General features: G+C 40.2%; 2 protein-coding genes and 2 long non-coding RNA genes across 7 annotated transcripts in view; 2 read left to right on the forward strand and 2 right to left on the reverse strand.

Annotated features, from left to right (window-relative positions):
- Window positions 1-242: 242 nt before the first annotated feature.
- On the reverse strand, window positions 243-10,071 carry LOC135967103 (uncharacterized). The gene is made up of 2 exons (XR_012423650.1): window positions 9,501-10,071; window positions 243-855 (listed from the first exon to the last, which is right to left on the reverse strand). It is a non-coding gene; the product is annotated as an uncharacterized lncRNA (long non-coding RNA).
- A 103-nt stretch (window positions 10,072-10,174) lies between these two features.
- Window positions 10,175-52,482, forward strand: ENDOD1 (endonuclease domain containing 1). Its single transcript, XM_005579400.4, has 2 exons — window positions 10,175-10,571; window positions 48,255-52,482. The coding sequence occupies exons 1-2, from the start codon at window positions 10,272-10,274 to the stop codon at window positions 49,455-49,457; spliced, it is 1,503 nt and encodes a 500-aa protein (XP_005579457.3). The 5' UTR covers window positions 10,175-10,271; the 3' UTR covers window positions 49,458-52,482.
- A 19,696-nt stretch (window positions 52,483-72,178) lies between these two features.
- Window positions 72,179-80,675, forward strand: LOC135967104 (uncharacterized). Its single transcript, XR_010580969.2, has 2 exons — window positions 72,179-72,274; window positions 79,159-80,675. It is a non-coding gene; the product is annotated as an uncharacterized lncRNA (long non-coding RNA).
- Window positions 80,676-96,029: 15,354 nt separating this feature from the next.
- Window positions 96,030-144,179, reverse strand: part of SESN3 (sestrin 3) — a 65,259-nt gene continuing 17,109 nt past the window's right edge. For 2 of the 4 annotated variants that reach the window (XM_015435329.4, XM_045371148.3), the window contains exons 2-10: window positions 117,343-117,408; window positions 115,296-115,493; window positions 113,675-113,857; window positions 109,201-109,437; window positions 108,352-108,526; window positions 102,627-102,745; window positions 101,638-101,828; window positions 99,416-99,560; window positions 96,030-97,843 (exon numbers count right to left, since the gene is read on the reverse strand). In XM_015435329.4, the coding sequence (XP_015290815.1) occupies window positions 97,757-97,843; window positions 99,416-99,560; window positions 101,638-101,828; window positions 102,627-102,745; window positions 108,352-108,526; window positions 109,201-109,437; window positions 113,675-113,857; window positions 115,296-115,493; window positions 117,343-117,408 (1,401 nt within the window). In that variant the 3' untranslated portion in view covers window positions 96,030-97,756. Of the gene's footprint in view, window positions 97,844-99,415; window positions 99,561-101,637; window positions 101,829-102,626; window positions 102,746-108,351; window positions 108,527-109,200; window positions 109,438-113,674; window positions 113,858-115,295; window positions 115,494-117,342; window positions 117,409-124,822; window positions 125,014-125,145; window positions 125,265-144,179 lie in introns of all 4 variants that reach the window. The other 2 variants (XM_015435330.4, XM_045371147.3) reach the window with 2 other exon arrangements.

Raw genomic sequence — 144,179 nt, forward strand, 5'->3', positions numbered from 1 at the left:
CTTTGGCAAGCAGCTTCATCTCTGTGTATTTCAGCTCCTTCTTCCCTAAAATGGAACGATAACAGCAGCACCCAGGACAATAGGGTTGTTGTGAAGTCTAAAAAGCTAATATAAACAAGATACTTTGAGTAGTAAAGAACCCAAGGCAAGAATGAGCAATTATTTCACATCTTGTTGTTGAATATTTTTAAAAAGTGTAACTTGAGCATAGTGTTTGGCAGGAAGAAACACACATCAAAGTCTTGCTATTGTTGATGTTTTTATTATTATCATTTTATTATTTTAATAGTAATATCATTACTTTTATTGCTATTGCTATTGTTACTTTCAGGCTTGGAGCTGATAGAACCGCTATCTTCTCTATGGAAGCACTTGAAGAGAGAATGACAAAGCACAAGTCCTCCAGCTCCTTGTCACCTAAGTATGGGCTGGGATCCTGCAGCATGGGCATCACTTGCAAGCTTGTTAGAAGTGCAGAAGCTCAGACTCCAGCCCTGACCTATGACTCAGATCTGCATTTGTAACTAATCCTCCCAGGTAAATCAAGGACAAGTTTATGGTTGAGAAGCACTGCTCTGGCACATTGGTTCTCAGCCTTGGCTTCCCATTAGAATCGTATTTGAAACATACTAATGCCTGGGCCCCCATCCCGTTGCTCCCCAAGAAATTCTGTTTTAATTGGCAGGAGTACAATGGTTTAAAAGCTCCCTGAGTGACACTAACAGGCACTGAAGGTTGAGAACCACCCATCTAGCATTTGGTCCATGGGGAGTTTGGCTGCAGGCGTAGATGGGAGTCTAGTTTCTTCAGCAACTGCCAGTGGGAGTTCTGGTTTGTTTTCCTTCTTTTCAGGCCCTAAAGGAAGTGGAAGTACAAAGAGACATGAAGAGGGCACATTCTTCTCTCCCCGCACCCACCCTTCCCCCGTCTTCATTCCAGCTAAGAGGACACGTGACAAGGCTGGGACAGGCTTGTTGGCCAATGCTTCTGTTTCTCTGTGTTGCTCGTCACAGCATCCAAGCTGTACTGGCTGGCCGTGTCTCTCTCACTCAAGTCACTGTGCCAACTGGGCTTGGCTTTTCTGTAGTGGAAGCTTGTTTTTCCTTGAAATGAGGTCCTTCTTGCTTTTCTGTTTTTGCCCACTGCTCACAGCACCCGGAAGTTGCTTGGTTGGAGAAAACTCGACCAGAGAGCTCCTCTCAACCTCTCAAGTGAGACTCTTGACCCCTGGTGGAAAATTCAAAATCCCAGCAAGCTCTGGCAAGTTATCTAAGTGAGTGTTGCTATCAGGACAATGGCTCGTGCCTCATGATAAGGCCAAGGAATTGGGCAGTGGAGGTGACTGTTGTTGTGTGGGGATGAGGGCCATGTGGCTGTCATTTTTTGAATATTCAAGAGAAGCTTGGAACTTGGAATTTTATTTTAAAATCTTCAGGTTTTTCAATGTTGGCAGCTGATTCAAAAGACTTAGAAACCCTCCTGGCCAAATTGACCTGTTGGCCCACTGACCTCTGAAACATGCCCTGTTTTCTAAATGACCCATCTGGGTTGGGAAGTTGCCCCAAGCCATGGAGACTAACTTAAATAATCTCACTCTACTTCTGGCACCGGTAGAAAAGGTAAAACATCTGGGGTCTTCTGAGTCATGTGTCCAAAGGTTTTTAATTCAGGTGACTTGTTCTGGGCTTGTTAGTCAGGCAGATCCTCTGCCAAAGAAATGCCCTCCTATGCCCAGGCCCATGAGTGGCTGTTTCTAATGGCACTATCCAAGTCATCTGTGTGTTCTGGGGTCACAGTGGACCTCTACATCTGACCTGGGGTCAAATATTGTGGGAGTTGTGCAGAGTATGTCATATTGCCCTGGGAGAGCTGAACAGATGGGAAGAAAGAAAGCCTTACACTCTTCAGTCTTCTCCCTCCCCTCCTGTCCTCCCTTCCCTAAATAATAGACAGCCAAGCATTTGACAGAGCTCCTTGTTCAATGCTGCATGTCTCTGCTAGCGATCAAATGTTTCTCCCTCAATATTCTCTTTATACAAGATGATGTGACTTGAGTTTGTTGCTAATATTAGATTTGCAACAGATGCCCTCATTGTTGGGTCCTGGGTACATGCAGAGCAGATTAATAATCCAAAGACAAAGGCCTCAAACGCCCAGTGACTTTAACAGCAAAACTTGCTGCAAGGGACAAGGGCTCACTCTGCACTGGGCAAGGTGAGGGGGACGGGCCTGCGAAAGACCCAGAAACTGAGTCCACCATCTAGATGCCATTGGAAATGTAGGCGGAGCTCTTGGTGGGAGGTGGAAGGAAGCACCAGGAAGAGGCATCTTCAAGGGGTCACAAGCAATAATATTCAGGTCTATGGTGAAAATGACAAGTCATCTAGTCATCCCTGGTGGTCAAAATTTGGACCCAGGGGAACCAGGTAGCAAGCCTAAGAATTCAATAGATATGTCAATGGACATGGCCAATGTCATGGTTCCTTCTGCTCCTTTTCATTTTTCTTAATAAAGACTTTTTAGACAAATCGTGAACCTCCATGGTTACAAACCAAGAACCTCCTGGGTCTAAGCATGAACCACTTGGGATTTTCTGCTCCCCTCCTGCTTCATCTTCAGAATGCTCTCATCTCACTTCTACAAGGGAGGTGTTTCTTAATATCTACCAATGTGCTTTTTTTTTTCTAATTTTATTTAGTTGCCTGAACCTTATGGAAGTTAACATTGCACACCATGAAAGATGATGTGTCTATCTCTCTTTGTTGCCTCCTACACATAGGCATTTTCTTAAGGAGTGTTCCTCTGCCCACAATGATCCCACTGCTATTGCATTGGAAAACTGCCTGAGACTTAATCAAAGTCAATGGATCAAGGGTATTTTGGTCTTAGGGGGGTGTACTGGAAAGGTTCTGTATTTTAAAGGTCCTATCTTGATTTGGAATTGAATCATCAGGTTGAATGCTGAACCTAACCAATTTATAAACCAAACTTGCTCTTTCTGAAATTATAAACCAGAGTCCCAAAATACTTGTCTTGTAAGTTCCAGATTTTCTTAATTCAATGTTTTCTCTAAGTGAAACTCTATCCATCTACTTATAGAGATGAAAGAAAGGACTAGCATTTATTGAGTTTTGCTATAGGTTAGATGCTTCATATTGGTTATCTCATTTAATTCTCATGTCAATAACACAAAATAGGTATTATTATTCCCATTTTATAGATGAGGAATTTGAGGCTCAGAGAGCTCAAATAGCTTGTAAGTGGCCAAGCTCAAATTTAAACCAAAACCTCCTGATGCCAAGACCTATGGTTTTTCCATTTGTGTTGCGGGAAGTCAGGGACCCTGAACAGAGGGACCAGCTGAAGCCATGGCACAAGAACATAAATTGTGAAGATTTCATGGACATTTATTAGTTCCCCAAATTAATACTTTTATAATTTCTTATGCCTGACTTTACTGCAATCTCTGAACATAAATTGTGAAGATTTCGTGGACACTTATCACTTCCCCAATCAATACCCTTGTAATTTCCTATGCCTGTCTTTAATCTCTTAATCCTATCATCTTCATAAACTGAGGAGGACGTATGTCGCCTCAGGACCCTGTGATGATTGCATTAACTGCACAAATTGTTTGTAGAGCATGTGTGTTTGAACAATATGAAATCTGGGCACCTTGAAAAAAGAACAGGATATCAGTAATGTTCAGGGAACAAGAGAGATAACCTTAAACTCAGACTGCCGGTGAGCCGGATGGAACAGAGCCATATTTCTCTTCTTTCAAAAGCAAATAGGAGAACTATCGCTGAATTCTTTTTCTCAGCAAGGAACATCCCTGAGAAAGAGAATGCGCCCCTGAGGGTAGGCCTATGAACGGACCCCGTGGGGGCGGCTGTCTTTTACGGTCGAAGCTGAAGGGATGAAATAAGCTCCCGTCTCCTGTAGCGCTCCCAGGCTTATTAGGATGAAGAAATTCCTGCCTAATAAATTTTGGTCAGACAGGTTGTCTGCTCTCAAACCCTGTCTTCTGATAAGATGTTATCAATGACAATACGTGCCAACTTCATTAGAAATTTTAATTTCACCCCATCCTGTGGTCCTGTGATCTTGCCCTGCCTCCATTTGCTTTGTGATATTTTATTACCTTGTGAAGTATGTGATCTCTATGGCCCACACCCTATTCGTGCACTCCCTCCCCTTTTGAAAATTGCTAATAAAAACTTGCTAGTTTTACAACTCAGGGAGCATCACCGAACCTGCCGACATGCGATGTCTCCCCTGGACACCCAGCTTTAAAATTTCTCTCTCTTGTACTCTTTCCCTTTATTTCTCAGACCATCTGACGCTTAGGGAAATAGAAAAGAACCCACGTTGAATATTGGGGATGGGGTTTCCCCGATACATTTGTCTGTCTTTTTCTTTGGTAGTCTTTTATAATTCCCTGATGCTGTTACATGTTGACTAAGACAGACACATACAGACTTAGAGATGGGACTAAATGTTTTCCCTAATTTTTTTCCTACCAATTAAAATAAACAGCAGCTGATTTAACTCATAATTAAAATGAAATGGTTACTTAGGCAGATGTATTTCTGAAATAAATGTGTAAAGTTCTGTGTTGAAAATAGAGATGACCTGGTGGTAAGCAGAGATTGTGGGTTCCAGGATGGCTGAGACCATGTTGTATATCCTCTGTGGCCTCAGCAGTCTGCACTGAGCCTGGCCTGTGGGGTCCACTCACTATTTACTGAATGAAGGAATAAGTTTCTCCTCTATCCACATCCATATTGATGTGAAGTCTGATATTAGTTTTTTCTATATAATGTGGTAAAAGACCCAAAACATAAAACTAATCATCCTAACCATTTTTTAAGTGTTAAGTATATTCACATTGTTGTGAGAAAGATCTCAAGAACTTTTTCATCCTGCAAATTTCAATTTCTATACCCATTAAACAACTGCTATTATTTTTAAACATCCACATTTAGCTTTACTAGAAAGAAGACAGCTCTGCCCACATTTCAGGTAAACATGACTCAACCTTCTGCTGCTTATGCATCAGCAACTCTCTTGACTCAGTAAAACACTGTCTGTTGCCCACACATGGGTTCAGCCAGGCAGGCTGTCTTTGATTTGGTCATTATTAGAAAAATAAATCAGGCATTTTAACCCCAATAGGAACTACTCCTCAGCTTCCTCACCTTTCCTGGTAACCTAAACTGGATTAGCTTCCTCATTTGCCAATTCCTTATACGTGCTAGAGAGACAAGAGAGGAGAGCCAAACAAGTAGCTTTAGGGGCCTAAAAATTAATTGTTATTCTAGTTTGTGAACCATGTTTCCACATATCTCATAATTAAGTATGATTTTCCACCATTCCCATTGTCTTTCCAGAGCTTCTCTTCCTAAATTATACTTCTCTGCAACATAACACACAGTACTTCCCTTATCAGAGCATTTCTCACACTGTACTGTAATTGCTTGTCTGTCTGTCCTCCCTACCATACTTCAAGTTCTGTGATGCCAAGGTCTGTGTCAGTCTTGCAGTGGAATGAAGATGGGTCTAGCATGAACTCAATGTTACAGAACTCACCAGCTGCATGAAGATTCCTCTGCTTTGCTCTGCCCTAGTCTAAGGCAAAGCCACTTGCCAATAATTGGTTAGCTTGTGTTTTCTCTTCTGGTTGCCCACATGGCACTGAGAGGTGCTGGCATGAATGCCAGGAGAGCAGGAACTAGGCTAAACTTTGCTTCCCCTAAACACCCAGCATCGCCATTGCTGGCTCATGGTAGATGTTCAAAAAACATTCTGAGGATGAATGAATGAATTAGAGCAATGAAAACCCAAATGAAGTTTCATAAAGAAGGTTTTATTCTTTCACTCATCTACTCACTCACTGTATTAGATGCTTACTCTATAGTAGGCACTATGCTCATGACTAAGGGGAAAGGTAGCAGTTATTAAATGGGGTTACTGGCTTAATAGGCATAATTAGAAGGGGCTCTTAACCTCATAGAGGGGTGGAGGGAGTGAAATTGAGGACATGCTTGTCAGGAAGGTGAGTGATTGAGGAAGTGATGGTTAGCTAGATTGTTGGGATAAAAAAAAAAAAAGCTAAGCTAGATGAAATGAGTAAAGGGATGAGAATAGGTGGTGAGAATTTCAGGACAAGGGAAGTAGTTTATGATGCAAATTTTCAAAGACTAGAGAGAGCATCAGGCTGAGTTCAGTGGCTCAAATCTCTAATCCCAGCACTTTGGAAGGCCAAGGCAGGTGGATCGCTTGAGCTCAGGAGTTCCAGACCAGCCTGGGCAATATAGCAAAACCCTGTCTTTACAAACAATATAAAAATCAGCCGATGTGGTGGCTACACTTGTAGCTGCAGCTACTAAGGAGGGTGAAGTGAGGGGATCGATTGAACCCATGAGGTTGAGGCTGCAATGAGCTGTGATTGCACCATTGCACTCCAGCCTAGGTGACAGAGAGAGACCCTGTCTCAAAAACAAAACAAAAGAGAGAACATTGTGCATTCATGGAAACACAAGAAGCTGAGCATGTGGGCAAGGTGGGAGTGGAGAAAGATGAGGCCTGGGAGGGAAAGGCCAGGTCTCTGGGGTCATGGAAGTCAGCTAGTATGTCTGGCTGCATCCCAAGGCAAATGGAGAGTGATTAAAGTGCTGTAAGGGTAGGGTGACATCATCAGATTTATGTTAGGAAGTCATCCTAGCTGGAGAGTGGATTAGAAGGGATGATGGAATAAAAACTGGGCATGACAAATGAGGATGGCTTGGTCAAAGGTGTGACGGTAGGGATGCAATTATCATCAGAGCAGTGAGGCAGGGGAAAGAAGTGTCTAGTTGGGCTCATATTTTTAAATAACTTTGGACAGAACCAACCAAACCACAGAAGCACATGTCAAATGTTTTATTCCACATCAGCCATTACGTTTCATCCTCAAGCCTTTGCTGAAGGCTGTGGAACGTTGTTAGCTTTGGCTGGGTCTGAGTGCAGAGACCTAAGAGGATCTGGTTTGAAACCTCTTTTCCTTTGAGAAGAGAGTCAGTGACCAAATGTAGAGACAGCAGTGAATTATTGATGGACCTACAAGTTTTACACATACAGATGTTGCTTAAGACAGTTTTCCCCTAGAATCAGCAGTTAGCAAATGTGTTAATTAGATCAAGTCACCCCTCCCTACCTTGTAGTTTGTTCCAGAATCTTGGGGTGAGAACATTTGTAATTTGCAAAAGTAATATTTTATCTGTGGAAGACAAGCACACGGAAGAAAAATCTATTGTCTTGTACTATAAACTAAAGAATATAAAGTAAACGAAATCATCCTGGCTGTGGGATGTACAAATGTTCAGTGTTATAACGTGTGTCAGTCACTGACAGAGGGCTGGGGGAAAAACTAGACTGCCACGGGGACTGAGTGGCGGAGATATTTATGCTTATCAAAGGTGGAGGGCAGGGATCAAGAAATTTTGAGAAAGTGAATTAAAGTCTATACATACTTTAGTCATAAAGGCCAACAATGTATTATACTTTCCGCATTGGTAAAATACAACATAATCATACTTGGCATCTAATCACTCCGGATTTTGTGGTAGCCACTGGGATCCACCAACCACCTTTGTCCCTAGGAGTACATGATTTAATAAAGAAGACAGATACAGGGATCATTAACACTCTACCATGATAAGTATCATAACAGATACATATTTAAAGAACTCAGAGAAGAGAGGGATTGATTTCTAGTTGTTCAACTGTGTTTATATATCTTTATGATTGACATCGTAAGTTAACACTGGGGAACCCTATACTCAACCTTATAAAATAATGTAAATATTTTTAAAATCCTATAAAACCTATAATCCTCCCAGCATCATCCCTGTGGGAGGACTTGATTGAAGCCTACAAGGATGAGATGACTGAGATACTAGTACCAGATGATCAGAGTCATCATCCAGATCAAAGGGGACTTCAAGTCTAGCCTCTTCTGTGACATTACACTAAATGTGTCCCCTCCTTTTTCTAAAAACTAAGATACAAACTTTGGTTTCATTTCTGGGACCAAACATAGTCAACATTTTCGGCATTAAAACCTGTAAGAAATTTGTTCTTAAGTTCCAACGTATAATCTCTTGAATAGCTTCCTTCTTTATGGCCTCATTTTACAGATGTGCTGTGAGTTAAAAGAAAAGGCCAGGCTTGGGAATCAGAGACCTGTTTCAAATCTGCCTCAGGACTCACTGGCTGTGCCAGCTTAGGCAAGCATCAACAGGCTGTGTCCTCAGTCCCTGTAGTGGCACACTGGAGAAACAGATGACATCGTAAGATGAGTACAGGCCTTGGCCCTGGGTAGCTGCCCTGACCCTCTCTCTGCTGCCACCATCCTACCATCCTAGTCCAAGCTACCATCTCTCATCTGGATTGTGGCAATTGTGGGGTGTTTTTCTTTTTCTTTTTTCTTTTTTTTTTTTGAGACAGAGTCTGGCTCTGTTGTCCAGGCTGGAGTGCCGCGGTGTGATCTCAGCTCACTGCAACCTCCGCCTCCCGGGTTCAAGCTATTCTCCTGACTCTGCTACCCGAGCAGCTGGGATTACAGGGGCCTGCCACTACACCCAGCTAATTTTTTGTGTTTTTAGTAGAGAAAGGTTTCACCATGTTGGGCAGGCTGGTCTCGAACTCCCGATCTCAGGTGATTCGCCTGCCTCAGCCTCCCAAAGTGCTGGGGTTACAGGTGTGAGCCACCCATTTATTCTGGGCCACTTCAATCTACCAGTCTCACCCTGAGAGCGAAAAGGATAGAGTCACCACCTTTAAAAGATGAAAATCCTCAACATGATTTATAATATTTTTCTGCAAACTGCAGGTCATGAACCATTACTGGCTCATAGAAACAATTTAGTGGGTCAAGACCAGCACTTTTTTAAAACAGTGAAGTAGAACAGAAATATGAAATTGTAATGCCAATCATAAGCATAAGAATTATTTCATGAAACTTTTCTCATTATGGGCCTTCTCAAAAAGTGTTTGAAGGCCTCTGGCCTGTAATACCCTGAGTAATACGACCCTTGCCTCCTCCTTTAGCTCCACTTCCCATCATCCCCACGCAGTTCTCTGCTCTTTACCCACACTAGCTTTCCTTAAATTCCTCCAACACATCATGTTTCTTTCTGTGGGAGACCACTTAGCACATGGTTTTCCTCCTTGCCTAATGTCATCCTTCAGGTCTCAGCTCGGATGCCATTTCTTCAGGCAAACCTTCCCGGATTACATCCTGAACCCCTGCAGCTGTCAGGGTCTCACAGATCTGCGTTCAGTTTTTAGTTATCCCTTTAATAGCATGTTTCCTCGGTGAGTGACAAGCTTTCCCACTAGGCTGTCTTTGTGACCGCAGGGGCCCTGTTCTTGTTTACCCCTGTGGTAATCCAGTGCCTATCTCAGGCTGGCACCTAGGCATTCAGAGGGATAAATGAAGGAAAGAATTGGCCAACCTGTTGACCAGTGACGTTGGCTGGCCTCCTTCCTTGCTTGGTATCGGTTTTGTTTCTAACCCTTGCACCGAGAAAACCACACAGGGTTGTACTGTCTGCCCAGTTCAGGAACTTCCTTTAACAGTATTTCTTTACTCTCTGAGTTTCTGGTGAGCTCAAAAACAAAACAAAATACTGCAAGAAAATTGTATGCGTGTGCTGGCCGTTGAGCACTTCGGTGGAGAGTGGGAGAAGGATCTTCATAAGATTTCAGAGGGGAACTCTGCCCATCCACTCCGAACCAGCTGCAGCTCCGTGAGCATCTCACGCCACCCCTCTGCATCCCCAGGGCTGCCGTGGGGCGCGCGCGATCAGCAAGCTTCTTGGCGCCCAGTCCATGCGACTATCTCTTCCCAGTCCCTGGACTAGGCCTGCCCCACTCGGATTCTCCACTCTTGGTAGCGCGCGTCCCCGCGGACTGCTGAGACCAGGCGGCGCGGCGGCAGGTGACCCGCTTCTCCAGTCCCGGGCGCAGCCCAGGGGACATTGTCAGCAACGCGGTGCCCGGCCCTGGGCCTCTGCAGCCATCTTCAGGGAGAGGGGCGCGGCCTCCGGACGCGGATCCGCCCCCGCCGCCCGGGTTGCCCCGCCCGGCTCCGCAGAGCGCGGCGCCTGGGTTCCGACTTCCCTTCCCTACCCTGCTAGGCTGCGTCGCGCGCTCACCGCCCAGCCCGCAGAGCTCGCGCCGCGGCAGCCTAGCCGCTCGGCCCCGCCGCGCTCGCAGAGGCCGCCATGGGCACTGCGCGCTGGTTCGCGCTGGGCAGCCTCCTCGCCCTGGCTAGGCTGCTGGAAGGCCGGCTCGTGGGCGAGGAGGAAGCCGGCTTTGGCGAATGTGACAAGTTCTTCTACGCCGGGACCCCGCCTGCGGGGCTGGCGACCGATTCCCACGTGAAGATCTGTCAGCGCGCGGAGGGCGCTGAGCGCTTCGCCACCCTCTACAGCACTCGGGACCGCATCCCCGTGTACTCCGCGTTCCGCGCCCCGCGCCCTGCGCCCGGCGGCGCCGAGCAGCGATGGTTGGTGGAGCCGCAGGTAAGCGAGGTGGTTCCCGAGCCGGGGACCGTGCCGCTGGACTTGCCCCCAGTGGCGCTTTGCGGCTACCGCGAGGGGCCGGGCCGGGAACAGCAATCCCTACGCCTTCGATGCCTTGGGCTAAGAAACTCGGGTTCCAGATCCACCCCGTTGCGTCCCCGGAGTTTAGCCTGCCTCGCCCTCTGTCGAGGCTACAATAAGAGCCTGGCGATCTGCGAGCCTTCACTTCACTTCATGAGTTGCAGGGGCGGGAGGTCCCCTGTGGGAGGAGGTTCTCCCTACATTTCTGAGCAGACATCCGCAGTGTTTCATTCCTGAATAGTGAAGAGCGTGAGACAGAGACCCTGGAGACCGTTCAGATTCGCAGAAAGCCTACGCTGGGCGCTCACAGGCCTTCGTGCAAGTTACTGTCATAGCACTCATTTGGAGGTGGGTAGGTGGGCATTTTCATCCCCATTTTACAGAAGAGGAGATTAACCCAGGGCGTCGAAGAGACTTGCGGAAGACCACCCAGTTAATAAGATGGGGCAGGTCTTTTGTCTAGAAATTCACTGTCTTTTCTACTAAGTAAAGCTTCTCTACTGCAGAGCTTATCCTAGCCTGAAAATCCTTCCTCTACACACGGCATTGAGTAAATTCGATCTGCGGTTGTGTTGAATTAGAATAAAATAAAGATACAGATTTTTAGAAACGCAATGGGATAGTTACAAATGATAGGGAAACAATGACTACCTCCAACTGATGGAAAGATAAGCCAGTTTTTCCTGACTCTTCATATCTATATTATCATACCACTAGGAAATCATGTCACCTCTCATGGTGTTCTGTCCCATCTGGTAAAGGTGAACAAACACTTGAGAAGCCCTCAGAGTCTTCCGAACCTGCTTTCTTGCTCTTAACACATCCTGACTTACCTCTGCTCAGTTGATCTCCTCTCTAGAATACCCTGCCAGGCTCCCCTTTCCCTCTCACCAGCCTCCCACCCCTGTCCAGGCTGCTGGGGGAGGAGCTGACCCAACGGCTCTCCCTTTCCTGAGGACCACAGCTGCCCAGGACCACACCAGTGGACAGGAGGCTGGCTTTCAGGTGCTTTTTTCAGAGCCTGTGGATTGTAATCTCATTGAGATATTTCTAGCTCTGAGGTCTTGGCCAGGTCTCAAACAATCTGCACCTAGTTTTCTTATCTTCCTCACATCCTTCCACTTACCTCAATTGTTGATAACACCTGTTGAGATCAGGTATGTGAAAAAGACGTTGTCAGTTGCACACACAAGATCCATTTAAATCCAAAATTAGTTTTCCTCCAGCTGTACCCCTAGAGCTCACAGGGTGTTGCCCACCTCTTGTCTTGCACTGTGATTGTGTGCCTGTGAAGAGAACAAATGACCTGGTCCTTTCCCTTGATCTCATGGATAGCTTGGGGAGACAGAACATACGTTTGAGGAAATCATGGGAATGCATGCTAAACGAATTTCAGTTAAATTCAGAACACATTTAGTGATCTCCTGCTGTGTGCCAGACATTTGGGATGCCAAGAGATCTGAGTGCCGTTCTAGAACAAAGGTTACCTGATCTGCAGGTGGAGTTTTCTGGGTGGAGAGGTGGTGTAGCATTTGATTAGAGCCATGCTATGTGGGTTCAAATCCTAGTTGCTCCGCTGACTAGCTATGAACTTGGGCAGGTTAAATTGGAGATAATAGCATAGGGTGTTGTGAGATTTAATGAGTTACTATATACAAAGTTCTCAGGTGTGTGACACATGAGTACTAGCTGTTGCTATGACACGGGCAAAAAACCCATAATTTAATAAAGGTGAACAAAGTTCTATTAGATTTAATCTGTCTTTGAGGTGATGGAAGCAAGCCTTAGGGTCAGGATGACATTTGTGCTTTGTGTGGAAAGATAAGGCAGAGTTTAGAAGGGAGGCAAAGAAGAGGACATTTCAAGCAGAGGGGACAGACTTCAGGAGTGAGAAAGGCATGGCAGATTCAGGGATTTGTGCATGGAGAAGTTGGAACAGGTAAACTAATACAAATAGATTAATGTACTCGGTTGCTCAGAATAAAAGGGAATCACGGAAGGGAGGGATCAGGTGGGGAGGAGCCGTCAAGGAAGGCTTAGGGAGGCAGAGCCATTTATGCAACTAGGGAAGGAGTGAGTCATAAAGGAGCATAGTTTGCCAGAAAGAAGTAAAGGGAACCAGGTAACATGGATTCCGTGGGTGGGATAATGAGGAAGGGGACTGTGGAGATTAAAGAAGATGGGAAGGGAGGGCGGAAATAGTTACAAATGGCAGCTTGAGAGGTAAGATGTACTGTAGTTCTGAAAAGTACAAGGGGCCTGAGCTCTTACTGTGCTGAGAGGTCAGAATGGTCACTGTGGCTGAGCACTGCAGGATGCTTTTCCCTGCAAGGTGGATGGCCTCCCACACCCACCCACTCAACCCCAAGTCAAATCAGCCAGGATCCAGAGAGTATTGGGAGAGATGGAGGGAGGAGGAGGTGCGACGTACAGCTGGGTCTGCAGTGCACTGCAGCAAACCTGCCCCCCTGCTGCCTACTCCCTGAGGCCTTGCCTCCTTGCCAAGATCCCCACTGCAGAAAGATGCTCAGGGCTCAATGTGTACCATTGGCTGCTTCCAAGCACTTTCTAATGCTGAGTCTCCTTGTGCCCACATCACCTTTTTGTGAGGTCAGTGTTGCCAAGAGGCCCTGCACACGGGAGGAAGAGGCAGGAGACCAAAGGAACTCAGTGCTTGCCTCCAATGATGAGTCAGGCAGGGCAGCAGTGACACTGAGTTCCCAAAGCCCAGTTCAGTAGCTTTTGAGGCCACACTGCAGTTTCTCTCTGAAAACAATCTCCTAAGTCAAAGATCACAGAAACTTAGTCACTCTGGTGCTTAAAATCCGTAAAGTGTTGCCTGCCCAACCCCTACAGGACAAAGTTCACACTGCAGAATGCAGTTTATAGGCCCTCCATAGCCTAGCTCCTGTCTCCTGCTCCAGTCTGGTTTCTCACCATGCCCCACCCTCATATTTTATGTTCTAGCATTATCCAGCTGCCTGGAGTTCCTCTCATAAACCAGACTGTTTGTGATGTCTGTTTCTTAGCTCATGCTGATTCCCTTTGCCCAAATTCTCTTTCTACACGGACCCCATCTTATCCTTCACTTCCTGCTCTTACTCCATCCTTTAAGACTCTGCTGAGGTGTCACCTCCTCCAGAAAGAATTCCCCACCTAAATTGTATCCACCTCCCGAGTTAGGTCCTCCCCTTCAGTGCTCTTATAATTTTTCTATTTTCATACCTACCATATTGTTTTATAATTATCTGCTTATGTATCTGTCTCCCCAACTTGAGCCCTTGAGGAATGATGACTGCATCTTACTCATTCTTTTCCTAGTGCCCAGCTTATAGAAAGCACGTGATAAGTGTTGAATCAAATACTTTGATGTTGGGAGGATCAATCAGGCAGCAGCAGGTGAGATTTCTGCTTGAGTTTTCTCCGTGGGGCGCTTCCTGTTTCAGAAGCTTGCCCCGTGGCTGTCCAGCAACTGCTGTTACGAACGTGGTCCCTGTGCAGCACTGGAACCCTGCTCTGAAGCCACTCCATCAATCTTAGCTTTGGCCTTTGAAACTATCCCAAATGGTTTTGATCTCTGCTCTGCCTAGAGGAGATGATATGGAGGGGTTCTAGTCAAGACTCCAGAAACCTGAGAACTGGATTCTGGTTTAGTGCAGGAAGCCTCAAACCTTTTAGTTTGTCGACTCCTTTCCACTTAATGGAAAAATTTTTAGATAAGATACCAATGATGCCTTTCTAAAGTGCATTGCTGATTTATGCCAGAAGCCAACGTATAAAGCTTTATTATTTTATAAACGTGGAACTAACTGACTATATAAGGTTTCAAAGTGCATTGCTGATTTATGCCAGAAGCCAACATATAAAGCTCTGTCATTTTATAAACATGGAAGAAACTGAATATGTAAATTATATAATATTTATTATATATTTTATGTATTCATTATATAATATATATCATTTAATATATAATTTATATATTCAGTAATAATAGTGTATATTTGTTTAATCTTACAAAAATACTGTGAGGTAGATATTATCTTCTTCATTGTAGAAATGAGGAAACTGGCTCAGAGAGGTTAACTGAGGTGTTTAAGGTCACACAGCTTATTTTTGAACTCATTACTGAGTACTCTTCTGATACACCATGGAGATTCTTTGATCTCACAATGGATCCACTGCATTAATGGTTTTAGGACTTTAATTCTCATCTTTTATGTGAGAATTCTAATTTCTACTCCACTTCTATTTTCTGACAGTCATAGGACAAGTGGGAGCACTTATTTGGCTGCATAAAGGTTGCTGAAGTGTCCGTGACTGTGGAATGAAGGGGATATTCTGGTTAACTACAAAAACATTTTTCCGGAGGGCACAGTGAGGTCATATTTCAGATCTTAGTAAATGCATATGAACGGTTGTCTCAAGTTAGAACCTTGATTAAGTCCTTGATTTTTAATTTCCATCCATGGCTTTTACAACCTGAAATAGAAATATTGTTCAATTTGTTCCAACCTCAGCCTTCTTTTCATTGTGTCAGAGAACAGATATGTAGATCATCATACACTTAAATCTCTGTGTAAGGAATGCAGTGAACAGGACAATCCTGATTCTTACTCCTTAATTAAGAGACTTAATTCAGATCCCTGCTCTTCCATTTACAAGCTATGTGACCTTAAATTCTCCCAGCCCTCTTTTTTGGATCTGTTCATTAAAGGTCGTAACAGTGTTTACAGAGAGGTTGTAACAAATAAGATAACACATGAGAGCATGTGGCATGGTACCTGGAATATGGTAAACTCTTAGTAAATATTAATATGTATATAAGGTATTACTTCAGTAGGTGCTAGGCGTGCGCACGCGCGCGCACACACACACACACACACACAAATGGAATGTTGGATTAGACAGGTGACACCTATAGTTCTACAAATTTCTCCTAAATGTAAAATAGCTATACCTGTATCTTCTCAAATGCTCAGTATATGTCCCACATTCATATAGTAGATGCTTCATAAATGCATGATGAGAGATGAAATGTATGGAAAATTGAATGAATGGATGGAGGGTGGATTTGAGTGATTAAAAGCAAAAACAAACCAAACAGGTACCAAAGACATCTCCACCCTCTCTGTCCTGGGAAACCAAGAAGTGTGTTGTCACAAAACAGTGAGCAATGGCATTGCAGTCTATTATGCTGAGCCTGGATAAGACTGGGAAATGCCCGACCCAGGGGATGGTTCCAAAAGCAGTCACTCACAATTTCTTCCCTACTGTAATGCACACCGCAAAACAGGGCCCACACATGCTATCGTTTGTTGGATTTTTCCCTTCTGGCTTTTTCTTCATCTTTGGATTTAGTGTTTCCTTTTGTTTTGCAGGCCACTCTCAGGATCAAGTTAAGGTACTTACCTATGTTGGCAGAATATTTCAGGGACATTTGTCCTGCAGCAGTCCAGTGGTGACAATTCCCTACACTATTCTTTCAGTTTAGATTTATATCTGGACAATCTAGGCAAGGAACTATCATTTATTGATCGCTTACCATGTCAAAGGTCTTCACAATCTAACTCATCTCATCTCTATAACATCTCTAGGAATTATGACCTGTGTTTTGTAGTTTAATCTCTATAACAACTCTAGGAATTATGACCTGTGTTTTATAGTTTAGGAAACTGAGGTTCAGAGTGGTTAAGTAACTTATCAAAGGTCACACAGCTTCTAGATGGCAAAGCCCAGACTGGAGCTTACTACCCAAAATCCAAAGCTCTTAACTCTCTTTCTTCTCTGTCACACTGTTTTCTAACTTAAATGTTAGTGTTTTCTCTCCAGAATCCAAACTGACTGACTAGACTCATTATTTTATTTTTAATCCAGTTCTTTGGATGGTTTATGGCTTCACTACTAACATACCATTCTGTAAATGCCAGCTTCAGATTTCTGTTAGCTCCGTTACTGGTGATTCATGGTGATTGAATGGAGCTTTCCTTGGGGAATTGAGATTTTATTCTTTGGGCATAAAATTTACCTTCTTTTTAAACTCTCAGCTCTGAAAGTGAAAATTTGAGAAAGTAAATCCTCTTATTTGCCAGTAGCATTTGCTTTCAGTTACCTTGTCTGTCTTCTAGAATTACTGTTAGTCAAGGAAGCTTTTTCTTTTTTTTTTTTTTTTTTTTTTTTTTTTTCAAATTTCCTCCTTCAAGATGCATGTTATATCTTCTGAGTGGTGACTTACCCTTTCAGTTTCATGGAACTTGACATTTATCATGGCAATAATTAATTGTCAATATATCTATTTGGCCACTGAAAGGAAGGAGAAATAAAAAAGAAACTGACTCATAGGCTGAACCAAGAATAGAAGCACCGTTTAGTGTTCCAGTCATGCTTCATTGACCTACTGCTGGACAGAAGTGTGGCTCAATCAAAAGGTCAAACAAGGGTATTTTATATTTTTAATCAAAGCTGGAAATATGGGTACATTTTACTTTGTAGAATAATAGATGGCTGAAATATTATTTGAAAATGTAAATATAATTGCATGTTTCAGTTGACTTATACTTTAAGGGCTGGTTGGTCTTGCGTTTGTATTGACTTCCAGTTGGCAGGGACACCTAATCTTTTAAGAAAGCCCTGAGCCCTCTGTCAATTCATTTTAGTCAACAAATCTTTATTGAGCATCTGCTATGTGTCAGCCACTATTCTAGGCCCTGGAAAGAGAGCAGTGAACCAAACACACAAAAACACCTACTCTCATAGGGTTTATATCTAATAGAGAATATAGATTATAAAATACATAAATAAAAGACATAGCACCAAGCGCAGTGGCTCACACCTGTAATCCCAGTACTCTGGGAGGCCAAGGCGGTCTGATCATTTGAGCCTAAGAGTTCGAGACCAGCCTGGGCAACATGGCAAAACCTCATCTCTACAAAAAATACAAAAATTAGCCAGTTGTGCTGGCATGCACCTGTAGTCCCAGCTACTCATGGAGGCTGAGGTGGGAGGATCATTTGGGCCTGGGAGGTAGAGACTGTGGTGAGCTGAGATCATGCCACTGCACTCCAGTCTGGGGGACAGAGTAAGACCCTGTCTCATTAAAAAAAAAAAGGCATATTAGATAGTGATAAGTGTTAAGTAGAAAAAGCAAGGAAGGAGGCTGTGAGATATCAAGGAAAAGATGAAGTTTAAAACAAGGTTTCCATCCAGGGAAGAGATCACTGAGCAGATGACTTTCGGGTACAGACAAGAAAGAAATAAGAAAGCCAATTATGCAGACGTCTAGGGGGAAAACGTTCTGGGTGAAGGGAATAGTAATTGCAAAGGCCTGGAGGCATGAGTGTGTTGAGGAAGAACTAAGAGGCTGTTTGGCTAGAGAAGGGTAAATGAAGAGAGTAGCAGGAGATGAGGTCAGAGAAGTGCGGAAGAAGAGGGCAGATCATTTAGATTCTTCTGAGCTATTTGTAAACTATTGGGGTTTTACTGTGTGTGAAGTGGGAAGCAATTGTGCAGGTTTCTGAGCAGAGAGCTTCGATGTGATCTGGCTTACATTTAAATGGGACCAGTTTGGCTGCTGCATTGAGAATTGACTTGTGGTGTTAAGGGCAGAAGCAAAGAAACCAGTTAGGAGGTTTCAGTGATCTGACAAGAGATGGCAGTATCTTGGATCAAGGTGGTAGCACTGCATGTTCTGGATATATGGTGAAGAAAGAACTCATAGTCTTTGGAGTGAGAGAAAGGGAAGAGATGACTCCAAGCGTTTGGGCCTGAATGATTAGAAGAATGTAGTTGCCATGAGTAAGACAAGGATACAAAAGGAGGAGCTGTTTTGGGGCTGTATCAAGAACTCGCTTTTGTTCATAGGAGCAAGAATATAATACTGATTGAGTATCCATAATCTGAAATGCTTGAGACCAGAAGTATTTCAGTTTGGGGATTTTTTTGGATTTTGGAATTAGTGGCTGAACATCCCAAATCTGGAAATCTGAAATCTGAAATGCTTTAACGAGCATTTCCTTTGAGTGTCATGTCAGTACTCAAAGAGCTTTGGATTTTGGAACATATTGGATTTTGGATTTTCAGATTTGGGATGCTCAGCCTGTAGTGGCTACCAGGGGCCGAGGGGTGGGGAAGATGAGGAGCTGTTGTTCAATGGGTATAAAGTTTCAGTTATATGGGATAAATCAGTGCTAGAGGTCTGCTGTACAATGTAATGCCTGTAGTCTATGATATTATATTGTGCACTTCAAAATTTAAGAGGGTAGATCTCATATTAAGAGGGTAGATCTCATATTAAGAGGGTAGATCTCATATTAAGTTTTCTTAATACACACACACAAAACAAACAAACAAACAAAAGGACACAAGGAAAGTATGGGAGGTGTTGGACATGTCTCTTTCCTTGGTTCTTGTGATTGTATGATGCAATGTATTTGCATACATTCAAACCCAGCACATTAATTATGTGATGAGTTATTACATATTTATTGCACATTTAATTCATCACATTAAATATATACAATTTTTTGTTTATCAGTTATACCTTGATATAGCAGTAGAAGGAAAAGGTACTCAGTTTTGGACACTCTGAGTGCGAGATACTTTCAGGTGTTCAATTAACCTTCAAGAAAATATAGTCTAAAGCTCATGGGATGCTTATCATGTAGCAGGCACTTTTCTAGTGCTTTTTTTTTTTTTTTTTTTTTTTTGCGTGTAATTTCTTGTAATCCTCAGCACCATAGGAAATAGATACTATTATTATCCTTCTTAGAGGAGGAAACAGGCCCAGAGAGGTTGAACTACTATTCCCTGTTTACACAGCTAAGAAGAGGTGGGGCTGGGGTTTGAACCTGAGCTGTCTGATACCAGAGCACACATGGACTGCTTCTGTTACAAACCTGCTAATGTGTTGGGTGAGCTCCTATTGAATGCTCTTGAATGAAAAGTTCACATGTTCATTTACCAGGATTTTACAGAGGGTGTGTTTCTAGCTCTGGCAGTTACACGCCCATGAATATCAGAGGCTCACCACCTCCAGGTGTACCTTCGTGGCTATAGGAAGGGTAGGGTTATTGCAAGTACTGCATTGGGCTGAGGGTGCTGCTGCCCCCTTGTACAATCTTGTTCTATACTGATCCATCTTGAGCTCTTCCTGTGATCCTTATGCAAGCAGACATTTCTTATAAGGCACCAGGTTAGAGGTGGGAAAAATGGATTACTAAAAACTGTGTTAACTCTGTTGAGCAACAGATTTTGTCCCCTGCACCTCAGTGAGTAGCAGAGATAAAAGGATAGGGGACAGGGTCTTGCATCTGTGGGAGTATGGAGCCATTGCTGCCAGACAGGCTGTTGGATTGGTTGTGGTGCGTGAGCCTGAGGAGAGCCCATCTCCTGTCTCAATGCCAGCTGTCCCTAGGGGTGGGAAGGAGGGCACCCAGGCCAACGACACCCTCCAGAGCTCCACCCCTTGAGCAGGGACGGCAGACCACACATCCATCATCCAGCCCTAGTCTGTTCAGGAGCTCCTTCTCTGCAGCCAGCTTGGCTCCCAGGAAGGAAGACCAGCAGAGCACAGCAGGTGCTTAAACTTAATAACCCAGTAATGCAATAAGCCCTACTTTGGGACAAGAGGAGGGACTTTGCTCTAACTCAGAACATATACCTCCTTCAACGTGCCAAAATTCCTTTTTCCTTTATGACTCTTTAGTAAGCTAAAGTCCTTCACCTTTGCAAGTTCTTGCATTTGTCCCTATATTGACTTTATCACAGCTTGGTAAATGTGCCTTCTCTCTGTGTTTGTGAGATGGCAGCATTGGTTTCAGGAAATCTGCTTGCTGTTATCTTAGTGTTTATAACTAAGGGAAGGAATTGATCCAAGTCAACTTTGTTGATTAAATGGACCAGGATGCATGGTTAAATAGGAACCCCGTAAGGAAATGGCTGCTGTTGATGTTTCTGAAAGATTGGGCATCCACTATGGTCTCGGGACATGCAGAAACACGGGGAAAGGAAAACCAAGTTTGTGAACCATAAAAAACTTTTATTCTCATTCTTGGATATCTCCATTGTATCTAGAGCCATAGTATCCATCATAGAACCAGATACATCTCCTTCATAGACATGAGGTGTTTGGGGTGGTTGATGTTCTGCTCCTTAGTAGACAGACATCCATCCTATACGAGCCCTGCACCGACTTATCTGAACTCTGGGACCCCAGTTCCCATCATCTACCTAAGTCTCTGCAAGACAGCTTCCTGACTGGTTAACCCATTCCACCTTGTTCTCCCCTAGCCTTTCTCCACTCTGAAGGCCTCTTGGAAACCCTTCAGGACTCCCCATTGCTCTTCAGATAAGGACACAGCTCCTTATCATGCTCTACAGAGTCCTGCATAGTCTGTGCCCCTTCCCTTTCCAGCCTTATCTTGTTTCACTCAGTTTGCAGGTCTTTAACTCGGGCCACTTTGGCTTCTTTCTGGTTATTATTATTATTGTTTTTTGAGAGAGAGTCTCACTCTATTGCCCAGGCTTGGGTGCAGTGGCACTATCTCAGCTCACTGCAGCCTCTGCCTCCTGGGCTCAAGCGATCCTTCCACCTCAGCATCCCGAGTAGACCACAGGCATCCGCCACCATGTCTGGCTAATTTTATGGTTTTTTTTTTTTTCTTTCTTTCTTTTTGTAGAGATGGGGTTTTGCCATGTTGCCCAGGCTGGTCTCAAATTTCTGAGTTCAAGTGATCCTCCTGTATCAGCCTTCCAAAGTGCTGGGTTACAGGTGTGAGCCACCATGCTCAGCCTACTTTTTATTTTCTTCTTTTTAAAATGTCCATGTTCTCTCCCATCATATACCTTTGTACCTGCTGGGTTTTTTTTTTCTTTTATTCCTTCCATGATATTCCCAAGTAGGTCGACTGCCCATGATACTCTCTAGTAGCACCAAACACACCTTTCTTTGCTAGTAAGTTGCAATTATACATTCATTCGTGTGACTAATTGAGTGGCACCCAACTAGACTCTAAGTTCCCTGAAGGCAGGGGCCAGGACTATTGGTGCTCACCATTGAATCCTCGTTGTCTAACACGAAGACAGCAAACTTGTTCCGTGAAGGGCTAATTAGTAAATGTTTTGGGCTTTGTGGACCATATTGTCTCTGTTGCTGCTATTCAACCATGCTATTTTAGCACAGAACAGCCACAGACAATACATAAATGAATGAGTATGGCTATGTTCCAAGAAAACTTAATTTATGAAAACAGGTGGTGGGCTGGATTTGGCTCCTGAGCTGGAGTTTGCCAAACCCTGGTCTAGCGTAATTCCAGCACTTAGTTCGTGATCAAAAAAATGTTGTTGAACAGTAAGCACTTGGCAAATACGGATTGAGCAGTGGCAGTGAAATGTGCAGGCTGTGCAATCCTATTCCCATTATGGCGCAGCAGCCTAGATCTAGACGTACAGTTTTCAACTAACCTTTTTATTGTCTCGGTGGTAGTGGTTGTTATTTACAATATTTAGTTTTTTATGATTATAAAAGTAACATATGCTTGTGGTGAAAAATTTTTTTAACATTTCGGAACTGTGTAAAGAAAAGCTCCCACTTCTGAAAGATACCCAGTCTTTACAATATGTGTGTGTTTATGTAACATTCTACAAATTTCCATTACACCTAGAGACACGTGGACTATTTCATAACTTTTATTCTAGTTCCCAAGGTTCAGCATTTCTTTGAACTCTAGCAGGCCACATCTCACAAGCCCCTCAAACAACCACCATGCCAATGGAGCCGAAGAGTGTAGGAACCCCTTTAGTAGGTGAGTTTGCACGTAAATGTAAACAATTTATTTTATTAAGCATTTTAACTTAGAAATAGAAGACCTCGGGACTTCAAATATAAAGTCTACCTCATCATATTTTCCTTTTCAATTTTTCTGTATTTTCAGTTTTTTTCTTCCACAGACATTTTCGATTGTCCAGCTTCATTGCATTTTTCTTTCAAGAATATATACTCACAGGTGGCTTGAAAAAAAATCTGGCCTTCCCTCTCCTTCCCTGTTCCTGCACAGAAGGGCATTATCCTTTTCCTCTTAAAGAGGAGGCAGAGGTCCAGGGAGTCACTGGTCTGCCCAAAGTCACAAGGCCAGTAAGCGGCAGAACCAACAGATCTCCACATTTCTAATCTGGTGTTCTGTTACTAAAGCCTACTGCCATTTGACCTCACATTTAGAGGGCCTTGAAGAAGAGCTACCTTCATAAAGCCCAGAAGAAAATCCACGAGAAAAAAAGGGGAAATTATTTTGCCTGAGGGCAAATTTTAGTAACCTCAAATTATATTTATCACATATAATTGTGAAGCAGATGACTCTTTCCTGGTGAAAAAAAAAAAAAAAAAAAAAGAAGTGGTCGGGCATGGTGGTTCATGCCTGTAATCCCAGCACTTTGGGAGGCCGAGGTCAGGAGTTTGAGACCAGCCTGGCCAACATGGTGAAACCCTGTCTCTACTAAAAATACAAAAATTAGCTGGGTGTGGTGGCACATGCCTGCAATCCCAGCTACTCAGGAGGCTGAGGTAGGAGAATCACTTGAGCCCTCGAGACGGAGGTTGCAATGAGCTGAGATGGTGCCACTGCACTCCAGCCTGGCTGACAGAGCAAGACTGTCAAACAAAAACAAAAAAGAAGTGCTAAGCTTAAATAGCTTGAGGAGGATTTAGGTTGGATATAAAAATAAGAGTTATTATGTTATGGAAAAGAGTTAAGGACTGTTAAGTCCCCTTCTCTAATGATCTTTAAGATCTTTAAAATGAAGGGTGAATTTTGCCAGTTGACTTTGGAGAAAGGCTATTTATTATGGTTATTATAATCTTGTATAGAGACAGGCCGTGGACTTTCCCAGTTTTCAGATGAGAGTGACTCATAATTGAGTTGACAGTGATGTCTCTCGGACCCCAATTCCATGCCCAGGTAGCTTATTGGCCAGGATTGTTACTGCTATTGCTTTCACCGCTGTCAATATTGGGTACCATTCTATTTTTCAATTCCTCCCACAGTTGAAGAGGAAGCTAAGGAACTGGGGAGAGTGGTGTGTATGTGTGTGTGTGTGTGTGTGTGTTCCCTCTCAGTGATTCTAACCATTAATTTCTACAATAAATGTGGTCACAACCAATCAAAGACAAGAGTTTATCATGACTTCGTTCTCTAATGGTGAATTGGGGTTTAAGAAGCAGGCATGGAATTACAGGGAGCTTCCGTAACGGAAACAAGCTCACCTTGTTTATTTGTTTGCTTGATTATCTTTTTATTTATTTATTCATTCCTGGTCAGCAGCTCTAGACTCATAGTGTTGCAAAGGATTAGTCCTTAGACATCCAGCTGCTACTGATATCATCAGTGTTGTCATTTTCATCAGCATCAGAACCGTTTATTGAGATCTTAGGACTAAATCAAGAAATAGGAATCCAAGACGTCGTCCTGGAACAAGACACAGCCCCTGCCCTTGGGTGTCTTATTACTTAATCGGGAAGGCAGATCATGACCAAGAACTGGTTTACTTAACTCTCTCTCACTAGGTCATTAGCCGCTAAGGAGCAAGGATTAAACATGCAGAGTGGTTAAGAAAATGGGTTTTGCAGTAGGAGTCCCACCTCTGCCATTTATCAGCTGTGTGACCTTGGAAATGCTACCAAATCTCACAGAGCTCAGTTCCCCATCTGTGGAATGGGACTAATAAATTATCCCTCTCCTACAGAGGAGTTAGGAAGATTTAGGGAGACAATGTGTGCAAAAGGCAGTTTGCATTGTGCCTAAACACTTGGCGCATATATGTTAAGCGTGTTGAATGAATAGGTAACCTTTGCTTCCCAGACTGTGTCTGACTTGTAGACAGCTAGGATGAGTGTAATGCTCCTGTGTCTGTGGGGTGTTATTGCTGCAGTGCCCTTCATTTCACACCTGCTCTGTCACCACCTTGCTCGTGACTGCCCTCAGCTTTTAGTCTGGATTCAGTGGCTCTGTGCTATCCGCTGTTATTGTTGCCCCTCTTCTCTTTGTCCCCTGGGATGCCCCTCTGCTCTGCTCTGCTCCCAGACTATGGGATCAAGACAACTTATCCCAGCTGGACGCAGTGCCTCATGCCTGTAATCCCAGCACTCTGAGAGACCAAGGCTGGTGGATTGGTTGAATCCAGGAGTTTCAGACCAGCCTGGATGTGGGGAAACCCCGTCTCTACTAAAAATACAAAACATTAGCCGAGCATGGTGGCACCCACCTGTAATCCCAGCTTCTTGGGAGGCTGAGTGGGAGGATCACCTGATCCCGGGAGGTCGAGGCTGCAGCTAAAGAAAGAAAGAAAGAAAAGAAAGAAAACCTATCTCTTCATTTATTCCCCAGTTTTAATCCTGGAGTTTAGAAGGTCCCATTGCTTGCAAGATTCATATCCCTATTCCTTCAAGGGCCTTACTGGGTTCTCATAAGGATAGTATTTCTGATATTTCAAATTCATTGATGCATGAATCATAACACTTATCCAAGCTTACTCAAGTGAAGGACAGGGCTGTTGAAAGATATCACAGGTAGATTCACAGGCACAGGAAAAGAGATACACACTGAGCTCAAAGGAACCAGACTTGGGAACCTTCTAGAAACCAAAGGGTCCCACAGAGTCTTTCCTACCCTGTCTCTATCTTCTTTCTTTTAAACAGTTTGGCTTTCCCATGGCTCAGCCTGGCTGCCAACCCCAAAGTGCATCTAGGAGCCTTCACACCCTCCACTGGCTGTTGTCAGTCACTAAGTTTCTTACACTGAAAACCCGAGAGAGCCATATGGTTGGTTGCTGGCCAGATTGGGTGGCCCTTGGTTGTGATTGGCATGGAGGTGGGTGGGAGAGGGTCATGCATGAGAAATGCTACTCTTTCAGAGTAAGTGTCAGAAATACTTGGTTGTGGATATATCTCCCAGGACTGGGTGAGTTGGCCCTTGGAAAAGATTTCACTGGGGCTGTATCAATCAGGGGCCTGGCTGGAAACAGATGGCACTCTCAAAAGTCTAACCAACAGGGTTTAATGAGGAAACTACAGTTGTTTCTTGGTATCCATGAGGGATTGGTTCCAGGACTCCCTGTGGATACCAAAATCCTTGATGCTCAAGTCCCTTATGTAAAATGGCATAGTATTTGCCATACCTTAGGTACATCTACCCGTATACTTGAAATCATCTGTAGATTACTTATAATACCAGGTACAATGTAAATACTATGTATAGAGTTGTAATACTGTCTTGTTTATTTTTTTCATTATTCTATTTTTTTTTAAGTTCTGGGGTACATGTGCAGGATGTGTGTTTGTTACACAGGTAAATGTGTGCCATGTGGTTTGCTGTGCCTAACAACCCATCACCTAGGTATTAAGTCTCACGTGCATTAGCTTGTTTCCTTAATGTTCTCCCCCCAGCCCACCCTTCCCCAGTGAGTATTGTTCCCCTCCCTGTGTCCATGTGTTCTCATTGTTCAGCTCCCACTTATAAGCGAGAGCATGCGGTGTTTGGTTTTCTGTTCCTGTGTTAGTTTGCTGAAGATAATGGTTCCTAGCTTCATCCATGTCCCTGCACAGGACAAGATCTCATTCCTTTTTAATTTGCATTATTTTTATTGTTGTATTATTAGATTTTTTCCCTGAATATGTTTGATCCCCAGTTGTGGAATCCATGTATGCAGAAGGCACAAGAATTAAGAGAGCCAGCCAGTTATGGGGATGCACCTAAGGACTAGCAACAGCAGGAAGCTGTGACCATCCTAGGCCTGTGGGGTAAGGGTAGGAGCCTGGTGAGAGCTGTGTCTGTAGAGAAATTCAGCCAGAGCCAGAACCACAGCAACCAGGCAGGGAAGCAAGGGAATATATGATCTGGTCCCTCTCTCTTCCCGCCTTCCCATTGATGGCTCCAGTGAAAAGCCAGAGGGCAACAGGGCTCAGCTGATGTGATTCCTACAAGTCAGCCTCCCATCTAAATCAATCAGCCTCTCAAGATGCAGAGTAGGGCAGAGAAGAGGGGAGATGGATCTGGAAGACAAAGGACAGACACCCAGTACAGGATCTGTGAGGTCAGAGCAGAGCCTTGACACCCAGATAGGATTTAGGAAGCATAGAGGAATGGTGAAGGCATCCCCAGCTAGTAGTGACAGGGGCAGTTGCAGAGGGAAGTGGGGCGTATTTACATTACAACCATGTAACTGACATGGATGAGGGTGGGGATTGACCTATTTTGGTTGAATATAAAGGAAAGTTTGAGAGAAGAGGTTGGAGAAATTTGGCAGGGAGGCCCATGAATATGCCAGTTTGTCATTTAATTAGGAAGTCATAGGATGTTATTGAAGGTGTTAGAGTAGTGAAATGTTCAAAGGAATATGTATAACAAAAGTAGATTTCACACTCCACCTAGGACTGAGGAAGGAAGTCCATGCTTACACACATTACATGATCAGAATATTAGCTGATCATAGGTGGAGGATCCAAATGACCCACAGTATTTTGTTCTCTACCTTGTCATTTTCACAGCTCTTGCGATTTGTGGATAATGCCTCTCACAATATCATGGGAATAAATTAAGCTTAGCCAGGGCACTCCCCAAAATGAATTAAAAATTTGTTTTTCAACGTTGAGGTTCATAGACACCCCCCTTTTCCAGCATCTCCTGGGATGGTGGTGAAAACGCATATGGGGGCCCCATCCCAGACCTACTGAATATATCTCTGTGGTGAAGAACAGGAGTCTGCATTTTTGACAGCTGCTGCAGGAAATTAGTGATGTCTCCTTAATTCAGCTGAATTTTGAGAACTATTGATTTAAGGAGACATCACTAATTTCCTGCAGTGGCTGTCAAGGCAGGGGCTTAATTCCTTCAGAAAGTGATCAATGAGGATCTGATGGAGATCTAGCCCCATGATTCCTAATTTACAGTCATATTAGAATCACCTGGGGAAATTTAACAACACCCTGATGCTGGGGTTGCGTGGAGGGGAACTTTTTTTTTTTTATTGGTTTAAGAGGTCTGAGTTGTAGTCCCAGCTACTCCGGAGGCTAAGGCAGGAGAATGGCGCGATCCCGGGATGCGGAGCTTGCAGTGAGCAGAGATCGCGCCACTGCACTCCAGCCTGGGTGAGAGAGTGAGACTCAGTGTTAAAAAAAAAAAAAAGAAAAAGAAGAAAGAGGTCTGGGTGAGGCCTGAGGATATTTTTAAAGCTCCCAGGTGATTCTGATGTGCAGCCAGGCCTAAGAACCTCTGATCTTGTCTGAACTCAGAAGGTGGAAAAAATGAGAAATGGATCCTTCTCAATGTAAGGGACTCCTCTGAATTCTGTATCACACAGTCAATGCTAAGAATAATTGCTCTGGAAAAGAAAGCAGAGTGGAAAACAGGCTTCTGTGAGTAAGGAAGGAAACCAAAGAAGACCAGGGATGATGTAACCTGAAAAGATACTGCAGTCTGGAAAGGTCTTAAAGGAGTCCGCACACTTTTTTGTTTGTTTATTTGAGACGGAGTCTTGCTCTGTCACCCAGGCTGGAGTGCAGTGGTGCGATCTCAGCTCACTGTGACCTCTGCCTCCCGGGTTCAAGCGATTCTCCTGCCTCAGCCACCCGAGTAGCTGGGATTATAGGCTCGTGCCACCACGCCCGGCTAATTTTTTTGTATTTTTAGTAGAGACGGGGTTTAGTAGAGACCATGTTAGCCAGGATGAGCTGGATCTCCTGACCTTGTGATCCGCCTGCCTTGGCCTCCCAAAGTGCTGGGATTACAGGCATGAGCCACCGTGCCCGGCCAGAGTCCACACACTCTTAGGCTCCCAGGAGGAGCTTGAAACTCCACGCTCTGTGGGATGAGCAGCCAGAGAAGTCCCCGGGAGAGTTTGTTTGCCCCCAGGCCACCCATTGGCCTTCACACAGGGCTTTCTTGCCTGCATTTATTGCCAGTTTGGAGTTGGTAAATTTAAATAATTCTTTCTTTTATTTTTTTCAATTTCTCAAGAAAAAGAGAAGTCTGAAATGCAAATAGAACACCCATCCTTTCGATCGTTCTATCTTCTGTTCCACCATCTTCTGACTCGGGAGAGAGCTCTTTAGTCGTTTGTCTTTGTTTTCCCCCAGTTTGCCGACACCTGCGGGTGTGCACAGCACAGGCCAGAGCTGGAAATGCGTCCTTCTTCCCACAGCCAGGAAGGTGTGTGAGCGGTGCTGGGAGCCCAGAGGAAGAGTGATTCACTGGAGGAAGGCGGAGAGGACAAGGACATGCTCTCCTAAAAGGCCTTTCAGGAAATGAAAAGCTCTGCATTTCTGTTTTCTAAACACACACACACACCCCCAAAAAAGAAAAAGGAAAAATGAGCATTCCCCTAATTCTTCTAAAGCTGTTTCTATTCCCAGGAGGATAAAGAGTATTTTAGATGCCAAGCACGGAAGATTTTTTTTTTTTTTTCCCTGAAATGGGTGGGTTGGAACTTTCTTTCCTGAGAGCTGAAAAGGCCTCATACTTTATTCCTCCTCAAATGTCCTTAATCTGCTGTGGCCCCACCATCCTCCCTCTCCACTGTTGAAAGGCAGCTCCTTCCCTCACTGAGTGTTTTCCATGGTACGTAAGTTCTCTTAGGACTCACCCCAGCCTCAGATTGGGTTCATCCTACTGCGTGTGACTGCAGAGGACCTTTAGGCCCCTATAGGCAGCACTGATAAGATTATCTGATGTTCTCATTATCAGCTGCACTCACGATCTTTTCTAAGGAGGGGCTTTTTGATCCACCTGATGATGGCAGCAGGGGTGGTGGCATTCCTTTTACATCCCAGTGTGTGTGAGTGTGTGCCTGTATTGTAGTTCACACAGCAGAAACAAAATAGGAACACCCACCATTCAGTTCATTCTATTATTTTAACTCTTGTTGAAAAATAAAACAAACCCCTAAGGAAATAACGTCTTTGTCCCCACGGAGTTGGATAGCTCCCTAGGTCATCTCCTGACCACAGGATCTTGTCTGAATCATCCCCTGCATGTGCTTATCTAGCCTCAGCTTAAAATTCTTCCGGGGAAGGAAACTCCACCCTCCATGAGTCAGAGTCATTGAGAGTTTAATAACCACTTTGACGATCTGTTGTCGGGACCACCTTTTCCTCGCAGCGGATCGGGGAGCAGAATTAGAGGAGAGCCAGTTCTCTCCCGAGACTCATCTGCCCATTGGAGGAAATCCTATGTGCCTCAGAAGATTGTTGTGGAGCTCAAATGAGATCCTTCTTTCAACAAATGCCAGTCACTTCCTGGAGTGCAGGACCATCATGCTAGGTGTGGGAACACAGAGATAACTGGGCACTGGCCCTGGCCCTTCAATTCAGTGGTTCAGACTGATGGATAAACACACCATGTCAGTGCAGTGGCAGACTCCTCTTCTTTGTCTTTGGAGGTCAGCCTGCCAAACTCAGCTGCCCACTTGTGTCCCACACTCTGAGGCGCTGTCTCCACTCACACCAGTTGCCCATCAGCAGCAGGGCCACACCTCGCCTGCTACCTGCTGCCATGCTGCTCCTTCGAGAATCCAGCCTTCTCCTGTTCCCCATCACCACCGAGCCTGTCTTGCTCTTTACCTGCACCTGCACTGCTCAGTCTCTTCACATCAGCGGTGCCATTAGCCATCACCTGCAACCTTGGGCCCATGCCCACCTGGATTTCGAGGTCAGGTACTTCAATCTGTTTGCAGGGGCAAGGCTCCCAGGGTTCATATCCACCCACTAGGCCAGTTCTTTTTCTGTTCTTGTCTCTAGACTGCAGATCATTGCTGGGGGTGTAAGTACAAAAACTCAAACCCTGGCCTCAGCAGAGCTACCCTGCCCTGCTTGTCCTGGCTGACTTCCATGGGGCCTTTCTTTTCAGCAGTCTTTTTTCCTCTTCTGTAAATTCCCTGGCACGGTGGCCTTAGGAGGCTAAAGACATTCCTATGTCTTTAGAAACCTATGCTCTTGGCCCCTGGCCACCATGGCAGAGAAGCAGATCACCACTTCCCTGAGTGACTGCCAACACCAGCCCCTCATCTGCCCTCCTTTCATCCTCCCCTGTGTTCTCAGAAGAGGTTCTCAGAAGAAGCCGACTCTTCTCCATAGGGGCTCCCAACATCATCCCCTTGCTCTCCCCATCATCTTGTTCCATTGCTCCCATCATGGTCACCAGTGTACTAATTAGCAGATACCTACCAAGAACCTACCATATGCAGAGTCTCCATTATGACTTAGGCAGACAAGGAGTACAAGAGATGATCCCAACTTTTGAGGAGCCTACAGTCTATAAAAATACCAGAGGCAAATGCACAAGATCCCACTCCCTGATACACTTGGTTCCCTTCTCTCTGACAACCCTTTCTTCCTGACTTTCAAGTCCGTGTGTGTGTGTGTGTGTATGTATGTGTGTATATGTGTGTGTGCTTTTTAAAGCCAGTGACCAATGTTAGTAACACATTACAAACCTTTCTTCCCTTTTCCATTCTTCCCAGTCAGTCATTCCCCGCCCTCTGCAGAGACTCCTTATCCTCCTGTACATTCTGAGACATTCTGTTACTCTCTTTCTGCTCTCAGGGCTACTCTTACTCCATTGTCCCATGGTGTAGTCCCCTGACTGGTCTCAGCTGGGACACCTGTTATCTTTCTTAGTCTTCTGGCCCTGTGGGATCCTCTGTCACATCAAAACACTTACACAAGTGTGAAGGGAGTTAAAGGAACTCCCTTGTCCCTGTCGTGTCTCTGAGCTATTTCAGAGAAACAGCTTGTGAAGATGATATGATTCTAGCCCTAGAGAAGTTGAGAAAAGAGTGGTTTGGCCAAAGAAGGAGAGGAAAGGAGTGGAGGAGGCCAGTGAGCAGTGTTGGTACTGGCAGGCTCCAAAGCTTCATGCTTGTGTTCCCTGAGGGCCACTTTCCACAAACAGCTTCTCCTCCCTCCTCAGTGACAAACTCCCTATGGCAAATCTGCACTAGTGACTTTGGCCCCTGACATTTGTATGGATTTTGCAGCCCAGAAGCCCTTAGGGATGGGAGTCTGTTCAGTGCCTCCCTGCTGCTTCAACCCATTGCCTTCTGAACATTCCCCTTGGGATGCTCTAGAGTAGAAGTCCCCAACCTTTTAGGCACCAGGGACAGGCTTCATGTAAGAGAATTTTTCCACAGACCAGGGAGCGGGGAATGGTTTCGGGATGATTCAAGAGGGTTACATTTATTATGCACTTGATTTCTGTCATTGTTACTTCGTAATGTATAATGAAATAATTGTACAGCTCACTGTAATGTAGAATCAGTGGAATCTCTGAGCTTGTTTTCCTGCAGCCAGATGGTCCCATCTGGGGGTGATGGGAGACAGTGACAGATCATCAGGCATTAGATTTTCATAATGAGTACACAACCTCGATCGCTCACATGCACAGTTCACAATAAGGTTTGCACTCCTATGAGAATCTAATGCCACAGCTGTTCTCACAGGAGGCAGAGCTTAGACGCTAATGCAAGTGATAGGGAATGGCTATAAATACAGATGAAACTTCGCTTGCTCACCCACCGCTCACCTCCTGATGTGTGGATCACTACTGGTCCATGGCCCTGGGGTTGGGGACCCCTGCTATAGAGCTTCAGGTAACCTGCCCTAAGATGCTCTGTCATGCAGAGACTCAAGTAGCCCCAGCCTCCCAATGTTCCCTTTACCTTCCATGGAAGATGATGTTTGTTTATCCCTGTAACCTGGTTGTCTCTCAAGGCTGAGGTCCTGTTCCTCTCCTGCCTCTGCCTAAAGACTTCTTAAACAAGAGGCCTCTTGCTGCAGTCTCCTCTTGCTTATACCCAGTCACTTCCACCAGCTGTCTTCTTTCCTGAGCCCTCTGTCACTACTGGTCTCTAATCACCAAAGGCCTGGGCCTTAACTTCATCCTTCTCTTTCCTCTCTGCAGCAGGTGGCACACACTGTTGATCATCCCCTAGCCAAAGCTTTCTCCTCCCTTGACTTTTGGCATTACTCTGGACAACTGATTCTCCTTACAGCACCATTTTTGTCTCTCATTTGTTCCCTTATCCTGTTCTCTCACGGTGTCTGCTCTGTGGCTGTCAGCATTCCTCTCCTCATTCAGATGCTTGGGGCGCTACTGGCGTGTAGTTAGGAGCTTTGAAATTAGAGAAGCTGGGCTTAAGCCCTGGCTCTTCCACATACTTGTTTGATGACTTTGTACCTGCCATTCATCTGAGTTTCGGTTTTCCCATGACTAACATGGAGATGATAATGATGCCTACCTTGTAGGGTTATGTGAAGGGTAAATGGGATGCAACAATGTTTTTGAAATTTTCATCTGATCCCCTGCTACCCTTTCCAAGTAACCTGTCACTTTTCCTTACCCAATGTCCTGTTTTCACAGGCTGCTTGTTTCTGCCCTTAAGCCTTTGTGTAGAAATCTTGCTAAAGCTTTACTGACCTTTCTGTTTCACCAAATCTGTCAACATCTTGCACATCCTTTAAGTTCCACTTCAGGATTGTTTCCTCCAAGAGTCTTCCCTGACTGCACTCATTGTGCCCTTCCTTTCTCTGAAATTCCATTGTTGTTTTTCTTTCTAACATTTATTTAGCAGTTGATATAAACTGGGTTATGCTATTGTTTTTCTTTTGATTTTCTGTTTAAATTTGTATGTATCTGCCTTGTTTCCATAAATAGATGGTGACTTTATTGATGCAAACGCCCATTTTGAGGCATATGAAACAGTGATTAAGAACACTAGCTATGGGGCTGGACTTCCTAAGTTGGCACGTGGTCCCATCACATACTAACCGTGTGACCCTGGGCGAGTTACTGAAGCTTGTTTTTTTTAAATTTAATTATTTTGTGGTTACATAGTAGGTGTATATATTTATTGGGTATATAAGATATTTTGATATAGGCATGCAATGGTACGTAGTAGGTATATATATTTATGGGGTAATGAGATATTTTGATACAGGCACGGAATGTATAATAATCACATCATGGAAAATGGGGTTTCCATACCCTAAAGCATTTATCCTTTATGTTACCAACAATCCAGTTATACTCTTATAGTTATTTTAAAATATATAATTAAAGTGTTATGGACTATAGTCACCTTATTGTGCTATCAGATACTAGGTCTTATTGGTTATTCTTTCTTTCTATTTTTTTGTACCCATTAACCGTCTCCACCTCCCCCACAATCCCCACTATCTTTCCCAGTCTCTGGCAACCATCCTTCTGCTCTCTGACTCCATAAGTTCAATTGTTTTGATTTTTAGATCCCACAAATAAGTGAGAACATGCAATGTCTGTATTTCTGTGCCTGGCTTATTTCACTTAACGTAATGACCACCAGTTCCATCTATGTTGTTGCAAATGACAGGAACTCATTCTTTTTTATGGCTGAATAGTTCTTCATTGTGTATATGTATGTACCACATTTTCTTTATTCATCTGTTGATGGGCACTTAGGTTGCTTCAAAATCTTAGCTGTTGTGAACAGTGCTGTAACAAATATGGAAGTGCAGATATCGCTTTGATATACTGATTTTCTTTCTTTGGGGTATATACTCAGAAGTGGAATTGCTGCATCATATTGTCACTTTATTTTTAGTTTTTTGAGGGACCTCCAAACTGTTCTCCATAGTAGTTGTACTAATTTACTTTCCCACCAACAGTGTAAGAGGATTACTTTTTCTCTGCATCGTTACCAGCATTTGTTATTGCCTGTCTTTTGGATATAAGCCAGTTTAACCAGGGTGAGATGATATCTCATTGTAGTTTTGATTTGCATTTCTCTGATGGTCGATGATGTTGGGCACCTTCTCATATGCCTGTTTGCTATTTGTCTGTCTTCTTTTGAGAAATGTCTCTTCAAATCTTTTGCTCATTTTTTATTATGTTTGATTGATTGATTGATTAACTGATTGATTGATTTTGAGACAGGCTCTCACTCTGCTGTGCAGGCACAATCTTGGCTCACTGCAGCCTCTACCTCCTGGGCTCAAGTGATCTTCTTACCTCAGCTTCCTGAGTAGCTGGGACTACAGGTGCACACAACCATGCCTAGCTAATTTTTTATAGAGATAAGTTCCACTATGTTGCCCAGGCTGATTGCCCATTTTTTAAATTGGATTATTACATTTTTTTTCCTATGGAGTTGTTTGAACTTCTTATATATGCTGGTTATTAATCCCTTGTCATATGGGTAGTTTGCAAATATTTTATCCCATTCTGTGGGTTGTCTCTTCACTTTATTGTTTCCTTTCCTGTGTAGAAGCTTTTTAAACTTGCTGTGATCCATTTGTCCATTTTTGTTATGGATATCTGTACTTATGGGATATTACTCAAGAAATTTTTGCCCGGAGCAGTGTCCCAGAGCGTTTGCCCCATGTTTTCTTGTAGTTTCATAGTTTGAGGTCTTAGATTTAAGTCATTCATTTTGATTTGACTTTTGTATATGGTGAGAGATAGGGATCTGCTTTTATTCTTCTGCATATGAATATTCAGTTTTCCCAGCCCCATTTATTGAAGAGACTGTATTTTCCCTAGTGTGTGTTGTTGGCACCTTAGTCAAAAATGAGTTCACTGTAGGTGTGTGGATTTGTTTCTGGGTTATTTATTCTGTTCCATTGGTTGATGTGTCTGTTTTTATACCAGTAACATGCTGTTTAGGTTACTATAGCTCTGTAGTATAATTTGAAGTCAGGTAATATGATTCCTCCAGTTTTGTTCATTTTACTTAGGATAGCTTTGGCTATTCTGGGTCTTTTGTGGCTACATATGGATTTTAGGATTGTTTCTTCTGTTTCTGTGAAGAATGTCATTGGTATTTTGATAGGGATTGCACTGAATCTGTAGATTGCTTTGGGTAGTATAGACATTTGAACAATACTGATTCTTCTATGAACATGGAATATTTTTCCTTTTTTCTGTGTGTCCTCTTTGATTTCTTTCATTAGTGTTTTACATTTTTCATTATACAGATCTTTTACTTCTTTGGTTCAGTTAAATCCTAGGTATTTACTTTGATTTGTGGCTATTTTAAATGGAATTACTTTTCTATTCCTTTTTCTGATTATTCACTGTTGGCATATAGAAATGCGACTAAGTTTTTGTAGTCGATTTTGGGTCCTGCAACTTAACTGAATTTGTTTATCAGTTCTACTAGGTTTTTTGTGGAGTCTTTAGGTTTTTAATATAAGGTTATATCATCTGCAAACAAGGATAATTTGACGTCTTCCTTTCCAATTCGAATGTCCTTTCTTTCTTTCTCTTCTCTGATTGCTTTAGCTAGGACTTCTTAGCTGTGTTGCATAATGATGGTGAAAGTGGGCATCCTTGCCATGTTTCATATCTTACAGGAAAGACTTTCAGTTTTTCCCCATTCAATATGATCCTAGCTGTGGGTCTCTTATATATGTGTTTAATTTTGTTGAGGTATGTTCCTTCTATCCCCACTTTTTTGAGGGGTTTCATCATGAAGGGATGTTGACTTTTATCAAATGCTTTTGCATCATCAGTGGAGATGATACTAAGGTTTTTGTCCTTCATTCTGTCGATATGATGTGTCACATTGATTGATTTATGTGTGTTGAACCATCCTTGCATCTCAGGAATAAATCCCAATTGGTCATGATGAATGATCTTTTTAATGTATTATTGAATTTGGCTTGCTAATATTTTGTTGAGGATTTTTGCATCAATATTCATCAGAGATATTGGCCCCTGGTTTTCTTTTTGATGTGTCTTTGTCTGGTTTTGGTATCAGAGTAATACTGACCTCATAGAATGAGTTTGGAAGTATTCCCTTCTTCTCTGTTTTTTGGAATAGTTTGAGTAGGATTGGTATTAGTTCTTCTTTAAATGCCTGGTAGAATTCAGCAGTGAAGTCATTAGGTCTCAGGATTTTCTTTACTGGGAGACTTTTTATTACAGCTTCGATCTCATTACTTGTTATTAGTTTGTTCAGGTTTTGGATTTCTTCCTTGTTCCATTTTGGTTGGTTGTATGTGCCTAGGAATTTGTCCATTTCTTCCACATTTTCCAATTTATTGGCATACAGTTGCTCATAGTAGCCACTTATAGTAGATACTTTAAATTTCTGTAGTATCAGTTGTAATGTCTCCTTTTCCATCTCTGATTTTCTTTATTTGGGTCTTCTCTCTTTTTCTCTTAGTTGCTCTGGCTAAAGGTTTGTCAGTTTTGTTTAACTTTTAAAAATATTAACTTTTTGTTTCATTGATCTTTTGTATTGTTTTCTACATTTCAATTTCATTTATTTCTGCTCTGATCTTTATTATTTATTTTCTTCTGCTAATTTTGGGCTTGGCTTGCTCTTGCCTGTCTAATTCTTTAAGATGCAACATTAGGCTGTTTATTTGACATTTTTCTATTTTTCTGTTGTAGGTGCTTATACCTATAAACTTCCCTCTTAGTACTGCTTTTGCTGTATCCCATAGGTTTTGTTATGTTGTGTTTCCATTATTATTTGTTTCAAGAAATTTTTCAACTTCCTTCTTAATTTTGTCATTGACCCACTGGTCATTCAGGAGCATACTGTTTAATTTCCATGTATTTGTATAGTTCCCAAAATTCCTCTTGTTATTGATTTCTGTTTCATTGTGTTCAGAGAAGATGCTTGTTATTATTTCAGTTTTTAAAATGTTTTTAGCTATGTTTTGTGACCTAACATATGGTGTATCATTAAGAATGATTCATATGCTGAGGTAAATAATAGGATTAAATACCTATTAGATCCATTTATAATGCAGATTAAGTCTGATGTTTCCTTGTCTTTGATTTTCTCTCTAGAAAATCTGTCCAATGCTGAAAGTGGTGTGTAGAAATCTTTAGCTATTGTCGTATTGAGGTGCATCTCTCTCTTTAGCTCTAATAGTATTTGCATTATAGGCGGGACGCAGTGGCTCATGCCTGTAATCCCAGCACTTCGGGAGGCTGAGGCAGGCAGATCACTGCAGGTCAGGAGTTCCAGACCAGCCTGGTTGACATGGCAAAAACCTGTCTCTACCAAAAGTACAAAAATTAGCGAAGTGTGGTGGCACGTGCCTGTAATCCCAGCTACTTGGGAGGCTGAGGCAGGAGAATCACTTGAACCCGAGAGGCTGAGGTTGCAATAAGCTGAGATTGCACCGCTGTACTCCAGCCTGGGCAACAGAGCGAGACCCTGTCTCAAAAAAAAAAAAAAAAAAAAGTTTGCGCTGTATATCTGGGTGCTCCAATGTTGGTTGCCTATATATTTAAAATTTTTATATCCTCTCACTGAATTGACCCCTTTATCGTATATAATAACCTTCTTTGTCTCTTCTTATAGTATTTGTCCTGAAATCTATGTTGTCTGGTATAAGTATAGTGACTCCTGCTCTCTTTCGATTTCTATTTACGTGGAATATCTTTTTCCATGCTTTATTAGCATGGAAAAGACACAGACTATGTGTGTCTTTATGGGTGAAGCATGTTTCTAGTAGGTAACTGATCAATGGGTTTTGTTTTTTCATCCATTCTGCCCATTTGTGTCTTTTGATTGGATAATTTAGTCCATTTACATTCAATGTTATTATTGATAAGTAAGGACTTACCCTTGCCATTTTGTTGTTTTCTGGTTGTCTTGTGGTCATCTCTTTCTTCTTTCCTTTCTTCCTGTCTTCCTTTTAGTGAAAGTGATTTTCTCTGGGGATATGTTTTATTTTCTTACTTTTTATTTTTTGTGTATCTGTTGTATATTTTTTGATTTGAGGTTACCATGAGGCTTGCAAATACTATCATTATTTTAGGCTGATAAAAATTTAATGCTGTTTGCATAAGCAAACAGATAAACATGGAAAAAGAAAACTAATAAAACCCTACACCTTAAGTTCATTCCCCTACTTTTTCACTTTTTGTTGTTTCTGTTTATATGTTATTGTACTGTCTGTGTCCTAGAAAGTTGTTGTAGTTACAATTTTTGATTGGTTAATCATTTAGTTTTTCTACTTAAGATAAGAGTAGTTTACACACCACAGTTCCAATGTTAACAATATTCTGTGCAGTTACTATTACCAGTGAGTTTTGCACCTTCACATGATTACTTATTGCTCATTAACATCCTTTTCTTTCTGATTGAAGTACTCCCTCTGGCATTTCTTGCAGAACTGGCCTGGTGTTGATAAAATCTCTCAGCTTTTGTTTGTCTGGGAAAGTCGTTATTTCTTCTTAATGTATGAAGGTAATTTTACTGATGTACTACTCTAGGGTAATAGTTTCTTTCTTTCAGCACTCTAAATATGGAATGCCACTCTTCCCTGGCCTATAAGGTTTCCACTGATGAAAAGTCTGTTAACAGGCATATTGGAGCTCCATTGTATTTTATGTTTCTTTTCTCTTGCTGCTTTTAGGATTCTTTCTTTATCGTTGACCTTTGGAAGTTTGGATTAAATCTCTTGGCCTTCTTTGAGTTAAATCTGCTTAATGTTCCATAACCTTCTTGTACTTGGATATTGATATCTTTCTCTAGGTTTGGGAAGTTCTCTGTTATTATCCCTTTGAATAAACTCTCTACTTCTATCTCTTGCTCTACGTCCTCTTTAAGGCCAGGAATTCTTAGATTTGCCCCATTGAGGCTATTTTCTAGATCTTGTAGGTGTGCTTCATTTTTTAAATTTTTTCTTTTGTCTCTTGTGACTATGTATTTTCAAATAGCCTGTCTTTAAGTTCACTAATTTTCTTCTGTTTGATCAGTTCTGCTATTAAAAAGCTCTGATGCATTCTTCAGTATGTCAGTTGCATTTTTCAGCTCCAGAATTCCTGCTTAATTCTTTTTAATGATTTCAATCTCATTTTTAAATTTATCTGATAGAACTCTGAATTCCTTCCCTGTGTTATCATGAATTTTTTTGAGTTTCCTCAACACATCTATTTTGAATTTTGTCTGAAAAGTCACATATCTCTGTTTCTTCAGGATTGGTCCCTGGTTCTTTATTTAGTTTATTTGATGAGGTGATGTTTTCCTGGATGGTCTTGATACTTGTAGATGTTTGCCTGTGTCTGGGCATTGAAGAGTTAGGTATTTATTGTAGTCTTCTCAGACTGGGCTTGCTTGTACCCATCCTTCTTGGAAGGCTTTCTAGAGACATGAAAGGACTTGCGTGTTGTGATCTATGCAGCATCTGCTTTAGGCGGCATCCCAAGCCCAGTAACACTGTGGTTCTTGCAGACTCATAGCGGTACCACTTTGACGGTCTTGGGATAAGATCAGAAAGAATTCTCTGGGTTACCAGGCAGAGTCTTTTGTTCTCTTCTCTTATTTTTCTCTCAAACAGACAGAGTCTCTCTCTCTGGTCTGAGCCAGTTGGATTTGGGGATGGAGTGACACAAGCACCCCTGTGGCCGCCACCACTAAGACTGTGCTGGGCCAGACCTGAAGCCAGCACAGTACTTGGTTCACCCACAGCCTGCTGTAACCACTCCCTGGCTACTGCCTATGTTTGCTCAAGGACATTGGGCTCCACAATTAGCAGGTGGCAAATCCAGCCAGGCCTGTGTCATTTCATTCAGGGCAGTGAGTTCCCCCAGGCCCTGGGCATGTCCAGAGGTGCCATCTGGGAGCCAGGGACTAGAGTCAAAAACCTTAGAAGTCTACCTGGTATTCTAGTCTACTGCAGCTGAGCTGGCATTCCAGCCACAAAAATGCAGTCCTTCTCACTCTTCCCTCCGCTTTCCAAAGGCAGAGGAGCCTTACCCTGTGGGCTCTGACACTGCCACCACAGTCTTTCGGGGAGTACTGCCAGAATACCACTGCCAGTGTTCCCTCACAGTCTCTTAAGTCAGCTTGTAGCAAATGTTGCTTGGCCTGGGACTTAACCTTTGAGGGCAGTGGGCTCCCCTCTGACCCAGGGCAGGTCCAGAAATGCCATCTAAGAGCCCACTTGATGCCCTCTGTGGCTGAGCTGATACCCGAGGTGCATGGTAGAGTCCTCTTTACTTTTTCCTCCACTTTTCTTGGGCAGAAGAAGTGTCTCCCTGTGGCCGTCACAGCTGGTATTGCGCTGAATCTCACCTGAAGCCAGCAAGTCTCAGGGTCTCATCTAAGGCCCGTGACATGCTTACCTAGGTATTGCTGCTGATTATTAAGGGCCCCAAAGCTCTTCAGTTAGCAGGTGATGAATCCTGCCAGGACTAGGTCCTTCACTTCAAGACAACAGGTTTTCTTCTGGCCCAGTGTGTCTAGAAATGTCATCCAGGGGCTAGGGCCTAGAAAGGTGGCCTCACAACTCGGACCAGTGCTCTATCCTGCTACGGCTGAGCTGGTATCCAAAATGCAAGACAAAGCTCTTTCCACTCTTCTCTCTCCACTTCTCAAGCAAAAGGAAGAGGTCTCTTTTGGAGCTGTAAACTGTGCAACCTGGGGTTAGGGGAGGGGTGATGCCAGCACTCCCTCAGTCGCCTTGACTGGTGTCTCAGTGGATCACATGCCCCCTAGATCACTGGTTCTGGGCCCAGTTCAGCACTAGGACTCACCTAGGAGTTGCAGTCCCTGTGGCCTAGACTGCCTTTCAAGTTTATTTAAGGCCCACAGCACTTTAGCCCACAGTGGCGAGGCTTGTGGAAAGTCAAGTGCCAGCCACGGGGATTGGCAGCTTTTCTCTGGCTAGGGCTGGTTTAATGCTGTCCCTCCGTGGGCAGGCATCGGCTGAGTTTGGTCCAGTTTTGCTTCCTGCTATGTAACAAGGGCAGCGCTGAGTTCAGTGCCTCACAGTTGCTGTACTCCCCTCTCCCTAGTGCATAGAATTGCTCTCTGCACCATGCCAGTGCTGCTGTGGGATGCTGGAGGGGTGGTGGTGATTCAAGATTGTTTTTCCTATGTCTTTAGTGCCTCTTTTAGTGATATGAAGTTAAGACCAGGTACTGTGAGTGCTTACCTGATTTTTGGTTCTTATGAAGGTAATTTTTTGTGTAGATAGTTGTTAAATTGGTGTCCTTATGGGGGAATGATCAGTGGAGCCTTCTATTCTGTCATCTTGCTGTGCTCCCTCTTCATTTTCTTCTTCAGTGACTGAATCTCAATGTGCCTCAGTTTCCTCACATGTCTTGTATGTGGTAGTAATAATACATAGTTGTTGCAAGTTTAAATGAGAGGATAGTTAGCTCAGCCCCTTTCTGATGTATTAATAATACATGTGGAGCTCATAGAAGAATGTTTGGCATACAGTGCTTAATACATGATGGTGGTTGTTGTTATTTTCAGTTTCAATGCTTCCTCCTGCAGTGCCAGTCATCGGTAATATAGGCTTAACAAATATTGTTGAATGGGTGAATGTTTCCCTTCCAAAACTCTTCAATTTTTCATTGTTTTCCTTACATGCATATTATCATAAAAATTCAGTTTCGCCTCATTTAATTCTGAAACAAACAAACCAACCAACCACCTATGGATTTAAATAGGTTTTACTGTCTGATATAAGGAAATAGACCAATTCTTTGAGATACATTTTTTTCTTGATACTAGATTTCAAAAGGAATTTATTATAAGATTATTTATGGGGCAGGAGGCTAGTAGAGCGAGGACAGCTCATTTTTCTAAAACCTACTTAACATGTTGAGATTAGAAAGAAATTTTTCCATTAAATACAGGAACTGTATCAAATTACATTGACAGTCCAGGGGGATTAGGACAGCTGGGAGGTGGAAAAGACAGAGCTTTGTGTGTTCCCCTATATCTAGAGATTCCAGTGGGATACTAAAGAGGAAGATCAGTGGTGTGTGCAAATGGGCAGGTATAATTCAGAAATTGCCATCTGAAATAACCTCTTACATCATAGGTTTATTTTTGTCTTTAGGGAGCAGTGTTGTCAGTAATTTACTATAATTGCAATAACCAGATCATTAAACCATGTCTGTAGAGAGCATGGAAAAATACAGCTGCCCTTTAAGTGACAATGTATCAAAGAATACACTAAGACTATTTTAATCAAATAGTATTACTATTGTTCTTTTTCTTTTTTTTTCTTTTTCTTTTTTTCATTTTTTGAGTCCTGCTCTGTCATCCAGGCTGGAGTACAATGGCGTGATCTCAGCTACTGCAACCTCCACCTCCCTGAGTTCAAGCCATTCTCGTGCCTCAGCCTCCCAAGTAACTGGGACTATAGGCACATGCCACCATGCCTGGGTTTTTTTTGTTTGTTTGCTTTGCGCTTTTTTTTTTTTTTTGTATTTTTAGTAGAAACAGGATTTCACCATGTTGACCAGGCTGGTCTTGAACTCTTGACCTAAAGTGACCAAGTTCCAACCACTCAGCCTCCCAAAGTGCTGGGTTTATAGGCGCAAGCCACAATGCCTGGCCTATTACTATTTTTAATACAGTTTCCTATAGATGAAGTGGGCATTTAAGTTACACATGCGTGTGTGTGCACGTGCGCGCGCACACACACACACACACACTCACACACTTTGGCATCCCTTCAGAAAATGAGAGCCTACCAAGACATACTTAGTTGTTTTGGAGAGTTAAGTGAGCATGGTAGTGATGGGGGCTAGTATACTGATTTTATTTAGATTTTTCAGATGATTCTTCAACAAAAGCTATTAAAACATGAGTCATCTTTGGATCAGAAGAAAGTTTGTCATTGGTTAAAAAGCTGGTCTTAAATAAGGAGATAGCATAGTGGGCTCATGGGCATTTTCCTCAGTGGAAATCAGTTAGCATGGTATTAAATGGTCCTAGGGGCAGGGCGCTGTGGCTCACGCCTGTAATCCCAGCACTTTGGGAGGCCGAGGTGGGCAGACCACTTGAGGTCAGGAGTTCGAGACCAGCCTGGCCAACATGGTGAAACCCCATCTCTACTAAAAATACAAAAATTAGCTAGGTGTGATGGCACATGCCTGTAATCCCAGCTACTCCGGAGGCTAAGGAAGGAGAATTGCTTGAACCTGGGAGGCGGAGGTTGCAGTGAGTCAATATCAGGCCACTGCACTCCAGCCTGAGTGACAGAGCAAGACTCCGTCTCAAATAAAAATAAAAATAAAAGGTCCTAGGATTTAATATATTTTTATAAATGATATGTTAAAGTGACTTCATAATGTAATGTCCAGGTTTTTTGACAATTCCAAGTTGCAAAAGATAAAATTGATGGAAATGAATTTCAGGGAGATAGAAATACTTGCATGAACAGACAAAAGAGCCGTGGGTAATAGTTAATACAAAGGAATTAGTAAGGAAACAGAATCAGATTGTTTACAAAGTGGCCAATGTGATTTAGGAAAGGCTGAGAGTCCCTGTAGCCTATTGTTAGAGAGAGGCTTCAGCCTATATAGTTCTTGTTACCATCAGTAAAAGTGTTGAAAAATACTGTCCTACTCATACCAAACATTGATTCAGGAGGTGGTATAAATAAAAAAAAATAATAAATTTAAGCAAAGCAGATACATGTTGGGATGATAAATCTATAATGAGTTATAAAAGGAAATAAGGCTTGCTTTAGGATAAACGTTTTAAACCTGAGACAATGGAGAAAACATCTGGTCAACTGAACAGATGTGGAATTCCTTTCCTCACACCGCAAACACATAGAATATTAGATAAAATGTATCATTTTTCTGACTGGGCATGGTGGTTCCATATTTGCTCTGCTTTCTCCATGTGAAAACCCTGAACTGAGAAAATAACTCAGAAGCTGGCCCCAATTCATAGAATTCTGTAGGGGCCTGGCAGGGGCAACTTCGAAAGCAATCCTATTGGGTTTTGGTTGTTTTGGTTTTTTTTTTGACAAAATACCATGGACCTCTCATGAGATAAACTCATCAGCAGAAATTGCGAAGTACTTAGCTATACACACTCCTTGAAGTCAACCAGTAGAAGCAACAAAATAAACTGAAAAACCAAATAGAGAAATCTTAAAGGAACTTTAAAAATCAATGTCTAAACTATTAAAAGATAAAAAAGGATCTCCCAAGAGAAAAAAAAAAAAGGAGAATTTGAAATAAAACAATAGAAATGCTAGGAAAGAAATCATTGAAATGGAAAAAGCTCCATTCCTGCTACTAATTATTGGAATACTGGAAAATTTTCTTCATCATTCTGTGTCTTGGTTTCCCTATCTGTAAAATAAAATAAAAATGCTTCCATATAATGCTATATTGAAAGCATTAAATTGGTAGTTCAAAAAATATTAGTCTCCAATCCATCTCCCCATCACTATATAGGTATAGTAGTAGCCAGATATTCTGTCTCAGTTTTAAACACTATGTTCTATCTTGTCATCAAACCATAGAACCAGGTTTGGAGTTCATAAGAATATAGTAAACATGAATATGAAGTTCTGAAGAAAGCAGGGGAAGGGGAGGGAAGATGTGCCCAAAGCTGCCTGTATTTCTGGAGCATATGTTTTAGTTACTTTGCCTTGGAAGGCCTAGGGCAGTAGGGTGCACAGGACCCAGTATAGAATTGGGCCATGGCCTTCCCAGCCACCTTGGTTCCATCCTGGCTTATTTCCCATGTAAGTGTATGGGAAATTTCCCTGTGGAGTTGGGCAGAAAAGGCCTTACCTGGTTGTCAGGTGCAAAGCTGTGGCTGAAATCTGAAGCCCCGTGAACTCAAGTGATCTAAGAGGATGCTGAAACACCCAGCTTAGTCTCCTCTGATCGCAGCACTGGAAGACCATGCATAGCAGTTGGGGAGTGAATCAACCCCCATAGTCTTTTATAAGTCCATTGTAAGTCCTGGTTTTTGCTTAGCAACGGGACACTTTGTCTCTAACACATGCAGGCACATTCTCTCTCACACATGCAGGCACATTCTCTCTCATTTACTTCTCTCTTATTTGCTTCCCTTTTTCATCCTCTCCTGTTCTCCTTCTGCCTCTTTCTTTTGCCTCCTCCCCTTCCTCATCCAAGTCCCTCTTCTCTGCTCATTTTTTAGGCCTTCATCAACCCCTGTAGGCACGTTTCACCCTTGGGTGGCTCTTGGGCTAAAGACACTCCAGCATGCTCCCACAATGCTCTGCCACAGGGTTATCAATTCAAAAACAATCTTTAGTTTCCCTAGAAGGAATGAAGGCACTGCACCAGGTTAAATGCATACAAAATGCCCCAGTAACCATGGAGAAAGGTGCATCAACCCCGACCTTACACCCAAGTCTTCGTAGATCTTGGCTCTGCTATATCCTGGTCTTATGATTAAAAAATGAGGCTGATGTTTCCTTGGGATGTATCTTTCAGATATAAGAGAGCAGAGACAGCAGCTTAACCAAGTGAATGAGCTTCTTATCTCTATCCTACAAGGGATGTGGTAGCAGTGAAGAGCACCCAGGATCATTGCTCCTTCTAAGAATGGGGGAAGGCATGGAGTTGAATGAGTAGGGTCAGCCGATAGATTACTCCATTAGGTTTCAGCAAATATACCAAGTTGTTTATCCATTGCCCTCAATACCCCTACGCATACCTGCAAGAGAGTGTCTTCATTTGCCATTGCAGAGCCAGAGAGATGCACAGTTGGACTGCCCTCAGACTAGAGGTACAACACAATTCCTATGGCTTTGACTCCCCTCGGGGTTTATTTTATGTTTAGTGAGTAGCACCAATTTTAGAGAATCAGTTACCAATAATTTACTCATTTTAATTAGGTTTGTATTTTTGTATTTCCTTTTGAAAGTAACACATATTATGGGTTGATGTGGGTAGGGAGGTACGAGGAGAGGAACAAGAAAATAGAGGAAAAAATATGACTTGCATCCCCAGGAATCAAACGACCATGTTGACATGTCGTATGTTTATTTTCAAAATGTTTCCTTACATACTTGAAGGCTTTAAAAAAGTGATTATTTAATTTTATATCCTGCCCTTTCTTTTCAACGTTATAGCATATATTTTCTCATCATTACGAACCGCTTTATAATTGTAAGTGCTTTTTAATGATTGTTTTTGAGATGGGGGTGTCACTCCCTTACTCAGCTTGGAGTGCAGTTGTGCAGTCTCTGCTCACTGCATCCTCTACTTCCCAGGCTCAAGTGATTCTGCCACCTCAGCCTCCTGAGTAGCTGGGACCACAGGTGTGTACCACCATGCCCAGCTAATTTTTTGAATTTTTTTTTTTTTATAGAAGTGGGGTTTCGCCATGTTGCCCAGGTTGGTCTCAAATGCCCGAGTTTAGGTGATCCACCTGCCTAGGCCTCTCAAAGTGCTGGGGTTACAGGCTTGAACCACCATGCCTGGCCATAATGGTTTTTAATGAGTTTTTTCTTTGATGGATATAACATAATGTTATTTACGAAACCTTTCCCTGTTTTTGAAAATGTGGGATGGTTCCACTTGCTATTATAAATACTGCCGCCTCAGGGCATAAAGATTAACAAGAATGCCTTGAGATTCTATTATGCGTCAGGCCTTGGGCTGGGTTCTGGGGGAATATACCTGGTTCCTGATGTCAAGAATTTACAAGTTAGTTTGGGGGATAATGACATAATCCTAAATTAATCCTAAGCACTTTCCTTTTGTCTTTTCAGATAAGATCAAAATAATCATAAATAATATTGAATTTTTTGTAAAAGAAAGCAGAACCAAGAAAGGATGTATATATTGATTGCGATTGATATATAGCACATGTCTAGATTGACCAAGACAGAAAATGAATTGTTAATCATAGCAAATATTGGGGAGTTTAAGTTCAAGCAGCAACTGGTCTAATTTGAATTTTAGTTTTACCTGATAAATATCCAGTAACCAACACCAGACTGTACATTTCCCCCATGTAATTTAAATGCGCTGATTAGAGTTGATTGTTTTTCATAAATCCGAAAATGTATAAACATTCATTAGGAACATGTGCCTTCAATTGCAACCAACATTGGCGGCTGATTAACTGAGTTGCAGTTCTAACTTTATTGGCCTGTTGAGATCTACTCCCCCCTTGTTTTTTTTTTTTTATAATTACTTTGAAGTTCATGGAAAAGTATTCCAAAAGAGAATTATGAAGTTCATGAAACTACAATATTTTTTGTTTGTTTGTTTTGAGACAGAGGCTTGCTCTGTTGCCCAGGCTGGAGTTAAAATAGTGCAATCTCGGCTCACTGCAACCTCTGCCTCCCTGGTTCAAGTGATTCTCCTGCCTCAGCCTCCTGAGTAGCTGGGATTACAGGCACCCATCACCACATCCAGCTAATTTTTGTATTTTTAGTAGAGATGGGGTTTCACCATGTTGGCCAGGCTTGTCTCAAACTCCTGACCTCAGGTGATCCACCTGCTTCAGCCTCCTGAAGTGCTAGGATTACAAGCATGAGCCACCGCACCTGGCCCCAGACTACAACAGATTTTAAAAAGAACATTACGATGGTGGGTGTGTGTGTGAGTGAAGGGGTGTTACTGTAGAGCAGGGTGGGGTAAACACAGGTAATAGACTAGGAAACAGCCTATCTGAAAGATGCTTTGAAACACCAGGATTTTGATATATTAGAATGAAGTGTGCATGTGCCAGAGAACCAAGTCCTTCCAAACTCAAGCATTTGAAGTAATAGACCAGTGGGGACTTCTCCAGAGTCTGGGCAGGATGATTCTAGTGCTGCCTCTGTGCTGTAAGCAGGGATACATCTCACCACTTGTTTTCTTCTTTCAGATCGATGACCCCAACAGCAATCTTGAGGAGGCGATTAATGAGGCAGAGGCCATCACCTCTGTGAACAGCCTGGGAAGCAAGCAAGCCTTGAATACAGATTACCTTGATTCTGATTACCAAAGAGGACAGCTATACCCGTTCTCCCTTAGCAGTGATCTCCAGGTGGCCACATTTACTCTCACAAATTCAGCCCCAATGACTCAGTCCTTCCAGGAACGGTGGTACGTGAATCTCCACAGCCTAATGGACCGGGCTCTGACCCCACAGTGTGGCAGTGGGGAAGACCTATATATCCTCACAGGCACAGTGCCCTCAGACTACAGAGTTAAAGACAAAGTGGCAGTCCCTGAGTTTGTTTGGCTGGCGGCCTGTTGTGCTGTCCCTGGAGGTGGCTGGGCCATGGGCTTTGTCAAGCACACCCGGGACAGTGACATCATAGAAGATGTGATGGTAAAAGATCTTCAGAAACTGCTTCCATTTAACCCTCAGCTGTTTCAGAACAACTGTGGTGAGACTGAGCAAGACACAGAGAAAATGAAAAAAATCCTGGAAGTGGTTAACCAAGTCCAGGATGAAGAACGAATGGTGCAATCTCAAAAGACTTCTAGTCCCCCCTCTAGCACCAGGAGCAAGAAGTCTGCTCCGTTGCCTCCAGAGGCATCTGAGGGAAGTAGTAGCTTTTTGGGAAAACTCATGGGCTTCATTGCTACCCCATTCATCAAGCTTTTTCAATTAATTTATTACCTTGTGGTAGCAATCCTGAAGAACATTGTCTATCTCCTGTGGTGTGTTACCAAGCAGGTGATTAATGGCATAGAAAGTTGTCTTTACCGCCTGGGGTCAGCCACCATCTCATACTTCGTGGCCATTGGGGAAGAGTTGGTGAGCATTCCCTGGAAGGTGCTGAAGGTTGTGGCCAAAGTCATCAGGGCTATTCTCCGGATCCTTTGTTGTCTGCTGAAGGCCATTTGCCGAGTTCTGAGCATCCCTATCCGTGTCCTTGTGGATGTGGCCACTTTCCCTGTGTATACCATGGGCGCTATTCCAATTGTATGCAAGGACATTGCACTGGGCCTTGGTGGCACTGTCTCACTGCTCTTTGACACTGCTTTTGGTACCCTGGGTGGCCTATTTCAGGTTGTTTTTAGTGTCTGCAAGCGGATTGGCTACAAGGTTACTTTTGACAATTCTGGGGAGTTATAAACTCAAAAAACTAATAGTATCCAGTCACCGTGAATTTGAAAGCTGGAATATTTTGTCTTTACAATGGGTTTCTGTTCACTGTCAGTTATCATTATATTTTGGCCTTTGGTGGGGATGTCTGCTTGTTTTTGCAAAAGAAGATGGCAGAATTTAGACTTGACAGAGGAGAAATGCTCAGGGTGAGATTAGGTGTAGTAATCTGCTGTTTACCTCCAGTTATGTGTGCAAACTCCCAAGCCACTAATAACTTCAGTTATGCACTCTGACATAGATGACCACCTGAAACGCACTGGTATTTATTTCTGATGATTAAAAATTACAAGAGAGGGAAGAATTAGAAAAAGAACAACTTTAAACCAAAAGTGTCTGAGAAAAGGACAAAGGGAGCTTGTTCTTCCCATTGCTTTTTGTGATTTAAGGCAAAACAGATAAAAAAAAATTCTGCAGCCAATTTCTCAGCATTTGCTTATCTTTCTCCCCAATTTAACTGACCTTGGTGGAATGCAGATAATGCCTCTCTGTTGAAATGACCTTGTGGGGATGTAGAATTTTCTGTATCTCTTAGCTTTTCTTGGCTCTCGAGGATATGTACAGTTTTCATTTTCTCCAAAGTTGAATTTTGCTACATTTTTCTTTTAGGTGATTATAAGCACTTTTAAAAAAATCATTTTTAGGTAATGGTAAGCATTTTATGCCGAACGTGGCGTAACAGAGTTTGAATTGAAGGGCAAAGGGTTTTTTTTTTTTTTGCACCTTGAATAGTATAATACAGTCCTCTCAGATGAAAAGAAGAGAAGAGAAGGTGGACAGCCCTGCTGTTAGTAGGTGCTGCAGATCCAAGGACATCTTTTGCCCAGCTTGGATTAACTTGACGTGTCTCCCTGCCTGACAAGGTTGAACTGAAAGATCCATATGTTAAGCTAACATGAAAATTCATATTCTGCAACATACTAGATTTTTCTAATGCATTGAGTAAGTACCTAGTACAGTAAAAATACTCTGACTTATGTCCCTAAATGGTTGTTTTGGTACAACTATATAGAAAAGAGCCACAAAATAAAGATAAAAATTATTCTGGCCATCTCTGAAAAAAATATATAAAATATTTAAGAATAATTATATCTTAGGAAATTATTTTTATAGTGTGTTTGAGGCTACAAACATAACTCCCCCATTAATACAAGTGAAATGTGAGAGCTCATTCTCAAAATTTTTTTGATCAAGCACTTGTCATTTTAAATCTTGCACTAAAAAATGTAACAAGAGGGACCAAACTTTGCTTCCCACAATCGGGGTGGAATCATCTGGATTTTTCTGAATGTTTTAAAGAATTGCTGAGAGGTAGGAAACAGCCAAGTATGAAATACTGATCTTAGAGCTACAGCCCAGGATCAATCAGAAAGTTATATGCAAAAGTTCGGGGTCCCAACAAGGAGAGAACATGTCAGCCATTTGCATGGGGTCGATGAATGAGAAACATGAGCTTAGCAAGAGTTACATTTTGCAGAAAAATAGCAGAGTCACACCCAGAGTAGAACAGCAGCCAGCAAGCTGCCATCCTGATCGATTTGTGGTGCAAGGTTAGGGAGTATGGGCACCACATGAGTCCATGCTAGGGAGATATGCACCAGGCTTATCTAAGAAACTTAAAGCAGTATTTTACCAACACTTGTCTTAGGGAGCATAAAGTTTGGATGTCCCTTTATTTCAGCAGTGTGAAGGTAAAGGGTGAGGGTTTGACTTGATACTGATTGGTCAAGAATCCTGCTGGATAAAGAAAAGGAATTTTAGAAGTGACCAGAGGGACAGTCCAGCCAAACTATTATTTGATAAGGAACCTAAGGCCCCTTAGTTTCATGGCTAACTGAGAGCAGATTAGGAGCCAACGTTGTTTGCACATGTCCCATCACACCTGGGGTGTCAGACATGGGAAGTTCGTGCTTTTATTCAGCTGCCTCCCTGGACCATGGCAAGATTTCCTCATCCATCAAACAGACTCCAGGCCCTGACTAATCAGTTGGATTTGGCTTGTGTGATGAAAACAATTAGCCGTCCACGTACAACATTATGCTTACTGCATCCCAGGGAAACTTAATTCCCTCCTAGCACATATTTGCATACTGAAAGGCCCGAAAAGGGCATCCGTGGCAGCTTGAGCCCCTTAGCACCATGTAAGGAGCACAGCATCCAAACGGCTTCTTGAGAACCATTTGGGAATGTCTTCTTTTTCACATCCAATTGTTTAGTGTCTATTTATTCTTGCATGACCTGTTTTGAAATCTAAAAAGGGACAATAAAGCAAAAAGTATCAGTAAGGTTAGGTGGCTGAGACCCACTGCCCTGAGCTACTAGTGTGGCTGTGCCCATGGGTCTCTGGAACCATCTGCATTGGACCTGAAGCCACAGCAGGTGGCTGGACTGCTGCCCTGTTCCTAATGAGCTACGCTGGGCTTTCAGGTAGGGGCTGGGGTTGACGAACCCCAGCTCTGGCTTAAAGATCTTGCTGTGGCTCTGTTATGTTCTGAGGCCTTGGGATCAGCCTCTTCCTCATTATGGAGCTGATTTTCTAGTCTGTGGATCAGCTATGCCTTTGGACACTTCTCTTTTTCATTGTGCCTTTTGAATGTTGGCTTCTCACTCAGCATCAACCATTTCCATGTAAATGCAGACTAGGGAGTTGGGAGAAGGAACCAAAGTGCAGCACCCTGCATTTATTCAGTCATTTGTTCATCTGACAAACACGTATTTGGACATCAAGGTTGCAGAGATCAACAATGCATGGATTCCATCTTTGAGGAGTTCAAAGCCTAGTGGAGAGAACACATAATACAGTTGTACTTGTAACAAGTAAGTGCTGCAGTAAAGGTACTAATAGCATGTTCCTTGGAACAGACGAAGAGAAACCACAAAACCATGGAAATTAGGGAAGCCTTTATAGAGGGTGTGACAAAACTCAATTTGACATTTTCAAGCTATGTACAATGCTGTGCACCTTGCAGATGCTCAATAAAGTAATTATTGACAACTTTTTAGCAGTTCTGTAAAATATCTAAAAGGGGAGAATCCTAATGGTTGAAATGAGGCTTGGGGACTGTGAATTTTTGCCATTTTCTTCTTGATCCACATTAATTCAAGCAGCTTCCAGTCATATCTGACTTTTGTTCATTTCTTTAAATGTTTGCATCATACATGAGAAAACAGAGAGAAGTCTAGATCAGTGAAACAGGCCTTAGAACTATTTTTCAATGTTATTGCTCTGCAAAGTATTTGGGACAATAAGTGTTTTTGGTATCTTTCATAATTAAGCACCAAAGACTTACTGCTTCACTGAATCTGAATCACAGAGAAAATTATAGAACCACTTTTATTTGTTTGTTTATTCATTTGGAAACTCCCACAGTGAGAGAAATTACAAGCAGTCTCTGATGGGGGCTGGTCCTCTCTGTGGCCTTTAGTAGGGTGATCCTCTGGGGTGGAGGTGGCAGTAATTCTTGGCTGCCTTCCCAGGGTGGGCAGCATCTTGCCCAAGCTCACCACAAAATACGTGTTTTTTCAAATGTTACACTACCAGCAATGTAGTGTGGACTGCTTGCCTTTCATTAATGGGTTCTCAGTCTTCCCATTGTCTCTCTCTGTAGGTATTTCCCCCTAGGTCATGGATTGATGTCTAACAACACTACCCTCCAAGTCAATTTTTAAGCTTAAATTTCAACAAAGAAAGTGCTCATAACCACTTGTCATCCTCAATTATCCATGGTGAGGAGGTGGATGTAAGATGACTTCCGGAGGTCAGTACTTCCTTGTGGCTAAGAGCCCACACTGCAGAGTCAAAATGATGTAGGCACAAATCCTGGCTTCCCCACTTATTGTGTGATCTTCGGCAAGTTACTCACCTCGGCTTTCTCATCTATACAATTATGAGTACCTACCTCAGAGGGTTGCTATGAGCATTAAATGAGTTAATGAACATAAAGCATTCATCACTTACCATGCTTGGCACATGGTAAGTGCTCAGCAAATGTTAAATTGTTGTTGCCAGATCTGTGGTGGGCAATGATATTTACACTACTTGGACAAAATTGGCTTGATGGTGCCTTAGAGGTCAGGATGTCTCTAGAACAACGCTGTAAGAACCAGGATCAAAGTACGGTCTGGGAGTCAAAGTCATGAATGAAAATGAAACAAGCCAGAACCTCATCAGTGGTGTCCATGAATCTGAAGGTACAGGTGAGGGTTGGACCTGGAGTCTCAAAAGAGGAGGGTCAGAAAACTGAAACTCAGCATGTGTCCAGCACTATTTATTCAATTTTATTTCATAATCAAGCCTCCAAAATCCAAACGCGTTGTCAGCATCTGCTTTGAAGGTAAGCACTGCAGGTAGGATGAGGCAACCCAAAGATGGTATTGAGAAAGAGGCAGAGCCTCTTGGACGCTGTGCCTAGTGAGTGTGGGTTGGTGGGGGAAAGGCAGGTGATCATTCTGGTACAGGGCCTTGGGGTTAACTAGTTTTAGTTGCCCTATGATGCTTTTGGGGAAGTCTTCAAACCTTTGTGAGATTTAATTCCTTATCTGTAAAATGTTGGTAATAAAAATATCACCCCATAGGGCTTTTGTGAAGATCAAGTGAAATCAGCTTTGTAAACTATCAACTATCATAAAAATGTAAAGATTCATAATTATAAGTTTCCAAGGTTGGTCCTATTTCTTTAAAAATTGGTGCATACTTCCATTTTTTAAAAGGTGAGTAGATGTGAATAAAAATTAAAGTGGTTATTCAGAAAGCATAAATGGCTTAGTCAGAAATTGGGTTTGACAATAAATGTTGAACATTATGCCTTGGGAACTTAAGATCCTCAGAATGCTGCCTCATCCAACTTTAAGTCCTACTTTCTTAACACCCAATCAATCCCATTTTCAGTAGATTCCTCCACACACCTCATGTCCATTTGCTTTCCTCCTGTCTGGGTCGGCTGAATCATTGAAATGAGTAATAGGCACTGAAACGAAAGACACCGTATGAGTCTTGTAAAACCTGAAAAGAAACAAGTGTGAGACAGTGAACAGTCCTGGTGAGTCTCTGAGAACTGGCAGAAGCTGCCTAGACCGCCCCTGGCAGCCTGCACACTGAAGGCCAGCCCAGGCCTGCCACTGACATCTGTCCCTGAGAACATCAGACAGCAGCTTCTGGGCTTTAGTTTATTTAGGCTGTACCAAGTGTATGTTTCTCCAGCATACGTGCTGAGTTGGCATATCCAGATGTGTTATGTTTACTGCATTTAGAAGGAAACTTCCAGGGAGATTGAAGTCTCAGAAGTGAGGAAGAGGCAGACTTGTGTAAAAGGGAGAGTGCACCAGGAAAACAGGAGCCCTGCGTTTCCCTCCTCTGAGTTACTGTACATTTTCTGGATGTAATCATTGGTATATTTGCAAAACAAGAAGAGAGGGACCATCTCTAGGGTCTTCTCAAATTTCAGGCAACAAATCCTTGCTTTTCAACAAGTACTTTCATATATTTGGGTCACAGAGATTCTGATTGAGTTCTATCAACTTATCTCTCCTATATCTGAGAGTTACCAAAAGTCAGAGAAATTCCCTGCGACATTATCAGGAAGGACAGCGACTGATTGGTCCTAAAAACATCATTATTTTTTTTATTATCATCATCAGCATTTCTTCTCCCCAGGCTTGGAGAATTAATTAGCAGGGTTGCCTTTAGGTGGTGGCCAGCCTAAGAGTAAGAAATATTAGTAATGTTCCTGGCTCCTATTTAACTCCCTCAGTAGCCTGAAGTGTTGCCAGAAGTTTCACCACTTATCACTCTTCCTGTAGGCTAGGAAAACACAAATAATCTGAAAGAAGTTAACATTGCGTCAATGCTAGCAACTTAGGGTAAATGATTTTATGAAATCCTTCATACTAGCTGGGAACAGTTCTACACGCAAGTCATTGTTTTGATTGGTAAGAGGTGTGGTGGGAACACCATACTGAGAGTCAGGAGGTGCCTGTCTTAGACCAGCATCTTGTGGAACTGGAGCCTTACCCCAAGTGAGCCCTTTATTGTAAGGGCCGGAGACAAAGTGAAGGACCCTGTAAGATCTTAGAAATAAGGCCACAGAATTTCTCTCTAAATGTCTAATATTAGATCAGTCCATAATGGATCAAAGTAGAAATGTACACCTGAAAGAAACAACAAGGGTGTTGGGCCTATTGCACTCATAACCAGTGGTGTGCTGGTAAATGTTGAACCACCAGCTTTCTGTGTTTGCGGGGAGAGCACCCTGATTTGTAATGTTTGCCAGTTTCTGTAGTGTCAATATTTCCATCATGGCTGATGTCAAGCTGCCAATGTGACATCACTGAAAGCAGCATTGGGAAGGTAGGTACACAGCCTGTGCTCCTGAGCTGATGCAAGTCACTGGGAATGTCATCATTGGTACCACCCATACCACTACTTCATCATCCAATTGAGTGCATAAGATACACAGAAGGAATATTTCCAACAGAAAAGGAGTTGAACAGCTATAGTATGGCAGAGGAAGGAAAATCACTGAGACTGCCCTTTTGAGTACTATCCAGGAGAGAGGAAGGCTTGACAATCTGAACTTTACATATTTTGAAATCCAAAGGCTACCTCCCCAACCCTGTAAAATAAATTTATAAGGTTATTTTAGCTCAGTGCCATTAAAGAATAACTTATCTAATGCCTCATTTTCCATCCTGTTCCAGTCAAACAAGCTTCTGCTCATGGCCTGGCTTGCTTGCTTGCTTTCTTGTTTATTATTACACTTTAAGTTCTAGGGTACATGTGCACAACATGCAGGTTTGATACATAGGTATACATGTGTCATGTTGGTTTGCTTCACCCATCAACTCGTCATTTACTTTAGGTATTTCTCCCAATGCTATCCCTCCCCCAGCCCCCCACTCCCCCAACAGGCCCCAGGGTGTGATGTTCCCTGCCGTCTATCCAAGTGTTCTCATTGTTCAATTCCCACCTATGAGTGAGAACATGTGGTGTTTGGTTTTTTGTCCTTGTGATAGTTTGCTGAGAATGATGGTTTCCAGCTTCATCCATGTCCCTGCAAAGGACATGAACTCATCCTTTTTTATGACTGCATAGTATTCCGTGGTGTATATGTGCCACATTTTCTTAATCCAGCCTGTCATCGATGGACATTTGGGTTGGTTCCAAGTCTTTGCTGTTGTGACTAGCACTCATGACCTGGCTTTCTATGTTAGTTTGCCTCTATGGACCAAGTACACTGAACATACGGATTTCAAACTCTCTTGACAATGCTATACTAAAGCAACCTGAACAAGTGGTTTTTGATTATGTTTTGGCTTCCTGTGTAGCTTAAGAACATAATGTACATAAGATGATAATGGGAGTGCTGCAGTCTATATATCAGCTCTATTTTTAATATAAATTAATAAAATGCCATTGTAGTGTTGTCCTTAATCTCTTGTGTGTCCTAGCATGAATCCTTTTCTTAGAGCCTTATTGCTTCCAGAAGCTCAGCAGAGCCCACATCTGAGCTTTCAAATCTGGAAAATATTTCAGGTTGTGGTATTCAAATCAGCAGAGAGAATTCTGCACAGCCTTGGTTAGCTTTCCCTGAAATACCACGTTTCCATCTCCTGTCTCGGACTCACCTCTAAGCTCTGCAACCTCTATCTGTGAATCAGATGTCACAGGATGTGTTGAAAATCAATGCAAACTCATCCTCTGCCATTGGATGGCAGAATGCATTAGTTGGGATACCTTTGCTTGCATGCAATAGAAACCCCTCTCAAACTAGCCTTGTCCCAAATTTACTGGATCATGTAACAAGAATTTAGAAGGGGCCTCTTGAATCAGGTACTCACATAATGACAGAACTCTATCCGTCATCAACAACTCTGTGTTGTCTTCATTCTCACCTAGAATGAATGACATTTCTTCATACACTGTGAAGCACAGGCAGCTCTGAATATTCACCCTGATGGTCTTGTATCTGGAGAAGGAAAGCTCCTGTGTTCTGGCTAGGAGAATCCCCAGGAAGGGTTCTTTTTCCTAGCAGGGTACATGCAATCATTGGGTCAATCACTGTGGCTGGGTGGGTGCAATAAGATGATTGACCCAGACTGGGTTATGGATCCATATGATGGTGTTGCTAGTTCTCATCAGAAGGACAGAGGAGAAGATGCAAGATAGACATCCACAATAGTCCCTCATAGACTGACTTACAGCTTTATTTAAGACATATAATGATGCCCTTTAAATTTATTAGGTGGCTTTTCACTTGCAAAGCTCTTTCATGTTTCAGTGGACCGCATCAGAACCACAGATGTGCTTGGTTTCTCTTAAGAACAGAAGCTATGGCCAGCATTTCCTCAAGGCCATAACAAGCTAGAGCTGAGTAGACAGGGCAAGCACCCTAGAGTTTGTCACAGTCTCCATCGTGTCTCTATTGCCTCTCTGATCTGACCCACTTTGCTCGTTTAACTTAATTACCTGGCTCCTGTAGCCTTTTGGGTTTGCTGATCCCCAATGTGATCTCACGTCATTCGCATCTATTCTGTGAACACTAATTATTCCCATTTTATTTTAAACCAAGATTCAGAGATTCAACTGACTTTGCTAAGGTCACACAATTAGAAGGTGAGACCCAGAATCTAGATTTTAGAGATGAGGCTGTTCAGTTACCCGCACACGGTTGTAACAGTTATGCACAAGTTTCATATCTGCTATGTGAAGGGAGCCCTCTAGGGTTGTGTAGTCAACTCTATATGTGGAAGCCCTGAGGCTATTTTCCCTTCCATTTCACCGTAGTCATAATACTGTCACAAGTTAGTTGAAATAATGCACTTCCTTCAAAATTTATTGTAGAACAAGTGCTTGTGACTAAGTGAAATGATAAATGATCAGATTGGAACAAATAATTCAGTTAATTATATCACTAAGTCTTACCAGAGACAATAGTAAAACTTGTCTGACTTATGCAAATAATATAGTTAGGTGTGCAGGAGAACTCAACCTGTAATGTCCACAACTATTTTAGGAGTGATTTTATTGTCTTGAAATTTTTCTTGCTATACAAATAACCTTAATCTCCCAGTTTCCATGTGACTAAAATGAGAGGTTTGCATTCAGTTTTCTAATGAGACAATGATGCTTAATCCTGATTGCATGTTAGAATCACCAGGGAGGTTTTATTGATTTTTAAACTAATGTTGGGGTCCCATCCCTAATGGTTTTAATATAAGCTTCAACAAAGAAGATATACAAATAGCAAAAAGTATACGAAAAGGTGCTGAACCTCGTTAGTCATTACAGAAATGCAATTTAAAATCACATTGAGACCAACTGTACTCACTGTGTAGTATAAGGTAGACCATGCAAGAATGGCAAGGATGTGCAGCACCCGGAGCTCTCATTTAATGTTGGTGGAAATGTAAAGTGGCACAACCACTTTGGAAAGCTGTTTAGAAGTGTCTTAAAATGGCCGGGCGCGGTGGCTCAAGCCTGTAATCCCAGCACTTTGGGAGGCCGAGACGGGCGGATCACGAGGTCAGGAGATCGAGACCAGCCTGGCTAACACGGTGAAACCCCGTCTCTACTAGAAAATACAAAAAACTAGCTGGGCGAGGTGGCGGGCGCCTGTAGTCCCAACTACTCGGGAGGCTGAGGCAGGAGAATGGCGTAAACCCGGGAGGCGGAGCTTGCAGTGAGGTGAGATCCGGCCACAGCACTCCAGCCTGGGCGACAGAGCGAGACTCCGTCTCAAAAAAAAAAAAAAAAAAAAAGTGTCTTAAAATGATAAACTTATGTCCACCATATGATTCAGGCTTTCCACTCCTAGGTATTGATCCAAGAGAAAAGAAAACATACATCAATACAAAGACATACCATGCAATGTGCATGTTCAGAGCAACTTTATTTGTAACAGTCCACAACCAGAAAAAAAAAATGTCCAGCAACAGTTGAATAAAGTATGGTATACAATGAATGCTATTTATCAATAAAAAGGAACTGACATATATAACCACATGGGTAAATCTCAAAAAACTTATGCCGAGTTAAAGAAGCCAGACAAAAGAAAGACAACATACAATATGATTCCATTTGTAAAAAGTTCTAGAAATGTAAATTAATCTATAGTGACACAAAGCAGATCAATGTTTTCTTGGTGATGGGATGGGGAAGTAGGGAAAGATTACAAAGGGCATGAGGAAACTTTACGAGATATTGTATATGTTCATTATCTTGATTATATGGAAGAGTCAGGATATATGTCACTGTGCATCCAATTGATTGTTAAATATGTGCAGTTTACTGTATATCAATTATACCTCAGTACAACTGTAAACAACAATACTGATGCCTAGATCTCAGTCACAGAGATTCTGATTTAATTGGTTTAGGTGGGGCCTTGGCATCTGTAAGTATTAAAAACATCACCTATGATTCTATTGTACAGCCAGGGTTGGTTCTGTGATTTTAGACCATTATAACTGCCCTGGGCCAGGTAGTTTGGGAGAAACCTCCCCCACTTTTTAACTAGAGCAAAAGGGGATCACCCACAAGAGCTGCTGCTCATGCATGCAAAGTGCTCCAGTCAGTCACCTCAGTGCTCAAGGCTCAGACCTGGCCTCTAGAAGATGGAGCTACTTGGCCTTTCACAGAGCAAAAGCCCCCTCCATCCCTGCCATCTATCTGTCTACTCCAGCTGGTCTAATGCCCTCTCGAGACCTCGTTTTCCCTTCAAAGCTGCCTCTGGTGAGCATGTCAATGATATGTAAACTATATAAAGATGTCAGTGTGTATTTGTAGAAATAGTGTGACTTGCTCCAGCCAGACATCTCCTAGTAACACCTGTCGGTATAATCTTGGGCAAGATAAGACACTGACATCAGCAGCTTAAAGGCAGCAAACTGCAGATCCAAAATCCTGAAAAGTGGAGGAGAAATACTCCCCACTCTGGTGGTCCCAGTGATGGCAGCAAAACTTGACCAATAGGGGGCTGCTCCTTTTGGCCAATGGTCTTTCTACTCCACCCAGAGACACAGCTAGAAAGATCTTGTTTTAAATTCTACTCCACTTCTTAGTACTTTAAGCCAGTCACTTCAGCTCTTTTTCCCTTTATTTCCTCACTTCTAAAGTGGAGATAACATGATCTTCCTTGTTTACCATAACAAGGTTATTGTGGGGGTCAAATAAGAAAATGGATGTGATCATGCCCTATAAACACAAAGGCATTATTATGTACCATGATTATCCTAGTGTTTTATAGAAGGGAGCAGTAAAGGCGTAGACTTACTTGGTGGGAAACTGGATGAGCCTCCTGGAGTCTGAGTGGGTGTGAGGAATGACATCATTGCAGTCTCCAGAAACTGGATTTGCTGTTTCCACGACTTGAGTAATATCATAATCATAATGATAATGATAAGAATATCTACAATGAATTGTACACTTAGGTGTAGACACTGTACTAAATTGTACATCTATTTTATTCTGAGCTTACAGAGGAGGGCACTGAGGCTTAGAGAGGTTAACTACCTTGTCCAAAGTCACACAGCCAGTAATTGGATTTGGGTCTTGACATACCAAAGTCCTGCTCCAGAGCCCACAGCAATAACCAAATGAGCCTTCTCCTACAAGGGAATGACTCTCTCAGCTCAGTATTTTAATAAATGACTTAGGTGTTTTCTGCAGGTATTCTCAATCTCAAAGCAGACAAAGCTCTGCTAGGAGACAGGTGCTTTGTTCTAGAATTTTCTGTGCTATCTGAATATGACAGAGGGTGTTTATGATTGAGTTTTCAATGCAAATATTTTTCCTTTGCTTCTAAAAACAAACCTAGTGAAATAAGAGTAGGGTTATCAGCTAGGTTGCAGAACCTAGGATGATCTGCCTTGTAGAGTTTATGGTTAATATTCATTTGTTGAACCTTCATGCCCACCAGCCTGTATATTAGGCACAAAGAGTAGACCAAAAGCATAGTCATGTACCCGCTATTACAGTGCTTGTACCAACTGCCTATATACTGTGGCTGGGGAGGTCGGGAGAAGACTGATAAGCAAATAATATGATAGACAAAGAACTAATGTCCTTAATATATACATAGAGCTCACAGAAATGCCTAAGAAGAAAACTGTCACCATTGTGTTTTTGTTATATAAAGTCACAGTTTATCTTTTTGAAGAGAACGAGTTTATAGAAAGGCAGATTAAGAATGTAATCTTTCCCATATGACATATTTTCTTTATGTGTATTTTTTATCGCCAGAAAAATAATTTCATGGGCAAAGGGTTTCCAAATATGAGTTCTCATTTTGAGAAGGGAAAATGCAAAGTTGTTACCAAAAAACTTATCTTTAGGAAAGAATTCAGATTTACAAATGCATTCAGCCACTCTGACTAGAGGTGAGGTTGTAGAATGCGGGTGTCTATCTGTTGCAATCCCTGGCCTGCAATACCATTATTGCAGATAGATGCTCAACTCCTGGCTTCCCTGAGTAATTCCAGCCCCCATTGGAGAGGTTTGATTTCAAAGGACTGTGGAGAGTCTCTTTCAGGAAAACAGAGATCGAGCAATGCTGATCACAAGCTGCTGGAGCTGGATCCCCTCTAGGGGGCATGCCCAGGGAGTCTCACAGCCCTGCCAGTTTGACAGCAAAATGGTCCAGACTGGAAAACTGCACTCTCTCTTGCTCAGGTTGATCCTGGTTAATGTCCAATGTTCCTTGGAGAAGGATCAAGGACTCTGGGTCTACTGGCAGCCTGAACTGCCTCCTGCAGCTCCCTTTGCTCCCGTCATCCTCGAAGTCTGTTTAACCAACTTCCCAGAAGCCATCCATTGATCTTCCAGTACGTTGGTCAGCAGGGATGAGATTGAGTCAGATGAGGAACCCATCCTTGAGGAACTCGTGATCAAGTTGTCCCTCTGTTTGATCAGTTTTTCAAGTGTCATTGTATTCTAGCTTGTTTACTTCTACATTCCCAGAACAATGTGGCCCTGGAGAATGATTCATTTAGGACCAGCTACTGCATTGTGTGGTGAGAAGGGAGAGGATATAGGAAAAGTGCTTCTGTAATAGCTGCTCTGATGCCAGTGGTGTTGTTGGCAGTCACCACCCTCCTTCCTAACTCTACTGGCAGGCTGTGGAGGCAGGGTGTAATGTCCAGCTGCAGATTTCTGATACTGTCAAGAGTGCTCACACCCCACAGCCCCTTGAGCTATATTATTCCTTGGAGAAGAGTTTCACACTGCTCCACTCAGAGCTCCAACTCCAAGCTGTGGGTTGAATAAAGAAGACAGGGGAGGTGATCTAATCACCAACACACATCTCTCTTCAGTACATTTATAGAAGACTCACAAAGTTACTCACTTTGAGAAATTAGATACTGTATAGATGTTGTCTCCAAATGCTAACATTATGTAAGGACATGACATTGCCTTCTTCACAAGGAAGAGGAAAAGCAATTTTCCTTGTTTGGCTTAGGTTGATCATATGAGAAGAGCACAGAAAAAATCAACTATTAAATAGTGGGAAACTACATCCATCCATCACCACTGAGGGAGATGGTGTTTTGAATATAATGAAAATATAACTAATCAGTGAAGAAGCTCTCAGGTTCTGTCTAGGTTTTGTTTTAGCAGGCCTTACCCCTGAAAACTATTTTATCTTTAACCTTCATCACACAAATACCCTTTCCCTTGAGTGAGTAGCATCGTCAACCACTTGGGCATTTCCCCAGATGCAGTCAGGCTTAGCTGGTTGGGCATAAACACTGTAGACATGACTAAGCTTAATTCCATTACATGAATTGCTTGCAAAAAATAGAAGTATCCCCTTAGGACCTGAATAAGGAGTTTCCCAAAGTTGTGAGGCCTTGAGTGGACCTCTCCCTGCTATGTTTTCCTCAGAGTGCTGATCTGGGACCCAAGAAACAGGGTGCACCTGTTGATGTGGTTTCTCCTCCCTGCCCGCTAAGTCACAGACCCTGACATGCTGTTGCTCTGGTGGCTACTCTACCACTCTCAGCCATCACACATCTGACATGTCACTTGTCACTGGTGCTGATGAGTGCTTCGGATTCAGTAGCAAGCATGGCAGGGCCAGTGGCAGGAAGATGGAAGCTGTGGACCATCATGTGTGTGGACCATGGTATGATCTGTCTTCACCACTAAACTGGAAAATGAAGATGATGATGATGGAAATTTTCCTGTGGATATGAGATGGGTGGGACACAGATGGAGCCCTTTTGGACCAAGGACATGGAAGCAAGAATGAAGGCCTGTCCTTCCACAGGCATTCTTGCCATGACTCCATGGATTCATCTCTCCCTAGGAATGCTGTCATTATTCCCAAGATCCTTCTCATCCTAGGAGTGATAGCAAAACTCCTCAGACCTGTCTGCCCTGAAGAGGGTCCACTATGAACCTCCAGACCTATCAATCTAGGAGGGCTATTGACTCCTTAGAAGCAGTGCAAAGTAGGAAAGCACATCGATACTCTCCAGGTACATCTCTTGCTGGAGAAAGAATCATGACTTCCCAGATCCATTGCCCCCTCCGTCCCTCAGGAAGACCTATCTTAACTCTACAGTGGAGACATCTCCATCCAGCAAGACCCTCCATGATTTTCCAGGTTGGCTTCCAATATCTATCACTTTCTGCCCAGAACCAAAATGAGCGAGATATGAAAAAGAGCCTCCAGTAAGTCTTTTCCTCATTGGAAGAGCCCAGGAACCTTTCATTTATTCCAAAAAGCAGCAAATACTAATATAATTCAGACCTCTCTCCACCATGAAAAAAAAAAAAAAAAAAAAGCAAACAAAATCCCATTCTGAAAATAAGAAGTAGCATGCCTTCAGAGGCTCTTTCCCCAGCCGTAGCAAACTTCAGATAAGCTCCTTATCTGCAAGTCACACTCTGGATCTCCTTACCACCAGAGTGAGCACAGGAAGCCCCTCTGACTCAGATCCATCTCTCTGTGGAATAGACCTTGGCCAAGAAACTCTGATTCTGGAAACAGGGAGCAACTCTTCTGATTCCAATCTGATCCCGCTCCAGATGGGTCAAGTTCCTTCAAATAAGGTTGAGTACTTGCTTTCTTGGGCCCAAACTGACATGCAGTGGAAACCTTAGGAGCTTAGGTGAGCCAAAGACACCACAGAGTTTGAAGTTGAATTCCAAATGCCAAAACCATATTTTAGTAACTTTAAACTGGATTATTTAGACCAAAGGAGAAATGCAGAGAAGATGAGGAGTCCTCCCAGTGGGGAAAGGGGCTGGCCCGGAGCCAGTCAGAATAAGAGTGTGGAGGTGCCAAAGCCCCTAGACAGCTATGTGGATGAACACTTGGACTGAATGCTCAGGGGACAGGAGAGAAGCATCCCATGGCCAAATTGATTGAGAAGAATAAGCCTAAGGAGATCAGAGATAAGAAAGTAAGGACTCACTACAGTGGTCTTGCACCTCCCTCCAATGGATTCAATGTCTGGCTGGGACACCACAAGGATGGAGGGAACAGATCCGGTGTGTTTGACCGAAGGCAATTTGCAGGCATGCAAGCAAGAAGCTAGTCACTGTTATGAAGGTATGAGCATGGGGGATGGACCTTCAGTTGCTACATCTATCTTGGCTAACAACCAGGGCTTACCCAGATCAGTAGCAACTCATTGGGCACCAACTTTGGTCCTAGGAGAATTTGGGGCTGGAAATTCTAATTAGCGACACCCTGAACTTCTCAGCTATTCTAATATAGAAGAAACACTGATTTTTCAGTACCCTGAGGACACCTAGAGTTTATTCTGCTTAGAGTTTTTCTCTATTTTACTGTTCTTTCTGTAGCTGAACATATCCATATTTATTAGAAAAAGTACAAAGCCCCTTAATTTGTACTTCTAGCATTAACAAGGGGGTAGACGCAAGACCAGAACTGGGGAGTGTTCTCTTTCTTAGACAGCAATCAGCAGCACAGACAGCATGTCTGGCAGTTGGCTGTAAAGACCACTGACATCAACAAGATCCCACATTTTATGAGCAATAACTTGGGTTCAAAAATGCAAGTTTAGAACACGAAGGTGAGTTACACAACACATACTCAAGGAAAAAAGCAAACAAAATAGGTCAAAGATAAACCAAAAGGAATACATCCCAGCCAATGCCGGACAAGGTGGAGATGAAGAAGAATCTCTTTAGGCTATACAATGACTAAACAGAGAAATTTGGAGGCGAATGGCAGAGTCTCCTCCTCTTCCAGATTGACTGTTTAGAGGTTGACAGGGGCACCATGCCCTGCCATTGCTTCATTTCTGCTTAGGAACAGTATTAAAAGTTCCTGGACAGGTGCCAAAAGTACCACTGACATGCAATGAGTCTCACAAGACCATCACCTTCGGGGTGTTGAGCAGAGAGGCTGACCAGGCAAGTTTCAAACACACTGGAACAGTTTCTCTCCAGTTCCACTTTAAGAGGGTGGCACCGCCACGAGACCTCCTGGCGTGAAGAGGCTCCACTCCTACTGAGAAATAGATTTCCTCCTTAGCCATCACTGCTCTAAATTTTTGCCGCCACCCTCACGTGTGATCCTACACCCTCAGAGCCCTGAGCTATTCTTACTCTGTTGTGTCTGCAGCTCTCTGGTTCTAACAGCACCAGGAATCCACCACCAACTTCCGGGGTCTACTACCAATATCTAGTGTTTGCACTTCATTGCTGATTTTCACACCCAGGCCCAGAAGTTCACCCACCAACCATTGCAATTTGCCCCCAGGTCCCAGGGGTCCAACAGCTTCTGGATTCACCCCAGTCTCTTAGGTTGCGCCCAATGACCCAAGAGTACACACTGATTCTCAACTCCCCATTCCTCCTCTTTTCCCAAATGAAAGTTCTACCCTTTTCCCCCTCGAGCTTTATTTTTTCTTCTAATTTCCCATCTTTTTCTCCATAGGGGAGTTTTGGTGATTTTGTATAGGGGCCCGTACTGACCCCAGAGTTGATTAAATAGATTCTGCCCCCCACCCTATGATACGAATACACTGTCGCAACAAAAACTACACTAAGCTGCTAAATGAAAGAGCCCTGTACTCTACTGTTTTGTCTAAACTACAGTTACAGCCCTGCAGAGAAACAGTAATACAAACAAGTAATATGTTTCAAATAAGAAAGAGGAGAAGAAGGAGGAGAAGTGATTATAGGGAAACTGAGCAATGAAGCAAACTTTTGTCTATCCATGCAAATTCTCCTGCTCCCAGTACCTTGTGAGTTGTACATGATGCTCCTCAGCAGGTTAGGCTGAGAATAAAGGGCCCAATTCAGATGACTCCTCTGCTCTGGTGAGTCACCTCCTCTGTTTCTTAAAAGGAGAAATCCAGAGCTTTCTCTAATGTGACGCCAAACTTAGTTTATTTTTTAAAATTGAAACTCTAACCCTTATATTTGTGTGAAACCCATGGTTTGTGAAATATTTTTAAAAATAATTTTAAGAAGCCATAAAACATGGCTGTATGTGGGTAACTACGACAGGTCATAACTATAGCAGCTGCCAACTACTTGGCTGTAATGGACTCGAACTCTTCAGCGTTTGTTTGTTTGTTTGTTAACTGATTTTACTTGCCTATTAAACCCTTAGCCTATTAAACACTTAGTGTTGCTCATGAAGCTTGAGAAAGCAGCTTACACTGCTAATTTTCCCTGATGTAGTTGTTTGAAATAAGCTTGAATTAAAGGAATCTCCGGCATTTTTCTGAACCCACACAAAATGAGATGCATTTGTTTGGTGGCTGTTTTCTTCTCTCTCTCTCTGTTTTGTTTTGTTTTATTTTGCTGGCTCTAGGAGCTGGGGCCTCAATGATGAACAAGATCCAGGCATTGGCCTCAAAGAGCCCACAGGCTGGTGTTCAAGAGCCAGGTAAACCCTTCCTTCCTTGACAAGGGTCAGGTTTGAACAGAGATGGATAAGTGGATGTGTAAACTGCCAACTTTGGGATATGGAGCAAGAAGGCAAAGAGCTGGAGAACTGCCACTCAGAATACAAGTTGATGCACAGAAAATGTATCAGCAGGATCCAGAGCACCAGGAAGCTGAATCAGCAGAGCTGATTAACAGTGAGAATTAACAGTGAGATGACTCACCCCATTCCATGCAGGGGAAATGCATCCCTCTTCTTCGTATCCTTTCTCCCTGCACATATGACACTGGGCAGAAGCTGTCCATGTGTTTGCCTCTGGCACTGGGCTGTGTCTTAGTTCTTTCTATCCCACTTCCTGACATTACCATCTACCACACTTTCTGGTGCAGAGCGGAGCTTAATAAATAATTGTTGTATTAAACAAGCATTCAAGAAAAAATGTCCTCACAAAGTGGGAGGTTGAACTAGAATAGCTCCCAAATTCTGTTCTACTTGGAGATTCTATGATTATATAGAGAGCCTGACATGGGATAGGTGCCCACTAAATATTGATTCAGATCATGCCTGCTTAATTTTGCAGTTATTTGTGCCCATGTTTTATCTCCCCATATAATCAGCTTACTTTTTCTGCAACTGTATTAATCATTTACCAAGCACTTTAGTAATCACTTAGCATGCATTGTCTTACTTGATTTTCACATAACCCTAGGAGCTAGTGATTTAGTTTCTATTGCTGCATGACATCCACTCCATAACTTAATGGCTTAAAACAACCATTTATTATTATCTGTCTTCGTTTGTATACTAACTGGGCTCAGTATATTCCCATTCTTTTTGGGGTCCCGGATGTGGGCTAGTGCTGCAGTTGTCAGAAGGCCCAAAGGTGCTGGATGTCAGGAGGGCTCACTCGGCTGTCAGTTGATGCTTGCTGTTGGCTGGGACTGTTAGCCAGAGCACCTACATATGGCTTTTCCAAGTGCTCAGGCTTCTCACAGTATGGTGGCTGGGTTTGAAGAGGGAGCATCCCAAAAGACCCACACAGAATGACTTAGCTTGTATGACCTAGCCTTGGAAGTCCCAGACCGTCACTTTTGCCACATTCCAATGCTCAAGTAAGTCCCTGAGGCCAGCCCAGATGCAAAGGAAGGGGAATTAGATTTCATCTGTTGATAGAGGAATGGCAAGGTCATTTCTGAAGAGCAGCTGAGATGGAAAGTATTTTGTAGGCATTTATGGAAAATGCCATCTGCCACAGTAGTTACTATTAATATCTCTTTCTACACATGAGGAAATTTCACAATGACTTAGCTAAGTTATATGATTAACCTGCTTGTTCAAGATCAACCAGATCCAGATGCCTTCTAATTTGGTAACCATTATACTTCACTTAGGATAGTGTTCTAAAATTTTAATAAGGAAGGAGTCACCCCTTTCAAAATGCAGTGTTAGTATCAAGAATATGAAAATATAAATTCTTGTAAAATTTATAAAGTAGAAATATAAATTCTAGTAACACTTAGGATGCCAATAAATATTACTGAAGGAGAAGCTAACGTCTGCTGCACTGCTTCAGTGGTCCAGGCACTCATACACTATATATAAACTCACTTAATCCTCACAGTTATCTTTTTCCCCCAGATGAAAGTGAACTTTAGAGGGATTAAATGCCTTGCCTCAAACCACATAACCACTTAGCGACAGAGCCAGGGTTTGAACACAGTCATGTCTCAGTCCACATTCCATGTGCTTTCCACTGAGCTCCATGTTGTAGGTTGAGCTCCTCAGGAATCAGTCTCTGAGATGACAGTAGCATGCAGGAAGTTAACAAAAAAGTGCTCAGGGGGAACACATGTGGGGAAGGGGAAAATGCAGGATCAGGCAAAGGAGAAGGTGGGCTGTGATGCAAACAGTAATTCAGCAGGCCCCCAGAGAGCTCTGAAGCCAGGATAGCCCTTCAGAGTTGTCTTACCAGGGATGCAGAGTCTGCACTTTCATTTCCACCCCTTTCAACGTAGAAAGCAACATAGTAAATGGTTGCCGGATTAAGGCTGAAGTGTAAAGGGAGGGAGTATCACAGAGGGGAGAAAGCACTGACATGTAAGGGCAGCCAGTCTAGGCTCTCGACAAGAAGATTCTTTCCTGCAAAAGACTAGGATGTTCAGGGCCCTCACTACTATACAATCCTCAAAAGGTGAAGCCAGGTCTCTTAGCCCAGACAAAGCGCTAAGACGAATGCTGCAAGTCCCTCTAGATAACCTGCCGGACGAATCTTCAGAGCAGGCTGGTACATTTTTAATGTCATTGAGTTCAGACATGGCCCCAAATGGAATCAACCTACAGTATTGAATATTTTACTCTAGGATTCCAAATTGTGTGACCATATACCCAATGATGAGTTCCAAAAAGTAAATAATTCAGGAGCTAGTCACTCATGGAGGTCAGTGGTGGGAGAAAGTTAACTAATCAGACGTTAACAGCTATTCATAATGATAGTCATCTTCAAAGGGTGGAGTCCAAAGAGGGTGAAATGAAATAAAGGAACCATACGTTCCCCAGATTCCATCCCTTATGTCTCTGCCTGATGCAGCCTCATCTCCAGTCTCTGTGAACAGGCAGAAGCAAAAGTAGGGAGAATTCGAAGTCAACCGGGAAGAGGAAAAAATGAGAAAACGTAAGGAGATGGAACTAATTTATTAAATACATGCTATGAGGCCGGGCGCGGTGGCTCACGCCTGTAATCCCAGCACTTTGGGAGGCCGAGGTGGGCGGATCACAAGGTCAGCAGATCGAGACCACGGTGAAACCCCGTCTCTACTAAAAATAGAAAAAATTAGCCGGGCGCAGTTGTGGGCGCCTGTAGTCCCAGCTACTCGGGAGGCTGAGGCAGGAGAATGGCGTGAACCCGGGAGGCGGAGCTTGCAGTGAGCCGAGATCGCGCCACTGCACTCCAGCCTGGGCGACAGAGCGAGACTCCGTCTCAAAAAAAAAAAAAATAAAAAAAAATAAAAAAAAAAAATAAATACATGCTATGTCACTTAATTTGTATTACCACACTATGGATTACTATAATCCTAAGCTTTTCAGAAGAGGAAATTGAGATGCCAAAGGACCACTTGAAAACCCATGGATGTGGGAAGAAACAGGAAAGAGAAGAAAAACAATGAAGGGAAGAGGGAAGGGGGAACTGGAATTGGGCACATTTATCAGGAAAGGGGGGCAATAATTTTTAAAATGTTGCCAAAGCACCCTGCAAGCTGCCAAAACACATGTTCCCTCCTGCTGCACCCAAACAGTGAGAAACCAAGTCCCAGGACTATGGTCCCTTAGTGACCTCACAGCCAGCATCCACTGCCCTGCGCCTTTAATGATCACACTCAAACCAGGACTGGCTCTAGCCTGTGTGGACCCCTATCGGTGCTGCCAACAGTTCATCAAGGGAAAATGCCATTATTCATAGCACTCCTAAAGTTCTGCCCTTCTGCAGAACAGATGGGAGGGAAGAGTCCGCCTGGGTCCTGGCAGTGGGACTGAGACTCTGGCAGGAGCATTGAGGGAGGATTAACAAGTCAAAGTCTAAAAGAAAAGGACCATCCTGGAGGCACACCCAAGTGGCAGGCACTGTCCTCTCAGAACTGAACGAGGAGGCAGGGGGCATATGAGGCCAGGTCCCCCAAAACAGTCTCACTGTGACCCTTGGTGCCACCAAGCAACCAAGGAGGTGGGACAGGTAAAGAGTGGGAAAAAAGATGGAGTGGGAAGATGTTATTTACTGAGGAAGGTAGAACTAGAGTCAAGCAAATGCCAGCCAGCCTTGTGGAGGGCTTGGGTGGATAAGGGACAATGCCAAAAACAGCATTAATTTTCAATCCTGGGTGGTGGAAAGACTATGTATGTATGTATGTATGTGTGTATGTGTAATTTCTCTATGTCAGACTTTGCTGGGTTTGTGCCCCCCTCTATAATCTACTGATTGTGGGACTTCACGCGAGGTACAAAACATAAGTGACCTAATAAGCCCTCTCGACAGGGCTTCAGGGAGGAGCCAAGGCTGGCACATAGTCAGAGGACAGGAAAAGTTCCACTCCCTCCGTGTGATTAGGAGGGCTGCTTTGTTTTCTTCGCAGGCAGAGACCTCAAAGAAGAGTGTGACTTGTGGCTATCATTGGAATGCTCTAACGGGAGGGAGCCCTAAGCTAAGGGGAGGGGCTGGATCAGCCCCGGGAGGGCGAGCGACAAAGGGGCATTGTTTCCCGGGAGGGCAGGCTGGGGCAAGGCTTACTCCACTGCCGGCCTGGGTGTGGGCAGGTTTGCTCCTGGCAGGAGAAGACCTCCATCCCGGCCCACAATAGCCGACCCAAAACAGTTCTGTCAAAATTAAAAGACGCAGGAAAATACCAGCGACCGTTTATTTTCTCCTGGGGTAGGTGGGGGAGAAAGCAGCTCCTTTTTCTGGGCTGGATGGAGTCTCAGGGAGGGGGCCAGGTGACAGCATCGCCCTTTCCTCTCCGGCTATTGCGCACCTTCTGGAGCCTCGCTCAGCCTGCTCCCTCTGGCGCAACACGCCAATGCTGCTACCCACAACGCACAGACCAGAAACCAGGATAGACAGAAGCCTGGGATGGCCTGGCACCGAGCAGGCCCAGCGCAAACGCAAGGTCTCTTCCTCTCCTCTCGGTAACCCCACGCCCAGTCCCGGGAGAGGGAGCGGATGCTTATTTCCGAAAGCTGGCAGTCCTGCAGTGGCAACTGGAAAAATATATATACTTGTGTGTGTGTGTGTGAGTGTGTGTGTGTGCGCGCGCGCGCGCCCGCGCGCACAGTGCATATCGTGCCCAGCTACAAGGAAACCTGGCGGCTCCTCTGACAAACAACTTTGAGTCCCGGCAGGGCGGAGGTGGAGAGAGATTCTCCGCTTGGGTAAGGGCGGTTGGATGGCCGAGTACTCTGTGTTGGGGCTGTTGTCCTTCTCCGGAGTCCCGGGAGTGCCTTGGTGTCCCTTCCCAGGGCTCGGGCTCCTTTGAGAGAATCAAGAGGAAGGTGTTTTTCACTAGGACTCGCGGCGGGCCCCACCTGCCTCCCGTGGCCTGCCGGGAGCTATTACAGCAGGGTCTGCCCGTCGGACGACGGCGGCTCCAATCTGGGGTCCCGCCGGCGCGGACTCTCAGCTCTCTCCCGATACCCGCTGGCCTCTCACATCTTTGGTGGCACTCGCCGCCACGGGGAGGGTGAGATCAAAGAGGTAAACCTAGGCCTGGAGGGACGGCCAGGGCTCCTTCCCGCGGGCCAGCCTCTCGTCCTTCCTCCCGGGAGGGGGCTCTTTCCCTTTCTCCGGATGCGGGCCTTTCAGAGTCAGCGACGCCTTAGACTCCTCCCAGAAAAATGCACCCTCATCTACCCAATTCTGCCCTACCCTTTGGAGCTCCCGGACCCGCTGACCACTCGGTGAGGTCAGAGCCCACCCCCGGAAGGGCCGCTTGTCGGGGACGGGTTCGCCCTCTCCTGGCCTCCCCAGACCAGCGCGCGGGGAGGATCCCGGCAACGCCGGGCGCCTGCAGACCTTGAACGGCCTTACCCTGGTGACCTCCCCAGGAAAGGCTGGGCGGTGCTTCCACCCTGAGGGCCACTTGTTAATTTGCACGAGAAAGTGCTGCCGAGGGTCCACACGTGCGAATCCACCTGTGGAGCGCGTCCCCTCCCTGGGGGCAAGGCCTACGGGAGGCCAAAGGGGAGAAGTTGCCGGAAGACTGGGAAGTAAGGGCAGGGGCGTCGGAGGAATCGAAGGTGCAGTGACATCAGGCTCGGACACCCGGCGGACTCCTCTCAAGGTGATCGGATACTTCCGAGAGCCCCACAGCCCTCCTGGACCTTTGCCCTCGCGTCTGGGATGCGCTTGGGCGCCCCCAGTCTGCAAAGCGTTCGTACCTCCAGTCGGGTGACGTTTTCGCTGGGCTGCTGTGCGAACAGTCTCCGCGCTCCTCCACTGTGAGATATTTCACAGTTTCACCCGCAGAGGGCAATCTTATTCCAAGTTCCTGAGCGCCCTAGGCCTCTCTCTCCTCCCTGCCTAACTGGTGAGGTGGGACTTCGTCGTCTTCCAGGTTTACAGTCTTTTCCTCCCCATGGCTTCTCTTTCCTCCCGGTCTCAGGCACTGGGCATTTCCAGTCGATCCAGCAGGTCTGGCTTCTCTCGCATATGCAGTAAGGGTTAGGGGAGAAGGTCCCAGCTCGTCTTGTCTCTAGCAGAGTGTGAACTGGCTCTGCTGACGAGGTGACTGTCCTTTTATTCCTTCTCCTGAGAACTGTTTATATATTAAGGAGCTTCACAGCCTCCAGTATAAGGAAAGCAGATAGGAACTGATCGTATAAGACTCTGTAACTGTTTTGGACTTTGGCCTTAATGGGAAAGAAATGGGGGTGCCATTCGTGGGTTTTTGAGCAGCAGATGGACATTACTTTTCACCATGACCACGCCAGCTGCAGTTTGGAGAACAGACTGTAGGGGTCACTGCGCAAACTGGAGGCCGCGATCCAGGTGTGAACCAGGTGAAAGAGAGCTCGGGCCATGGAGTGGCGCTGGAGGTAGAGAGAAGCACTCAGACTCTGGATTTGTTTTTTGAAAGCAGGATAAAAGGCCGGGCGCGATGGCTCACGCCTGTAATCCCAGCACTTTGGGAGGCCGAGGCAGGCGAATCATGAGGTCAGGAGTTCGAGACCAGTCTGGCCAACATAGTGAAACCCTGTCTCTACTGAAAATACAAAAAAAATTAGCCGGGTGTGGTGGTGTGCACCCGTAATCCCAGCTACTCAGGAGGCTGAGGCAAAAGAATTGTGTGAACCCAAGAGGCAGAGGTTGCAGTGAGCCAAGATTGCACCATTACACTCCAGCCGGGGTGACAGTGCAAGACACCAAGACGCTGTCTCAAATATATATATGTATAAGATTTTTTTTCTGATTGTTTGTGGGGGTATGAGAAAAAGACAGGAATCAGGGATGACTCCAAGTAGCTGGAAAAACAGAGGTGCTGCTGGCTGAGATTGGAAGATGTTGGGGTAGAGGGGAAAGAGAGCTTAATGTTATATATTTCAGGCTTGAGGTGTTTATTAGAAAAACAAGTGAAGAAGTTGATTGGGCAGACACGCAGGTCTGGAGAGGGCTAGGCTGGAGATAGAAATATGGGTTGCCATGATACAGGCATGGGACTGAAAGCCACGAGCTTGGAGAGATCATTAGAGAGTCAGTAGAGACAGAGCCGGGCGAAGCCCTGAGATCCGGTTCCCCCAACGTGTACATGCAGTCTGTTTCCTCTTCTCAACTACAGTTCCCATGGTCTTGTCTTGTTCACAGAACCTGCTCAAAGAGCATCTATTAAATGAAGGAACCCAACTTTCATCACATGTAAAACAAACATCATTATAATCCTACCTCATAAGGTTGTTGTCAGAAAAAGTTAAATACGGTAATGAAAGTGAAACTGCCTTCTGTTTAGTAGACGCCTTGTATATTTTTAAAGTGTAGGCTTCATTATCTCATTCTGTGCAGCTTGTATTACTTGATTGTATCTTCAGTTTCTGATGCATGCAAGGCAGACACTCTTGTTCTCAGTTTATTGATGAGGAAAGTAGGTTTGGTGAGACAAAATAAGTCCCTGAAGCTGCATATCTAATAGTAACACCACTGGCTGACCTATTTGAGCACATCTGCGGCAGGCACTCTGTTAATGATTTTGCATGTGTTATCTGGCAACAACACAGCGAGGTGGGGATTATTATCTTCACTTGCACATGAGGAAACCGAAGCATAGAGAGGGTGGTTAACTTAGCCAAGGTCCCATAGTGAGTGGTTGGAAGAGCCTGGGTCATGAAGCAGACCTCCCCATCCTGGTTCAATGTTCTTTTCGCAGCCTGGTAACTCCTCTTCTTCATCCCCCTACTAGACTCCTGCGAGGGCCAGGCCTCTCCACTCCTTCCCTTGACATTGGCAACATTCCTCTCTCGTTACGTTGCTCTCCTATAAAGCCTGCTTGCTGCAGGATACAAGAGTTCAGTCACTCTTTGGGAACTGTCTGCAGGTGAAAACATTTTGGCTTATTGCTCCCCTTTCTGGAAAGTCCTTTCCCCTCCTCTCTGCCTTATGAACTCCTGTGTGTTCTTCCAAGCCCTGGTGAACTCCTATGTGGTTTTCCAAGTCCAATTAATATGTCACCTCTGTTGTGAAGCTTTCCCTGCTTGCACCCGACAAGAGGCATGACTTAGACCATGTGACACTTTGTTCATAGGTCTATCAAGACAAACTGACAATTTCCTGTGGGTTTGACTGGTGCCCCCGTAAGATTGTGATTTTTCTCTCAAAAAGGTTCTTATGTTTTCATATATTTTTATCCAACATGCTGTTTGCTTCATGAATACATACATGAATGACCCATTTACAATCACTATCAAAGCAAATTTATGGATTTCAAATACTCTTTTAGAGATGAGGAAATAGGCTAAGAGGAATGATTTGCCCAAAGTCACTCAACTGATTAAATATTGGAGCTTTGCCGGGTATGATTGTGCGCGCTGATAATCCCAGCTACTCAGGAAGCTAAGGTGGGGGCGGTGGGCGGGTGGGCGGCAGTGATCGCTTGCGCTCAAGAGTTAGAGGTCAGTCTGGCCAGCATAGTGAGACTCTGCCTCAAATAAATAAACATAAATAAATACATAATATTGGAGCCTGAGCTCAAGAGAGGTGAGGAGATTTTGTCTGGTGAACCCCAAGATTTCACCCGCCTATTGCTTCCCTCTCTGGCATCCAGGGTCCGGGAACCCTCCTCCAAATGCTCCTGCAGGTGGCAACAGAGGCCGAGGAAAGGTGAAGCATTCTGGCAGGAGTTCCGGAGACAGATGAGAAGCTCAGCTCCCTGAGGGCAGGGGCAAGGTGACTTGAAGAAAGCCAGGTCAGAGGGAGCATTTTATGCATCCATCATTTGTAATCCAGAAAGAAAAGGTTTAGGCACTTTTAGTGTAAGAATTAGTCATACAATTGACATTGAAGAAAGGAAAAAGCAATTGAAATAAAAGGACAGTAAATAACAAACTATCTTACAGGAAAAGTTACACCATGTGCCGCAAGACACCGAGCTAGAAAGTAGCAGGGGTAGGTCAGTATCGGGGTCCATCGCCTCGTGTTATCGGCACGGGGGGTCTCTGTCTGATGTGTGGGCACAGAGAAACAAAGTCCAGGTATAGTGCATTAGGACCCAGAGGGTGTTTATGCATGGACTAATGGCCACCTGGAGGGTCAGAGTTTCTGGCTTATTGTGTCCCCAACTCTGTCCTAATACACATTTTTACCAATGGCTTGCTGAAAAAAACAGAGGAAAGGTCAGTGAATTTGCCAAGGACAGGAAGCTCTGAGCGTTTGCAAGTGCCCATGTGGAGAACAGGGAACTGTACAAGTTTGAGCTGTGTGGGACAATAGGGAAATGGAACAAAGGGGCATTTTACCTTTGTGTTCAAAATAATTAGACAAGGACAGCATGGAAGAGACATGGCTTTAGTAATAGCGTATGTGGAAAAGAATGGGGCTGGGGCATTTTTTACAACAACTGACATTTGTGCAGCATTTATAAGGCATCTTCATTACTCCTCATGACACATTAGAAGTGGTAACAGGGAAACCAAGGCTGGGAGTATCTTGTGTAATTAAGCGGCAGTGCTGTAGTGTGAATTGTGTTTCTGTAACCCTGGGGTTACTTCTCTTCTTTTGTTCCCCGTCTTTAATCAAGCTGCATGCTCTGCTCGTTCTTTTTTGTGAATGTCTCTCACCTCCAATCCAGTCATCCATCCCGTTAAAGGAATGGATTATCCATGTCTTTCTGAGACTATTGTACAACCTCCTCATTTAATCTCATTTCTCTCTCTTCCCATTAATTTTATATATGCCACATGAGCCCGATTACCAGATTTAGCAAAAAGCAAAAACAAAAAGCCAAGATACTCAGTTACATTGTTACATTTGAATTTTAAAAATGAATAATTTTTATTGTATGGGACATACTTATATTAAAAATTATTTGTTATTTATCTGAAATTCAAATTTAACTGTGCATTCTGTATTTTATCTGGCAACCCTGTTAATCATGAAATACCATTTCCATCATTCCAAAAATATCCATTAGTTCTCTGTTACCTAAGGACTGGGGACTCAAGCTCAAATTTTTACAGGTAGGTAACATACACATACAAATTAAGTGACTAATTGGGTAAGTGGGGCCTGAAGCTAAATTAAAAACTGAAGAGCACATGTTCCCTGACCCCAGACATTCCAATTCGGACTTTAAACATAAATAATCAACTCCAATAAAAGCAAAAAAGAAACACGCACACACACACACGCACACACTCTCACACTCACAGATCCATAGCCATCAGAGAGTCTGGCTTCCAATCTGAAACCTGGGCTCAACCAAACCACTTGGCCTGGAATTGGAGGTCCCTGATTGGGCTTTCTGCCCTTCACTCTCACCACTCTCCACCATGGGCCCTCCCATCTCCTCCACCAGCTCATCATGGATGGCCTCCCTTACCCATAGCTGTCTTCTTACCATGCCAGTCTCACAGGCCACTCAAGTCCACAGTGATCTTTCCCTTTCCATGGTCAATTTTGGCTCCTCTCTGTCCCAGGGACATCTTTAGTGGTCACATCATTTTTCTCTCCAACACCCGAAAGGGAATACAGGAAGTGACTTTGAGAGGCCCCTACCATATGCCAAGTCCTCAAAAAAGATCTTTGCTTATTTTTGTTTTCTCTCTCCTTAGTGAGATGGTGAAGTACTCAAGGGCAACAACCCTGTCTCATACGATTCCAAATGCTATATTGAGCTTTGCTATAACATCCATGCTCAATATATACTTTCTTACTGACAGGTCCAAGAGTGTACACACTGATGAACTCAGTGACCGCAGACTGGAAGTAAAATCACAAACCAGTGCTTCCCCCACCCCCACCTAGCCTTCATTCACCTCTGTCACCTCCCAATTCTGGTTGCAAGCATTTTTCAAGTCTGAGGCTTTAGCCCAAATTTAAACTTTAGCTTAAATAACATCTGTTTTTTTTTTTTTTTTTTTTTTTTCAGAGCTGATAAGAACTTACATTTGAAAGATGGTTCTTTTTTTGGCCTCAGTCCTGCTGGGTAGTTGTGCCTTATTAGAAAATTATCCATAGCACTTTCAAAGTCCTCCTCATGAGCATATTGAACTGAGCCAGACTTGGAGCTTTGAATGGAATGCCATTTCATCTTGGCAAAGCTCCACCTTTTGTTTCTAAGGAGGGATAAAGCCTAAGGAACATGGGTGACTTAGGGACCATTTGCACCCAGACCTGATCTGCTGGGGTAAAGTTCAGAATCCTGGAAATACACATATTAGACACTGAGCTGGGAAAAAGAAAGAGACAAGCACTGGTCAGGCAACCTTCAGTTTTGCTAACGCCAAAGATTTTAAAAATATCCTCCCCTTCTTATGATTCCTTGGCCTGCCTAGCTATGTTCTGGCTGAGATATGCTGAGCTGGGCTGGGGCTCCGGGACTGGTTTATAGCCAGCTGTGCCTTCAAAGAGCTCTCTTTTCAAGACTTCCTCCAACTCCAGATTCCACAACTGCCTCCAGGAGCTGCTGGGCCAGGGAGGGCCCTTCTGGAAGCCCGGTTGCCTTTTGAATTCTGTTTTTACTCTTTTTTTTTTTTCTTTATAAACAGATTCTCTTCATTTCAATGGGAAAACAAGGTGTCACGACAGATCCATGTCTCTATTTTACCCTTAGGCCTCAAACTTCTTCAGGGGAAAAAATGGCTTCTCCTTTTTTAATTGAAGGAACTGGAAGAAGTTCATTGTTATTCATCAACTTCAAAGAGACTATATGAGGCCCCTTGGCCAGGACTACAGAGCAGTATTTTTTAATCAGAAATTATGGCCAAAAAGAAGAGGAGACCAGAACACATGGGTAAATGTTACTGAATTAGTGGTTTTGCTTCAATAGTTTAGTTTTGGTGTGTGAGAGGAAGAAAGTTGCAAGAACTTATGTGCCAGGTACTGTGCTATGATCTGAAGATGCAGAAATGAAGAAAATGCAATCCCTGGCTCTCCCACCTGATGGGGGAAGTGAACTTCGCACCCTGTGGATAAGGAATAAGGAGTACACAGTGTAGCACTGTGGTTAGAAGCACCAGCTCTGTCATCACAGGGCTTAGCTTGTTCCCTGGCTCTGCTGTGGGCTGTGTGGCATTGGGCAAGTTACTTAACTTCTCTGTGCATTATGTTTTGCATCCTAAAAATGGGGTGAGTGGTAAAATCTATGTTATATGGTTCCTGTGGGGATTTAGTGAGTTAAAATAGTTAAAGTACTTAAGCTTAGTGCATACTTTGAGTGTTTATTACTATCATCGAGAAGATGTAGAGGAAGTATACGGGCATAGAGAGCAAGGTGCAGCTGACTGCTTGGATGAGGCAGCGGATGCTTCAAAGAGGAGGTGACATTTACTTTGCACTCTGAAAGATGAGTGGGATTTCAGTTGACAAGGGTGGCGTGAAGGAACCCAGGCAGTGGGAAGCATGGTCAGTAAGAGAGAAGGTGATGGCTCGAAGGAGTAGCAGAGACGTCAGTGTGGCTACAGCCTGGGACTCTCATGTGGCTTGGGGGAAGGGAGTAAAATCATAGGCTGAGTCTGGAAAGGTGAGTTCAGGCTAGACCGGGAAAGGCTTTAAACTCCGTGTCATTAATTCATTCATATAAATCTATGATCCCCATAAAGATGAAGAAGGAAGGCATTAAAAAGTTATGTAATTTTCTGGGTGTGGTGGCCCACGCCTGTAATCCCAGCACTTTGGGAGGCAGAAGCTGGCGGATCACTCGAGGTCAGGAGTTCGAGACCAGCCTGGACAACATGGCGAAACCCTGTCTCTACTGAAAATACAAAAATTAGCCAGATGTGGTGGTGGGCGCCTGTAATCCCAGCTACTTGGGAGGCTGAGGCACGAGAATCGCTTGAACTCGGGAGAGGTTGCAGTGAGCCGGGATCGTGCCACTGCACTCCTGCCTGGGCGACAAAGCAAGACTCCATCTCAACATCACTGAACTAGTAGGGGGCAGAGCTGGAAGTTGAGCCAGGGTGTGTCTGACTCCAGAGCCCCGCACCTTGACTTTGTGCTTTCTCACAATGCCTATGGCTGCTGCTTTAAAACAGCTCTTTCCATTTGCCTTGTTAAATGGGATTGTATATGAATTACACTGCACTGTTTATTTTTAGAGAAATAAAAGAACCTAATAAAGGAATCTGACACGGACCTTGGGTGAATAAATATGCCCTTAGGCTGGAGTGTATTTCAGAAAGCCTGGATAGGGAACTTGTGCGGTATCCCCAAGGCTCAGGTCCTGAGAAGGCATGGCCACCTGATACCCTGGTTCCTTTAGCACAAAATCCCCATGATAACCTCAGTTCGCATTTCTTTGAAATCTGCTTGGCAGAGCTGTGCGATACCTGAAACTCTCTGGGTCATTTTGCTTTGATCAAGGGCTTTGCTGTTATAGGGGCAGTCTCAGATCAGGTGGTGGAGGTCACCAGGCCTTGGAGAAAAGCCCAAACATCTTCCAATGGGACCAGGCCCTGTGATAGCATCTTTCCAACCCATTAATGGTCAGCTGGGCTTTTTTGTCCTGGGTCCATTCTGAAGGTCCTCACTCCCTTCTTTTCAGAGACACTCACTGCTCAAGGACACTTAGTCTTTAGGTCCCTGGCACCTCCTGGGAAGTAACTGGGGAGAAAAGAACCGGGCTACAGTGGGAAAGCAGACAGCAGGTACCAGACAATTTCCCTTCTCCAAACACTTCCCTGGGGACAGTTGCCGCCCATAAGCATCCTAATGCAGATCCACGATGAGCTCTTTCCTACCACACAATTCACTTTTTTTTTTCTTTTTTAAGATGGAGTCTTGTTCTGTCACCCAGGCTGGAGTACGGTGGCGCAATCTTGGCTCACTGCAACCTCCGCCTCCCAGGTTCCAGAGATTCTCCTGCCTCAGCCTCCCGAGTAGCTTGGATTACAGGCGTGCATCAACCACGCCCGGCTAATTTTTGTGTTTTTAGTAGAGACGGGGTTTCACCATGTTGGTCAGGCTGGTCTCAAACTCCTGACCTCAGGTGATCTGCTCACCTCGGCCTCCCAAAGTGCTGGGATTACAGGCATGAGCCACTGCGCCTAGCCCACAATTCACTTTTATTCTGTTTCCCTTTATAACGCTGACTACAATTTGTAGTTTTATAATTTTGTGGTTTTCTTGCTTACTATCCACCTTCTCACTCCCCTGTGAGCGCCATATGGCAGGGGTCACATCCATTTTATTTCCTGTTGTAGCCAGCATTGAGGACCGGCGTGGCTGGCACATGGCCTTTTTTCCTGCAACTCTGACAGTTCCTCTTCTCTCTCCTTCATCCCCTCTAGTGCCTTCTCCTCTTCCTGGCCTTTAAGCGTTGGAGTTCCTCAAGGCTCTTAGGTTACCTTTATCTCTCGCTTTTTCCTAAATGCTCGCCCAGGTATAAAGCTTCAATTAGTCTACCTGACATCTTTGTATATCTCAAAGGCAGCTCAGATTCCCAAGTTAGCAAGGCAATGCACATGATTTTTTTCCTAGAACTTGGCCCCTTCCCCGTGTTCTCTGAGTAAATGGCTCCATCAGGCACCAGTATGGGCAAGATGGAAACCCAGAAGTCATCCTGATGCGTCCTTATTGTTTACCCTCCCCGCAAGCCAATCACTTAGACTTGTTGATTTTTATCTATTGCTCGAATCCACCTACCGCTCCCCATCTCTGCAGTTCATGCTGTAGTCTTCACTGCCTGCTCTTTTCACCTGACTAGCTTATTAATGAGTCTTCCTGCTTCTGTTCTTGTTCCCCTCCATTATTTATGCTCCAGCCAGAGCATCCTTGAAATGCAAATCTGATCATTTCACCATCATAACAACCCCCCCACAACACACACACATACACACACACAGACACACACACACAGACACACAATGCAAAATTCTCTGACAGCCTCCATTGCTCTTACAATAGAAGCCAACATCCAGCTGGGCGTGGTGGCTCATGCCTGTAATCCCAGCACTTTGGGAGGCTGAGATGGGCAGATCACTTGAGGTCAGGAGTTTGATTCCAGCGTGGCCAACATGGTGAAACCCCGTCTCTGCTAAAAATACAAAAATTAGCTGGGCATGGTGGTGTGCACCTGTAGTCCCACCTACTCGGGAGGCTGAGGCAGGAGAATTGTTTGAATGCAGGAGACGGAGGTTGCAGTGAGCTGAGATTGCACCACTGCCCTCCAGCCTGAATCAACATGGTTAATATGGTGTCAACATAGTGACAGAACAAGACTCCATCTAAAAAAAAAAAAAAAAGCCAACATCCTTTGTTTGTGTTAGCTTTAAAGGCTTTGTAGCCCAGACCATACAGTAGGCTGACTTCCGCAATGCACTCTCTGGCTGAGCTCGTATGATCCCCCAGTCTCTGGCCTTTGTGTTGGGAGGCACCTCACTCTGGCAAGCTGCCCTCTTAGACAGTATTCCTTCAAGACAGCTCCAGCCTGATTACCTTCCAAGGTCTTCTCTTGACCTACAGAGAGCTCATATATCCTTGCCGTGCCAAATACTGGGAGGGCAATTGTTCTTGTGGCTGTCCTCTCTCTTGGGTTTGCATGCCTATATGGGTTTGCATGCCTATCTGTTTTTTTATAAAGCAATCTAAAAAAAAGAATGCTTTCTTTTAGATTGGAATTGAATGCCAGTCTATATTGTTCCTTAAACTCCACAAGATTTGTACAAATGCCTCAGAATGAACTATTTGAAGGGAGCTGGAACTCAAAGCATAGCCCTTTCTAAAACAAACCCTCTATTTTTGCCTCTTCAACCTCTACTCTTTCATAGCCAGGAGTGGGGTTGAAGTAAAGTTCACAAAATGGATTTGGGATCACCACTTTTGCAAATCCTTAATGTGCCATCATTTCACTTTGGGAACACATTGCCACCTCTGGAATGAATCCTTTTGGGGTGACGGCCAGCACTGAGTAGTTCTATTTACAGATTCCTGTTTTAGAGAGAGAAGATGCTCACTCGATGGAAGAAGTCAGTTAGAATCTACCATTTTCAGACAAGAAAGGGCATGTTCCTTTTGGAAAAGCTGGGTGGGCCCAGTCCTGAGCAGTTAGAGGCATCATAACAGCACCAGGAAGCTGAATGCAAGGGCATAAAGACTAACTTGGCTCCTTCGCTGATATGACTGATGCCTGAAGTTAGAGTAAAGGTCTTTTGAAACTCCTAACTTGGCCCCACTCCTTTTTACCTCTTACTCTCTCAGTCATTCCGTGTACCCCATCTGGGGGCCCTCCCCAGGGATAGCTTCTGGCCTCAGCCTAGACGAGCTGCTTCTGTCAGAGATTACTCTACAAGAGGCATCACCCAACTCTGGGCCACAACTGGAGATGTAAGTGCTGCTGCGCCCTGGCCAGGTTGGACAGCCACACTTCTCTTGAACACTACCTAGAATCTCCACTTCAATCAAGGGGTAAGAAGGGTCCTTCTCTCTTGCTCAGAAGTCCCATGGCTGTCTGGGCCTTGCCCCTCACTGAGTCGTTGGTCCATTCACAGAGTATTTCTCTCGCATCTCACCACGGCCAGCACTGTCTAAATTCATGAAGGAGATGCAATTTATCTGAAGTGCTCTTGACCATGGGGAGGGGCATTTCATGCACATTGGTGTAAATTGGCACAATCTTTCTGAAAAGCAATTCAGAAATGTGTATCAAGAGTATTAAGGGTGTTTTTTGCCGTTTGAGAAATTCCATTTCGGTAACTTCCATTTCAAAAGCAGTTTCTAACAGGTTTGTAATGGGGAGTTGTTTTCACCTTGGGAAACCCATCTTTGATGTCGCGTCTTCTGAATTCTATTTGATTTGCTCCTTTAATAACGTCATGAAACTCTGTCAGTTTCCCAGTTATATATGGAACACAGGGCGTGTAGGCAGTCAAGGTGGATTTAAGGCTGTATAACTCTGTGAATAATGTTGTCAAAGAGAGAGCCTGCTCCCAAAAGACATATGGTTTCCAAAAGCAGACTGGTGTGGTGCTGAGTGAATAAACATTGTGTGGGGATCTTGTAAAATGGGACATTTTATGAGCCCCTCACCTCCCGTTCTGATACAGCAAGTCACGGTGGTTTCCAGGAATGTCTATTTTTAACAAGATTTCCTTTAGATTTTGATGCTCAGATAGAGGTCTGATAATCACAGCTTAGAATGTAATCTACCATAGGCTGTTTCATTTTTAAGAAATTCTACTAGATCTTATTTTGATGGAATATTGTATGTCACATGGGATTCATGCATTCAAGAAATATCTAAAATACTAGACAAGCATTCTCACTGCCAATTATAGGTAAGAGTGTAATTTCAAAAAATATTACATAACCCATATGCCACACTTTCAAGTGCACACAACTCCACAAAGGTGAACATTCTGAGGGCAGAGATGAGCAAAGGACTGATTATTAAGTTACCGACTATAGTGACTCTGGTTTAGTGATATAAGTAAAAATCCCCAAGACTATCCAAGGCTATCCTTAATAGACTGTGATATAAAGAAGAAATTTTCCAATCTAGATTCTCTATGGATAAAGCACTGGCCACCTCCAGCATTTACATTCTGTCAGTTATCTATTGCTACAACAATGCTGTACTTTGTAACATACAACCAGAAAACCTCAATGGTGCACAACAGTCAATATCAAATTTTGCTCATGAGTCAGTGGATTGACTGGGTGATTCTGCTGGTCTAACTGGGTTTGATGGGGTACCTCCATGAGTTTGCAGTCAGTTCTAGGTAAGCTAGTTGACTTTACTGTTCTTGGATGGGTTTTTTCACGTGTGTTGAGCCTTAGCCAGAGCATCTGGGACAACTGAGCTTGCTCCAGGTGGCTCATTCTCCAGCAGACTAGCCCAGGCATGGCAGGATCCAGAAAGAGAGAAGCATGCAGTCTCTTAAAGCCTAGGTCTGCAGCATATACAATGTCACTTCTGCTGCATTCTATTGGCCAATTCAAGTCACAGGATGAGCCCAGATTCAAGAGTGGAGAAATAGACTTTACCTCTTGATGGAAGAACTTGTAAAGTCACATTCCAAAATGTGTGAGTATGGATTTATGCAAACAATCAGCTACATCCACTGGGGCCAGTTATGTAAACAATCAGCAACATCCATTACCCAAGCTTTACCTGTTTACCTAACAGGTTACAAGGCATCAAATTCTGAAGGTTATTATATTGCTCCCAGGTATCAAAAGAGTTTGTGTGCACATACCTGGGAAGGTAAGGCCTTGCATGTCAACAGTTTGCTTTGAGTATCTTATACTTTATCAATGATGTACATCAAGGGGGATGTGTAATGTATTCAGGAAATTATTCAAGATATTCAGAAAATTCCTACATACTCAAAGAATGCCTTATGGTTACCTTGAATATTCCTGTTTTTATGCTGCCCTGAAATTCTAGACAGTCTCTGATTGCCAAGGAGATGCTGTTGTTTCAAAGTGGGACAAATCATTGTGCTAAAAACTCATTGAAAATGGCTCCTTTTAAAATCTGCCTCAATCTGGCTTTCACTTCCTTTTCTAAGTGAAGAAATACAAATAGCTTAGCCTGTAACCTTTAGTCACTGCACTGTTTGACCAAACTATACTTTCCAAATTCATCTTGTACGTGAAGTACCACACATATGGCCTGAACACCACACTCTGGATTTTTGTTTCCTCTGTCTCTTTTACCTTCAACATGATGTTCCTCAGTCTCTGCAAATCCAAATCTTAACACTCACACAGTGTCTGCTTAAATATGGCCTTCTGCTTAAAAAATCCTTCACTGATAACCCCAAACAAAAGTGTGCTTGTTTCCTCTTTATGTTGCAAAGAGAGGTAAAAAATAGCAAGTAAATTCCGACAAATCTGAGAACAGTTTTATCATTCACTTACTGTTAGACTTAGACATGGTGCTTAATTTTGCTAAGCCTATTTTTCTTAACTCTCTAAGATGGGGATAATATCCACCTCCAGGATGGTTATAATAAAAATACTGTATTAAAAGTTTCTAACATTTACAAGGTCCTTGATAAATGATGGCTTTTTTATGACCCCATTTACAAAGCCATTATCTTCTTATTTTCTATATTGTTTAATGCCCAGCCAATGCCTCTGTTACAGTTTTGCTCCCTGAGCTTCCCTCTTCTTAAGGACAAGAGTTATGCCTTCCTTCTTATTGCTTTTCTCTGCATTTTACAGATGAGGAAACTGAAGAACCACAAGATTAAGTAACTTGTTCAAAGGCAGATAATTAGCATTACTGGAGTTGAGATTTGAATTTATTTTAGGAACTACTTTCTAAACCCCTACGCTGTGTGTGCTGCCTTGTCTTAGCCTGGCTTCCCCCTGGAAATAAAGCCTGAGAGCAAGGTTTACTTGCCACTGGGTTGAAAGAGGCGGGTAGGAGTGAAGGACAGGTGGAGTGAAATAGGAAAGGAGGGACAACTGATAGAGTTGAACTGGTGCTCGATCCCACCAAGTCCTCTACATTTCAAAACTGTGGCTTGGGGAATGAAAGGAAGCCCAGTTAAAGGTTAACCCAAGTGAACTTCTTGCACTTTTGGTTGTTCGTACTTAGTGGAAAGGCAGTACCCTCTGGCATTCTACCAAAAGCACTCAGGGAAGGCCCGAGGCAGGAGGCCAGAAGCAAGCAGTCCAGGACCACGAGAGAAGTATCAGTGAAAATTGGGCAAAAGTTTGCAGAGAATTGGTTGCCACCACACCAGCGCTGAAGTTCGAGATGGGCAAGGTGACTGTGAAGGGGTGTAGAAGAGGTGTGCACCACATGCCTCTTAGCTAGTAGAGTCAATGTGTGCTGAAAAGTGCTGTAACCAGGAGAGTTTTCCTGAATTTCATCTTGATGTGAAGATGACGGATTTGTTCATGTTTATTTTAGGAGCATGCATGTGTAGGAAGGAGTATTAAGAATTCTTGCCAAGGCTGGGTGCGGTGGCTTACGTCTGTAATCCCAGCACTTTGGGAGGCCAAGGTGAGTGAATAGCCTGGGGTCAGAAGTTCGAGACCAGCCTGGCCAACATGGCGAAACCCTGTCTCTACTAAAAATACAAAAATTAGCTGGGCGTGGTGGCAGTGCCTATAGTCCCAGCTACTTGGGAGGCTGAGGTGGGAGAATTACTTGAACCCGCGAGGTGGAGGTCATGGTGAGCCGAGATTGGGCTACTCCACTCCAGTCTGGGCGACAGAGTGATTCTGCATCTAAAAAAAAGAAAAAAAAATTTCTTGCCTCAAATTCCTTTTAAAGAGTTTTATGGGAAGGTTTTGGGCTCATTTGTGTTTTGAAACATGTCAAGTATGTGAGATTATGGGAGAAGAGACATGTTCTGAGATGTTCTAAGTCCACAGCAAGGGAAGCCCATATTAGAAAGTTACATGCATTAAAAACCATGACTTGAATTCCTAATTCTTGCCATACAGTAGAATGTTCCTAAAATAGAAATGCAACACAGTTTTAAGTTCCTGAGTCTTCTTTAGGATCAGGTCCATTGTTCTCTTAGAATTTTTAGCCTTTAAATTCACAGGTGCTGATTTTTATCTCTTGGTCTGTGAACCTTCCCCTCAGGGACCATCTTTTGAATCAAAAACCCGTTTAGGACTGGAGGGGAAAAAAATCTATTTTTTAAAATTAAAATTGTTGCAAGTAAGCCAGAAAGGAAAGTTATCTAACCTTGTCTGGAGCATGGATCATCCATTTGCTTTTCAGTAAGATGTCAGGCAGATAGCATGGTCATTTGTATCATTCAACAAGAAACTTAAGCTGAATTAAGGTAGTGAAGTTCAGTAGAAAAAAAATGTCAGAAAGACTGGAATTCGAATCTCCACTGTGTCAGTTCTAAAAACTGTACCAACTCTTATGCAAATAAAGCTTTCTATGACTTAATTTCCTCATCTATAAAAGGAAGAAACCGTCACTGCAAAATTATTGTGAGGATTTGTTCTTCACAAAGGTGTGAGGATTAAATGAAATTGTGTACGTGAAAGGACAAAGTACACACATAAACATGAAGTATTATTTTACTTTAAAAAATGGCTCAAAGTTGTTAATAAATTCATGGGGAAACTAGTGTCAAAAGCCTGATTTTGAATTGGGGGAGAACTTATAGAAAGACTGAGTTGTTAGCTGAGTTTGACCTGATAGACCCTGTCCTTTGTCTCCCCCTGGGGTTGCATATTATTGAAAAAAAGACTTTTGTTTTTTTGGGAGACAGGGTCTCACTGTGTTGCCCAGGCTGGTCTTGAACTCCTAGGTGCAGATCCTCCTGCCTCGGCCTCTCAAAGTGCTAGGATTACAGGCATAAGCCACCACCCCTAGCCAAAAGATAGACTCTAATCAGCAAGCAGCTGGTTTCCACTCATCTCCCATTACAGCTAGACACACGGCACAAAGGAAGAGATCTTGCCTTTGGTATGAATTTTTACGTAACATGTGAATTAAGATAAATGAAAAGTCAAGTCCTTCCTTAGAAAACTTGCACAAACGACTGCACATCCCTTATAGCTTTCCAAAAGCCGATTTTACATGCCTACTTAGAAGTCTTATCACCACTTCAAATTACACATATATCATCTTCCTCTCTCCATTAATTTTTTTCTACTTTATATCAAAGAGTAACAGTATTCTCTGGGCTTGTTTATCCATTCAAATTCATTATGGTGCTGTGTATTTCAAATACATTAGTACACATCACCTAATTCTTAAACAACCATCTCAAGAAGGTATTACTCCTGATAGAATGTAATGCAGAAATCAAAGATCATAGAGATTAATTTACTTTCAAGGCTGCAAAGCTAGTAGAATATGAAAAAAACTGGGTTTTTAAATCCAGGCCCCAACCTTATGTCCGATGCCCCTTTCCTCATTCTAATTATGGCTTTGGTTAACAAGAGACAATAATAAAGTTAATTTGTCTCTTGCTAAGATCACAATTATTTTAAAAGGTAACAATGACTATACATTTTGCACAACTTACACTATTGCAATATTCCACAAATAGAATATTGAGTGCTAAGAAATATCACCAGGAAACTGGGTTAGGAAAAAAATAGTGAAAATAATGACTCCTATATTTGTTTTTTTTGTTTTTTTTTTTTTTTTTTTTTTTTTTTTTTGAGACGGAGTCTCGCTCTGTCCCCCAGGCTGGAGTGCAGTGGCCGGATCTCAGCTCACTGCAAGCTCCACCTCCCGGGTTCACGCCATTCTCCTGCCTCAGCCTACCGAGTAGCTGGGACTACAGGCGCCCGCCACTGCTCCCGGCTAATTTTTGTATTTTTTTAGTAGAGACGGGGTTTCACGTGTTAGCCAGGATGGTCTCGATCTCCTGACCTCGTGATCCACCCACCTCGGCCTCCCAAAGTGCTGGGATTACAGGCTTGAGCCACCGCGCCCGGCCATGACTCCTATATTTGTGATATCTTTAAGAATACATGTCTCAATAATCAAGCAGAAATAAACCAAGTGAGAATGCTACTCCAATATAAACAAAGTAGGCAAATGATTGGTGTTCAGTTTTGCCAATTTTATTGAACCAATAAAATTCCTACTAATAACAATGAAATAAATTTCTGCAAGTATAAATGTGATACAGTTTAACAAAACCCATTGTTCTGTACCTATAAATAGATTTTCAAAATGTCATAAAAAGTGCAGTTATGAATTGTTAACATGTTAATACACAGTTCCTTTATTTCAAATGTGTTTGTCTTGACTCACTAACAGTTCCTTCTGCATCTGTCCAAATAATATTACCCATCCCTCCAAAAAAAAAAAAGAGGCATTAAAGCACTAGAATATTACACATAAACTGATCCATTTAGGTCAGCTTTAGTCAGAACTGTAAAATCAGCAACATAAGAAAAACAAAACCTAGTAATACATACAAAAGCTTTCATGGGTTCTAGAACCTTCTTAACTGCTGACTCATGTGGAGGGCATTAAGAGTTGAAAAGGCTTATATGGTTAACTACCTTAGACTATATCTACAGCAGGGTCTGGTTTGCCAGAACAAGTTTAAAGTGGCTGTTTATTAAGTTTGCTATCTTCAGAATTGAAACTATAAGACCGCCATTTGACCCTGAAACTTGTGTGAATCTTAAATTGCATCAATTATCTATTTGATAAAAGCTTATTCTAATTTAAAACCTTATAGAGTAAGAGACTGATATATATAGCAGTCTTAAAGATCACGTCATCTGCCTTACATTAGTCCAGTCACGTGCTTCGTAAAAAAAAAAAAAAAATTACAGTAACAAAGCACAGGACTACAAAGGCAAAACATCACAGCTTCTGATTACACTGAATAAAAAGTACCAAGAAACGCAAAAGATAATTCTGTATTAATACTGATGAATTAAAGAACTATAATAGACGTTTCACAGCATGCTACATATATCGCTCACAACTTAAGGATAAATGTCTAACGTTGAAAGTCAAGAAGTTGGCAATCTGATTTCATGTGCAATTCAGCTACAAAGTCTTAATATATACATTCATTATGTAGCTGTCCTGCAAAACCAGGATTTTTTAAAGAGAGTTTTCAAGTTCAACTTCTATTTCATAAGTTAAAAGATGCATCCAGTTCTTCCATGACCAGGAAAGTTATTTTCAGGCTTAAAGGAGCTAATCCAAGTAGCAAGGCCATGTTCCAAGTGGACCTGACAGGGTTCTTTATTACCTTGCTCAGACTGTGTATGTGTATGTGCCTATACTAGTAGCACTGAGAAGATGCCAAACTGGCTGTGATTTGCTTTCTGTGTCTCTTATTTTGGATTGAAAAGAGTAAATGTGAAGAGAAAGAGGAAGGGGAAACTGTATTTTCTCTCCAGAGAAGACTAAATAATGCAAAGGAAATATCTGCACTAGATATAGAGTTTGGATCACTTTCCTTGGTGAACAAGGGTACCATTTAACTCTTTTACCTTAGAGAACCAGTGAAATTCAGAAAGCGGAAGTCTCTCAACATTACAAAGGAAGCTTCTTGGCCACCCAACTAATACATTTCCTTTTTTCTACCTTTTAATCCTTCCTTATCAGACTTGGGGAGCCGGTTGAAAATGTGTAAAGATATGAATTTAAGAAAGAGATGTACAATAAGTTTTATTCTGTAAGTTTCATAATGTATGCCCTTAACTAATCAGGATTTGTGAACAATATTTTAACACTATAGACCAGAGAGATTCTCTCTGATACTCTTTCGGTAGAAATTATACATTCATTTTTTTAAGAGGTTAACTTGAGAGGTGCAAGAAAATAGACTGTTCTAGCAAAATTTACATAACAAAAATTCTATTCATCATATTTAGACTTACTAATGTTTGATGTTGTCCTATGAACTGTAAAATTGGGTATTTGTTCTAAAGGCTATTTTGTGGTATGCCCTGCACTATTTCAAAGATTTCCACAAGCATTCAAAAGAATCAGATATTCATTCTCTGTTCCCCCCATATATATATATATATAATATATATATATAAATATATTTTTTCATTCTGTACTTCATGGTGGTACAGTCATAATTAGTTTAAAGCTAAAATGAACACTTCATGGCATATAATTTAATACAAACCGCCTCAGTCTCCATTATTAAGTCTCATTTCTTAACTAGGACATCAATTCATTCCTGAGCCCTGAAAGGCATTTATTGGAATCTACTATCAGGTTGAGTTGTTCATAAATGAGATGGAAAACATCCAAATACCACAAGAAATAATAATAATCTATACTTGCAAATGGGATGGTTCATCAGGTCAGACAACCGTGTGCAGTGTCCCATGTTAGAAACCTGACATAATTTTACATTTATGAACAACCTCAAGTGCACTTAGCTGGAGAAGAAGAACTATTACATCTTCCTCTTTGCATTTCCTCTTCCTTCTGGATATACCCTAAGTGCAGCTAGGAGAATAAAGACTACAAAGTCAATGCATTTTCTTTTCATCCCATAGAACATTTTTTTCCTCCCATAAGAATAGGATAGCAACAGAGCTGTTAGAGGCTTAGTCTAACCCAGGAAAGCCTGGTTAAACCCTTATGTACCCAATTTTGTGTTATTTTATTATATTATAAATCAAATGGGCTTCTGTGATCCCATGGGACCATCTAAATACCCTTTGCCGTATGTCCTTCCATTAGAAATGTGTTTCAAGGCCCAAACACCACCAATAAAACAAATGTCTGGAACACCACCCTATTTGCATGCCAGAAATTTCCCATTCCACTGAAGGGTTACAAGTCATTCTGGATTGCTGGAGAATTTTAACTTTACATTCAAATAGCTTGGACTAACAACAGTATTCATAACCTAATGCAAATCCAAGTTAGGATGGCAATTCAATCACTTTAAAATCCTGCTATATGCTAAATTCTGAACGATAGAAATAGTTCAATTTCTGTATCATGTATAAATATAAAGATTCCTACTTTGATAGAAGGCAAATATCTTTTATGATTTATTTAAAATATGGAAGTTGTATTACTGAACAACAGTGAGTGAATCCATGAAAAGGTTGGATACTCTGAATTTATAGGCTCTTTGGGGATGAGGTAGAGGAGAGCAAGATATTTCGGCAGCTGGGAAAAGGGTAGAACAGAATAGGGTGACAAAATTTACACTGATACTGCATAACATCTGGTAGAGTGTCTAGGGCAAAGGTTAGCCAAAGTATAGCTAGATGGTTGAGGGATTTAGAAGGAGTTGGGATGAATCCATAGTCTCAATGAATGCAGAAAAAGTAACTCAGGAAAGTAAATGCTGGTGACTTATCAGCAGGTGGCTGGTGATGTTTGGTTTGGATTGTGAAAGCTGCTTAGACCAGGATGGGCTGAGGGAAGGGGAGGGGAGTAAGCATGTAGAGGTTGAGGCACTTGGAGGAAGAAGAAGCAGGCAGGAAAGGGTGAACTGAATGCAGATAGGAGCTCCCACATGGGAAATATTTTCTCTAGATTAGGTGTACGATGCTGAGGGCAGCCACGCTCTCAGCACTATGTTCCTTGTATTCTTTGAAAACTTTTCCTTCCTCATAGGGCTCTGCCTTGACATATACCTCTACCTCTATTATCCATTTCACCCCAGCTATTTTTAAGTTCTAGGTCTCACCTGGGCAGATTCTAGGTCTGTTAACCAAGCCAAATTAGCATTGAAATAAGCTCCACATACAGTGGGCATATAAGTTCTGTTGACTGAGATAAATACATTCATGTTACAGTACTGTTTTGAAGAAAGACTATTTAATTTGATTCTCAGTCTCCAGAGGGATATAATAGGGAAACACAGTTTATGTTGACAGCTACCTAGAATAGATTCTGATTACACATATTAGGTAACTTAAAATTCAATCTGAGCAGAGGAGCCACAACTTTCAGTTTGCTGTGGAATTGTACTACTAAGCAAATGTGACATACTATTTACATAACATTATTGTTATATACTGTTTACTCCATGTAAGACTATCTCTTTGCATAAAAGCAGTCCTATTAAAGAGAAGAATTTAAGGTCTTGTTTTCCAGAGAAATGATTTAGAATTGTCTTTAAAATACAACCTAAAACACCTTATTTTGCTAACACAGTGCAAATCATTTTTATAACATGCGCTGTAATTTATTTTTTCCATAAGGAATTGTCCTTAGAGTTCAAAAGAATCTTACCATCAAATAGGCATGTACCCTCCCTCCACTAAAAATGGTGAACTATTTTAAGTACAGATCTTTGTTTGTTGATCGTTTTATTTTGCTGTGGCACAGAAAACTAAGATTTTGGATTTTAAAATAACTTTATAAGGAGGAAAAGGAAAAAGTCGCTCTGGAATAATAATTAGCATTTAGGAGCATTTAAAATCTTTAGGAGACATTATAATAATTAAATAGGAGATGTGGTTCAAATTTTATAGGATTCCTACATAAAACTTATATTGAGTTTTCTGTTGTAAAAACAGCCCTGTGTTTCTCTGCCATTATTTGGGCTTACAACCATAATTATAGGCCAAGGCTATGCCCCAGATTCCATGTTAGCCATCTTTTATTTTAAAAATACCCCAAATGGGACAAATTCATACTGGGACTGAGACAATGTACTTAGTTCAAAAAGGTGAAGGAGGTAATAAGCTGTCTCGAAAGCCTCTTTTCCCCTAATGGTCATGCATCCACCTGAGGAAGCCTCATCTGAAGAAGCCAGTGAGGCACCAGCCTGGCTACTCCCATAGTCAGGTGGATTAAAGAACAGATTATTTTCAGATGGGGGAGTATCTCAATATTTCTTGAGGTGATCTGAGAAATTACAAATTACCATTGAAGCTGGAAATCTTGAAATTCCAAAGTAAATAGACATTATTCAAGCATACACATCAGTGGACTATTAAGACTAATTTTAACATAATAAGCAAAGAATTAAAGAATTCACATTCACATGTGCTTTTCTCACGTACACTTGCACATTTAAGTTTGGCACAATGTGAGTGCAAGGTGTAGATCAGCATATTGCATAATCACATCATTATACCAATTGAACCAGACATCTCTTTTAAAAATATTACATTTTAATATAAAAAGCTATACTATAAATTACTAAATAGTAAATTCAATACTCTGAAAAAATACCACCCTGGAAAACCGCATCGGAATTTCAAGTTTGCATTGGATAAAGAGAATTAACAGCAAACTCGTTGTAAAATGGTATTCACAACCTGAAATGCTGTGCATGCTGCGTATTAGTAGGTGCTTTAGCACCTGCAGATGTCAATTTTTCTAGGCTGGTTCACTGAGGTTCATAAATGTTTTGTTTTTGTTTATAGTTCCAAGTCAACTTATTTTCCTGACTATTGATGAAATAGATCAATGCTGAGCTAAAAAGAAACTTTGCAAGGAAAAGAGATCTATTAAAGGCACTAATATTTCCATAGCCTAGACTCCAACTACTTACATTTCCAGGGAAAAAAATAAACAAAAACTAAGTGGCCATTTTAGTTACTTAAACCTTGTTTCCCCTTTTGGTCTAAAGCTCATATGGTGTTCTGTGAGAATTTCTCCTCCTTTCAATACATACAAATCATTTTTTATCCTGTTATACAGTTCACCTGCACAAAAATATAGGGCTATTAATTGAAAGCATCTGGTAAAAAAACAAATTCAAGAATAAAAGACATCCTCAACTTGAAAGTTGTAAAGTTAGGGAAGTCAAATGGACATTTATGTTGCCATTTGTGTTTTGCCATTCTCCTAAATATTTTCTTTGTATTACATATCTACATAATGTAATATTGAATAAAACATATGGCATATGCAATAAAACAGAAGAGAGATGGCACAAGTTCTCTGAATAATCTCTTTAAACCACCCTGTCTTCAAAAATATTAGTAATTTTTTCCTCACATGGAAGATTTCAAACAGGATCCTGGAATCCAAAAATGCAGAACTACTTTATGTTAATAAGTGTACAGTCATATTTGTTTTCCTATCTGGAACAAAATCTAAAAGAAAGCAACCCAATATATTGTACCAGAAGAGGATGATAAATGGAAGAGGAAAATGATTTAATGAAACACTAGTTCACGATTCTTTCACAAAAGAAAAGTTAAATCTTATATCACAAAGTCTAAAATGAAATCTTTGCTGGAACTAACAGAAAATTGTATCTATATTATTTACTGTGAAAAATGGATATGTTTTCAAAAATTAGCATGTATGTGTACAATTCAAGTCACCCTTAACTAACCAAAAAGTGTTTAAAAAGCAGTGCAGTTGTGTCCTACTGGATAGTTGTAAGCATCTCTTTAGGCACTTCACTGGTTCGTTGACATAATACAAATTAAAGCTATAAACACATAATGTTGTGCTCTCTGAAGATAGTCTAATCAAGCAAGCAACGTAAACCAATGCAAAAATGTGACTTTTTGGCCGCTTATTCCTCCCCTATGACTTGATAACTTTTTTAAACCAGTTGTCCAAGGAGATTTTTCTGGGGAAGGGAATGCTTTGGCATTATGAAAGGAACATTGTTCAATCCCAGTAAGGTAAAACTGAAAAAAGCCTGTGCAATAAAGAAATTTGAAAAAAATTTCTTTATGGCTCTGTTGAAAAGGACACTTTTGCAGTGATATGACGGGGAAACGTTCAGTTGAGTATTTTTTGAACATATTGCACTCTGTTTTTGTTGTTCAATCACATTAATGCATAGAAACACAATTTTTACCTTTGAATAATAAACTGTCTAACCTATTATAAGAACAAAAGTCATGGAAAATAATTGCTAAAAGCCTAACAGGAAAAAAATAGGCATATTAACCTTCCTTTGCTTAACGAAATATAGAAAAAGACTATGAGAAAGGAAAAATGTGCAAAGAAAATTTTTGGTCAGTCATGTGTGGGTATAGGTTTATATGTGCCAACTAAATGAACTGTAAGCAGCACTGTGAGCACTGATTATTTAAGGTGACTGAGGATTACTGTCAGTGATAGGATTGTGTATAATTCCACTTATAATATATACATATTATATGGAAAACTGAAACTTCTGTTTTAGAAGAGAAAGAAAATAGCTGAATTTGGCATTTCAGTAGCATGCTATAGAATTCATCATGATTAATTTCACATTAAATTATGGGCAATGGCTGTATCACATTTCATGTTATCGCCAATAGCAGTAAAACAACAACAAATGAACAAACAAACAAAAAAAACAGTGCCTGACAAATAATCTCCTGGGGACACAAATACGTGTCCAGTGAGCAGCTTGGTTCAACAGCGCATGCTTTTCCTCCACCAGATTTAGGACACAACATTAAAATTTTAGAATGGCCAGAGAGGTCACTCTTTGCTGAATTCCAACATCTGAAAAACAATTGCTTGAGCAGATTGTAAGCACTTGTCCTTATTCTTAAAAAAAAGGGCGGGTTGGGAGGGAGAAAAAATACACATACACACAACTCAAAAGCGCTGAAGTTAAGCATTAATAAGCCAGATTCATGATTTATGATCAGTATCCAAAACTCCAACTATAAACAATGCAAAGTAGTGCTCCTCAGTATTATTTTTGCAATTGTTAGTAATGTTAAGCATCAAGGAAAATAAAACACATCATTGCACATTACAGCCGCAAAAAACAAAAACAAAAAACAAACGGCTAAACTTTGACATTAGAGAACTGAATAATTTTTGATGTTATATCACAAATAGCTTCTGATATTTATCTTATGTGAAAGGTCTTTACACATGTATGACATTTTCCTTGGGTGATACTTCAGGTCAAATGCCGAGTTATGGCACGAAGAGCATAGAGAAGTTCAGCTTGCATTCGTGCTTCCATTAAAAGTAGATTGACATGAACCTAGAAGTGAAAATGTCATCAGTTTAGTAACCATTATAAACACCTAAAATATCTTATTAGACATTCACAAAGGTTTTTTAATGTCTATATGAGCAATATACACACACACACCTAGGCATATTTATCCATGTTCATGATGCAACACTCAAACCTGTGTCTATAAAAAATGGCTCTGCGAGCAGTAAAAATAACCCATAAAATCTAAAAAATTCTGATAGCTTTATTAAAGTTGTTATTCTTGTAAAGTCAATCTTTTGGGTTATAAAATAAAACTAATTTTTATAAATTATAATTTTCCTACAAATTATATTTATTTCTAGTTATAAAATTTTACATGGCTAAAAATAAGCCTTCATTTTTTTTTGACAGTTTATGCTTATCCTGTGAAAAGCTTTAACATTTATTAGGTTTTCTAATTTAATGTTTCCTATATATTTCTTTCAAATAAATATTTTTATGTAACAGTATATTTGGCACAAAAGTCCTGAATTATATTGTCAAAACACTAAATTACCAAGTTTGGGAAAAATCTATCGTCTTTTTTTTTGAGAGATGGAGTCTTGCTCTGTTGCCCAGGCTGGAGTGCAGTGGAGTGATCTCAGCTCACTGCAACCTCCGCCTCCTGGGTTCAAGCGATTCTCCTGCCTCAGATTCCCAAGTAGCTGAGACTACAGGCATGTGCAACCATGCCCAGCTAAATTTCTGTATTTTTTAGTAGAAAAGGGGTTTCACTATATGTTGGCCTGGCTGGTCTCGAACTCCTGACCTCAAGTGATCCGCCTGCCTCGGCCTCCCAAAGTGCTGGGATTACAGGTGTGAACCACCGTGCTCAGCAGAAACCATTGTCTTAATAGGTTAATTCTAGTGGTTAAAAAAATCTCGAAATGGATGTGCCTTCTGGGCCAAAACACAATTACACCTAACACAACATTTCAGTACGTCTGATTTTTATTAACAGTTAGGACTGCAGACAGTTTTCCAAATGTACTTTGAAGATATCAATGCTTAGATCTCGTATTTCAAAGGCCCATGATAAACTTTTATTTTATACACTATGTTGAACACAGCATATAACCATAATTGGGTTACTATTCAATAAATCTGAATTAAAAAAATATTTTAAAAACCCAGATAGTGGCTGGGTGCAGTGGCTCCTGCCTATAATCCCAGCACTTTGGGAGGCCAAGGTGGGTGGATCACCTGAGGTCAGGACTTTGAGACCAGTCTGGCTAACATGGTGAAACCCCGTCTCTACCAAAAATACAAAAATTAGCCAGGTGTGGTGGCGGGCACCTGTAATCTCAGCTACTTGGGAGGGTGAGGCAGAAGAATTACTTGAACCTGGGAGGTGGAGGTTGCAGTGAGCCGATATTGTACCACTGCTCTCCAGCCTGGGCAAGAGCGAGGCTCATCTCAAAAAAACAAACAAAAAAACCCCAGATAGCTAGATGATGCCACTTCCATGTCAATGGCAATAATTTATTAATACTTTCATGTGTTATTTTTTCATAACTATTACTTCTTATACTGAAGAACTGTCCTTGGTATAATGCTTGACATTGAAACCCTTACCTTTTCTGAGTGTTTGAACTGCCGCCAGTAACTATCATACATGCGTTTTGTAGTCCTCTCAGGATAGCAGGTCACTGTTTTAATGTAAACCTTCAGGCTTCTTTCAAGTAATTGATTAACTTCTCCATAATCATAGTCATCATACCTATGAGCAACACAACAATAGCTTTATAATGACAAAATCCAAATATTTAATTTCCAAAGCTATACTAAGGACATTTATTGTCTAGTAATTAAATACTAAAAGCTCGTTAATTAATTGAATCAACAAATGTTTACTGAGTACCCATTATGTGCCATGGGTACTCAGTAGTAGTGATATACTAGTGAACAAAATAGACAAAAATCCTTGGTCTCATGGAGCTTAAATTTTGTTGAAGTAAAAAGGAAAAAAAATTAAAAAGATAAACTTAGTCAGATGATAACTGCCATGGAGAGGAAATGAAGCTTGGTCTGGGAGGAGAGGAGTTGTTATTTTAAATAGGGTGGGCAGGAAGGCTTCTCTGAAAGGTTGATATTTGAACAATACCAGATGGTGGTAAAGAAGCAAGTGTAAAGGACTTGAGGTAGGAGTCAAGTGTTTCAGGGAAGAGGAAGTAATCACGGAGTCCCATGCTGCCAAATAGTCAAATAAGATAACTGGGAACCGACCACTGGAAGTAGCTATATGGACATCACTAGCAACCTCAGTAAGAACAGTTTTGTCGGTTGATAGGGACAAAAGCCTGATACTGTGAATAGGTTCAAGAGAGAATTGGAGATAAGAAAATAGTGACAGTAAATATACACAATTTTGTCAGAGATTTGCTTTGCATGAAAGCAGAAAAATGAGGCAGTAGCCAGAGGGAAATGAAAGGTGAAACTGAAATTTTCTTTAAAGATGGGAGAAATTAAGTGTGTTTCTATGCTGACGGGAAAGGTCCAATAAAGAGAGTAAAGCTGATTATGCTGGAGAGAGAAGGGAGTATTGCTAGAATTGAGATCTTTAGAAAATGAGAAATGGGATTTTGTGCATAAGTGGATAGGAACATAGACAGTAATGACAGCAGAGTAAATGGGCACAGATGCAGATAGGTAGGTAAATGTGGTATTGGGAGCTTGTGGAATTTCTCTGTTATATTTTCATTTAATTTTTAACCCATATAATGCTTAGTTTAATAAAAAGAGTATCTCGATGCATTTATGTAAGCTTTATTTTGTAGCATCCAACAGATAAATATACTCACTACATTTGTTGCCTTGTATCCAATACATATTTATGGCATTTAAATTGAGTTCTATTAGTGTTTATTTTTCTTAGGTAGGTAGATATGATATATAAGTGTTTTAAAATGTGTTGATTCTTTGATAACATTGTCTAGCATGGTAAATGGACAAGTAGCTCAGTTATTACATACAACCATAATCTATTACATGGAATATCATGTTATTAGTTGATTTATCAGTAAATTTTGGGGTTCTTTAGCTAAAATTATGGAAAATACTTTGCTTAACAGATTAAATTCTAATTATCATAAAGTCTTTCTGATATATATCAGATATATAGTCAAGTTGAATAATTTGTAACTGGAAATTTTTTCTGTCTGCTAATCTATTTCCATGAAAGCCTCAAACCGCAAGTCAAAAAGGCACATTCTTCAAAAAGTGCTTTCTTGATTAGACTATTCAATCTCATTTACTTACTGTCCTCTCAATGCCAATTTTCTAAATTTAAAGGTCATTAATTTATATGGGCCGATATATTTAATTTCAGTGTTATGTGACGTTATGTAAGCTTACGAAGGCACAATCTACTATAGTTTTGTTTATACCGTAATTGCCATTCCTTAAAAAATAAGTTTTAAAAAGACCAAATTAACTAAACAAACCAGAATTTATTATAGTGATCTAAAGGGACACGACAACTGTTTTTTAAAAACTCACCTATTCTTCCAGGAAGGATTCTCAGATTTGGTCTAATTCTATCCTATCCCCAATGATTACTGATGCTTTTTTCCCTCCTTAGTAAATTTTTACCACTGTATTTATATGTGCATCAATGTTAAGATTCATGACACTTAAAGAAAAATGCTTCTCCATAAAATGAAATTAATTTTTAAAATCAGAAGTCTACATGTAATATTTTTTTCCCAGAGTCATATACCCCCAAACAAGACAAAAATAAGACTTATGCTTGAATTTTCACTTAGAAATGTATAAAACTGTCTCTACAATGAACATACCTGATTCCAAACATACAGTGAACGTAGTTAAATAAAGCTCTGCGCAGCATGGTTGTGTCAACATCCTCATGGGTGGCCATAGTGTTATATGTGAGATTGTAGACCATCCGAAACTTTTCATCAAGAAGATGTCCAATGTCAGAATAAAGTCTGTTCACCAGGGAGAACCCATGATTTTCCCAGGTATAGTCCTAAAAGAATAAAATGTATTTAATTACAAAGTGGGCATTTTCCATGTAAATTCTATGTATTTATTAAATATAACTAATGAAGCAAGTAAGTGAGGCTATTTCTAATTTAGTTCTAGGTTTGTAGCTTTACTAAGGCTTTACCAAGAACCCTTCACATCAGTTAGTAGATCAGAGTGTCTGGATGTTTCTTCAAAGGGTATGGGATTTGCCATGTTAGAGATGAACTCTGGTCATCTCCTACACTCAGGTACTATGCACACTATCCCCTTATCTGGAAGGGCCCCAGGAGATCTTGGAATATTCCTACGTGAACAAACCTACCCAGTGACATGGACAGTTAACAGATCATCTAAAATAACCATGAAGGAGTTTGTCATAATTCAATCTCATACCCTCTTTAGGAGTCACATCACTGCTGTGGCTATTTCCTAGGGGTTAAGATTAGAGTAGCCCGTAAGCCCATGGCTACTGGTGTATGATTTTATTCCAAGAAAAAGTGATGTCACTTGTTTTCCTCTCTGTTCCCTTCCAAAAAAATGGTATAAACATTATGCAAATACCATGTAATAACAGAAGTAACTGAATAAAGCAGACTGTTTCCTTTTCTCTTCTTAGGGAGAAAAACGTTGAAATAATTATACATTGGGAACTCCAATTAGACTAGGCTGAAACTAGGTTAGATACAAAGATTTATAGATCCTATCAAAAATTCTTTAGATGCCAATTTAAAAAATTTCAACACTTAACAGTTAAAATGACAGTATTTTCTCGTTTCTCTGAATTAATGACATATTATACCTGAGCTCGGAATGTTGGCAAATGCTCTTCTCCTCGTCTCGCAAAGTCTTCATAACCAAAACCAGGGTCTTCAATGTATCGAGAGACATCAGATGTTATAATCATGTCATCCTCAAAATCTAAGGACAATAATGAACAATCTAGTGTTAAGGATACTGTACATGGTTAAGACAATAAAACGGAACTCCATTTTCTTCCACTTTTTAGCATTTCCATGAATTTCTAAAGTGAAAACATTGACTCCGTGACTTAAATTTATATAAAATATCTACTGCTAAAGCTTTAAATATAATTTCATTACCAAATACCGGCAATCTTACCATTTAACTAGTTTTCCAGGTAAACTGACTAAACTATCTAAACAGTAGTAGCAAAGGATCAATATGCTAGTTTTACTAATTTAGGAATGGAAGATAGCACAGGCCTGTAAGCATAAAGCTTAACCTTTTTTTTTTTTTTTTTTTTTTTGAGACAGAGTCTCACTCTGTCACCCAGGTTGGAGTGCAGTGGTGCGATCTCGGCTCACTGCAACCTCTCTGCCTCCTGGGTTCAAGTGATTCTTCTGCCTCAGCCTCCCGAGTAGCTGGAACTACAGGTGTGTGCCACCATGCTCAGCTAATTTTTTGTATTTTCAGTACAGACAGGGTTTTGCCATGTTGGCCAGGCTGGTCTCAAACTCCTGACCTCGTGATCCACCCACCTTGGCCTCCCGAAGTGCAGCTTAACCATTTTTTGTTTTGTTTTGTTTTTATCTCTCCAGGGGATGAAGTGGGATGAGAGGAAGAAGAAGAGATGAAGGTGAAAGACCACTCTGAGTTTAAGATAAACTTTGTTAAAATTACATGGTGTTTTACCTGGGTGTATTCACAATAAAAATTAGTTCAATATAGTTTATATTTAGTTTGCAAAAAAGCACATAGGGAGAAGGATCACTCAGTGGGGAGGTGAGCAGACTTTTGGATGCCGTTATCATTATCTTAATACACTTGAGTGCTAAATAGGGGGGCTGAGTTTGTGAACATTCAGTGAGCTTTAGCCTAAGATATGTGCACTTTTCTATGCATATGAAAACAAAAGTATGCAACATATGGACTAAACAATGTCCTAATGAGACTGTGACTAGAATATTACCAAAGTGGCATTCAGGAAGATAGCAAGGCAATAATAGTATTTTAAGAAAACTGATTTCTGCATACTTGATGACATTAACAATTTGCCACTGAAAAAGTTTAAATATCCAATGCATATTAATTTATGCAAAAATAATTCTATCTCACTTCTTATTTTAGGTTGGTCTGTCTTTATTATTTTTTCTGGTTTTAACCATTAAAAGGGGATGAACAAGTTTCATTTACTAGCTTCTAGTCTAGAAAATGAACATATATTTCTCAAAATAAAAGAACAACCTAGCTATTTCCCTGAAAGGAACAATATTTTCATTATAAGTATTTTAGTATTAAATATCATATTTCATAAATAATAGTAAAACAGTATTATGGCATAATAAAAGACAAACTATAATTCTTAACTGTGAAAATTTTTGAGAGACTTAAAAAACAAGTATAATTATGTTAATTCTTCCAAAAGAAAGGCCTGGTAGTAACACTTCATTATCTTTAATCTTTGCTATTGCATGAAAATCCTGACACTAAGTATTCTTTTCTCACAAGTTTTCAGCTGTCTTTAGGTCACTGCTGTGGACTAACTGGGTGCTTGATAATGGCAGGAAAGATTAAGTGCTCTGGCTACCCAATTTCGGATAAATCTTATAAAAATTCTTACCAAACTTCTTTATTACATATAAAGAAAAGAGATGGTCTTTATTGAGTACTTACCATACACAAGTACTATACTACACACTTAATATCTATTTTTTGTTCCATTAATACAGAAAGAAATATCCATGTAAGAAATAAATGAACTGTATCTTACTAATACCATGGTCAGTACTGTGTCAGTAAGAAATACAATGCATAGATGTTTAAGTATAAGATGATGTGAAAAACTTCTAAAATTAAATGCTTAAATTGATCTGAAGTTTTTAAGTGATTTTTCAGTCCTGTGAAGAGAATTTTCAGGCTTATTCCCAGCCTGATCCCATAACTACTTTATTTTCTCCTTGTGCTCCAGCACTCTATTCAGGTCAACAGAAATACTTTTTAAATGGCATTTTCAATGAATTATCTCTTAACATTTACAAACCAGCTTATACTTTCCTTAATTCAGTTCATTACATAATAATATGAATGAAGCAAAAATTATAAAATGTAGTAGCAATCACTGAGGCTGCTATGAAAAGTAGTTTTATAGGGTGCAAAGTTTATGGGTTGCAAAGTAAAATAAAGCCAAAAATAGTAAGTAATAACTAAACTCTATAAAACAGTGTCTCTCTAGAAGCGAGTCTTCCTTTGACACTGCACAACCAAGTAGTTTCATTGGACAAATATTGATACTGGAGTTGACCATTACATAGTTGCCTCTTTAGTTTTTGTTTTGCTGATACACATTTTCAAGTTGTATGACTTTTAAACATTTTAAAATAAACAGTAAAAAGTAAGTAAAAAGTAAGTAGTCAGCCAAATAAGAGAAGTGATCCTAGGAAAAATCTCTATGCATTAATTTTTAACTTAGGAGTCAATTAACACCTGTTTCCTAGACATTTTTTATTCACAGAAAGAAATGTACAAAGGTCCCTCAATCCACAAATACTTTTTTCCTAAATTTATCTTAAGACGTTAAAATTAGCATTCTGTTTATTAAATCTAAAACTCTAGTTTTAATTCTATCTAAACAAATATTTCAAAGTCTGTACTCAAAAGAAATAGTATTTTGTTCATTATCTGCATTATTCTGCCCCTAAGAAGTAGTTACTGACATAATACAGGAAACGTTCTGTTGCAGTAATGGTATGCCTAAAGGAAAAAACAAAAAACAGTAAAAGCTAGTTAACCCTGTTACCAAGCTACAGAATATGACACCTGTAGAATACTTTAAACATTTATTTTCTTCAAAAGACTTGAAAAACTATTCTTAGAATCCTTACATAGAATCTGGAATACTTTATAACACTGGTCAAACCAAGACTTTTTTTTATACCAAAAAAAGCAAACAAACCAAAAACCTTTTTATTTCTATTTTAAAACATGGTAAGTCTACACAAATGACTCAATTAGCTATTGTACTGAGTCTTTTTTCTATATTTTCTTTGTGCAGTCAGCAAATTTGGTACTGGCAATGATTAAGAGTAAAATATGTATTTATATATATGTGTGTGTGTAGATATATAAAAATATATGTATGTGGAGGGGTGTATGTATGTATATTGACATTATTTCCTTAAAATAGCCTCTTCTATTAAAATTAGAACATAATTTTTGGCTAAGGTCCAAGACTTGCTAGTTAAAATTCACTTTTGAAGGCTGTAGTCCCGGCTTAAAGTTCCAAGAAGGTAGAGACTGAAATCCAAAGTATATTTTTAATATTGCAAAAGACCTAAGAGAAATAAAACATTGACATTTTTCAAGCTTTAGTTACTTAATGAAGCTCTTAAAAATTAATTTCTGAAAACACAGATACTACTAACTTTAATAAAAATGTTTACATTTTTAGACATCAGTTTACCTAGAAGGTTCATCATATATTCATTATTTTCCTTCACCCTCACTTGTTCTCGCTGGATGAATTTTATAACCAACTTTTAATTTCTGCTCCCAGTTATATGCTGGTAACTTCTAAAATTTTACCTTGACCTTAAAGTCCTCTCCTGATTTCCCATCTCTTCTACACTTTGTATTCCAAGAGTGGTTTGCATACCAGCAGCACTGGCATTACTTGGAGGCTTGATAGAAATGTGGCCTATCAGGCCCTACCCTAAACTGACTGATTCAACTTCCGCATCTCAACAAGATTCCCCAAGTGACTCACGAACACTGAAGTTTGAGAAGCACTGTGCAAGACATTTCCAGACTGGTTGTTTTATAGACATCTCTACTCAAAATGTCCAAAATATGGTAGGTTACATATTTCTTAAGGTTAGCAAGATCCTTACAGTAGGGCCTCTACCTACCTAACCAGATTTCTCTTTACACTACCTGTTTCATGATGTACGTCCTAACAACAAAGAACCACTTGTTCCTGGACCCAGCATCCTGTTTCCTTACCATCGTGGCTTTGCTCGGGCCTGGATGCCGTTTACCAGGTCCTCCTGTGCCCCTCAGTCATTACCTGACTTCCTCACACTCAACTGTGTTAAGACTTATTCTAGAGCCAAGGGTTGCAGGCATTCTTCCTCTAGGTTCCTTTTCTGCCAACACCGTTTGCCTATCAAGACTGGGTTCAGTGCCCTCTTCTAGGCTCGTATCTTTCACATTCTGCTATGCGTTACAATTATTTTTTTGCTACTAGAATGAGAGTGCCCTCAGAGCAGGAATCACATCTTATTTAGCCTTAAAACCTTAGTACCTAACATCATGCTGAAACTCTATGGGGTACTCAATAAGTGTTTGCAGACTGAATATTAAACCAATAGCCCAAACACCAGGTTTCTTTGTTTGGGATTTCCTGCTGACTACAGGCTCTGATTTTAGTGACAGTAATCTTTAATGGATTAAATTAATTGAAAGGATTAAAATGGTTACTCAATTTGGTAGATACAATTTTTCATAAAAAAGATCATCAGGAGAAATGATAGAAAGGGTTCTTGTTCTTCCTGGTAAAACAGAACTACTGATCAATATTTTATGTTTAACAAGTTACGGCTGAAACAATTTTCAAAATTTACGAGATTGATGAGTTTTAAGACAGGCAGTAGTTTTGAAGGTCTCTTTTAGATCAACAGAACTCTATTTTTTAAAAGTATGTTATGTTATGTGTGATCCCAGCTACTCAGGAGGCTGAGGCAAGAGAACTGCTTGAACCCTGGAGGCAGAGGTTGCAGTGAACCAAGATAACGCCACCGAACTCCAGCTTGGGTGAAAGAGCGAGACTCAGTCTCAAAAAAAAAAAAAAAAGTTATGCAGATGGATTACTTTTAAAGGGTTTAAGCTTTGTATTGAGTCTATGCTATTTTAATAGCATTTACTATGTGGTGCTCAATATCTTTTTAGTTGTAATTGAAGAGTTTCCCTCCTATTTCAGGCTCTTCGAGTGTTAGATAAACTGTTTTCAAGACTACAGCAAAGAATCTCAGCTTTTACACAGGATGAATTCCTCCAAATTCAATCAAAGAAAATGACCTAAATAATACATTTTTATAGAATTCCAAAGAAATGTAAATGCAAGTGCAGTGTAATTTTAGAACTAATCTGGAAAAGCAGCAGTGTGAGAATAATCTTCCCACACACCCCACACACAAAAAAGGCAAAGTTTTTAAAAAAATTTTAACTATTGAAATAATATTTCACTTATCATTTTAAAAAATCACAAAAGTAGGATAAATTAAATATGCCTATCTAACTTTACAAGCAACTGATCTGCTTTAAGTAACATTTTATCCAGGATAGAGTATGAACTACAAAGCTGAAAGGTCCTCTCAACTCAATCTGAAATACATGCAAGGATGAACCAGCCTGAGGGAAAGCAATAGCATGACGGTAAGATAGAAGAGGAGAACTAAATAAGAGAAAGAGGATAGCAGAATCATTTTTACATATCCATATGGAAAACACTGAAGTTGCTCTGTCAGGGTTCTAAGAACAACTAAAAGGCAAAAAGTACAAAAAAGCACCTGAATGAGGAAATGAATGAAAAGTATCTCCAGAGACCACAAAAAGACTTTCTTTCTTCTCCTTTTCAAAACGAGTGCTCATTTCTTCCTGAGACGCCTCTTCATCTTCCCTTTCTTCTTGAAGTCTTTTCATCCTTTCCATTAAGGCCTCTAGCTCACTTAGAGAATCCACAATCTGGAACCAGATAAGATAATGTTGGGTGCTATTCATACTAAACGTGTTCTAGTAAATATCTCCATCTCCCAATGTCACCTTACTATGTACAGTGGCACAGGCACAGTTATGAAGTTCTTAAGTCGGTTTTTCACGAATTTCAGAGGAAATCATGACAGATTCCAACATTTTCAGAAGTATGATTTTTTTCAGTTATAAATATAAAAGTTTCTAAGTATATATGTGTGTGTGTGTGTGTTTGTGTGTGTGTATAAAATCTAGAATTCCAGCATTTGGTATACATTAAATATTACAGTTTAGCTTAAAAAATGAGGGAACACAATTGTTTTGCTTTTTGCTGTCCGATATGTTTTCCATTGGTTGTTCCAGCATCTTATACATACAAGTATAATGTTTTGGGATCTACTGTCCAAAGGGTCTAACATTAAAAGCCTATGATCACTAGAATGCATCACTGTTGAGTCTTCATGATTTGCAGTAATATGAATTTGCTTTAAAAGCCTCTTTAAAATAAATCAGAACTTCAGGTACCAAATTTTTACAGTAATAAAAATTATGCAAAAATATTTTAAGTATATAATATCCTATCTAATTGGAGAAAAATTCTCTCTAGATATTTTTAATATTAGAAGTTCAAAGCAAAAAAGTAAAGAAAAATAGCTAAGAAAACTAACCCCAAAGTTGCCGCCTGAAAGAGATGCATTCTCTATGTTGTTGTCATTAGCAAGATCACAAACGCAGAAATTGTTGACTGATATTAGCGTGAATCCATTGGAGATTTCTGGATCTCTCTCTGGATTGATACCACTACCAAAAACAAAGCTTGCCAAAGCATGATAATGTGCCAGGAGGACCACAGCATGTACCAGTTCAGGCAGAGACCAATTATTTTCTCCAGTTTTGACAAGTTTCTGAAATGAGAAAGCAAATCAGAGCAAATATAAAAATTCTAGAATGCTACAAAGCAATTTCAATGAAAATCTACCAATTTTCATATATCCATTTAGAGTAACAAAACTTAAAACTCTCTTTAAAAAATGTTTCACATGTTAAAAATATGATTTTGGCCAATGCTCCATTAAAACTATCATACCTAACAATGTAATTACATTGTAGTGTCTTCTAAATCCCTTATTATACAATAGATCTTCTGCTTCCAAAGTATTTTTTATATAGTATGCTATTTTAATGAAATACTTTCAGAGAATCAAAGAACACTGGAGCTTGATAGGACTTTAAAGATTATTGAACAAAACCATTCATTTTAAGGTGTATTGGAAACTTCATCTCACAAAATCACGAAAAACCCCAATTCAACAAGTCAAGTTTCAGTTATCCTTTAGATACCTTCTAATGGAGAAAGAGCCTGCAGCAGATGACAGAAATTGTAGAATAATACATCACATTTGAATAAGAATTTTTAAAATTTCCAAGCACTTTTTCATATTTCACTTGACCCTCCAGCTGAATGATGGGATCACAAATGATGTCATTAAAATCAGTAATTCCTCCACTTTGTCCAAGAGTGAATTCCACCAATTAATCCATCAGGCATTCTTTCCCATCGGTGTTCATTTTCTCTCCCTTTCTCTCTCTCTCTCACTCTGTGTGTGTGTGTGAGAGAGGTGTGTGTGAGGGGGAATCTCATCCCTCTTTTTCTCTCCTTCCAAATCTAGAACTTTCATTTGGCTTACTTAATGGCTAAACCAAACCAAAACAAACAAACAAAAAAACTGCTTTATTTTGCTTTACTCCCCACTATTTAACTACACACCATATACAATTTAATATATTACCAAAAGCTCAGGGAAAAGAAAAAATCAGTCAAATTCTATCATCCTATGGTGGGGGGAGATAGGGAAAGATCTGTTAAAGAACAAAATTACAGCTAGATAGAAAGAATAAATTCTAGTGTTCTATACCACTGTAGGATGACTATAGTTAACAATAACATACAGTTTCAAATAGCTAGGAGGAGGATATTGAATATTCTCAAAACAAAGAAATAATAAATGTTTGAGATATGGGTATCCTAATTAATCTGATCATTGCACATTATATATTATCAGAATATCACTATGTACCCAATGGATATGTACAATTATTTGTTAATTAAAAAATAAAATTTAAAAAGTGACCTTAAGACAAAAATATCATTATTACAATCTGCAATAATGTAAATAAAGAGGGTCATTAATTAATAATAAAAGAATGTACACCAGAAAAATATACTTGCTTTACATCTGTATGCACCTAACCTTGTAGCCACAAAATATACTAAATGGTTGCAATATAGACTGAAAAAAATTCTACCACTCTTTTACATATTTTCTTTTATTTTTTATAAGCAAGCAATTATATAGTTATAACCACATATACCTATATTTTTCTGATTTTCAGACATTTTGACAGGTTCATTTTTCATGAGGCCACAGTGTCATATTAATTTTTAAGCAAGGCCTCTCCTGTATATCAATGGATATATATAACTACTCCTTTCTTATACCATTATTCATATTCTAAATTTGTTTTGTTTATTTGCTTCTATAAGCAGCATCTTCATACTATAGTTTTGTTCTCATTTTAGAAACATTTCCTAATGGGATTTTTAGAACAAAGAGTATTAATATTTTTATGACTTTCAATAATACTGCCAAAGAGCTTTGCAAAAGGATTGTTACAATTTACAATGCCTTCACTAATCTTTGCAGGATTATCATTAAACCTGTAAGGACAGCCAACACTCACTATCTCTAATTTCTTGCCTCACATTCATTTCTACTTTTAAAATTTCATTACAATCTGGTTTCTTTTTCAAGCAAACTCCTGAAGCTACATTTACTAAGATTACACATGACCTTCCAAATGGCCAAATTTGACTATTTCTTTTCAGTCCTTATTTTATTTGATCTCTGCAGACTTTACATTGTTTACTTTCTCCCTTCTTGACATTAATCTCTCTTGACTTCAACAATTCCACATTTTGGGGAGAGAAGTACACTTGCTACCCTGAGAAAGATTTTTCTCTATTGCTGTATTCCATCCACAATCTTCCTTCCTTGGGCAGTATCTCCCTGGATGGGCCATTCATTACTTCAACCTGACCTTTGCTTATCTGTAAACAACTATCCAATTTTACTTTTAACTCACACTTTATCTTGAGTTACAGATCTGTATTTCCTTTAGTAAGTGGGCATCACTTTGTGGATGTCATTATTTGTTGTTGTCAGCCTGTATATGTTCATGTCAGCTCATGTCATGAAGAAGGACACCTTAGTCATTCTCTTGTCCCACCCACTTTCTCCATCCTCACATCCTGTCAGTCACCAAAGTCCTACTTATTTTCATGCAGAATCATTACTATAATCTTATCCTATGTTTCTCCCATGGTTTTAAAAAAAATCACCTCTCAGGTGTAGTACTATGACTGGTCTACTGCTTCCAGTCTGTACAATCTGTAATTCATCTTCTAAATCACCTAATGTATTTATATTACAACTTGGCACAAAAACCTTTAATGATTCTCGATTCTCTATCACGTTGATCTCCAAGTTCTTGTGATCAAATGTACTTCCAAAAGTAACAGCTGGGAAAGGTCCAACCCCAGATATTATGTATATTTATTTGTGAATTTATACACATAAAATATATTTTATATAGAATATATATGTGTACCGTAATAACATAAAATACACAAATACAAAAATTTAGAAGAATGAGATAAGAATATACACACATACACAAATATTTTGTTAATATTTTGGAAATTTTTCTTGTGTACCTCCTGAGTACTATAACATAACCCTGAAGACCATAACTTTCTGAGAATAAAATACAAATCCTTTAATACAGTATTCACTGGGTCATACAATATGATCTCAATTCTTCCCAGTTCCCACCTTACATAAACATCGCTACCCTTCAATCATCTGAAACTGCTGGCTATTCTTCCAGTATACCATAATATTAAATACTCTATTCTTTCTTTGAAATGCTCTGCTCTACTTGAGAACTCTCACTTCTTCTTCAAGACCTAGCTCAAATGTTACCTCTTTCAGAAAAGAAACTTTCTGGTTCCATTCTCTTTATTCATACATTCATACACTGTTGTGCTGTGATTACTGTTATTACCCTGTTCTTCTTCTACCCTAGACTCCAAGCAAATCTATGGGCAGGGTCTTTATCTTCACCCACCGAAGTATCTGGCACAAAGTAATTAAGACATGACATTAAAAACAATGATTAATTCCCCTATCTAGCTAACATATTATCAAATCAGAACATAAATCTAAAGGCAGCATCGTGCTTCACAGTTTCCCAGATACTTCATCAAAATCTGAGAGTATGCAGATTGATAAACACTATGATTGGTTGAAAGGGCAAATAACAAAAATGTAGCCTAACAAGAGGATCCAAAAACCAAGGACATTTCTATGCATTAGGAACAGATATTTTAAGTAACAAAGATTTCCACTGATAATTTAGATGACAGTTCCTATCTATTGAATAGTTACCATGTGCCAAAAATAGTGCTAAGCATATTGAATAATGACCTCACCCTGTAGGCCTCAATGGAAGCACCTTCAGAAAGACAAGTGCTCTTAGTTAATCACGACAACTCTATTTCTCATCTAAGCTCTAGTTTTAAAAGGCATTTAAGCATTCACACACCAGCTGGCAAATCACTTTTTTATTTGCAAAATCATTTTTTGAGAATCTAAAACTTATGAAATGTTAGAACTATAAAAAAGTTTAAAACTCATTTAATCTAGCTCCCTCATTCTGTAGAGGAGAGAACTGAGACCCATAGAAGTTAATTTACTAAAAGGACACAAACTTGTAACAGAGTACAGACTAGATCCGAGGCATCCTATCATGCTAGTGTATTTTCTTCAGTCTATCTACTACTTAAAAATAGAAACGAAATTTTCTTATAGCCATTCACCAAAGTATTTGTACAAGATAATTAATGATTACTTAAAGAGGAGAAGTATTCATTTGTCCTTAAATTAAACCCACTGACTTTCTAAACTTATCTTTTCTACACATATTAAGACACTATTATTTATGTTCCAAGTTCCTAATATACACATATTTAAAATTAAGTCCTAAGTAAATTCCTTTTTATTTCAAAGAAACACTCAGTACCTGAATGTGCTCTTTTGTGATCAGCCAAGGTCGGTGTGCTAGCAGCTTATTAATTTCATTAAGATTTTTCAGTCTTTGTGGCACATATTCCAAACCATTCAACCACTCAGCAATACCTCCAGTCTTTAAAAATTCATCCACATGCATGTTTATTAAGTAAGAACACTGATGTCTAGCTGCAGCCTGAAGCACAAAGAAAAAAATTCATTGATAAAAGAATCACAGTAGAGTTTCATTCCACTATTTCTAAACAAATAATTCAGATGGAGCTAATGATTTTTATAGCCAGTAGCTCTTTTCTTACAGAATCTCTTTTCTAAAACATCCGTCATAATGATGTAATAGATTCAATACATGAAGCTGATTACTTGTATAAGCAAATAATATCACCTGAAGCCAATTATTTCCTTGTCTGGAAGTTGGTATACCTTAAGCCACTTTCTAGCTATGAATAGGAAATACAGGTCCCTTTCAATATCACAAATATACCTACCACATTCTACTTAAAACATAATAAAATGTCATTAACTTATATTCTAATAACTCAGGATTCATCCTAATTTGATTACTTCTCTTATCCTCTTTAAGATAAATGTGACTTCAGTCATATTTGTACACATCTTCCTACTCAGATGACATGGAAGCTCACTGACCCTTTTCTTCCTATGCAGTCAGAATCAGCCCTCAATTGACCTCTTTTTTCCTCAGGGCTGCTTCTCAGTAAAACAATATTATTTTATTCTTTCTATTCTCTACATCTTATTTGTCTGTAGTTTACAAGCATTCTAAGTCTGCTTTCAGCCTTACTGTCATCAAAACCTTAAGCTAAAATTACAGCCTCATTGAGGTTCATCATTCAATAAAACAAGGAATGTTGCTTTTTGTTGTTGTTAAAAGTTCAGTGAGACTATAAAAAAGACAATCAAATCAAATGTGGTCAAACTTAATCTGCTAACTTCTGGCTAGTTATGCCAGCCCTGTCAGCCCGGTTTCTTCCCCAACTTCTCCACATATATAGCATTTTCATCATGTTCTTGTTGTTCTTTTTCTCCATTAAAGTCCAACACACACACAACTTTATAATTCTCCTCCCTGACCTCTATTGCCTGTGAATAACTAGTTAACCAGTTTGTAATCAGAACTATACTTAGAAATGTTATAATAATTCAACTCAAGAATTCTTCTCTCATTCAGATTCTCCATGAATGCTGACTGATACTTTCCTCTTACTTGGCCAAATTAGTGATATTCTTTATGTATAAAATTACTAAGAAAAATGTCACAAACAACTTGTGTTTTTATAAAAACAAGATATTAAGAGCAAAGACAAAACTTGTGGGGTATTACTTTGCATGCTATAAGCATCTTTATTTGTAAGAGATTAAATATGAAAAATGATTTTACTGAAAATTAAATGAGAAACATTCAGCACATTAAGTGGCTTAACATATTCCAAACATATCCAAGAAACTTGGTATCCAAAAGGCCATAGGCTTCTTCAATTCTTATGTTCATAAATTATACTTAGATCTATACACACACATGCACACACACCTATTTTGGAAGGGAGAAAGAATAAGTGAGGAAGATGTTATGTGAATATAGGAAAATAAGTACCCACCATTATTGCAATATAGTGCCTGTATGGTAGAGGAAGGGGACCATCCATGCGCAACATGTAAAACTGGCTCCGCAAGAAAGACTCCAGGTACTGAGTGTGCAAACTCATGACCTGTGTGATGTTGTCCAGACGACCGGATGTAGAGTATTCTTCCACAAGAAAGTTAGTACGTTCATCCACTGTGTTTGCTTGGACAACCTTATAACCAAGAAACACAAAACAAAATGACTATTGAGCCATAAATACACCCTTGGTTTACATAAATTATGCCACTATTGAAGCAAATGAATATTCATTTGATATTAACAGACACAAAATTATGCAGTTGCTCATACTGGAAACAGAAATAAAAAAAGAAAGCACCAGTCATTTTTGGCTCTGGTACCACAATTTATTAAACAACAAATGTTAAATTATCAAACATTATACACACAGCTACGAAAATGAAGAAAAGAAGCTTCCATCTGTTTTGCTAGGCATATTAGGCAGATTTTTCAGGGCCCATTTGTCTGGCCATTGTCACACCAATGTGTGGTAAAGCACAAGCAGCAGCATCTGATTACATACATTTATAATTTCATTTATTAGCCTATGAAGATAAGCACATCATTTTTAGACAAATATTTTCAGTCTAATCCTTTGCTTGCTTTTGTGATTCAACGTAAAAAAAGCTTTCTGAAGTCTTTTCAGGGACAAAGGAATATATAATAATTTGTAGAAAAGTGTTAATTGAAAAATTAATGAGGACACTAGAATACTGTCCTATTTTGAGCCTAACAATAATAATTACTAAAAACAAGGCAAGTTATTAAAATGGACATTCTTCATCCTAGGAAATCAAAAGAGTTGTCTCAAAAATAGATTATTTATATATAGCTTCAAACACAACGACAGTTTGGGCATCACACCAAGAACTGGCTCTGAAGGTGTTAAGAGTTTATTAGCACCTTGTAGAAAGACTCAACATTGTTGGAGTTAATGGACATGAGTTGCATAATTCTAGGAGTGGTTCATTGTTTATTTGTATTTCAGAATTGGAGTTCTAGACTTATTTTAGAGATGAGGAAACAGAATTAAGATTAAATTCAAGCTCATGCACTTTATTAATAGCAGAGTCTGGTCTAGAATCCGGATTCCCTAACGTCCAGACTAACAGTCTTTCCAAACATCCACACTGCTATTAAGAAACTGTTTACTCTTCAGAGCTGGCTTCACAGTCTGAAAAATAAGTACGCATTATACAAAGGCACTATTGACTTAGGGAAATTTAACCCCAAAGGAAATACAATGTTTGAAAAGTATAAATTGTGAGGAAATGCTAATTACAATGGTGTAACTCATTATGGAGTCAAGTATATTTTGATTTGCTCACTTCCCCACCATTTTGTCAACTACAGGGACCAAGATAGTTACAAATATAATGGGATCCAGATGAACCACATATAATTAGAAATAGAATATTTGTTATTTTTGTTTTGCTTTCCCCAGCAGAAGTTTCTTCTAACTGGATGCCTAAGATATATTAATAGATTCATATGATGCAATAGATCCTAAAAACCAGATTATCCTCCAATATATACTGTGAAAAATGACTGTGCTTCAGGAAGTCTTTATATGTAGTAGGCATATACATATAAAGCTATCTGAGGAAAATAGGCATAAGCAGGGCAGCTTCTCCAGTGCATGGTCCTCACCCAGATCAGCTATTGTCACTGAGCTCCCGAAATGTTACTGTCACTTTGGATTTGCACTTAGGTGGGAAGGTCACTAAAAAGGTGATCTGATGATGAAAGAACTGTTGACTCTGGCAATGATCTGGCATTATTCTATTTCTATTAGTCCCTTCTTTAAGACAATGCTTGGCACATAATCGGTGCTCTGTAAATATTTGTGAAGCTGAAAAGAAAGTATCTCTATGGTTTTCTGACGTGGAATAAGAAACTCAAGAAAAAAATTCATTCCTACTTCCATATTAAAAAGAGATATTCTTTGATACAATTAAGTTATTTTAAAATCATACTTTATATTTTAAGACAGATAAACTTACTTCCTTCTCTGGAATAAAGGCACTTGGTCCTCTTGTCAAGGGTTGAGATACTCTGATTCTTTTATCCTATTTTTAAAAGAAAAGTTTTATCTATTAATGATGACTTTCTAAGAAATGTTAAATTTGTACACATTTATTGCTAAGGTACCAAAAATAAATAGAATAAATAATTAAATAAAATTATGTGAGACCAGAATAAGTGTTGGGTCTCTGATCAAAGAAAACCCATAGGGCCACTGCAAGGATGAGATAATGGGGCAAATGCCTACCACAGTGCTAAGTGCAGCACAGCCTCCTCAAAATGTCATATCCCTTAGTCATAGTCTACACCATAGACTTTAAGCCCATATTTGACATGCCTGAAAACCATTAACCTCCATAATAAAATAGTGTTTTATAGTAGTACACTGTTAGACATCAATTTGAAAACTAAAGAAAAGGTTAAATCCAAAGAGGATTACCTAACAACTCTCCAAAGCAATTACCTAATCCGTTTTTTTCCCCTAAAATAGCAATCAGCATATCTAACATGAAGTTTTGAAACTTTAAGAAAAATGTAAAAATTAGAAAAAGAAAGGTTAGTTCAATATAAGGAATGAAGAACATAGTAATTCTTATTGTTCCACTTGCTATTCTACTGGTAGTATTAACAACTGATAGACTGCCAATGGTATGCCTGAATGCTGATTTTAAGCTTTTAAAAATTTGTTAACTTTTTAAAATTGAAAAATATTTTAGTATCCTCATTTAAGTGTGATATAAGTCATAAAAATTTGAATCAGAGAATAGGGTCCTTCTTCTCTCCCTCCTTTTCTCCCCCCATTACTAGGTAACCTGAGTCTTTTTTGATCCTTACAATCAAACAGCCTATCAAACACAAAATAGTTATTTAAATCTCTTAAATCCTTTACTTCATTAGGAAGCAGTTACAAGACAAATTAGTGAAAGCAGGCAGTCAGGCATTTTAACATGATTTTTTTGAGAGCCTAATCAGATACTGTGATAGACTTTGAGGATACAGGGTGAGGAAAACAGATATGCTCTCTGCCCTCATGAGCTTTGCACACAATCTTCATCAATTTTGGGGGTCCTGTTGAAATAAATATATTAAACAATAATACTCTTAACCTGGTACAGTTTCAGAAATAAGTAGGCATCTAGGTTACATTTACAAAATGATGACAAAGGCCTCAGTCTCCTGGTCAAGTACACTGGAGGACTGCATGTTAAAAGGGTGAAGTCAGAATTCCAATATTGGTATTTCTTGTCTATGTCAACCAAATCTAGACTTAACCAGAAAGAATTTAAAGGAAAATAACAAGTTTCTTCCTTTTGCTAGCCTCCATAAGATATAGACAAAAAAAAATTTCGAACACTGTCTCTATAACTCAATGAACTACACGGTTAAAGTAAGCTACGATCACACCACTGCACTCCAGCCCGGGTGACAGAGTGAGACCTCATCTCACAAAACCATCACAACAAACAACTTAATGAAGTAGTATGTGAAAAGCAATTTTCTGGACAACTATTCATTTCAAATGAACAAAGCAGCTGAAAAACTGATTATGAGGAAAAATTACGATTACGAGGTTTGAGGAAAAAAATTTCAACAGGGAGATGTCGGTATCTTTAAATAATAAAAAGGACAAAATTTGGAGAACATGTAGCGGGAGCAAAATGCAAACTCTTTTATGTTAAGATGGACAATGGGATATTGGAAACAAAGAATGATTTATTAAATTTGTTGATAAAATCATAATTTGATATAGTTAGTAACTAAATTTACCTTTAAATGTTTTATATTATTATTTTAAATATTTTCCAGAACAGGAGAGATTTAAATCTGCAAAAACATTTTCATTATAAATGGAACTGAAAGATACTGCACTTAAATGAATATAACATCTCTTAAGTGTTTAGCAATTGAAAAGAAGCAACTTAAACTCAATTTCATTTGTGTCAACATTGATTTTTTTCACTTATTTAGCAAACATTAATTGAGCATTAACAATGTGCTAGGCACAGTGAGGACACAAATAAGAATTAGACTGGCAGAATGCATACAACCAACTATACGACATATGACATATACCATAGCAGGTGCATATAAAAAGTGATGAAAGAAGACATCATCTTAGCAATTATTTACTTAGTCATTTTCCTACTGTTGAACATTTTAGTTATATGCAGTTTTCACTATTATAAGCAACCCTGTGATGAACACCTTCATATAAAGACAGTTGGGACATATTTTGTGGTGTTTACGATAGTTTCTTTCAGAAGATTCCCAGAAGTGGACTTACTATGCTTTGGGTTATAAATACCTTTAAACTTCTTGTTGCTTACTGCCAATATGCTAAACTAACAAAAATGTCTTACCAATTTTATTTTCATCAGCTGAGAAAATGTCCACTTAACTCACTAATTTCAAAAGTAAAAAGCAGCATCCAAAAACATGTTTGAAGCTTTTTATTGTATGCTTATTTGTAGTAAAAAGTTCTTAAGCAGAGATGTGATCAGATCTGTGTTTTTAATAGTGTTGAGGGTGATGTAGCTCCTGGGCCTGAGAGGGAAAAATCCCAGCTGGGAAGCTCTGGTAATAGTCCAGGAGAGATAAAATATGGCCTGACCTAAAATATTTGTTTATATACCAAACATAAAAGAAAACTAACACAACTTTTAAGTTTTACCATCATGTATTCTTCCTCAATTATATTTTTTAATGTTGCCATTTTCGAAATGATCAGCCTAGTTTCTGCATAAGGAGAATCTTTTCTGGCAAGGACTCTACTACTGTATTGTCTCAGTTGGCTGCTCTGTCTATTCACAGGAAGGTGAAAAACAACTTTAAAAATGATCAAAACAGTTTATAAATTCTACTCTAAACACATTTCATTCTGAAAATTTGTTTCCACCCACTTTTCTATCTCTGCATGCTTTTAAAGTCAGTAAGATCAAATACAAAAAAATAGGACAGGACTATATCCAAAAGATTGATTTTTTTTTTTTTTTTAAGATAAGACCATAAGCTAGAGTTCCGGTCAAATTATAATGCCTTTCCTCTGCCTTTCTTTCAAATCCCAAATGTCCAAGGACCAAGTTCCTACTTCACTCATACTAGTTTTCCTGAAGTTTCTAGACCTACGTTCCCCAACATGGTAAGCATCAGTCACATATGGCTAAATTTAAATGAATTAAAATTCAATAAATTTAAAAACACAATTTCTCAGTCACATTAACCACATTTCAGGTGCTCAGCAGCCACACAGGGCCATGTGTACTCTACAGGACAGTGCAGACATTTCCATCTTCCACTATAGAGAGTTCTATTGGACAGTGCTGCTCTGGACTCGTTTGGTTTCGCTTTTTTAAAATTGTATTTTCAGACATTTTTATACGTTTTTGAAATGTTAAATGACTGCTCTGCAGAGTTATTCATTTGATGGTCACATCTACTCAATCCTAGACCCAAGCATTTTAGTGTAATTGCAGAAATGCTCTCAATCAATCAACCTATTCATCCTATTTGGGCAAATTAGGAAGAGAAAAAATTAACAGCCAGTTCCAAGGACCCTTGTCACAATTTCTGCTTACATTACAGTCCCCAGAAAAGTATTAAGGGCATGCTCACTTTCCTTCCTTCTTTCTCTTTCTTGTGGTAATAAATACATAAATAAATAACATTCAAGGTTTACCTTTTTAAATTAAGTGTACAACCCCAGTATTGTTAACTATATGCACGATGTTGTACAGAAGAGCTAGGACTTTTTCATTTTGCATAACTGAAATTTTACTCCCATTGAACAGCAACTCCTACTTCTCCCTGCCCCCAGGTCTAGGAACCACCATTCTACTTTTTGCTTTTTATGTAAACACAGTCTTTAGATCACAGTTGAGATTCTCCCTATATAATCCTCAGCTTTCTTACCTCTTTGCACAAGTCAAATCTACCTCCTTCTGGGCAACTCTCTCCTTGTTGGGCTTCCTTTTCTTTTTTTTTTTTTTTTTTTTGAGACGGAGTTTCACTCTTGTTGCCCAGGCTGCAGTGCAATGGCACGATCTCGGCTTACTGCAATCTCTGCCTCCTGGGCTCAAGCGATTCTCCTGCTTCAGCCTCCTGAGTTGCTGAGCTTCCATAACACTTTACCACCCAACCCACTAAATTCTTTGATCATTTACTTTTATGTTTCCTAGATGTCCCTTGCAACTCCTTCCTTATAAATACTGATTCTTTCAAGTCAATGTTCTCTTCTATGGCTACCATACTCTTTACACTAAACAAAATTCTACTCAAATTTGTTATGGTCACTACATTGTAGGGAAGACAATAGGAGCAGATGAAGGAAAAAATAAGGGCATATGATATGAAAATGAGCAACCCATGCAACCGCCTCCTGAATCTTTTTTATCTAGAGAACTTGCTAGCTCTTCTCTGCCCTCCAGTCTGGCTTTGGGTATTTTGTGACATAACCTGGATGCAACATTAGCACCTTAAAATCAACATGTTTAAAATGAATCTTCTATCTCAAACCAGCTGTTCCTCCTCACTTTCCTCTGTAGGTTATAAAATCACCATACATACCAGCAACTCTGGCTCAGATTCACAGTTATCTTTGACTCTTTATCCTAGGGGCCTGCATTCAAAGGGTTGCTAAATCCTGTAACTGTCTGTTGCCAACTAAATCTTTAAGTCATCCTTTCCACACCCTCTTCTCAGTTGTAAGATTTCTCTCATGCCAAGAAACCTTTTCCCCTCACAAGTGAGAATAATATCAATTCTAGACTGTAGCTTTCCCCATTGTTGGGAAGTTTTGAGAAGATACCACATAAAAATGTCATAAAGCATAATATAAAATAAAATATTTTTATTTTTCTTCTGCTTATTTTCCTCAATGTCAAAAAAAAAAAAAAAAAAAAAAAACCCAAGACTAAAACAGCTATATTTTCTTAACAGATGCTACTTGATTAGAAAAATTCAAGAATTGCTCTATGCTATGAGTGAAAATAAGCAGTGGCTGCACTAATTTTGAGGAATAATATTGCCATGCTTTTTTTCTAAGTATTTAAGCTAAAGCTACTATCTTATTTTTGGGAATAAATGAGTTTGATCATTTAGTCAAAGATCTAGTGACTCTTACACAATGGCTTTTAAATAATAAATCTTGTTTCATTTCTGTGAAAAACCAAAACAAGTACTTGAATTTCTTTTGCTGTCACTACCCACATGTGCCTATTTAAATTTAAGCTGATTAACTTTAAATAAAGTTAAGAATTTAGAGTTCAATTGCACTAGCTACATGTCAAGTGTTGAACAGCCACTTGTGGCTAGTGGGTACCATTCAGGACAATGTGAATCTAGGCTATTTCTACCATTGCCAAAGGTTCTACGGTATAGTGTTGCTTCATAATATTGTTCAGTTCCTAGGAAAATGCAAAGATATAAAATCGCTACAAAATCAGGAAGAAACATAGCATAATAAACATGTACTAAAGCACTTTCGTAGAAATAAAAGATTGACTTGAATGTTAAAACTGAAAAACCCAATAAAACCAACCAATTAACCTTAATAACAGAAAAGTTGAGAGATACCATTCTTCAGAGTCTTAATTTGATGGCAACCTTGAAATGACTAACTAAAAAGAATAAGAGAAATTCTCTAAAATGTTGACTTGAGTTTTAAAAAAAGGAATATAAAAGTTCCTAAAAAATTTTAAGCAGTGATAACTTTATTGTGATTTGTTTTCAGAATTTGCTATTTTTCAAGAAATCTTATAATTTTAGTCAAGAAGAAAACTAGTTATAAAATAGGAACTCACACTTTCTATGTGTCACCTGTATGTGTTCTAAGAGATTATTTTACAAGGTTTATAATCTCAAGAATGTTACCATTAGGAAAATTTATTTTTACAGATACCTCATTATAACTGAAAAAAGTTATGCCTGAAATTCATCAGTTGAGATTATGCCTATAAAGCAATTATCTGCTAGAAAACAAAACACTGAAAGGATGAAGATGAATTACATTTAGAAAATCACTTGTTTTGACACTTAGCAGCTAAGCAACTTATTAGATCCCTTTAAAGGATATGAATTGATCCCAATAGAAAATTAAGATACTTGTATTTGGAAGTCAGAAACTCTTAAAATTGTGAGTCTTTAGGAGTAATCAGCAAATTACTTGCCCCTAAAAGACTGACTTCCAAAGAAAATTAATTACTGCACTTTAAGCTACTAAATGCTTTAAAATAAACTATTAAAATTAATTTTCACTTATCTTTTTTCAGTTTTTTATTAAAAGTGGAAAAGCAAAATCATACACTTCTATCCACTAAAATGTAAATTTTAAAATTTTATAAAATTTTATAATTTATCTCAGTAGGGGAGCAAAAGGTGTAATTAATTTACAGAGAAACACTTAAGAATCTTTTTTAAAGAAAATCTGTTTGACATATAAAATGTTTTGGTAAAGTAAAATTTGACTCCATAGAGAACACTAGCCCCACAATTTTTAAAGATATCCTTAGAAGATAATTTAATAGTGCCAACGTTATATTTTAAATACACTACAATGACAAAATATCTTAAATACAAAACACATGCCCCAAACAAAATTTTTAGGTGTGAATGTAAGAAAGCCAATTGTAATGGTCTATACAAATAGTAAATTTCAGTTTTTGACCCTCCTTTTATTGTTATAGATGTTCCATTTTGGCTGAAACACTGCAACAACAACAAAAAGCAGGTATAAACAGGCAGCTCTATGCTATGAAATAATGCTGATGTAACCCTAGTTGAGAAAACAACAGGTTTTAAATTAATTATAACGGATTGGTACTTTTGTAGGAAACTTAACTTTAAAGGCCAGTCACTAACTGGAACATAAATTCTGTTCCTACTATCTCTAAAAGAAAAATCCAAAAGACAATTTTAAAAAATGTGACTTCTATACCATATTAAAATATGTATTGATGTTCACCAGATTATAATAACTGAGATCCAAGGTTATTCCACAAGAAAAGATCTGAAAGCAGAAAATGGCAATGGCACCTAGGGTGAGAATCTTTTAAATTACACCAACATCTCTTCTCTTACTTGAAGCTAGAGTGGTTCAAGGAACCACTGAGCATCAGAAGCCCAGCAGATATTACAGGGGTGTCAGAAATTCACTGACACTCCAAAGAGCATTCAAAATTCTCCTTCATAATGGGGAATCTCATCTAATCCGAAGGGCCTGAGACTTTAAGAGTGACCTCCTTTTAACTGAGCTATTAAAGCCAAGGCTATCAAGTCCTTCCTGCAAGAGTTTTACCTCTGGGTAGAATCATTTGAGGAACATAGGAAAGATCTTGCTACTAATAGCGTGAAATCTAGCCTTTTTCAACAATACATATGAAATTTGATTTTTAACTTGAATTCTCAAAACATTTCCATTCAAAAGTACTGTAGTTATCAACTGTATTATAGCAATTTCTTTACCTCCTCTCTCTACTGAATCATCAGCTCCTTGTAGGCCGGTCGGTCAGTACCTTGTTCATCTTTGACTACTTCAATCTTAGAATGGTGTACATGTGAGGTAAACTTCTGGTCTGGGTTTTATAGCTTTATGTAATAATGGTCATTGGCATAGCAGTATGTTTTTCTATTTCACTTTTCCAAGAGAATGAGTTCTAAGAAATAATATGAGATATTATGATTAAGCACTCTCATTTAAAAAAAATCTTGGTGTGCCATTTGGTAAGAACCATTACATAAATTTTACTTGTTTTACTAACTGTGAGCCCAAAGCTACACAAGCTCACCTTGTGAGTACTCTGGAAATGGTAGCCATGAGTACTGCTATTATTAGTGGAAACTGGCAGTAGTACTCATTGTAGTGGAAGCAGTTAAGTACTTAAAGATGAATGGATTCATCCCAGCACTAAAAGAATTAAAATGAATGAAGAATTAAAAATGTATATCCATCTAGCAAAGGGCAGCTAATGAGTTTAATTTGCATTGCAGTACAGCTGAATTTCTAAATAAGCTTTTGCTTGGCTACTAACAAAATCCCTTAATTTTTAGTCATTAGAACACATAGTGAACTTGTTCAAAGTGCAAACAAGTTTTTACATTTATACACTGACTACGGAGTGGCAAGCTTCTAAAAACAAAAGGACCACTTCAAGGTAGCCCGAGAACCCTGTACGACCCCAGAATTATACAAATCTAAAAAGGTGGAAATAATTAAGAACAAATACCGTAGGAGGGTCTTTAAGCAACACCATCAGCATTGTACTACTAGTTAGTCCTTTAAACTGGAAATAAATCTAAAATCACACTCATGTCCAGTGTCACCCAGAGGCAAGTGGCAAAGAACACACTTTTTCCACTTTCCATGTAATGCCACAGAGTGACATAAATCAAAGCTACAGTCACCTGCAAATTTAAAAGGTAATTGAGACAGCAGCTCAAGGAAACCTGCCTGTCTCTGTAGACTCCACCTCTGGGGACAGGGCACAGTAAACTAAGACACACAGACACCTCTGCACAGACGCAAACGACTCTGTCTGACAGCTTTGAAGAGAGCAGTGGATCTCCCAACACGGAGGTTGAGATCTGAGAAGGGACAGACTCCCTGCTCAAGCGGGTCCCTGACCCCTGAGTAGCCTAACTGGGAGACATCCCCCACTAGGGGCAGTCTGACACCCCACACCTCACAGGGAGGAGTACACCCCTGAGAGGAAGCTTCCAAAGCAAGAATCAGACAGGTACACTCGCTGTTCAGAAATATTCTATCTTCTGCAGCCTCTGCTGCTGATACCCAGGCAAACAGGGTCTGGAGTGGACCTCAAGCAATCTCCAACAGACCTACAGCTGAGGGTCCTGACTGTTAGAAGGAAAACTATCAAACAGGAAGGACACCTACACCAAAACCCCATCAGTACATCACCATCATCAAAGACCAGAGGCAGATAAAACCACAAAGATGGGGAAAAAGCAGGGCAGAAAAGCTGGAAATTCAAAAAATAAGAGCGCATCTCCCCCGGCAAAGGAGCGCAGCTCATCGCCAGCAATGGATCAAAGCTGGACGGAGAATGACTTTGACGAGATGAGAGAAGAAGGCTTCAGTCCATCAAATTTCTCAGAGCTAAAGGAGGAATTACGTACCCAGCGCAAAGAAACTAAAAATCTTGAAAAAAAAGTGGAAGAATTGATGGCTAGAGTAATTAATGCAGAGAAGGTCCTAAACGAAATGAAAGAGATGAAAACCATGACACGAGAAATACGTGACAAATGCACAAGCTTCAGTAACCGACTCGATCAACTGGAAGAAAGAGTATCAGCGATTGAGGATCAAATGAATGAAATGAAGCGAGAAGAGAAACCAAAAGAAAAAAGAAGAAAAAGAAACGAACAAAGCCTGCAAGAAGTATGGGATTATGTAAAAAGACCAAATCTACGTCTGATTGGGGTGCCTGAAAGTGAGGGGGAAAATGGAACCAAGTTGGAAAACACTCTTCAGGATATCATCCAGGAGAACTTCCCCAACCTAGTAGGGCAGGCCAACATTCAAATCCAGGAAATACAGAGAACGCCACAAAGATACTCCTCGAGAAGAGCAACTCCAAGACACATAATTGCCAGATTCACCAAAGTTGAAATGAAGGAAAAAATCTTAAGGGCAGCCAGAGAGAAAGGTCGGGTTACCCACAAAGGGAAGCCCATCAGACTAACAGCAGATCTCTCAGCAGAAACTCTACAAGCCAGAAGAGAGTGGGGGCCAATATTCAACATTCTTAAAGAAAAGAATTTTAAACCCAGAATTTCATATCCAGCCAAACTAAGTTTCATAAGTGAAGGAGAAATAAAATCCTTTACAGATAAGCAAATGCTTAGAGATTTTGTCACCACTAGGCCTGCCTTACAAGAGATCCTGAAGGAAGCACTAAACATGGAAAGGAACAACCGGTACCAGCCATTGCAAAAACATGCCAAAATGTAAAGACCATTGAGGCTAGGAAGAAACTGCATCAACTAATGAGCAAAATAACCAGTTAATATCATAATGGCAGGATCAAGTTCACACATAACAATATTGACCTTAAATGTAAATGGACTAAATGCTCCAATTAAAAGACACAGACTGGCAAACTGGATAAAGAGTCAAGACCCATCAGTCTGCTGTATTCAGGAGACCCATCTCACACGCAGAGACATACATAGGCTCAAAATAAAGGGATGGAGGAAGATTTACCAAGCAAATGGAGAACAAAAAAAAGCAGGGGTTGCAATACTAGTCTCTGATAAAACAGACTTTAAACCATCAAAGATCAAAAGAGACAAAGAAGGCCATTACATAATGGTAAAGGGATCAATTCAACAGGAAGAGCTAACTATCCTAAATATATATGCACCCAATACAGGAGCACCCAGATTCATCAAGCAAGTCCTTAGAGACTTACAAAGAGACTTAGACTCCCATACAATAATAATGGGAGACTTCAACACTCCACTGTCAACATTAGACAGATCAACGAGACAGAAAGTTAACAAGGATATCCAGGAATTGAACTCATCTCTGCAGCAAGCAGACCTAATAGACATCTATAGAACTCTCCACCCCAAATCAACAGAATATACATTCTTCTCAGCACCACATCATACTTACTCCAAAATTGACCACGTAATTGGAAGTAAAGCACTCCTCAGCAAATGTACAAGAACAGAAATTATAACAAACTGTCTCTCAGACCACAGTGCAATCAAACTAGAACTCAGGACTAAGAAACTCAATCAAAACCGCTCAACTACATGGAAACTGAACAACCTGCTCCTGAATGACTACTGGGTACATAATGAAATGAAGGCAGAAATAAAGATGTTCTTTGAAACCAATGAGAACAAAGATACAACATACCAGAATCTCTGGGACACATTTAAAGCAGTGTGTAGAGGGAAATTTATAGCACTAAATGCCCACAAGAGAAAGCAGGAAAGATGTAAAATTGACACTCTAACATCGCAATTAAAAGAACTAGAGAAGCAAGAGCAAACACATTCGAAAGCTAGCAGAAGGCAAGAAATAACTAAGATCAGAGCAGAACTGAAGGAGATAGAAACACAAAAAACCCTCCAAAAAATCAATGAATCCAGGAGTTGGTTTTTTGAAAAGATCAACAAAATTGACAGACCACTAGCCAGACTAATAAAGAAGAAAAGAGAGAAGAATCAAATCGACGCAATTAAAAATGATCAAGGGGATATCACCACCGACCCCACAGAAATACAAACTACCATCAGAGAATACTATAAACACCTCTACGCAAATAAACTGGAAAATCTAGAAGAAATGGATAATTTCCTGGACACTTACACTCTTCCAAGACTAAACCAGGAAGAAGTTGAATCCCTGAATAGACCAATAGCAGGCTCTGAAATTGAGGCAACAATTAATAGCCTACCAACCAAAAAAAGTCCAGGACCAGATGGATTCACAGCTGAATTCTACCAGAGGTACAAAGAGGAGTTGGTACCATTCCTTCTGAAACTATTCCAATCAATAGAAAAAGAGGGAATCCTCCCTAACTCATTTTATGAGGCCAACATCATCCTGATACCAAAGCCTGGCAGAGACACAACAAAAAAAGAGAATTTTAGACCAATATCCCTGATGAACATCGATGCAAAAATCCTCAATAAAATACTGGCAAACCGGATTCAGCAACACATCAAAAAGCTTATCCACCATGATCAAGTGGGCTTCATCCCTGGGATGCAAGGCTGGTTCAACATTCGCAAATCAATAAACATAATCCAGCATATAAACAGAACCAAAGACAAGAACCACATGATTATCTCAATTGATGCAGAAAAGGCTTTTGACAAAATTCAACAGCCCTTCATGCTAAAAACGCTCAATAAATTCGGTATTGATGGAACGTACCTCAAAATAATAAGAGCTATTTATGACAAACCCACAGCCAATATCATACTGAATGGGCAAAAACTGGAAAAATTCCCTTTGAAAACTGGCACAAGACAGGGATGCCCTCTCTCACCACTCCTATTCAACATAGTGTTGGAAGTTCTGGCTAGGGCAATCAGGCAAGAGAAAGAAATCAAGGGTATTCAGTTAGGAAAAGAAGAAGTCAAATTGTCCCTGTTTGCAGATGACATGATTGTATATTTAGAAAACCCCATTGTCTCAGCCCAAAATCTCCTTCAGCTGATAAGCAACTTCAGCAAAGTCTCAGGATACAAAATTAATGTGCAAAAATCACAAGCATTCTTATACACCAGTAACAGACAAACAGAGAGCCAAATCAGGAATGAACTTCCATTCACAATTGCTTCAAAGAGAATCAAATACCTAGGAATCCAACTTACAAGGGATGTAAAGGACCTCTTCAAGGAGAACTACAAACCACTGCTCAGTGAAATCAAAGAGGACACAAACAAATGGAAGAACATACCATGCTCATGGATAGGAAGAATCAATATTGTGAAAATGGCCATACTGCCCAAGGTAATTTATAGATTCAATGCCATCCCCATCAAGCTACCAATGAGTTTCTTCACAGAATTGGAAAAAACTGCTTTAAAGTTCATATGGAACCAAAAAAGAGCCCGCATCTCCAAGACAATCCTAAGTCAAAAGAACAAAGCTGGAGGCATCACGCTACCTGACTTCAAACTATACTACAAGGCTACAGTAACCAAAACAGCATGGTACTGGTACCAAAACAGAGATATAGACCAATGGAACAGAACAGAGTCCTCAGAAATAATACCACACATCTACAGCCATTTGATCTTTGACAAACCTGAGAGAAACAAGAAATGGGGAAAGGATTCCCTATTTAATAAATGGTGCTGGGAAAATTGGCTAGCCATAAGTAGAAAGCTGAAACTGGATCTTTTCCTTACTCCTTATACGAAAATTAATTCAAGATGGATTAGAGACTTAAATGTTAGACCTAATACCATAAAAATCCTAGAGGAAAACCTAGGTAGTACCATTCAGGACATAGGCATGGGCAAAGATTTCATGTCTAAAACACCAAAAGCAACGGCAGCAAAATCCAAAATTGACAAATGGGATCTCATTAAACTAAAGAGCTTCTGCACAGCAAAAGACACTACCATCAGAGTGAACAGGCAACCTACAGAATGGGAGAAAATTTTTGCAATCTACTCATCTGACAAAGGGCTTATATCCAGAACCTACAAAGAACTCAAACAAATTTACAAGAAAAAAACAAACAACCCCATCAAAAAGTGGGCAAAGGACATGAACAGACATTTCTCAAAAGAAGACATTCATACAGCCAACAGACACATGAAAAAATGCTCATCATCACTGGCCATCAGAGAAATGCAAATCAAAACCACAATGAGATACCATCTCACACCAGTTAGAATGGCAATCATTAAAAAGTCAGGAAACAACAGGTGCTGGAGAGGATGTGGAGAAATAGGAACACTTTTACACTGTTGGTGGGATTGTAAACTAGTTCAACCATTATGGAAAACAGTATGGCGATTCCTCAAGGATCTAGAACTAGATGTACCATATGACCCAGCCATCCCATTACTGGGTATATACCCAAAGGATTATAAATTATGCTGCTATAAAGACATATGCACACGTATGTTTGTTGCAGCACTATTCACAATAGCAAAGACTTGGAATCAACCCAAATGTCCATCAGTGACAGATTGGATTAAGAAAATGTGGCACATATACACCATGGAATACTATGCAGCCATAAAAAAGGATGAGTTTGAGTCCTTTGTAGGGACTTGGATGCAGCTGGAATCCATCATTCTTAGTAAACTATCACAAGAACAGAAAACCAAACACCGCATGTTCTCACTCATAGGTGGGAACTGAACAATGAGATCACTCGGACTCAGGAAGGGGAACATCACACACCGGGGCCTATCATGGGGAGGGGGGAGGGGGAGGGATTGCATTGGGAGTGATACCTGATGTAAATGACGAGTTGATGGGTGCAGCACAGCAACATGGCACAAGTATACATATGTAACAAACCTGCACGTTATGCACATGTACCCTACAACTTAAAGTATAATAATAATAAATAAATTTAAAAAAAAAAAAAAAAAAAAAAAAAAAGGTAATTGATAGTTTTAAAATGACTTGTCTTTTCTGTGCTCTGTGGAATTTAGATGTATTTGAACCAGTGTATTCCTGAGGATCTGCCTTCCCTTTTTCTCTCTACTGAAAGGCTATCCATACCTCCTTTAAGCCCTGTCTCAAATACCAACCCCTTTGGTCTTCCTTCTCTCCTAACTCCCAAGCTTTCCTATGAATTTAAATTTTTTTTTTTTTTTTTGAGACTGAGTCTGGCTCTGTCGCCCAGGCTGGAGTGCAGTGGCCGGATCTCAGCTCACTGCAAGCTCCGCCTCCCGGGTTCACGCCATTCTCCTGCCTCAGCCTCCGGAGTAGCTGGGACCACAGGCGCCCGCCACCTCGCCCGGCTAGTTTTTTGTATTTTTTTAGTAGAGACGGGGTTTCACCGTGTTAGCCAGGATGGTCTTGATCTCCTGACCTTGTGATCCGCCCGTCTCAGCCTCCCAAAGTGCTGGGATTACAGGCTTGAGCCACCGCGCCTGGCTTAAATTTATTTTTCTTAAGGTTCAGTTATACTGTTTCCCTCTCTTATAGCTATTAACATATATTATTATCTTATTGCTTCTTTCAGACTATAAGCTCCTTAAAGAGTAGAATCAATTTCTAACACAATATCTGTAGCATTACAGCTCAGCAAAGTGAAAATAATGGATTCTCATATATTTTTTGAATTGAATTAAGGAGATAGGAGTCTGGCTGTAGGCTCTTTCATCCATTTCTCCTCCTTGAACAGAACAAGAACATCCTGTGGATTTAAGGAAATTAATGTTCTCTGAATTCTTATTAGAAACACCAATAAGTTAAACCAATATATAAAACACAGTCCTAAACATCAATCTACTTACTATCTTCCATGTGCCCTCTGGATGTCTATTTGTTTATTTTCTTAATTATTAAAACAAACAGTATCTGTAATTTCCCATAATTTGTGCCACTTTCTTAGAAATCAGTAATATTCCATGCTGTGACACTAATCTTGGGCAACAAAGCCTCCTGTATAAGCTTTTAAGTGTTGAACACTTTCTATAGAGTTATAGTGCTACAAAATATAGCTGTTGAATATGCTAGTAAAATTTTGAGCTAAAGCCCAAGAAAATGAGGAGAGAACTATAAATCTCAGTAGCTGAGATAATGCAAGTCCATAATAAGCACTTAACTCATTGCTTCCTTATTAACAAAAAGACAATATGCTTTTCTACCACTAATTATAAGATCTGGTCCCAAAAAAGTATTAAGACAGGCTTTACTTCTATATGAATAATTTTTTTACAGTTTCTGTATTGTGTAACAATAAAACTTCCCCTTGAATTTTAGAAAGCTTTACTTATTAAAATGTCTCAATTAGATGAAAAGAAATTAAAATTGGAAGCTTTCAGAAAGTAAAATTACCATTAGAAACAATTAAAGTTGTGTAACATTCTAATATTACTCAGTAGATGGTTGAATAGTTACTAGTACTTTTGGAGAAACAAAAATATGCAGTGAATGTAGTTATCTTGGTGTATGAGGGAAAAGCGGAGTTTTAAATCAAGCTTCCATATTCAGCATCTACCAGCTTGACTATAGCATTATAAAATCAAAAGGCTTTAGGTTATTCCAATGGAACAGAATGATAGGATGGTTTTCAGATTTTTCAAAACACAATGATAAAATACAAGTCACTTACTCAGCTTAGAGGAATCAGGAAAATATATTAAATGTATTTGATTTCTAGAGATTTACAAAACAAATTATAAGCATTTAGCCATATGGAAACCAGTACTTCTTTACTCACTGAGTCAGAAATAACAAGAACTCACGTTCTCATTTAAATTGAGAAAGTACCTTTCACACAGCCTCCCAGGATCACAACAACTGTATACATTCAAGTATGCTTGATTTTACTTTGAATTATATTAAACTTCAGTTTTAATAAAACTTAAAAGAAGTCTTTATTCCTAGTTTTAAAAGGAGCAGTCGCGTTTTCATTTTTACCCGGAATAGAATGAACAGATCTGATCTGTACAGTAAATGCACGAAGACATCATTTCTGCTCTATTTTGCCAATCCCCATGTCTATAAGCAGAAAACTACAAGATTGTGCTTTAATGTACACAGATAAACTTAAAACCTACTGTAATCAGAATTAAAACCATTCTTATGCTCATTTAAGTAAACAGTTCACAGATGTCTTGATGTCAGGATCTCTTTATAGTCTTAAAAATTATTGACCCCTCTGCTTCTGGGCAAGGAGTGGTTTGCTGGTGTGGACATCTGTGTCCATGTGAAGGGTAGTGGTCATGTGGCTGAGACTTGTGCTATCCAGCAGTATGTCTCCAAATCCCTGGTAGCCTATTACCAGAAATATGTGAATGAGGCTTCCAAGAAGCAGATCAAAGACATCTTCATCCAGTACGACTGGATCCTGCTGATAGGTGACCCCTTTGCTGCAAATTCAAAAAGTTAGGAGGCATTGCAGTTATATAAGAATGTGTCCTTCTATTTTAGAAATACATACTAAAGTATACAGCAGGTAGAAGAAAATGAGTTTTGAGATTTAATTATTTCAGCAGCAATAATAGCAACACAGGATTGATGAAGTTAACAGTGACAAAAATCTAACCAATATTAAATTTGGTCATGGGTTTACGAAGCTTCATTACATTATTTTTTCTGGTTTTGTGTTGCTTGAAATTTTTATAATTTTTTAAGTGACTAGCAAGGTACCTGAGATAAATAGGCATTTAAATAAATTACAATTATTACAATAAAGTTTCTGTAATTTATAATACAAGTTAATGAAAAATAAATGTTATTAATAAACCTTACTAAAATTGAAATTAAACACTGTAACTTTTATAAAGAAGAATTATTAATTCATTTGATTATTTTTTAAACCTCTGTTATGTACTGAATGTTCCTGTCCCCCCCTCAAAATTCATATGTTGAAATCCTAACCCCTGATGTGATGGTATTAAGAGGTGGGGCCTTTGGAAGGTAATTAGGTCGTAAGAGTAGAGTCTTCGTGAATGGGATTAGTGCCCTTTATAAAAGACCCCAAGAGCTCCCTGGCCCTCTTCTGCCCTGTTGAGGACACAGTGCAAAGATAGCTGTCTATGAACTAGGAAGCAGACATTCATTAGACATAATTTGCTGGCACCCTGATCTAGGATTTCTCAGCTTGTAGAACTGTGAGAAATAAATGTTCACTGCTTCTGCCACCCAATCTTTGCTTTTTGTTATAGCAGCCTGCATGGACTAAGACAAGCTCATTTTCTGGAAGGTGTTGAACTAAGTGCTTGAAAATACAAAGATAAATGAAGCACAAGTGCTGACTTCAAGGAAATGCCAGGTAAATAAGTATGGATGCACAATTACAATATATGTTAGGAGCTATAATGGGAGTAACCAAAACAGGAATGTCTCACTCTGCCTGCAAGAGTATGGACTAAAACAGCCTTCTAGATGAGATAAATCTTGGGAAGGAGTAGAAATTTGTCAGGATACCTAGAAAAGGATAGTTAAGTCTATGTGGATACAACAATACCAGGAAAAAGAAATATAAAATACAAAGACATGACACATCGCGGGAACTATGTTGTTCTACATGATTCCTGAAACTTTCTCAGGGAATAAGACTAGAGACATAGGCAAGAGTCACGTCACGAATGTCAGACTAAAGAGCTTTGATGTTATATAAACAATGGGCAATAGTAAAATAATTATATTTGTCTTTTAAGAAAATATTTCTGACATCCATTAGAAAGTAGAGTGGGATGGGGGAGGCTGGGGGAAATATGAGCTATTAGTAAGATTTGGGTTAATTAAGTAGTATGGATTAAAGAAAAGGAATTACACTGATCGCTAGTTAGGAGACTAAATAGAACTGAGTGACTAATGGAATATTAGGGTAAAATACTGAGAGAAGTCTAGGATTCCTCACAGAATTCTGAATTAGATGACTGGATGGATGAATAATGGCGACACCAACTGATATAAGAGAAATCCACACAATAAGGTGGCTCAGATTTAGGTTGATTCTCACAATCTAGGGATACATGCTTATAAGACAGTAATGTGGAAGGACATGAGTTTCAGAGAGATGAAAACACTGTCAAGAATCAAATGTTTCATTATTTTAATTTGCATTTAAAGACCCAAACTTTTATTATGCATTACACCTTAATATTTAATAACAACTTTATACTAGGTTATCTCACCACCTGTTCACAAACTTCTTCTCAGTGACTCTAATTTGCTTTCCGTTTCTAATACTACTACCCCAGTTTACCTATCATCTTATCCTTAGCTTATTGAGGGGGTGGTGTTGGGGGAAGGACAGTAGAGGCAGAAAGGCAAGATATCCAACATTCTGGCCCCTAATCTAACTTTTCAACTTTTGTTTTCCAAGTGTTCCCTTAGATGAACACGTCACATAAACCTCAACATAGTTCCTAAATTCTGTATATTGACTCATTCAAAACCACAGTGAGTTTTCCCATCTTTCGGATTCCCATTTATGTGACACCTGGTATCATTTAGTGAAACAGAAGTAAACCTCTTTTATATACCTTTTATAGAAAAGTGTTTATCTTCTCTTTCACTAATTATAAAAGAAGTGTTCCAGCTTAATGACTAATTCAAATCAGGTGCTCAATAAATGTTGCTTGATAACACACTATTTCTATATATTACTCAGCCTATTACACATTTAATGATATTAGAAACTATTTTTGAACAATAACCACTTTAAAATGTTTTTTGGCATCCTGGATTTATGCCAGTCCTAAAATACACACACACACACACACACACACACACACAATTTAATACAGTTACTTCACAACATCCAAAGTTTCTCAATTCCTGTTTTGGCAAGAAAATTCTCAGAGTGCAGTTTTTGATAGAAAGAAAAAGCTATAATTACGCTATAATTAAGATCTGTGAAAGTAATTATCTTCTAATAATCACAAAGACTTCCTTTAATTTGTCATTCTCCTGATATCTCCTCCCATTTTCCAGATTAGTTTGCATACAGATGCTATTCAGGCCCTTTTCTGTTCTTTATCATTCTTTTTTAAGTAACTTAACTGAAGATAACAGGATTTGTTATCCTTAGCCTGTACTTAAGGTTTCAATGTTAGTGTACTAAATCAATAGTTTTTCAGTTAACTCAAAATAAACAGGGTCATTCACATCACCTAAACATTACTACTGTTTTTTTAGACGTAATCTTGCTCTGTTGCCCAGGTTGGAGTACAGTGGTGCGATCTCAGCTCATTGTAACCTCCGCCTCCCGGGTTCAAGCGTTTCTTCCGCCTCAGCCTCCTGAGTAGGTGGGGCTACAGAGGCATTTTTTTTGTATTTCTAGTAGAGATGGGGTTTCACCATCTTGGCCAGGCTGGTCTCGAACTCCTGACCTTGTGATCCATCTGTCTCGGCCTCCCAAAGTGTTGGGATTACAGGCGTGAGCCACTGTGCAGGCCAACATCACTACTTTTTAAGCACTGAAAGGACATCAGTGAAGACCAGAGGCCTGCTAGACATTCTAAGTTTAAAACACTTTCAAATCAAAGAAATCAACCAACCCATCAGTATGTACCAACTAAATTCATTGTTAAGCAACTTATGTAATAGCTCTTTTAAGAACAGAAAGTATAAAAACTGCCTAAAGGAGTTTACAAACTAGTTGTAAAATTAGATATAGACACCCAAAGAGTAATAAACAAAATAATATATAACTTAATGCTAGAGGTAAGGCGATATGATGAAAAAGGTACTAAAACCTGAGTTATCTTCCCTTCTTAGCACTGAAAGGATCAGGGCTTTGATCATTTTTTAAGGAATTAATTTTTGCATTTGAAAAATGAGAGACATTCCAGGAGGCCTTTTTGCATGAACATTCTGTGGTTATACAGAATGCTGTGAAAGATTCTAAATGCTGGTAGAAAGTTTTCAGAAAGAAAATAAGCTAAATGCTTTAAAATTACTTTCCCATGCTAGTTTAAAAAATGTTTTCTTGTTTTAAAAATAATTTTACCTAACCTATTGATAAACCGATAGGTTCTGGATTTTTGGTAAAATGTTATAAAACCAAGATTAGAAAAAAAGTCTATTGTAGATACATATCATATAATATCACATAATTTACATAATTTAATAGCAGAAGAACTGTAATTTTAAATATGTCTAAAATTCTCTTCAATGTTCTATACTCTATGTTTTTTTTTTCTTTTTTTTTTTTGTGGAGATGGGGTTTTACCATGTTGGTCTTACCAGGTTTTACCAGGCTGGTCTCAAACTCAAGAGTTCAAGTGATCTGCCCTGCCTCGGCCTCCCAAAGTGCTGGGATTATAGGCGTGAGCCACCATGCCCAGTCAATTTATGTTGTTCATAAATGATCCAGTGACGAAGCATACTATAATCTAAAAAAAAGAAATAATAATCTATTTATTGTTAGGATTTATGGTATTCAATGATTTTCTTCTTTCCTTAGTTTTTTTTTTTTTTTTTTTTAAATGAATCAAGGATTATGTTAAGGTATTTTATGTAAATGATAGAGTAGTCTTTTAAATAATCATTATATGACTAGTAACCTTTATAATCTAGTAGTGTGAATAACATTTGAAAGTCCTCAAAAAGTAACGTATGGACTTGTCCTTACATATTTTTATTTTAAAAATATATTAAATAATTTTAGTTCCAGCATGAAGTATTACTGGGCCTGTATACATTAGTGAGGTTTAACTTTACATAACTGTTTTGTAGAGAGTTCATATAATCATGACAGGACTTCAAATACAGCTGTTCCTTCCCAAAGAATGTAATTGCCAAAAAATACATTTTTTTCTTCTAAAAGAAGAGCTGCATGATCATCAGAGTGCCAAATGTGCTTATAACTATCAGAGCATATAGGTTGGCTGGTAGGTAGTAATTCCTCACTTAAATGGCTACCATTGACTTTCTTCACAGAATTGAAAAAAACTACTTTAAATTTCATATGGAACCAAAAAAAGCCCATATAGCCAAGACAATCCTAAACAAAAAGAGCAAAGCTGGAGGCATCATGCTACCTGGCTTTAAACTACACTACAAGGCTACAGTAACCAAACTAGCATAGCACTGGTTCCAAAACAGACATATAGACCAATGGAGCAGAACAGAGGCCTCAGAAATAACATCACACATCTACAACCATCTGATCTATGACAAACCTGACAAAAACAAGCAATGAGGAAAGGATTCCCTATTTAATAAATGATGTTGGGAAAACTGGCTAGCTATATGCAGAAAACTGAAACTGGATCCCTTCCTTATACCTTATACAAAAATTAACTCAAAGTAGATTAAGGACTTAAACATAAGACCTAAAACCATAAATACCCTAGAAGAAAACCTAGGCAATACCATTCAGGACATAGGCATGGGCAAAGACTTCATGACTAAAACACCAAAAGCAATGGCAACAAAAGCCAAAATAGACAAATGGGATCTAATTAAAGAGCTTCTGCACAGCAAAAGAGACTATCATCAGAGTGAACAGGCAATCTACAGAATGGGAGAAAATTTTTGCAATCTATCCATCTGACAAAGGGCTAATTTCCAGTATCTACAAGGAACTTAAACAAGTGTACAAGAAAAAAACAAACAACCCCATCAAAAAGTGGGAAGGGATATGAACAGACACTTCTCGAAAGAAGACATTTATGTGGCCAACAAACATACAAAAAAAAAAAGCTCATCATCGCTGGTCATTAGAGAAATGCAAATCAAAAACACAATGAGATACCACCTCACGCCAGTTAGAATGGCCATCATTAAAAAGTCAGGAAACAACAGATGCTGGAAAGGATGTGGAGAAAATAGGAATGCTTTTATACTGTTGGTAGGAGTGTAAATTCGTTCAACTATTGTGGAAGACAGTGTGCAATTCCTCAAGGACCTAGAACCAGAAATACCATTTGACCTAGCAATCCCATTACTGGGTATATACACAAAGGATTATAAATCATTCTACTCTAAAGACACATACACATTTATGTTTATTGCAGCACTATTCACAGTAGCAAAGGCTTGGAACCAACCCAAATGCCTATCAACGATAGACTGGATAAAGAAAATGTGGCACATATACACCATGGAATACTATGCAGCCATAAAAAAGGATGAGTTTGGCCAGGCATGGTGGCTCACGCCTGTAATCACAGCACTTTGGGAGGCTGAGGCGGGTGGATCTCCTGAGGTTAGAAGTTTGAGACCAGCCTGGCTAACATGGCGAAACCCCGTTTCTACTAAAAATACAAAAATCAGCCGGGTGTGGTGGTATGCACCTGTAGTCTCAGCTACTCTGGAGGCTGAGGCAGAAGAATAGCTTGATCCCAGGAGACGAAGGTTGCAGTGAGCCAAGATCGTGCCATTGCACGCCAATCTGGGCAACACAAGAGAAATTCCATCTCCAAAAAAAAAAAAAAAAAAAAGGATGGGCTCATGCCCTTTGCAGGGACATGGATGAAGCTGGAAACCATCATTCTCAGCAAACTAACACAGGAACAGAAAATCAAACACCGCACATTCTCGCTCATAAGTGGGAGTTGAACAATGAGAACACAAGGACACAGGGAGGGGAACATCACACACCAGAGCCTGTTGGGGAGTAGGGGGTTAGGGGAGGGATAGCATTAGGAGAAATACCTAATGTAGATGACGGGTTGATGGGTGCAGCAAACCACCATGGCATATGTATACCTATGTAACAAACCTGCACATTCTTCCGCACATGTATCCCAGAACTTAAAGTATAATTAAAATATATATGTATATGGCACTCTACCTTGAAAAAGAAAGTTGTTTAAGGAAGTGGTTACTGCAAGGCCTATAGCCTGTAAGTTATAAAGTAGCAGCAGAAGGATGATCTGAAATAAGACAGAACAATGTAACACCAAATATGAATGGATGGCACTCATAACACATTGGTGAACTAAAGGTAGAGGGTAGATGTTTGAAGTATGTATCCTAATACACAAAATTCACTGTTATGCTCAAATCATTCCCTAATACATCAATTGAAACAAATTTGCATTATGTATTATAGCAGAACTGAGAGCATTTTGCATTCTACCACTAAATCACTTAATAAGAACTAAATCACAGTTCTTATTAAAACAGAAAGGAAGACTAAAGAAACTTGTTACCATATACTAGATTCAAGACTCTTTAATAAACAGAGTTTATATTTTTTAAAAGTTAATTTGACAAAGTTCACAGGCAAGATAAAGGGAATGAGAAAAACCCAAACTTGGTAAATCTGCTTTTAATTAGGACATAGAGTTCATTACAAATAATACTCTATAAATATTATTATTCTTTATATCAAAGGTTTGGCCAGACTAAAGAAAAGGAAAAAACAAAAGCAGCTAGTTTACAATTACACTTGCATTATGTGAAAAACAAATTCAGAGAAAAGGATACCCAGTTTTATCAAGAGAAATAAGATGCTCTGACACAATTATGGGGGAAAAGAATAAAAAATATCCCAGATAATCATTAATTACTTCCTGGTGCATAGAAAAGTATGTGTTAAAACAATAATGAGAAACCAAGTTTGCAAATTCTAAAGTTGTAATCAAGTAAACCAGCAAAATTTCTATTGACCAAAAGGTTTTTATACATTTTTAAGAAACACAGATAGTTAAAATTACTCACAGAAACACTGATCTTTAGAAATGATGATCAGGAGACCATTCCCTCCAAAAGTAGCAAAATCCAAATTATCTTACTATTCATTCTGCTTTTAAAGGCTCTTAAAGAGGAAACCAAATCTCTTACCTCTGTCTATAAAGATTATGTCTATCAGCTCTCAATCAAGAAATGCAAATGTATTTACCTATATCAGAGTTTGTGGACTAATAAATGGAAACAGAATCATCAGGGGACTTGGATTAAAAACTTCGGCAATTAATAAAAATGTCAAGGTAGTTCATTTCTGAGTTAGAAATGGGATAAAACATCACATTTCTAAATGCTTTCCTTTTATTTCTGGACATCAAGAATTTCTATAATACCTGGGTTGAAGGAAACCAAATACAGAAGAAAATAGTCAGGGGAATGGTTGTTAATAGTTTTAAACAAGTTACCTTGTGTACCTAATAACCTCATCTATGAAATGAGGATAATAGCACATACCTCCCTCATAGGGTAAGTGTGGTATAAGGCCTAAAATTGAAGTCCAATATTATAGGATCCCTTGAATCTGGTAAAATTGGGAGGACCTTAAAAGATAATTGCAAGTTCCCCTTCCCTCCCTACCTTGCTCATGGGCATAAGGTCCCCTGGCCAAACAGCTCACCTTCTCAAACGAACCAGGTGTAATTCCCACTTATTCCTGGGTGGCAGGTTTCAGTTCACTGCCAGTTCGTGCAATTATGTAAACAAGCCAATCATAGTTTCATGTAGAAACGTGGGGCATCTCACTCTCTTTATTCTACAAAGCCTGTCTCACTGCCCCTGGTTGCTCATTCTGTTCCAGAATACAACTTCCAAGTGCACTGCATGGTGTGCAGTGTCCTTTCCCCCGGGCTGTGTGTATATGTGACTAATAAACCAAACTGTTGATCTCATCTGTACAGTGTTAGGTATTATATGTTCAGCTACCCCCATGACCCAAGAGTGGCAGTCCCTCCCACAGCAGTGGGTGAATAGAAGGCTATTAAAACAGGCAGTGAGAATATTATATGAATAAATATCTGTAAAGCTCTTAAGAGTGTGACATTATCTATACAACTATAAAAGGCTCACGTCTATAATCCCAGCACTTTGGGAGGCCAAGGTGGGTGGGTCACAAGGTCAGGAGTTTGAGACCAGCCTGGCCAATATTGTGAAACCCCATCTACACTAGAAAGAAAATACAAAAATTAGCTGGGCATGGTGGTGCGTGCCTTTAGTCCCAGCTACTCAGGAGGCTGAGGCAGGAGAATCGCTTGAACCTGGGATGCAGAGGTTGCAGTGAGCCGAGATCACGCCACTGCACTCCAGCCTGGGCGACAAAGCAAAACTCCATCTCAAAAAAAAAAGTAACTGTTATTATTAGAATTATGCAATATTAAGTTCCTAAGTACAACACTAGACAAAATGTTTAGAAATTGTCTCACAAGCTAAAGAAAAGATTTACAGAATAGGCTGGGTTTAGAAAACTATCAATTGGCTCAAAGGAGGCCCCTAATTCTATATTTTGTTCAACAAATGACCCATCCTATTAGAAATGGAAAATAAAATTGGAAAGTAAAGCCACTTAAGTAAAAAACACCCATTTATAAAATAACTGGTTATAGATACTCTATAATGCTATAACACATTTTGCATTTTTGAGAATTAAAATATATATTTTAAAAAATCATTAAAAATAGACAGTCCATTGAAACCACATACCTTTGCCTTAAACATAAGAACAAGTATTTAATATTTAACTACCCTTCTTTTCCATACAGTAATGTATTAAATTAATTGAAACTTATCCATGCTTTCACAAGTGAAGATCCATAATAATCTATTAACTTCTACAAAAAGTCAAAAGGTATAGTTTTTCATTTTTAGCCATCTTTATAGTTATTTATAAAACATCTTTCTCTCTAACCACACAGTAAGCTCTCTAAAACCTAGGACAGACTCCATATACCTTTTTTTAGTCTTCAAAAATCCTAGTATACATATTAATTAAATAATTATAAAATTACATTTTTTTATAAAGTAGCCATCTTTTTCTATTTCAGTTCCTAATAGAAAATATCTCTAGATTAACATATAGTGCTCAGATTATATATTTAAGTTCCTAAAATTTATGCAGTAAGTTTTATTATCTACCATATGGTATAAAAGTATAGCAATACAACTGCAGCTATCTCTTGAATTCATAGTTAAGGAAAAGAACTAATATTCTGATGAAATATTAATAAAGCACATCAGATTCCTAAAGAGAATGACTGATATGACAACATAAAGAAATATGCTATAGATAGGCACAGTACCTTCATTCATTTCCAGATTGTATTTATCTATGTCTATGCATCTGAGTCCTCATTAGCCTCCTACACACACATTATTATTCCCTTGGTGATTTACCCATAGCTGTTTAGATATCTATTAAACCTGTGAACATTTGTCTTTATCTCAATGCATCTTTAATTTGCCATCTCATTTGAATCTACTGTCTGTACTATCTATCACTTAAATTATCTGTTCTTCTCTATTATTTCAAAAAGGTAATAGCTTTCAAAATTTTATAAAATATGTTTATTGTTAAAAACAAAGGACAATGAAGAGAAGTAGATCGTAAAAATAATCTCCTGTAACCCCACCACCCAGAAATTAATACTGTTAATTTTGGATTCCTTCCTTCTGTATTTATTTTTTTTTAAATGAAAACAAAAATCTTCATATTCCTAAAAAACAAAAACAAAAAAAACTCGGTCTTTTCCAATCAATAACATATTATGGATGTCTGTCCACTTCTATACATAGATCTATATCCTATGAGTTGCCCAGTATTCCACTGTATTTATGTCACATAATTTGATTAACCATTTCCCTCATTAACAGTAACCTCAGAGCATTAAGCATTTACTGACGATATGTTAAAGATGACAGCTGATTCAATTGAAAATGAGCCCTATACTGAGATAAGATTTAGTCAAGGGGCATACAACAATAGAAAGGAAAAATACA

The sequence above is a fragment of the Macaca fascicularis genome, chromosome 14 (assembly GCF_037993035.2).
Source record: "Macaca fascicularis isolate 582-1 chromosome 14, T2T-MFA8v1.1".
NCBI lineage: Eukaryota > Metazoa > Chordata > Mammalia > Primates > Cercopithecidae > Macaca > Macaca fascicularis.

Coding starts and splice junctions, on each gene's coding strand:
- ENDOD1 (XM_005579400.4), top strand. CDS start 10,272: ATGGGCACTGCGCGCTGGTTCGCGCTGGGCAGCCTCCTCGCCCTGGCT. Junction 10,572..48,254: donor GATGGTTGGTGGAGCCGCAG/GTAAGCGAGGTG, acceptor TTCTTCTTTCAG/ATCGATGACCCCAACAGCAA.